Source organism: Dendrobates tinctorius, unplaced genomic scaffold (assembly GCF_039654945.1).
Source record: "Dendrobates tinctorius isolate UK_male_01 unplaced genomic scaffold, ASM3965494v1 ptg000012l, whole genome shotgun sequence".
Taxonomy (NCBI): domain Eukaryota; kingdom Metazoa; phylum Chordata; class Amphibia; order Anura; family Dendrobatidae; genus Dendrobates; species Dendrobates tinctorius.
In genome coordinates this window covers 7,546,950-7,691,128 of record NW_027361680.1, presented here as the reverse complement: position 1 = coordinate 7,691,128, position 144,179 = coordinate 7,546,950, and the positions used below count along the sequence as shown (strand labels likewise).

At 47.1% G+C, this 144,179-nt stretch overlaps 1 protein-coding gene across 3 annotated transcripts; it reads left to right on the top strand.

Moving 5' to 3' along the window:
• The first annotated feature begins 42,273 nt into the window (after window positions 1-42,273).
• Window positions 42,274-127,618, top strand: CCDC190 (coiled-coil domain containing 190). 3 transcript variants are annotated; one of them, XM_073557931.1, is made up of 4 exons: window positions 42,274-42,547; window positions 103,031-103,233; window positions 104,026-104,107; window positions 126,469-127,618. In XM_073557931.1, the coding sequence occupies exons 2-4, from the start codon at window positions 103,044-103,046 to the stop codon at window positions 127,031-127,033; spliced, it is 837 nt and encodes a 278-aa protein (XP_073414032.1). In that variant the 5' UTR covers window positions 42,274-42,547; window positions 103,031-103,043; the 3' UTR covers window positions 127,034-127,618. The 3 variants fall into 3 exon arrangements, with proteins under 3 accessions (XP_073414032.1, XP_073414031.1, XP_073414030.1); XM_073557930.1 differs by lacking the exon at window positions 42,274-42,547 and adding an exon at window positions 98,768-98,877 and having other exon boundaries at window positions 126,472-127,618; XM_073557929.1 differs by lacking the exon at window positions 42,274-42,547 and adding an exon at window positions 98,768-98,877.
• The last annotated feature ends 16,561 nt before the right edge of the window (window positions 127,619-144,179 follow it).

Sequence of the window (144,179 nt, the reverse complement as noted above, 5' to 3'; positions counted from 1 at the left end):
GTCCCCAATTTTTTTATTTTCCCAAGGGTAACAGGAGAAATTGAACCCCAAAAGTTGTTGTCCAATTTGTCCTGCGTACGCTGACACCCCATATGTGGGAGAAAACTACTGTATGGACACACAAGAGAAATACTCATAAACAAAAACAAACTAAGAGAACATACTCCTGGCATAATATATATCACACCTGGATGTCTCCGTTTGTTAAATAGGACCTAAATACAGATCCATCGCCAAAGCAATATAAGAGGTGGAAAAAACCACTAGTATGCGACTACAGATCCAGTATAAAAATCGAATATCTTTATTAAGACAAGTATACAGTACAGGACAAAGACAGTGTGGAATGGTGCATAAAAAACAACCCACGCAGTGTGGACTGCATGACAGACCCACCTCAGGAACTCATCATATTGTATTCCAAATCAGAACAAATATATATATAGGAAATACATCTGTAGGTACCTAAATACCTTCATGCGTCATATGAATCCCCATTCGTTATATCTATCCATAGTCAAACCAAACTCAACGGCATGTCACAACATCAGTATGAGCCCATAAATCACTATAACACGAATACCAAATAGGTGCTATACAAGAGAAGGTTTGAGTATATATGGGGTATGGATTCCTGCATAATCCCACCATACCGAGATAAATACAATATACCTCTGGCCATGGTCCCAGTCCAAATAATACTCTAATCAATTCCCACTCATTCAAAAAACCATAGCGATTTGAATCTCACCAAGTAAGTCGTTAGGTGGGAGAGTCCTGGGGGGGTCCAGACGCACTCAAACCTTCTCTTGTATAGCACCTATTTGGTATTCGTGTTATAGTGATTTATGGGCTCATACTGATGTTGTGACATGCCATTGAGTTTGGTTTGACTATGGATAGATATAACGAATGGGGATTCATATGACGCATGAAGGTATTTAGGTACCTACAGATGTATTTCCTATATATATATATTTGTTCTGATTTGGAATACAATATGATGAGTTCCTGAGGTGGGTCTGTCATGCAGTCCACACTGCGTGGGTTGTTTTTTATGCACCATTCCACACTGTCTTTGTCCTGTACTGTATACTTGTCTTAATAAAGATATTCGATTTTTATACTGGATCTGTAGTCGCATACTAGTGGTTTTTTCCACCTCTTCTTGTATGGACACACGTCAGGGCTCGGAAGGGAAGTAGTGACGTTTTGGAATGCAGACATTGATGGAATGGTCTGCGGGTGTCATGTTGCCTTTGGAGAGCCCCTAATGTACCTAAACAGTGGAAACCCCCACAAATGACCCCATTTTGGAAACGAGACCCCCTAAGGAACTTATCTAGATGTGTGGTGAGCACTTTGAACCCCCGAGTACTTCACAGAAGTTTATAACGCTCGGACGTGAAAATAAAAAAATCATTTTTTTCCACAAAAATGATATTTTAACCCCCAAATTTTTATTTTCCTAAGGGTAACAGGAGAAATTGGACCCCAAAAATTGTTTTGCAATTTGACCTGAGTAGGCTGATACCCTACATGTGGGGGTAAAACACTGTTTGGGCACATGGCAGAGCTTGGAAGTGAAGGAGCACCATTTGACTTTTTCAACTCAGAATTGGCTGGAATTGAGATCAGACGCCATGTTGCATTTGGAGAGCCCCTGATGTGCCCAAACAGTGGAAACCCCCAATTCTAACTCCAACCCGAACCCCAACACACCCCAAACCCTAATCTCAGCCTTAACCCTAACCCTAGCCCTTACCCTACCCTAACCCTAACCCTAGCCCTAACCCTAATGGAAAAATGGAAATAAATACATATTTTTTATTTTATTATTTTTCCCTAACTAAGGGGGTGATAACGGGGGGTTTGATTTACTATTTATGGCGGTTTTTATATTTGGCAGCTGTCGCACGCTAAAAGACGCTTTTTATTGTAAAAATAGTTTTTGCATCACCACATATTGAGAGCTATAATGTTTCCGTATTTTGACCCACCGAGTCATGTGAGGTCTTATTTTTTGCAGGACGAGTTGACGTTTTTATTGGTACCATTTTCGGGCACGTGACATTTTTTGATCGCTTTTTATTCCAATTTTTGGGACGCAGAATGAACAAAAACCAGCGTTTCATGAATTTCTTTTTGGGGGGTGCGTTTACACCGTTCCGCGTGCGATAAAATTGATAAAGCGGTTTTATTCTTCGGGTCAGTATGGTTACAGCGATACCTCATTTAGGTCGTTTTTTTATGTTTTGTCGGTTTTATGCAATGAAAACTATTTTATATAAAAAATAATTATTTTTGCATCGCTTTATTCTGCGAGCTATAACTTTTTTATTTTTTCGCTGACGATGCTGTGTCGTGGCTTATTTTTTGCGGGACAAGATGATGTTTTCAGCGGTAGCATGGATATTTATATGCATCTTTTTGATCGCGCGTTATTACACTTTTTGTTTGGCGGTATGATAATAAATCATTATTTTGTGCTTCGTTTTTTATTTTTTAAGGGGTTCGCTAAAGGGGTTTACTAATGGAACAGTTTTATAGGGCGGGTCGTTACGGACGCGGCAATACCTAATATGTGTACTTTTATTTTTTTTTTTTTATTTCTAAAAAATTGATTTATTTGGGGGAATTTTTTTTTTTTTTTTTTTTTTTTTTAACACTTTTTTTAATTTTTTTTTTTTAACTTTATTAAATAGTCCCAGGTGGGACATCACTGTCCTGTGACAGATCGCTGATCTGTCACATCACAGATCACTGTGACAGATCAGCGATCTGTCACAGGCAGTGCAGAAGGCTTCCTCATGCCTGCGCTTTGCAGGCACTGAGGAAGCCAGCTTCCTGCAGGCCCCCAAAGGCCCCCGTCGCCATCTTGGATTCGGGGGCCTGCAGGAAAGGAGCCCCCCGCAGCAGCGCTGCACATTGCGCTGCCGTGGGGGGCTCAGGGAAGCACGGAGGGAGCCCCCTCCCTGCCGATGCTTCCCTTTAACCCCCGGTACACCGCGATCATGTTTGATCGCGGTGTGCAAGGGGTTAACGTGTCATTGTGCCGGGTGTCAGCTGGGATAATCAGCTGACACCCGGCCGCGATCAGCGGCGCTCACCACGTGGGCGCCGCTGATCGCGGTAGACGTACTATCCCGTCCATGGGCATAGGGGCCCGGGTCCCATGGACGGGATAGTACGCCTGATGTCAGGAAGGGGTTAAAAAACCCCTTTGCAAACCTGCAGGAACTTACTAATCGCAATTTTCAGGTTTCTGGACAAACTACTCAGGAGCTATGTGTCAGGATTGAGGCTTTAGAAGAACGAGTCCATGCTCCAGCCATAACCCCGAGTTCTGGGATCCCCAAGTTACCCCCTTTTCGTTTTGGCGGTGAACGTGAAACATTCAGGGGATTTATTAACCAATGCAACCTGTTTTTCTCTGCACATGCTACACAATTTCCCACTGAACGATCAAAAGTACTTACTATAATCATGCTGCATAGGCCTGTTTCACACTTCCGTTTTTTCAAATCCGTCAAAATCCGTTGTTTTCCGTAAAAAAACGGATCCGCCATTTTTTGCAGGATCCGTTTTTTTTGTCCCATAGACTTCCATTACGGTTACCGCGGATCCGTAAAAAAAACGGATCCGTTTTTAAAAAAACGGATCCGTTTGCATCAGTTTCCGTCAAAAAAACGGAAACGGATCCGTTTGGCGGACACAAAAACGGAAGTGTGAAACAGGCCTTACCAACAAGGCTCTGATGTGGCCAACCCTCTGAGTGAAACTGAGGATGAATGTTTGAATCACCTTGATGCTTTCATTTCAGCCATGGGGCAGGCGTTTGATGACCCCAACCGAGGTGCAACAGCTGATGCAGCCATGTTAACCTTGCACCAAGGTAAGCGCTCAATAGCCGAATATGCCTTGGATTTCAGGAGATGGGTTCTCGATACCACTTGGGACACTTCCGCCAAAAAATCTATTTTTCGGAAAGGATTGTCTCCTCTGATAAAGGATGAACTTGCTCGTGCAGACCCTCCCACTGCGTTAGGTGACTTTATTAAGTACTGCATCCGTATCGATGCTCGTCTTACTGAACGCCGACAGGAGAGATGGTTCGAAAGTAATCGCTGTAACTTTTTCCTACCTTCCTCCCCAGCTAAGGAACCTTTGAGTAGGATCACACGGGAACCAGAACCTGAACCCATGCAGGTGGACTCGGTACAGATACGGGTTAGAAATGCATGCAAAGAACATTGCCTAAAAGTATCAGGATCCTGTCAGCGCCGGCTGACTGCCGCGACTGAGCAAGGTAACTCACCCAGACTACGGGAGAGCCCGGGGTCCGATACTGCAGGGAAAGTTCCGAGAACAGGACCTGCGACACTAAAGGTAGAAAAGTGTACAAGGACCTCCGATCATGTTACCAAGGGGGCATGGCTTAGCATCCTGCTGCAGGAGATGACTGTAGGATTCTATACAGGAATCCTGGAGTAAAGACTAGGGAAACTCAGGTCAGACAAATAAGGGGTCATACACAGAGAGGGCGGCATGGTACCAGAGGGGCAAGCAGAGAATAGTCAGAACGTAAGCAATGAGTCATACACAGAGATAGCAACGCAGTACAAAAGGAACAGGCAGAACACGTAACAGGGACAGAACCGGATCAAAACCAAACAAGCATAAAGTATCACAGTCACAAAGCACTCCAGGGTCACAAACACTTGGCCAAGGATCTGAGTATAAGCGACGAGGAATGAGCACACAATTAGGCTATAAAAAGCCTCCCAGAAACTCAGAGTGATGCCATTCAGATTAACCTCTGAACTACCTAATCCCATGAACTAAGCAGATCATGACACTACCCCCCTCTCAATGGGGGGCCTCCGGACCCCCAGGTTTCCCAGGATGCATGGCATGGAATGCACGAATCAGACGGTCAGTGTGTGCCGATCTGGCTGGTACCCATGACCGATCCTCTGGACCATACCCCCTCCAATGCACCAGATATTGCAAAGACCCCAGAACCCGCCTGGAGTCCACAATATGTTGCACTTCGAACTCCATATGCCCATCAACCAAGACTGGAGAAGGACCGGCGTCTGCATCCTCCCTCACAGAGCCCAAAGGTTTAAGTAAGGACCTATGAAGCACATTATGGAGTTTTAAAGAGGGGGGAAGACGAAGGCGATAGGCAACCGAATTTACCACCTCAATGATTTCATAGAGGTCAATAAATTTAGGTCCAAGTTTGGCGGAAGTCAATCGAAGGCTTATGTTCCATGTGGAAAGCCAAACCTTATCCCCACACCGCAACATCTGAGCAGAGTCCCGTTTTTTATCCGCAAAACGTTTATATTTTTCCTGAGCCCTAGAAATATTTAGTCAAACCTTAGCCCAAAGATCCCTGAGATGATTGATCCCATCCTCTGCCCCGGGCAACCAGAATCCACACGTGAGAATTCGCCAAAATGAGGGTTTATCCCATAATTAACAAAAAATGGTGACCTACCGGTAGACTGGTTTACCCGGTTCTTGAAGGCGAACTCTGCTAACGGTAAGGCATCAGACCAGTCGCTTTGCAGGGTAGAAGTCAAACACCGTAGGATCTGTTAAAGCAACTGGTTGGTGCGTTCAGTTTGCCCGTTGCTTTCTGGATGATACGCTGAGGAAAATGACAAAGATATCCCCAGTTTTTTGCAAAATGCCTGCCAGAACTTAGACACAAATTGAGTCCCTCTATCAGATACAATATTCATAGGCACCCCATGCAAACGTACCACCTGAGAAAGGAAAAGTCTGGAGAGAGTCTCTGCTGATGGTAACCTTGCCATGGGTACAAAATGTGCTAATTTAGAAAATCTATCCACAATTTCCCAAATAACAGTATTTCCACGGGACGATGGCAGAATGGTAATGAAGTCCATGGACAAATGAGTCCATGGTCTTCCCGGAATTGGTAAAGGCACCAATTCCCCGTCCGGCCGGCAATGAGAGCTCTTAGAACGGGCACATATTCCACATGCAGCGACATGTTTCTTAACATCTGAAGCCATTAGGGGCCATCAAAAAAACTCTTGACACTGCTTATCGTTTGGCCGCAATACCCGGATGAGCACTCAACTTCGAATCATGAAACTCCCACAGGAGTTTGGTGCACAAATGCTGCGGAACAAATAATTTGTCTTCAGGTTTGGACCTTGGTGCTGAAGATTGAGCCCCCATAATCTCCCGCTCCAATTCCGATAACACTTCAGCAACCACAATACTGGGTTGAAGAATGGGGGACAGCGGATCGAGGGCGGACAAGGGTGCAAAACTATGCGATAAAGCATCAGCCTTCACATTTTCTGACCCTGGACGAAAAGTGATGGAAAACTGAAATCTGGAAAAAAAAAAAGTGACCAGTGGGGTTACCTTGGAGTCAATCTCTTAGCAGATTTGATAGATTCTAAATTTTTATGGTCTGTGATAACTGTAATAGGGTGACCCGCCCCCTCCAAAAATTGCCTCCATTCTTCGAACGCCAATTTAATAGCCAAGAGCTCCCTATGCCTACGTCATAATTTTTCTCCGCGGGAGAATTTTTTTTAGAGAAATAGGCACAAGGCCTGAGATTGGTTATGGAAGCCGATCCCTGTGACAACACTGCACCCACCCCAACCTCAGAAGCATCAAACCCAACCACAAATGTCATCGAAGGGTCGGGTTGAACCAGGATAGGAGCAGATGTGAAACAGTTTTTTAACGTTAGAAGTGACTGTTTAGCTAACGGGGACCAGTTCCTGACATCTGCCCCTTTACAAGTGAGATCCGTGAGGGGTTTAGTCATCTGTGAGAACCCTTTAATAAACTTGCGATAATAATTCGCGAATCCCAAGAAGCGCTGGAGTCCCTTAAGGTCCCGAGGCTGGACCCACTCCACAATAGCTTGCACCTTCTTGGGATCCATGCGAAACCCCTGAGGTGAGATTATAAGACCTAAAAATGACAATTCTTGAGTTTGGCGAACAATTGATTTTCTCGGAGCCTCTGGAGTACAGTTTTAACATGTAACAAATGTGACTGTTTATCGGTGGAATATATCAGGATATCATCCAGGTATACAATTATAAAGCGGCCGATGAGGTCCGAGAACACGACATTGATAAAATTTTGGAAAATCGCTGGTGCATTGGTGAGACCAAACGACATCACCCAAGTTCTCAAATAACCCCTCATAAGTAAGGAAAGCAGTTTTCCACTCATTCCCTTCCTGTATCCTTATCAGATTATAGGCCCCTCTGAGATCCAGTTTAGAGAACCATCTGGATCTCGAGAGCTGATTACAGAGGTCGGGAATCAAAGGCAGGGGATATGTGTTCCTGACTGTGATTTTATTTAATTCTCGAAAGTCGAGGCAGGGACGTAGGCCGCCATCTTTTTTCTTGACAAAGGAAAATCCAGCTGCTACTGGGGAAACTTAAGGTCTTATTTGCCCCTTACGGAGACTCTCAGCAATATAGTCTTTCATAGCTAGACGCTCTGGACCCGATAAATTAAGCAAGCGAGCTTTAGGCAGTTTGGCTCCTGGAATAAGGTCGATGGCACAATCAAATGGCCTATGGGATGGTAACGCCTCTGCCTCACTTTCTGAAAAAAGTCCTCAAAGTCCTTTAGGTACTCCGAAATACCCTCCGGACTGACAGAAGACACAGTGACAGGTTTTAAAATTTTCACACAAAAAACAGATTTATGGTCACAGTCAACACACTTGGGCCCCCACTTGACAATTTCCCCTGATTCCCAGTCAATCACTGGATTGTGGCGTTGAAGCCATGGCATGCCCAAAACCAACCCTGCTGGCAATTTGTCCATCACAAAACATTCAATTTCTTCCACGTGGGAAGAACCAATTTTCAACACAAATTTCTCAGAAATAGAAAGAATCCCCGTTAGGGTGAGAGGAGACGAATGGATGGCCACGACTTTAAGTGGGGTATGAAGCCTGACTGTCCCTATCTGGTGTTGGGAAACGATATCAGAGCTGACCAGGTTGGGCGATGAACCACTATCCACCAGAAAGAAAAAGCCATAATTGTCTACCAACAGTTCAACCTTTACAAAAATCTTAGCATGTGAGGAAAAAAGTACCTCAAGGTCTGGGCAGCCTCCTCGATTGCTACCCAGACCTAGTCGTTTTCCGTCACCTTGGAGGATGACAGACTCCTTTTTCCAGTGGCCGGACTCCCTACAGTAAAAGCAGAGCTATTTCTCCCGGTGACGTTTTCTCTCTTTTTCTCTGACAGAGGTGACACCAACTTCCATAGGCCCAGGAGTAGCAGGTGCGACACCAGTCTCTTTGCTGCCGGAGAATAAAGATGTCTCAGACTGCATGACGACCCTAGCCCGAAGCCTGCGGTCCATATGCACTGCTTGCGTAATGGCCTCCTCCAAAGTGTCTGGTGGAGGGTGAAGGGCCAGTGCATCCTGGAGGCGTTCGGACAGGCCTCTGCGGAATAGACCCCGAAGGGCCACATCATCCCACGAGATCTCCGCTGCCCAGCGTCAGAACTCTGCACAAAATCATGACCATATCTTCAGCCACATGCATTCTGTCTGGTTCATCATATATGCGGCCCATGGCATCAAAGAAGGCATCCACTGTCATTCTCTCGGGGGCGATGGAAGACAGAGAGCAAGCCCAAGCTTGGGGGGGCACCCCGCAGAAGAGAAATAACAACCCCCACCCTCTGGGATTCGTCCCCAGAGGAACGGGACCTTAAAGAAAAAAAGCTTACATCCCTCTCTGAAGGACCTAAAACTCCTTTTTATCCCCTGAAAAGGAGTCGGGCAATTTGACCGGAGATTCAGGGGATACCACAGATACGTCCCTATTCCCGGGACCAGGAGACCCTGCTGCCACAGCCCCCTGCACGGTGTACAACAACTGCTGCTGTGTATGGGCCATTGTGCTCTGTTCCATATTGAGTTTTTGGAACATCTGGGTTAGATTTTTGACCTGATCGGCCAAAGCCTGCAGGGGATCCATAGTGCTAATTTACCCAGAAAATAAACACAACCTTCCCCAATCCTAAAAATGTAAGGTCGCTTATAATATCAGGATTAGAGATGAGCGACTTTGCCTGTTATCTGGTTGAGTCGGGTTTCATGAAACCCGACTTTCGCATAAGTCGGGTCGAACGAAATCGGCCGATTATCGTGAAAAGTCGAAGGCCGACTGAAACACGAAACCCAATGCAAGTCAATGGGGAAGCAAACTCGGCAGGGAGTGGAGGACAGGAAACACACCTACAGTGCCCTTTTGAATGCCAAAAACATCAATTCTGATTACTGAAGCTTTTCAACCTTAATTTACTTCATAATACTAGTTACGCACTGAAAAATGGGGGTTATTTGGCTAAATTTGTGGGGGGTAGGGCTGGCTCCAGGTTTTCATGTGCCCTGGGCCAAAGAGCGCCCCTTTAACACACACCACAACTCATGATGCTCCGATACCGCAGAAAAATAGCGGCATAGTACAATTAAAAATACTTCACTTTTTACATCTCATGACTGATATCCATTTTTAATAGCTCCAAAAACGGACAGTATATTACTCCATACAGTATTATGGCCACCACATAGTGCGCTATACAGAGTAATGAGGCCCATATATTTCTCCATACAGAATCATTGGTCCCATATAATGTTTGAAACAGTATATGATGAGCTCCACATAATGCTACAGTATATGTTGGTCCCCATGGATGAAGCTCCACTGTTTTATGGGCCCAAATAATGCTCCATACATAGTGGACCCCATTTCTAATGCTCTAGTGTATAATGTGCCCTGTAAATGCTGCTTCAGTGTCTGATGTCCACCTTTGGAATGCTCCAGTGTATGGTGGGCCCCATATATCATTCTCCAGAGTATAGTGGTCCCCAAAAATTGCTGTCCCAACATTGAAAACAATTAAATAAGTCTCCTCGCTATGGAATCCCTGTACTAGTCTGGACTCCTCATTGTCCCCATCGTCCATCTCACTGCACTTGGCTGTTTAGGCAGAGGACGTACAGACGTGATGTCATTGCGCTCATGGCGGTGGAGCAGGGAGAGGTAAGTATTTCAACTTTGCAAATGCTGTGATCCTGAGCAAGCAGGGGGGGCCCACTCATTGGCGACGGCAGTGGCACAGGGCCTCTCTAATAGTGTGGCAGTGTGTCTGACGGCGGGTGGGGGCAGAGACACTTGTGCGTACTATGAGGGGCCCTGTGCCAGTGCCGTTGCCCATGAGTATGCCCCCCACCTGCTCAAGGAACCTGCACTTTCATCTGCACCTTCCTCTTTGTCACCGTGTAAGGTGGTATAGTATGTGGGAAGGGGAGCCTGAGTTTCCTCTGGGTCAGATTCTGGCTGTGTAGAGTGTGAGGGGAATGTAGTGGTCTGGGTCAATGTACCAGCAGAATTATCTAGCAGTGGCTGGGCATCAGTGCACTTGTGGCGTCCCCAGGAGTACGGTCGCCACAGTGGCATTACCTTCCTCCTAGGGAGTGTGATGTCATGCTTGGGAGCAACGAAGGATCTCTCTAGCCGTTAAACCAACACACAACACATTTCCCACTCCACGCCAGCAGGGAGACCTCTGAACATGACTGCTGAGGAGCTGCTCTCTGTGGTCGGGAGGAGGTAAGTTAGGCCATTCTGTGCAGGGAAGGGGAAGTGTGTGGATGTGAGAAGGGGAGCTGGAGGATGAGCAGAGTTAAGGCTCACTACTAGCTGGAGCGCATGGTCCGGATTCCGATCTCCGAGTTTGTAGGGACACTGATGTTCCTGCAGCAGAATCTGGAGGAAGTAGCAGCTGTAAATGCTCTGTACCCAACTGAGGCTCGGAGGCCCCAGCATCGACGTGTGTGAGCCAGAAGGAAAAGGCTATGGCTGCCAGCCATACGAGAAAGTTCCAAAAGAGAGTCAACAGTGGGAACTTCATTGAACTCAGCACTGCGAGTACCTCAGATAAGCGCTAGAATGGAGGCCACACTACCTATCTGCAGAGAGAGAAATCCAAATTGGCTTCCCAGGCTGACCAACTCCTTCTCCATCTGTACTCTGAGTACTGGACAGCACCTACCAAGTACAGGTAAAGGAACTGCATGACTGTGTCTGTCATCTTTCTCCTGCGCCTGGTGCACGGCTCAGCTACATCCTGCACTGCACACCATCTCCCAACTCTTTCATCTGCCCTGCGACTACGGCCCTACCTGTGCAGGTCTTCTACATCTTAGCTGCACCACAACATCTGTCCCACAGAAGCGACACTGCAGCGCTGGTCAATCGAATCCGAAACCAGAGGTGGCGTCACGTATCATTCACCTATAAACTTAATTCACCCCTTTGCATGGACGCCCAGGGCCACGGAATGGGTCACCACCACCGTGACACATACCTGTGAGACACCGGCCCAGTACCGATTAACCATCCTGCCCTGGCTGGCCACCCATACTCCATGTCAGATTCATCTTGGACTGGGGAATTCACGATTTGACTTGATAACCCAGGCATGGTATGATAGAAAGAGCTACATGGACTAATGTGAAGTGTGGCCTGCTGCCTCATTCAGTTTGGGTGGAGGTGCAGGACACAAGGAAAGGGGTTCTTCCTGACGAGGAGCCAGCACTTGACCACTCAGTGCTTGCATTTTTTGAAACTTCAGAAGAGGCAGGCATATTTGATGGAGTCTGTTTCGGCAATGTAAGCCAAAACCAGTTCCTCATGCTCCGCCTTTAAAAGCGGTTAACCTACTCCCAGAAAAGGTATCATTCCAGGCGTTCCGGAGCCAGACCATGACGCAGGCTCAACACCTCCTGCCTTAGCTGCTATTGTGCTTTTGCCACTACCAGCATATGCACCATCACCATCATCACCAGCTGGCCCCCCCCGCGCCCACGTTCGCGTCCTCTTCCACCAAACTTCAAAATTTTGCACAAAATAGACACAAGATAACATCAGATATATGGCACTGTATCATAAATGTACAGCTCTATTCAGTCAAAGGATAGTTGTCAATCTCCATTGTGGTGTAGTGACCACTATGTCAGCTAGGGGGCACTGTGTGGGTGTCCCAGGACGGGTGTACAGACACATTCAGTGTGGTAACAGGAGCAGGGTCCTAAATGACCATTATGGGTCTCAAGGTGGGTGGCCTTGGGATGCAGGCTCCAGGGTGTATTGATCAGCAGAGGTACTGCTGATATTTCTGTTACACTGTGTCAGGGAAGCCTGTGTGTGTCTATGTGCAATAGAACCTTTAGTGATGTCATAGCCATGTGATCACCTGTGGGTGTGGTTACAGAGCTATGTAATTGAGGTGTTTGGCACATGTGAGAGTGTGGGGGGGGAGTCTGTCAGAGTGTGGACAGACTTCCATGTGTCCAGGTGGGACACTACAGAAAGTTGTATATGGGGAGGACTACACCTCCCAGCATGTGCTGAGACTCTCGGTCCGAGTCTCAAACCACGGACATTTGTGTTCTTTTGCCTAAGCTAGAGGCTATTTTGGTAATGTGCTGCCTTGTGGGTTTATGATGCAAATAAACCTCATGAACTTTGGGAAGAACCTGTCACATATTTGTCTCCCGCTACACCTAAGCGAGTCGAATCCCTACAATTGGTGACAGACTGCGGGCAGCGATTCCCAGAAGCACGTGTGGCACTGCTGGCGATTCTGAGCCAGGAGAGCAGATGGTCTGACAACCGTGAGTAATACTGACCGAGGTCAGAGAAAGTGACTGTGATAATATTTGTGGAATACCTCTGAGGAGAAGAGGCATCCGAGAACCTGTGTGGCCGACACAGGTAACAGACAGGAGTCTGTGTTGCAGTGACCAGGGTCAGTGAGAGACTGTGTTCCTGGAGGGGTCAGTGAGCAAGGTCCTGGAGGGTCAGTGTTGGGAGGTTCTGGGAGAGGAATCGGATCCCTGGAACACGTGATATGACCTTGGACCTGGTGAGGCGTGTGTTGGGCAGTCTCAGGCGGAGACGGATGTCCTGAAGAGCACCCGCTGAGCCCCTGGACCTGGTGAGGCCGGTGTGTTGGGAGACCCTGGGAGGAGGGTCGGCTCCCTGAATAGCACCCGATGTGCCCTGTGTGTTGGACGTTCTCAGGTGGAGACGGTACATCCTGAGTGGCACACGGACAGGACACGTGAGAGACTGTGCATGTGTTTTTTTTTCTCTTTTTTTTTTTTTTTCTCTTTTCCTCTACAAAACCTGAAAGTGCTTGCTGTGGCTCAGTGGGGTCACGAAGGTTTCGCAGCACAGGGACCTGGTGTTTTCATGTTGGGATCTCCTCCTTGAGCATTGGTAGCAAACGCTGTCTGTCTACACCATCCTGCTGCAGCTTTATTGCATGTGACTAAGCGGATACAGCAGTTGTGGCTTTACACAACTATTAAGGGTGAGTACCCTGTATTATTGCTTCACAACCCATTATACCTGCACTGGTAAGGCCCTATGGGCGCACTTTTGTGGTTTTTTTATCTTTGAGGGTGACAAGCGTCTTCCGGTAACCCGGCGGGGTTACGAAGGGGACAAGCGGCTTCCGGTGGATCGGCGGGTCCACAAAGACGGCGCAGCAGGAACTGCCATGACACCAGCCGCTGTGTGTGTGTGTGTGTGAACGGCAGCCGGAGGTGCTGGTGGTTTGTGACAGCAGAAGCTGTGGTGGTGCCAGCAAGAACTTGTCTGGTATCATGAGAGACAAACTGTGTGGTGTGAACTGTGGCATAAGAAGTTCTGCAGAACGGACATGGGGAAATCCCAAAAGGGAGTGGTAACCCAAAAAGGGGTGGAGTCCCAAAAGGGGGCGGTGACCCAAAAGGGAGTGGTAACCAAAAAGGGGTGGAGTCCCAAAAGGGGGCGGTGACCCAAATTGGAGTGGTAACCCAAAAAGGGGTGGAGTCCCAAAAGGGGGCGGTGACCCAAATTGGAGTGGTGGTCCAGAAAGGGGCCAAGTTTGAAGAAATGACAGCACTGGTTGACTCAGTGGGTATGTCTGGAGTACTGCAGTGTATGTGTAGGTCTTTTTCAGAATGTGGGATATCTTTTCCACGTAGTAATGACGGGCCACAGGTGTGTACCGTGATGCTGCACCGGGAAGGAGCCTTTGGTCGGCTCGACTCGGAGAGTCAGGTGACTCTGACAGGAATTCCTCTCATTTTCTCTCTGACCGAGAAAAACGTCAGGGTTCGCTGTAAACACGGGATCACGGTGAACTATGCAGTAGACCGAGTAATGTTCGAGGGGACCAAAGGTGGTGAGTGCCAAGGGGGCGGGATACCACGGGACTTAGTCTGTGCCTGGGAGAGGGGCCGGGACTTTCTTTTGTTTGATGACGTTTCGTCGGACGACGGAGACGTTTCGACTGTGGGGCAAGCGGACACTGAGACAGTGACGGCTCCTGACGTGGACAGGTCAGAGGTAGAACTGACCTGAAGAAGGACATCTGCCCAACTTACGGACCTGACGTCTCGTGATAAGACAGATGGTGGGCTGGGAGATGAGACGACTGGATTAGGCACATTGGTGCTGGACGGTAAATGGAGGGATCACTTAACTGGTATGACTGACCCAGTGGTACTGTCATGACTAGCGACCGCGTTCGTGGCCGAGCCGGCGCCTCCACGTCGACCGACCACGCCGACGTGGGGCAAGCATCCCAGGTGGGAACGGAATGTGGACCCACTGGACCACAGGGGGGACCCTGGCATACCCAGACTAGGGAAGAGTAGTGACCGGGGTCTGTGGCAGCTGAGCATGTGGACGAGGAGGCAGAACGACACCGCACAACTTCAGGTATAGACAAAGTTTACTTGAACAAGACATGGTACAGAAACGAAACAGTTATGCAAGGCTCCCGGTTCCGCACATCAGGGAAGGGTACACGTCTCAGGATAACAGACTAAGGCAGGATGACATCACGGGTTGATGCAGTCCAGGGTTGTCTGGCACGGGCATACTAGGGTGGCCTCTTCCTCAGGCCTCAGGCGTAGCACAGGCTCAGCAGGAGAGCATCAGACACCGACCTCAGACTGACTTCAGACGATGGCAAGGGTCATCACGGGTTGATGCAGTCCAGGGTCGTCTGGCACGGGCATATCAGGACGGCTTATCTCTCAGGCCTCAGGCATAGCACTGGCTCAGCAGGAGAACATCAGACACATACCCAGGACAAACGTCAGACGATGGCAGGAGTCATCACGGGTTGATGCAGTCCAGGATCCTCTGGCACGGGCATACTAGGACGGCCTCTCTCTCAGGCCTCAGGCGTAGCACAGGCTCAGCAGGAGAACATAAAACACCGATCCCAGAAGGATGTCATCACTGGGTGGACCTCAGGGAATTGGCGGAACATCGGGACACGGGCAGAACATCAGGAACACAGACTGGACATCAGGAACACGGACATCAGGACACCAGGAACACGGACTGGACATCAGGACACAGGCAGGGCATCAGGACTCGGATCTTAGATAGAGCATCAGCACACTGGCATCGGACTCCGGACATCTGGCAGCGACCGACAGGTTCCGGACATCAGGCCGCAGTCATCAGGCTCCGGACCACTGGCAGCGATCGGCAGGCTCTGGACATCGGGCAGAGAAGCATAGGATCCGGATATCTGGCAGAGGACATCAGGCGCAGCACATCTGGAAGGGGTTGTCAGACACCGGAACTCAGGCCATGGTCATCAGGCTACGGACGAGAGGCCACGGTCATCAGGCTCCGGTCATCTGGCAGCAACCTAGAAAGGAACCCCAGCGGTCTGGTGCAAACCCTGCCGGGTTGGACTGGAACCGGCAGGGAATTGCACCAAATAACCAGCTGAGCACAGAGTGGCAGAAACTCAGCGGACACACCGGACTCCTACTTCCAAGATGAACCCAGGTTAAATCACCGCAAGTCAGGTAGCAAAGAGTCACAGTCACTGGGCACAGGGTTCAAGACACGAAGGGACCTCAGGAGCATCCCACAGAGGACACAGTTCAGACTGGGTCAGGTAAAGGAGCAGGTCCAGAATTCAGGGAACAGGACACAACATAGACGGGGCTGGATATGCATCCTCCAGGAAGGGCGATCTGGGTATTACTGCCCCCAGAGCAGGCAGAGAAACAAGACACAATTCAGACAGGGTCAGGTGCAGGAACAAATCCAGGATTCAGGAAACAAGACACAGGTGCAAGGTAAGACTCCACACAATCACAGGGACCAGGATATTCTGCCTCCTGGGAGGGCGGACATGGGCCAGGATATTCTGCCTCCTGGGAAGGCGGACAGGGACAAGGACCAGGATATTCTGCCTCCTGGGAAGGCGAACAGGAACGAGGGCCAGGATATTCTGCCTCCTGGCAGGTGGCAAAACACAGTTCACACAGGGACAAAGAGCAACAGCTCCCCCAGAACTGATCACAATCAGAGCAGGAGCTGAACACACATACTCACATCGCTAGGTTCAGGAACTCAATGCGAAGCTCTGGCGATGCCCCAAAGGGGGAGGGAACTTTATATAGCAGCTGCCTCACAGTGATAGGCTGGAGCAGCAATTGTAGCACACAGCCATTCCTCATAAAAGCAGGGGAGGTGTGGCCGCGCGCACCCTAAGCAAGGCCAAACAAATCAGCATTGCAGAGGACACCTGGCGAGAGCTGCAAGCCTGAACAAACGTGGTAAGCCACACACAATGTAGAGGACCTATTAACCCACAGATAGCTTTCCACAGCAGCAGCCAGGGACCGCACCAGCGGGTGGTCTTGCAAAGCAGTGGAGCCACGCACGCATGTACGGCTACGCAGCGGGGCAGGGACCTGAGCAGCATCCATAACGGTAACCGGCAACAGTATCCCTGCTAGTTAGGAGGAGAGGAGCAAAGGGTTAATGCAAACATGCAGAGTAATGCCGGGGAAGCAAAGTACAAACACACCAGCGTTACAGGTACCCGTTGAAGATATAATTAGAGAAGTGGTGGTGCGACACGTGATGGACAAAAGAGAGCAGGATCGTGAGATACAGCTGATAAAGGAGACTGTAACAGAACATGTCGAACGGGAAAGAGTCCTAAGGCAAGCAGCTGAGCACAGAGTGGATGAGATGGAGAAGGAAGTCTCTGAGCTCAGAGGTCACCTGTCAGCATGTAAAAACCTGTTGGAAGATATGGAGGGGCTCAGAGAGGCCCAAGAGAAGCATCAACAGGAGATTCTCAGGAGAGAGGATGAGCGTCGCTACCTGGCAGAGGAGCGAGATAAAGTTCTGCAAGAACTCAGTGGAGTAGTAAAAGGTCTTCTACGGGAGAAGAAGTGGATGGGCGAAGACGTACAGCAGCCATGCCCAACTGATAGCAAGGCAGAACTGCCAAAGCCCATCTTGGAAAAGGGTCCTGAAGACTGTAAATCTCAGGAAGATAGTGAGCCAAGAGCTGCACAAGACATTCACCCGGTCTTGGCAGATACCTTGAGGGAAGTGTCTGTGGGGAACCCAGAGCCATCTGTCCGGGGTGAGAGCAAGTCCATGACCTTCAAGTGCGTGATGGAAGTACCCAAAGACGTGTGAGAAGCGTGTGTCAGCAAAGGTGTGCATGAGACTTTTAAAAAGGCAGTAAAAGTCTATAGTGTGAGCTGGGCACCAGAAACAGACCAGTTGGTGATACTGGCAGAAATGGAAGACACAGAGAGAAGGGTGGCTGTCCTGAAGGAGATGCACCTACAATGTCTCCGCACGAAACAGATGCTCGTGGAGCGTAATAGGAAAGCCGCTCGACGTCTGGAGCTTGCAAGGGAAGCTCAAAGTCGGCTGGGCTTTGTGGAAGACATAATTCCGGTACCCAGAATTCTGGTGGGGAAAGTCGTTGGCAGACTTGGAAAGGTGATGCAGGAGATGGTGAATCGATCCAGTGTGAAGAGAGTGAGGATCCCACCTGCTGCTGAAATCCAAGTCGCTGTTGAAGATGACATGGTTCCTGTCATTATGGTTGGTTCGGTGGAAAGCATTGGGAAGCTTCGCATGCTCCTGGAATATCGGGTAGCGTACCTGAAGGAGATGGAGCAGCTAAGACAGGATCGACTGCAGATGAATGAGCAGATAGAAAACGTCAGGTGGCGTCCACCTCCAACCCAAGGTGTAAGGACCCAAAGGGATCCTCCAAGGAATGAAAGGACAGGTAGTCGAAGGCAAGAACGTCGAGAGTCCGCAAGTGGCCGTTCTAATCTTGGTAACATAGGCACGAGACCCGGTAGTGGACATAGCGACAGAGGGTCAGACTCAGACCAGCCAGTTAGCCCAACTGGACGTGGAACTCATGACCGTACGAACTGGGAGAGCCGGCCAGTGAGAGAAAGGTCGGGTGACGGAGCGCACTGCAGACAGGCGAAGACTAAAGAGTGTCTGGTCACACTGACGGACGTTGACGGGAAGGCCAAAGCCCAAGGCCGAGATACTGACCGCTGGGGGCGGGGGAGGCCTAACGTAAATATGATGCAGTATGACTACCGAAACAGACGGAGATGGTCCTCTCGACTTGTAGGGCAAGGTGACATGGGTGCCAGGTCTCAGGATCCCTGGGTGATGTCATGTGTTCAACCCCACAAGTTTGAACAGAGGGGGGAGGTATGTGGTGTAGTGACCACTGTCAGCTAGGTGGCGCTGTGTGGGTGTCCCAGGATGGGTGTACATGCACATTCAGTGTGGTAACAGGAGCAGGGTCCTAAATGACCATTATGGGTCTCAAGGTGGGTGGCCTCGGGATGCAGGCTCCAGGGTGTATTGATCAGCAGAGATACTGCTGATATTTCTGTTACACTGTGTCAGGGAAGCCTGTGTGTGTCTATGTGCAATAGAACCTTTAGTGATGTCATAGCCATGTGATCACCTGTGGGTGTGGTTACAGGGCTATGTAATGGAGGTGTTTGGCACATGTGAGAGTATGTGGGGGGAGTCTTTCAGAGTGTGGACAGACTTCCATGTGTCCAGGTGGGACACTACAGAAAGTTGTATAAGGGGAGGACTACACCTCCCAGCATGTGCTGAGACTCTCGGTCCGAGTCTCCAACCACGGACATTTGTGTTCTTTTGCCTAAGCTAGAGGCTATTTTGGTAATGTGCTGCCTTGTGGATTTATGATGCAAATAAACCTCATGAACTTTGGGAAGAACCTGTCGCATATTTGTCTCCCGCTGCACCTAAGCGAGTCGAATCCCTACATCATATATATTCCATCAGTCACACAGAGATGCTCACAGGCTCAGTATGGATTAGACAAGAATTTGAAGGAATGTCCAAAAGGGCACCACCAGGAGTGAAGCCTGCGGCTTAATTGGACTCCACCTGTGAAACCACAACCATACCACCACAAGAAAAGATGCACATATTGAAAGCTTTGTCGATTGTGTGTGTGGTGTGGTATGTCCATTTGTAGTTGTGCTAGCAATTTGTCAGCTTTATTCCGTTAACGAACGAGACTCCGGCATGCCCCCGCGGTACGCGTCAAGCTTACTAGAGGGATACGCGAGGCTCTGGCACTATCATGGTCTATCATGGCATTACATGTCCGGGGCTGCATGCGCGCTACACTGAAAGGACTAGCTTTTGTCGCTTACAGGTGCAGATAACCAGCAGAACACCGTTAGTGATGGGGATCTGTGATTCCAATTATACCCGCGAACGATGATTTCCCAGTAAGTGCAGGTCAACCGCAATTCCTGAATTAGGCCTAACCGGCATTCCTGAAAAAATGCAAAAAATTACGTGTCCAAACCATAGTTGCTGTAGATTGCTTAACAGAAAAAACTCATTTGAAGGGTATCTCACCAAACCCTGACTGATGCACTGGCAGGACGCAGCAGAACCCCATTGATAAAGGTTTAGGCAGCACAGGTGCACTCCACTGATGAGGACAGCCAGTAACCATTTGTGGTCCGGCTGCCCAGTGGAAATGCACACAGATGAGGCTTGCATAAGGCATAAGTCACACTGATAAATGTGATGCAAAAGTGTCTGAGCAGCCTATTGATCACGCCCCTAGTAATTAGCAAGCGGGCTGCTTTGCACTATAGATACATGCATCACACAAGGAACCAAGCCAAATATAAAGGGTTCTGGCTGCGTCCTGCTGAAAAGTGCAAAAAAAAAAAGGATAATAGATATGGGGTATTGGTTACTATTTTGGCCAAAGCAGATAAGCTCACAACCCAACGTCAAGGGTCCCCAGATATTGTGAGTCCCTAACACTAAATCTGAACAGCGCACATAAGGAAAAAATTCAAAAAAACTCATTTGAAGGGTATCTCACCAAACCCTGACTGATGCACTGGCAGGACGCAGCAGAACCCCATTGATAAAGGTTTAGGCAGCACAGGTGCACTCCACTGATGAGGACAGCCAGTAACCATTTGTGGTCCGGCTGCCCAGTGGAAATGCACACAGATGAGGCTTGCATAAGGCATAAGTCACACTGATAAATGTGATGCAAAAGTGTCTGAGCAGCCTATTGATCACGCCCCTAGTAATTAGCAAGCGGGCTGCTTTGCACTATAGATACATGCATCACACAAGGAACCAAGCCAAATATAAAGGGTTCTGGCTGCGTCCTGCTGAAAAGTGCAAAAAAAAAAAAGGATAATAGATATGGGGTATTGGTTACTATTTTGGCCAAAGCAGATAAGCTCACAACCCAACGTCAAGGGTCCCCAGATATTGTGAGTCCCTAACACTAAATCTGAACAGCGCACATAAGGAAAAAATTCAAAAAAACTCATTTGAAGGGTATCTCACCAAACCCTGACTGATGCACTGGCAGGACGCAGCAGAACCCCATTGATAAAGGTTTAGGCAGCACAGGTGCACTCCACTGATGAGGACAGCCAGTAACCATTTGTGGTCCGGCTGCCCAGTGGAAATGCACACAGATGAGGCTTGCATAAGGCATAAGTCACACTGATAAATGTGATGCAAAAGTGTCTGAGCAGCCTATTGATCACGCCCCTAGTAATTAGCAAGCGGGCTGCTTTGCACTATAGATACATGCATCACACAAGGAACCAAGCCAAATATAAAGGGTTCTGGCTGCGTCCTGCTGAAAAGTGCAAAAAAAAAAAAAGGATAATAGATATGGGGTATTGGTTACTATTTTGGCCAAAGCAGATAAGCTCACAACCCAACGTCAAGGGTCCCCAGATATTGTGAGTCCCTAACACTAAATCTGAACAGCGCACATAAGGAAAAAATTCAAAAAAACTCATTTGAAGGGTATCTCACCAAACCCTGACTGATGCACTGGCAGGACGCAGCAGAACCCCATTGATAAAGGTTTAGGCAGCACAGGTGCACTCCACTGATGAGGACAGCCAGTAACCATTTGTGGTCCGGCTGCCCAGTGGAAATGCACACAGATGAGGCTTGCATAAGGCATAAGTCACACTGATAAATGTGATGCAAAAGTGTCTGAGCAGCCTATTGATCACGCCCCTAGTAATTAGCAAGCGGGCTGCTTTGCACTATAGATACATGCATCACACAAGGAACCAAGCCAAATATAAAGGGTTCTGGCTGCGTCCTGCTGAAAAGTGCAAAAAAAAAAAAAGGATAATAGATATGGGGTATTGGTTACTATTTTGGCCAAAGCAGATAAGCTCACAACCCAACGTCAAGGGTCCCCAGATATTGTGAGTCCCTAACACTAAATCTGAACAGCGCACATAAGGAAAAAATTCAAAAAAACTCATTTGAAGGGTATCTCACCAAACCCTGACTGATGCACTGGCAGGACGCAGCAGAACCCCATTGATAAAGGTTTAGGCAGCACAGGTGCACTCCACTGATGAGGACAGCCAGTAACCATTTGTGGTCCGGCTGCCCAGTGGAAATGCACACAGATGAGGCTTGCATAAGGCATAAGTCACACTGATAAATGTGATGCAAAAGTGTCTGAGCAGCCTATTGATCACGCCCCTAGTAATTAGCAAGCGGGCTGCTTTGCACTATAGATACATGCATCACACAAGGAACCAAGCCAAATATAAAGGGTTCTGGCTGCGTCCTGCTGAAAAGTGCAAAAAAAAAAAAGGATAATAGATATGGGGTATTGGTTACTATTTTGGCCAAAGCAGATAAGCTCACAACCCAACGTCAAGGGTCCCCAGATATTGTGAGTCCCTAACACTAAATTGATTTAGTGTTAGGGACTCACAATATCTGGGGACCCTTGACGTTGGGTTGTGAGCTTATCTGCTTTGGCCAAAATAGTAACCAATACCCCATATCTATTATCCTTTTTTTTTTTGCACTTTTCAGCAGGACGCAGCCAGAACCCTTTATATTTGGCTTGGTTCCTTGTGTGATGCATGTATCTATAGTGCAAAGCAGCCCGCTTGCTAATTACTAGGGGCGTGATCAATAGGCTGCTCAGACACTTTTGCATCACATTTATCAGTGTGACTTATGCCTTATGCAAGCCTCATCTGTGTGCATTTCCACTGGGCAGCCGGACCACAAATGGTTACTGGCTGTCCTCATCAGTGGAGTGCACCTGTGCTGCCTAAACCTTTATCAATGGGGTTCTGCTGCGTCCTGCCAGTGCATCAGTCAGGGTTTGGTGAGATACCCTTCAAATGAGTTTTTTTGAATTTTTTCCTTATGTGCGCTGTTCAGATTTAGTGTTAGGGACTCACAATATCTGGGGACCCTTGACGTTGGGTTGTGAGCTTATCTGCTTTGGCCAAAATAGTAACCAATACCCCATATCTATTATCCTTTTTTTTTTTGCACTTTTCAGCAGGACGCAGCCAGAACCCTTTATATTTGGCTTGGTTCCTTGTGTGATGCATGTATCTATAGTGCAAAGCAGCCCGCTTGCTAATTACTAGGGGCGTGATCAATAGGCTGCTCAGACACTTTTGCATCACATTTATCAGTGTGACTTATGCCTTATGCAAGCCTCATCTGTGTGCATTTCCACTGGGCAGCCGGACCACAAATGGTTACTGGCTGTCCTCATCAGTGGAGTGCACCTGTGCTGCCTAAACCTTTATCAATGGGGTTCTGCTGCGTCCTGCCAGTGCATCAGTCAGGGTTTGGTGAGATACCCTTCAAATGAGTTTTTTTGAATTTTTTCCTTATGTGCGCTGTTCAGATTGCTTAACAGCTCGGCAGCCGTTCTCAGGCCCAGTATGGATTCGACAAGATTCTAGAAAGTTGATAAAGGGTACAGTTTCACCGGGTAACACGTATATGTGTAGCATAGTTTACACGTTAAAAACCTATGTCTATATATCAGGAGGCAGGCTCAGATGGTGTCAGGCCCAGTATGGATTAGACGTGATTGGACAAAGGTGAGAAAGGGTACCGTATCACTGGATAACAGGTATGTATAGCATGGTTTACACATTAAAAACCTATGTCTATATAACAGGAGGCAGGCTCAGACGGTCTCAGGCCCTGTATGGATTAGACGTGATTGGACAAAGGTGAGAAAGGGTAACGTATCACCGGATTACAGGTATGTATAGCATAGTTTGCACATTAAAAACCTATGTCTATAGATCAGGAGGCAGGCTCAGATGGGCTCAGGCCCAGTATGGATTTGACCAGCTTGTACAAAGTTGAGAAAGGGTACATTATCACTGGATAGCAGGTATATATAGCATAGTTTAAATATTTAAAATCTCCATGTTCTCAGTATGGATTAGACAGCAATCTAAAAAGTAGAAAAAAGGAAATGTATTTGAAGCGTACACCAGTATACTCTTTTGGTGGTATTTTTAAATCTTCATATATATTTTTGTCTCAGTAAGACAGTCCAGACTCTCCAAAATAGGAAATGAGATGCATACAATTACTGATATAAATTCTAGTGATTGCAGAAATCTAGGAATTCCTATTCATGGGATAAACTTCCGTCACAATTCTCAGAGGCGATGCAGACCCTCAATTAATTAGTGTGTGGAGACAGCGAAAACCTTTCTTTGTGAAGAATGTGTTGCTGCATTGCAGTACCGTTGGTCCCATCGCCATTACTCATATCCATATAATTTTGATCACAGGGAGAGATGTAAACATGGTGCTCACTGCCAATCATGCTCTGTCACGTAACTTTGGAGTGCAAAAGACAGAAGCCACAGGCCGTGGGCGATTCATTTGGATTGGCATGAGAGGGCACATTTAAAAATGTGCGCTGGAATGTCACACATCTGTGGGTAAGAAAAGTATGAAAGCTGATGAGAAACCACCACTGCATCTCAATGTGAGACGACGTCCATAAGAAATGGAAGCCATTGATCATCTGAAGCTAAATCCCGGCCAGCGGGACAGGGCATAGCTGCGTCTTAACCATCATCTTCTATCAGTTCACCAAATTTGTAGTGGCAGTCCCAGTGAAGGATTTGACAGCCCAGACTACACAGCGGAGGAGCAGGGAGAGGTAAACATTGCAAATGCTGGGACCCTGCCCAAGCAAGGGCGGCCCACTCATGGGCGTCGGTACTGGCATTGGGCCCCTCATAGTACGGCGGTGTGTCTGACGGCGGGTGTGCACCCCCACCATCAGAGACACTTGATTGCACTATGAGGGACCCTGTGCCAGTTCCCGCGCCCAAGAGTCGGCCCACCCACCTGTCCAGGGCAACTGCACTCCCATGGTTGCGTGCGCTAGGTGGTGACCCCGGCCATTGGGGGAGGAGGCAGCCCAGTTAGGGAGGTTTACAAAATGGCATATGTTGATGTGGGACATTCACCTGCTGCTAAAGGCGAAATTGGTCAAGTCCCAGGAAGAGGCGGACCAAAGAAAGCCATTTTTCTGTCAACCTATGTGTCATCAGGGAAAGGTGTGACAAAATCCTTGGAAACCCAAGCATGGTTCATTTTAATGAAGGTTAGATCATCCACATTTTGGGTCGACAGACGGGTCCTTTTTTCTGTCAGAATTGATCCAGCAGCACGGAAGACTTTTTCCGATAGCACACTTGCAGCTGGGCAAGCGAGCTCCTGTAAGGCACATTGTGCCAATTCAGGCCAGGTGTTAGCTGCCCAATAGTCAAATGGGAATGACCTGTGAGGGAGAATATCGATATGGGAGGAAAAGTAGTTTGTAACCATAGTTGACAAGTGCTGTCTCCTGTCACTTTCAATTGATGCAGTATTACCAGTCATGTGAGCGGGACTTGAAAAATCAGTCCACAACATGGTCATGAAACCCCTGTCTCCAACGCCACTTCTGATGTGTGCACCACCAACACCTCTTCCAAGTTGCCCCCGGCCCCTACAGCTTGTGTGACAACCATCACCGCTGCTGTGTGCTGGGAATGCCTCAACCAACCGGTTTACCAGAGTTGCTTGTTTGTTATCCAATATTAGGTCAAGGTTCTCCTGTGGCATGATGTTTTGGAATTTGCCTTTATAGCGTGGATACAGGATGCTGGGCCAACCAGTAGTCATCATCGTTTATCATTTTGGCAATGCGGGGGTCCCTTTTTAGGATCTGCAAGGCATAATCTGACATGTGGGCCAATGTTCCCGGTGTTAATGATGCACTGCGAGTGCTGGTTGGAGGAGCACTATCAGGCAAATCCACATCCCTCCAGTCACGCACAAACCCAGTACCAGACTTGCCACGCCAACATTTTCTCTTGCCCCATGAGAAGCATCCTCCTCCCCTAAATAATCATCCCCATCATCATCCTCCTCCTCCTCTTCTTCCTCCACCTCGTCCACGACTGTTCCCTGAACAGACAATGGCTGACTGTCATCAAGGCTTCCCTCCTCTTCCTCATCATCCTCGGCTGCAGACGCCTGCTCCTTGATGTGCGTCAAAGTTTGCATGAGCAGATGCATAAGTGGGATGCTCATGCATATGATGGCATCGTCTGTGCTTACCAGCCATGTGCATTCCTCAAAACATTGACGGACTTTACAGAGGTCTTTCAGCTTCGACCACTGCACACTTGTCAACTCCATGTCTGCCCTCAAAGTGCCTGCCCGTGTATCCTCCCACAAATGCATTACGGCCTGCCTCTGTTCACACAGCCACTCAACCATGTGCAGGGTGGAGTTCCACCTTGTTGCAACGTCGATAATTAGGCGGTGCTTGGGAAGGTGGAGCAATCGCTGCAGCTTCTGCATACGACTGGAGTGTACCGGCGACCGGCGGATGTGCAAGCACAGTCTTCAAACCTTATGGAGTAGGCCTGTTAACTCTGGATAATTATTGAGGAAGCACCGCACCACCAGGTTCAAGGTGTGAGCCAAGCAAGGTATGTGTCTGAGTTTTGAAAGGGCTATGGCTGCCACAAATTTACGGCCGTTGTCACTAACTACCTTGCCTGCCTCAAGATGTAGACTGCCCAGCCATGACTCAGTTTGTCGCTGAAAGTAGTCGGCCAGTACCTCCGCCGTGTGTCTGTCTCCCAAACACATCATCTGCAACACAGTCTGCTGACGCTCTCCACTAGCTGATCGATAGTGGGACACATCGTGTGCACCACTGTCAGCTGCAGATGCAGTGCTCGTGCAACTGCGCTCTGTGGACGAGCTTTCCCTTCTGAAGGAGGAGGAGGAGAGTCGAACGCCTACAGTCAACTGTTTCCTATACCGTGGGCTAGGCAGCACTGTGCCATCACAGCTGTCCCCTATGGACCCTGCATCCACCACATTAACCCAGTGCGCAGTGATGGACACGTAATGGCCCTGGCCATGCCTACTGGACCATGCATCAGTTGTGAGGTGCACCTTTCCACTCACTGATTGCTTGAGTGCATGGACAATGCGGTCTTTCACATGAAGGTGGAGAGCTGGGATGGCTTTGCGAAAAAAGAAGTGGCGACTGGGTAGGTCATAGCGTGGTACTGCGCAGGCCATGAGTTTGCGGAAAGCTGCGCTTTCAACCAACCGATAGGGCATCATCTCTAACGAGATTAGTTTGGCAATGTGGGCGTTCAAACCCAGTGTACACGGATGAGAGGATGAGTACTTTCTTGTCCTACTCATAGTCTCTGGTAGGGTGAGCTGGACTTGAGAGCTGCATATGGTGGAACTAGCGGTGGACATGGCGGACTGAGAGAGGGTTGATGATGGTGATGGATTTGGTGTTCTTTCTGATGGCCTAGATTCAGTCTTTCGTTGCAATAACAGTGTGATTCCCTGACTGATTTGCCCTTGCGACGACAACTCAACATTTGCTGCTGGTGGTGTGCTAACCGGTGGACTTACAGTGGGGGAAACAATGTAGCGTTGCTGACTACCTTCTTTGGGAGCAGTAGCACATGTGGTACGTGAGTTTTGGTAGTCCGTCCACGCTTGCAAGTGCATGGTGGTTAAATGTTGTAGCATGCAACTGGTATTCAAATTTCTCAGATGTTTCCCTGAGCTAAAGGTCTTTGAGCACTTCTTACAGATAACCTTTGCCTGAATTAGGATTTTGTTCAAAAAAGTGCCACACTGCACTTTTCCTACTATGGAAGACATTTTGAGGCCTTGCACGCTGTGCTATTTTGACCATCTGGCCAAGCTGTCCTGCAAGTCTTTTGGTTTTTGTAACCCGTTTTTGGACTGCTCTGGGCCTGCCAGATAACAGCTGTTGCAATGTCGATGCCCGCTGCGGATGCTCCTCCTTCTCTTCTGAGCTATTGGCAGCGGCACCCTCTACCCCCAATGGATGCCAATCTGGGTCAACAATTGGGTCATCCATCACCTCCTGTTCAATGTCATGTGCACCTTCCTCTGTGTCACCGTGTATGGTGGTATAGTATGCTGGAAGGGGCACCTGAGTTTCATCTGGGTCAGATTCTGGCTCAGTACACTGTGAGGACAATGTAGTGCTCTGAGTGAATGTACCAGCAGAATCATCTATCAGTTGCTGTGCATCAGTGAACTCCATGTCAGATTCATTTTTGCCACTGTAATTCACGATTTGACTGGATAACCCAGGCATGGTATGTGAAAACAGCTCCATGGAGTAATCTGTAATGTGGCCTGCCGCATCCTTCAATTTTGGTTGGGGTAAAGGACACAAGGAAAGGTGTGGTTCATGAACCTGAGCCTCCAATGACGACTCAGTGCTTTTATTTTTTGAAACTTCAGAAGAGGAGGCGATAGAGCTGGAGGCTGAGTCAGCAATGTAAGCCAAAACTTGTTCTTGAAGCTCCGGCTTTAAAAGCGGTTTACCTACTCCCAGAAAAGGGAGCCTTCGAGGCCTTGTGGAGCCAGACGATGACGCAGGCTCAACACCTTCTGCATTAGGTGCTATTTTGCTTTTGCCACTACCAGCAGATACCACACCAACACCAGCATTACCAGCTGCCAACCCCCGCCCACTTCCACGGACTCTTCCACCACACTTCCTCATTTTTGGGGAAAATGTGCCCCAAACACCACCAACTATATGGTACTGTAAAATAAGGTACAAGGTGTATATAGTAGTGGGGAGAATTTGAATCTCTGTAGACTTCAGGACACAGTTGGATTCTGTCAGGCCCTTTTTATTTTACACCGCAATGTGACAGGCAGATTATGGATGGTGTAAGAAAGGTGGATAGAGGACTGATGAGAATTGGAATCTCTGTAGACTTCAGGACACAGTTGGATTCTGTCAGGCCCTGTTTATTTTACACCGCAATGTGACAGGCAGATTCTGCATGGTGTAATAAATGTGGATAGAGGACTGATGAGAACTGGAATCTCTGTAGACTTCAGGACACAGTTGGATTCTGTCAGGCCCTGTTTATTTTAAACCGCAATGTGACAGGCAGATTCTGGATAGTGTAATAAAGGTGGATAGAGGACTGTGGAGAATTGGAATCTCTGTAGACTTCAGGACACAGTTGGATTCTGTCAGGCCCTTTTTATTTTACATCGCAATGTGACAGGCAGATTATGGATGGTGTAAGAAAGGTGTATAGAGGACTGTGGAGAATTGGAACCTCTGTAGACTTCAGGACACAGTTGGATTCTGTCAGGCCCTGTTTATTTTAAACCGCAATGTGACAGGCAGATTCTGGATGGTGTAATAAAGGTGGATAGAGGACTGTGGAGAATTGGAACCTCTGTAGACTTCAGGACAAAGTTGGATTCTGTCAGGCCCTGTTTATTTTACAACGCAATGTGACAGGCAGATTCTGGATGTTGTAAGAAAGGTGGATAGAGAACTGTGGAGAATTGGAATCTCTCTACACTTCAGGACACAGTTGGATTCTGTCAGGCTCTGTGTCTATAACACTGCAATGTAACCGGCAAAAATTGCCTAGTGTATGACAAACTACAAGGTGTATATAGAATTGGGCAGAATTGGAATCTCCCTAGAGTGTAAGAACGGACAAACTCCTCAGCTTTTCCTTACAGAGTCACACACTTAGCTTCAATTTGGCCATGATAACAGCCACTACATGGTACTGAGAGAGGAGCGTGCACGTACACCGCTGTACGGTGTATGTAAAATTGTCAAGCTCCGTGTTTTTGTATACGGACTGACACACGCTGTCTCTCTCTAGTTTTGAATGTAATCAAACAGCAAATATACTAAACTGTTTGAAAAACGGACAAAACTATAAGGTGTCGGTCTGAAAGAACGGACAAACTCCTCAACTTTTCCTTACAGAGTCACACACGTAGATAGCTTTAATTTGGCCGTGATAACAGCCTTTACATGGTACTGAGAGAGGAGCGTGCACGTACACCGCTGTACGGTGTATGTAAAATTGTCAAGCTCCGTGTTTTTGTATACGAAGTGACACACGGTGTCTCTCTAGTTTTGAATGTAATCAAAACAGCAAATATACAAAACTGTTTGAAAAACGGACAAAACTATAAGGTGTAGTGTTATGAGCTCATTTTCTCCTTCACCTTAGATGTCCGATGAACTCCCTCTGCTGGTGAAAGGAGGTAGTGAAATTGATTTGGATGGGAAAAACCTGTCATCTGAACAGGTGGAGTGTGATTGGACATCCGGAATCTCTGAGTGGATATAAGGCTGCCGACGCCCTGCTGGGTTGCTGGTGATCCTTTCTGCTCTGAGCTCTGGCCTCCAGTTTAGTCCTGTCTACTAAAGCTAAGTTTTTGCTCTGCTATTTTTCCATGAGATTTTGTCTGGTTTATTTAGTGTTTGTGTTCAGCCAGCCCTGGTTGGGACTGGCTGAACTCCATTTTTGTCTCTGATCAGTTGATCTCTTTGCTCTGTTTTCAGAATATACCTGAGTGCTGATATAGTGATTTTGAAGTCTAGTGACTTCAGGGCCTTTTCTATCAGACATGCTGGACATTATTTTTGACAGGGTTTTTGCGTGATTGCAGACAGTTGCTTTTCTTTCCTGTCCTACCTAGTTAGTGAGGGCCCCATCGTTTGCTCAGCCTGTCTTTCTGTCTGTGTTTGTTTTTCATCTGTTTTCACCGTCAATACATGTCGGGGGCTGTCTATTGCTTTGGGGTCTGCTCTGGGGCAGTTTAGATTTCCCCTTTCTTTCTTTAGGTTTATTTAGTTCTCCGGCTGTGAGCGAGGTGTCTAGGACCACCGTAGGAACACCCCACGGCTACTGTTAGTTGTTGTGAATAGGATCAGGGGTCTGCAATCCGCTAGTTACCAACCTCTCTGGCTTTCTGGACTTAGCTTGTATTTTTGTTTTTTCCTCCTCCGGTGAATCATTCATAACAGTGTAGGTCTGTAAGAACGGACAAACTCCTCTACTTTTCCTTACAGAGTCACACACGTAGATAGCTTCAATTTGGCCGTTATAACAGCCGTTACACGGTACTGTGTGAGGAGCGTACACCGCTGTACGGTGTGTGAAAAATGAACGCTCACTACCTCACCAGGACAAAGCAATACAATTTGGATTGCTTTTAAAAAAGCAGTTTGAACACCAGTGTGCACACAGCAATGCAGCTAGCCTTAGAAGGCAGGCTAATTACCACCAGCGCTGCTGCACAAAAGCAAAAATCTTCACCTTTCACTGCACTGTAACTACAGTGAAAAGCGCTAGCAGCAGAAGCAGTTTTTTTTTCTTTTTGCCTTACTAACGCTCTCCCTACAGAATCAGCAGCAGCAGCAGCTCTCCCTATTCTGAGATCAGCATGAGTAACATGGCGGTCGGCGTCCCCGCCCTTTTATACCCCCTGTGACGCCACACAAAGCAAGCCAATCACTTGCATGCCCTTCTCCAAGATTGTGGTGAGTGCTGCCTATGTCATCACGTTGCCCACAGTGTCCGTACTTCCTGATTGGCTGAAAAAGGGAGCTAAAGCATCTTTTGAAACGTGACTTTGGTGCTAAAGTCGCCGACCTCGTGGCCGACCTCACGCTAAGGTCGGGTTTCGTTTCATGAAATCCGACTTTGGCGAAAGTCGGAGACTTTTGAATTTTTTCGACCCGTTTCGCTCAACTCTACCAATCATGTGTATTGTCCCACCAAGTTTCAGTGATTCCAATGACATCATATTTCTTTTCCTGTGTTAGTAGTTCCAGTTCTCCTTGTTTGTTGCCCATGCTTTGTGCATTAGTATAGAAACATTTTAGTTTGTGATTGGTTTCTCTTTCTCCAATATTTTTATTATTTAGATTTTTTTGTCTTTGTTCTTTCCTCCCACTTCTAATAGCAGAGTTCTCAATAGCAATTGCCAGGTGTATGGCTTTCTTCTGGCCTTTTGCTTCCCTTCCCACATTGTTCTAGTTTAAAGCTCTCCTCATGAGTGTAGCAAGGCAACTTCCAAACACATGTTTTCCAGTCTTCGTAAGGTGCACCCCATCTCTAGTAAGTAGTCCATCGTATAGGTAATTCACTCCGTGATCCAGAAATCAAAATCCGTGCTGACGGCTCCATCGACGTAGCCAGTTGTTCACCTGCAGAATCTTATTCCACCTCCTTGTTCCATGGCCATCCACTGGGAGGATGGAAGAGAAGACCACCTGTGCTCCCAGTTCTTTCACTTTCTTGCCTGTTTTCAAAGTCACTGCAGATGGTTTCCAGGTCGTTTCTAGCTGTGTCATTTGTCCCCACATGTATTAGCAGGAATGGGTTGTCATCTGTAGGGCTGAAGAGTCCTGATATCCTGTCAGACACATCTTTAATTTTTGCACCTGTAAGACAGCACATTTCTATTGAAGTTATATCCGGTCTGCAGATAGCAGCCTCTGTTCCTCTCAACAGGGAATCACCCATGACCACCACTCTCCGTTTCTTCTTCACAACATTTTTCTTTCTCCATCCAGGAGGATTCTGAAGGCATACAAGGTTGCTGTTTGTGGGCAAAGTCTTATCCTGATGTATTTCTTCATTGTTCTCCTGCGTACTGGTTCCTTAGCAGTATGGGCGCTGACTGCCGCCCTATCCTCCAGCTTCTCTGGGTCACATTTCCATTCCTCTGTTTCTTCAGGTGCACTTCAAATTTCTTCTCTTTCTGTAACATGAAGAGATAATTCTCCTCTGTCTAAGAACTCTTCACCTTCCTTAATGATCTTCAACGTAGCTAACCTCTCTTCGAGATTTTGCAACTTTTCCTCCAACAAGGACACAAGCTTGCATTTGTGGCATGTGAAGTTTGGCTTTTCCACTGTTAAGTCTGTGAACATGTAGCAAGAAATGCAGCTCACCATATGGCTCCTGGACTCTTCCATATTGTTATTGCTAAAGAGATTTCAAAATGAAGAAAAATGAGCCAAAATTTCCACGCAGATAGGCACTGAATATGCAAATGATCTCCTCAAGATTCTTTCCCTGGTTTACCAATTTACTCTTTTAAGCTGCAACAGTCAAAATCCAGTGATTTTTGAGCTCGCGGAGATTTATCCCAGAAGGCACTGGGAATATGCAAATGATCCCCTCAGGACTCTTCCCCTGGTTTACCGATTTCCTCTTTTCAGCTGCAACGGCCAAAATCCAGTGATCGTTGAGCTCGCGGAGACTCTTCACTTATCCCACAAGGCACTGGGAATATGCAAATGATCCCCCAGGACTCTTCCCCTGTCCACGTTCTTGACCCAGCACAGCATTCAGTTGTCCATACCCCAGTCCTTGGAACGCAAGCACAAATACATAGCCAACGCCGCACAGGCCATGCTACTAAATTCACGATTCTTCTCTGCTTGTGCTCGAAATGTTGCCTTTTAGGCTTGTGGAGATGGAAACTTTACGCAACCTGATGGCGGCAGAAGTCTCTCGGTACTCGGTCCCCAGCCGCCACTATTTCTCCCGGTGTGCCATCCCCGCATTACACAAGCATGTGTCCCGCAACATTAGCCATGCCCTCAACATTGCAGTTACTGGGAAAGTCCACCTAACCACAGACATGTGAACAAGTGCTTGTGGGCAGGGATGGTACATCTCACTGACGGCACACTGGATTAACATAGTGGAAGCTGGGACCCAGTCGGACCTTGGGATGGAACACATCTTCCCAACCCCGAGGATTGCGGGCCCTACATCAATCATATTTGCCCTCCGTCTCTGAAATGATCACATCAGTCACAAGCTGGGAGCACTGCAGCACTGCCTCAGCCAAGCATCAACAGGCTGTACTGAAGCTAATATGCTTATGTGGCAAACCGCACAATGCTGAATAGTTTTGGACAGCTTTTAAAGAGCAGGCAGATCTGTGACATACACTGCTGAACCTACAGCCAGACATGGTCATGTGTGACAATGGCCGGAAACTTGTGGCGGTTTTGAAGCAAGGTGAGCTCACACATGTACCATACCTGGCCCATGTGCTTAACTTCGTTGTTCAACGGGTTCTTAAAACCTACCCTGAGCTGCCGGATCTGCTTGTGAAAGTACGCTGCCGGTGTGCCCATTTTAGAAAGTCAGCTACAGCTCAGCCATCCTTGCTGTGTTCCAGCAGCATTTGCAGCTTCTGGCTCACCGACTGGTGTGTGATGTCCCCATGCATTTGAACTCTACACTGCAGATGCTGGAAAGGATTTGTGAGCAGAAGAGGGCAGGTCTTTACTTCCAGCATCAACAAGGCCGTCGGTATTCATTTCCGACTCCACACATAAGACCTCAGGAGTAGACATGGATGTCAGACATATGTACCATCCTCCAAAACTTTGAGGACTCCACCAAAATGAAGAGTGGCGGTGACGCCATACTAAGCGTTACCATCCCACTTCTCTGTGAATTGCTCTCTGCTCACAATCAAAGAGGATGCATTGCAGGCAGAGCATGATGAGATGGAGCAAGGATCCATACAGGGTGATTACACACAGCTCAGCTTCATCTCATCCCAACGTGGATTGGGTGAAAATGAGGAAGTGGAGGAGGAAGAACAGGAGCTAGTTTCATGCACTATAGACATTACTGCAAGTACAACTGTCATACCATTTGTTCAGCATGGATGGCCTAAGGACAGGGAGGAGGAGGAGGAGGAGGAAGAGGAGGAGGAAGACAGCATGGTCAGTCATCCTCTTGGTGAGGTCATGGAAGTCTTGCCTGTTAGCAGTCTGGCATGCATGGCTGAGTTTATATTACGCTGCCTTGACCATGACCCTTGCGTTCTCAAAATTTTGGGTGACGGTCATTACTGGTTGGTGGCACTTCTAGACCAATGCTACAAGGAGAACTTTCAATCTCGTATTCCAGAGACAGACAGGTGTACTAAAATGATGCAGTACCATAGGGCCCTTGTTGCGGAATTATTTAGAGGTTACAGTTAATTGAAAAACCAAGGAGTACAGGTGAGAGAGACACAACTCCAATCAAGCGGAAGCAAGGGAACACTGGCAAAGTTCTGGGAGAGTTTTCGCAGACCCTCCCATCGCACAGTCCCTGAGACACGGGGTACTCTCACAAGGAGTGCAAAGTTTTGTAAGATGCTGAGGAAATACCTTACTGACTGTACCAATGTCCTCTGTGACTCCTCTCTGCCTTATAATTATTTGGTATCCAAGCTGAACACATGGCATGAACTGGCTCTCTATGCCTTGGAGGTCCTGGCCTGCCCTGCCGCTAGCATTTTGTCAGAGCGGATATTCAGTGTCGCTGTTCGAATTATAACTGATAAGCGCATCCGCCTGTCAACTGAAAAGGCTGACAGGCTGAATCTTATAAAAATGAACATGGGCTGGACTTGACCAGACTTCTCTACATCACCGAATGATAGGAGCGTAACATAAACTCAAATCCAGTGTCTTTTTTGGGAGGTCTATTCCCATGCACCTCTTCACACTCACACATGGGTATAGGCTTCCTGAATTGGCCTATTTGCTATTGTCCTCCTCCTTCTCTTCATCCTCATCATCCACCATCACGATACCACCAGGGTGACTGTTATCCGTGATGCAACACCAACATTATTGTTTTAAAGAGTGAAGCCCGTAAAAAAAAATTTTAGACAGTATGTTACTGTATCCCCCAGGGGGAAATATTTGTCAGCCCATACACTTACTGTATGGGCATTACAAGTATAGGAGACCCGTTCCTTTGTAATGGGAACAGATTTTTAGGAGGCCCTCCTCCACGCCTCTTCGTCTACCACCACTAGATCACCAGGGTGACCGTGCTCCCTGATGCAACACCAACATTATTGCTGTAAAGAGTGTTTATGATGCCCGTAAAAAATTTTTTACACAATATGTTGCTGTCTTTCCTCAGAGGGAAATCTTTTTCAGCCCATACACTTACTGTATGGGCATTACAAGTATAGGAGACCCGCTCCTTTGTAATAGGAAAAGATTTTAGGAGGCCCTCCTCCACGTCTCTTCCAAGGGGTATTGGGGTGTGTCCAAATTTGTGGCAGGCCTTGCATTCACTGTATAGGCAAACAGTATGGGAGACCCACTAACTAATAATGTGAACTTTGTTGGTTCGTCAGGTTCAACAATGCAATTCTCCACTGCCAGTTCTTCAGCCTCAACACTGAAAATCTCTTAACACTTTAATGTTACACTATCGGGTCTTCAGGATCAACACTTAAATGTTCCACTGTCGGGTCTTCAGCCTCAACACTGCAATGCTCCACTGCCGGGTCTTCAGCCTTAAAACTGCAATTCTCCACTGGAGTTTCTTCAGCCTCAACACTGCATTTCTCCACTGCTGGTTCTTCAGCCTCAACACTGCAATGCTCCACTGCCAGGTGTTAATCCTCAACACTGCAATTCTTCTTTGCAGGTTCTTCAGGCTCAATACTGAAAAGCTCCACTGCAGTTTCTTCAGCCTCAGCACTGCAATACTCCAATGCAGGTTCTTTAGCCTCAACACTTGCACTCACTTCATGGGCAAATATTATGGGAGTAACAAATGACTAATAATGGGAACTTTGGTTTCATGTGGCCATTCAGTACATCGGTTCAAAGGGTTGTTGGGGGACGTGTAATTTTGGGGCAGGCCTTGCATTCAATACATAGGCAAACAGTATGGAAGTACCAAATGAATAATGGGAACGTTATTTTCATGTGGCCATTCAGTACGTCGGTTCAAAGGGTTATTGGGGTGTGTCCAAATTTGGAACAGGTCTTGCATTCACTTCATGGGCAAACATTATTGGAGTACCAAATGAATAATGGGAACTTTGTTTTCATGTGGCCATTCATGATTACTGTCATGTTTTTACTGCAGAGTATTTTTTCAAATTTGTTATTTTGCGTTTTCATGTTGTGTCTCAGCCATTGGGTGGTGTGAGCATTGTCTTATCGACTTGTTCACACTTGTGCATGTTACATATGTTTTTAATCCGTTTTTTCCATGCTCAGCATGGTTAGGGAGACCCCACCCCTCTCCTGTGTAACATGTACATAAATGAGCTGTCCTGCACCACAAGCCCATACTAGGAAGCGCCTGTCCGAATCCTGTTCATTTTAGACACTGTTCAGATGTTCAGGTTTTAAATACATTAGATAGGGACTGCTTCGTGAAGGGTTACCGTGAAGCAGCTTGGTATATATTTTTTGCAAAAAACGTATCGACTAAATACCCTGTATTTGTTATACAGCACTTGCTGATTACTGTCATGTTTTTACTGCAGAGTATTTTTTTCAAATTTGTTATTTTGTGCTTTTTGTTGTATCTCAATACATAGGCAAACAGTATGGAAGTACGAAATGAATAATGGGAATGTTATTTTCATGTGGCCATTCAGTTCGTCGGTTCAAAGGGTTATTGGGGTGTGTCCAAATTTGGAGAAAGTCTTGCATTCACTTCATGGGCAAACATTATAGGAGTACCAAATGAATAATGGGAACTTTGTTTTCATGTGGCCATTCAGTACGTCTGTTCAAAGGGTTATTGGGGTGCATCCAAATTTGTAGCAAGCCTTGCATTAACTTCATGGGCAAAAATTATGGGAGTACCAAATGAATAATGGGAACTGTCACGCTCACTCCCTGACTGGTGGGTGTGAGCCAGAGGGTTTTGGCCCCTCTGTGCCACAAACCAGACTTCCCTGGAAGGGGCATGACTAGGACAGCTGCCTTGGTTTTCGCTGGAGCCTCTGATGGTGAGGTCAGGCTTGTGCGGTAGGCAGCTGCTAGGTGCCACTTCAGGGCGGTGTCTGGCTGTGGCTGCTGATCACACTTGGGGAGACAGTGGCACAGCTGAGACACTGGCAGGCGGGCATGGCAAAGATGAGCAGGCAGGCACAGCTGAGTCACTGGCAAGCCGACATGGCTGAGACACAGGGACGGATGAGACACTGGCAGGCGGGCACGGCAGAGACACAGGGCTGGCAGGCACGGCAGAGACACAGGGCTGGCAGGCACGGCAGAGACACAGGGCTGGCAGGCACGGCTGAGACACAGGGCTGGCAGGCACGGCTGAGACACAGGGCTGGCAGGCACGGCTGAGACACAGGGCTGGCAGGCACGGCTGAGACACAGGGCTGGCAGGCACGGCTGAGACACAGGGCTGGCAGGCACGGCTGAGACACAGGGCTGGCAGGCACGGCTGAGACACAGGGCTGGCAGACACGGCTGAGACACAAGGCAGGCAGGCACGGCTGAGACACAAGGCAGGCAGGTACGGCTGAGACACAAGGCAAGCAGGTACAGCTGAGGCACTGAGCAGGTGTGGCGTGTGAAGGAACAGGTAGAGAACAGTTCACACAGCAGGTGCAGGTCCTGGAGTAGGCAGGAAGGAGTGGAATATGACAGAACAGGTTTGGACCTATTCACACAGAAGGTGCAGGTACGGGTACTGATAGGAGCGGGTGGAGTATGACGGGACAGGTTTGGACCTGTTCACACAGGAGGAGGGCTGCAAGGGTGCGGAGAACAGGCAAAGCTGCAAGGGTACAGAGCAGGCAGAGCCTGCAAGGGTACAGAGCAGGCAGAGCCTGCAAGGGTACAGAGCAGGCAGAGCCTGCAAGGGTACAGAGCAGGCAGAGCCTGCAAGGGTACAGAGCAGGCAGAGCCTGCAAGGGTACAGAGCAGGCAGAGCCTGCAAGGGTACAGAGCAGGCAGAGCCTGCAAGGGTACAGAGCAGGCAGAGCCTGCAAGGGTACAGAGCAGGCAGAGCCTGCAAGGGTACAGAGCAGGCAGAGCTTGCAAGGGTACAGAGCAGGCAGAGCTTGCAAGGGTACAGAGCAGGCAGAGCTTGCAAGGGTACAGTGCAGACAGAACTTGCAAGGGTACAGAGCAGGCAGAGCTAGGCAGAACTTGCAAGGGTACAGAGCAGGCGGAGCTTGCAAGGGTGCAGAGCAGGCGGAGCTTGCAAGGGTGCAGAGCAGGCGGAGCTTGCAAGGGTGCAGAGCAGGCGGAGCTTGCAAGGGTGCAGAGCAGGCGGAGCTTGCAAGGATGCAGAGCAGGCAGAGATTGCAAGGATGCAGAGCAGGCAGAGCTTGCAAGGGTACAGAGCACAGACAAGGAGGACACAAGGAAAGACACAGCAAGGAAAGAAGCCACAGACAAGGAGACAGAGAGACAAAGGCAGGATAGAGTTCAGACAGGGTAACAGTATGAGACAAGGTACAGGGACCAAAGTATACTCAGACACAAAGCAAGGCTTAGAACAAGACACAGAGACCAGGATAAGACAAGGCAAGGAGTAAAAGCACAGGGACCAGGATTTTAAGCCTCCTGGAGGGCGGACAGAGAAGTACTAGGCAAGGCTAGGAATAAAGCCTCCAGAAAAGGCAAGACATAGGACAGGGCCTGGGTTACTCAGAAGCAAGAAACTGAGTTAACACATTGCACAGGCAAGGTTCCAGTGGGTGGAGCTGCCCTAAATACTAGAGGGCTCTTGGTAACTGGTCAGGGACAGATTGGACAGGTGCACCCTTACGCCATAAGAACCAGAGAGTTCTGGCACTGCTCCCCTATACACACAGCCAGGAAGGAGACAGGAGACAGAGCATGGAGCTGGCAGCAGACAGAAATCCCAGCAAGGCCTGGAGCAGTGAGAAAGTTGATGAGTGGGGAATGGGAGGCCATGCAGCGATGCCAGCAGGGTTGTTACAGTAACTTTGTTTTCATGTGGCCATTCATTCATTTCATGTGAGCATTCATGTGGCCACAATGGTTCAAAGGGTTATTGGGGTGCATCCAAATTTGGAGCAGGCCTTGCATTCACTTCTTGGGCAAGCATTATGGGAGTACCAAAGGAATAATGGGACCTTATCCAGGACTTTATCCAGGATGTCTGTTCAAAGGGTTATTGGGGTGCGTTCAAATTTGGAGCAGGCATTGCATTCATTTCATGGACAAACATTATGGGAGTACCAAATGGATAATGGGAACTTTGTTTTCATGTGGACATCTAGGACATCGGTTCAAAAAGTTATTGGGGTGCATCAAGCCCTGCCACTCACTGTATACGCAATAACAGTATAAGAGACCAACTGTTTAATAATGGGAACTGCAAAGCATAGCCGGCTGATGGCTCTCAAAGAATAGTGAGGTCCAACTGCTGGTCATTTAAGAATAGTAAAGGCCGCTTGATGGACCTATAAAAATAGGCTTTGTGACTTTCAGAGTCTCTCCTTCATAAATGAAATAGGATGTGTGTGATGATGTGTCACACACCACATGGCCAGATAAGGTTGTAAAATGTTAAAATGACATTTCCCAGTGAATGCATTTGTCTTGGTTGAAAGCAATGCTAAAGTTGAAAATGCATCAAAAATGCTAAGTGTGAACATAGCCCAATTTGTGGAGGAACATTTTTGTTTTGGGTTATTTCTTTTGCCTTACGTACAAATCATTACCCAGAAAGGATGTTACTTAACATATTTCCCAGGAAAATCCAATTTGCTTTTGTTTCTTTATGTTTTATTGTGCGCCTGTAAAAATGGTGTAAGTCTCTGACAGCATTGTTCACAGCAATGACCTGGGAGTCAGAAATGCTTCCTGGGGTCTTCCCCATGATGTTCCCATGCCATTTGAGTCCTGTTCCCATCGATTTCTGATGTTTTTAGACCCTAAAAAGACCTGGGGGGGGTGTGGCAAAAATGCTTGAGTTTCCCATAGACTTACATTAGGCTTGTTGCTCAGGTCAAGCACCCGAGCATTTCAATATGCTCGAAACGAGCACCCAACATTTTAGTGCTCGCCCATCACTATTGGTTAGTAAATTAAAATATGTTGGTGCCATGATGCCAGATCTGTTAGCTCCAACAACCCCTCCCCTACTCTTTTTTATGGTATTGATAATAGAGTTTTAATGTTGTGTTGTTAAATAAATGGCTGCTGTGGCCAAATTATCCAAAAAGATTAAAGCCCCCATCACACACAGCGATCTCGCTGGCAAGATCGCTGCTGAGTCACCATGAGATCTCTGTGTGTGACATCTATCAGCGACCAGCCCCCCTGCCAGGTATCGCTGATCGTTCTTGAAAGCTCTGGACATTTTTTTGATCGTTGGTCTCCCGCTGGCCAGCCCGTATCGCTGTGTGTGGCAGGCGGGAGAGCAACGATCAGCGAGAGGTTTTCAATGGGGTTCAGGTCTGGAGATTGGGCTGTCCATGACAGAGATTTGATATGGTGCTCCATCATCCACACATTGAATGACCTAGCTGTGTGGAATGGCGCATTGTCCTGCTGTAAAAAACAGTCCTCAGAGTTGGGGAACATTGCCTGAGCAGAAGGAATCAACTGTTTTTCCAGGATAATTTGTATGTGGCTTGTTTCATACGTCCTTTGCAAAGATTAACCTGCCCAATTCTAGCCTTGCCGAAGCATTCCCAGATCATCACCGATCCTCCACCAAACTTCACAGTGGGTGCAAGACCCTGTGGCTTGTATGCCTCTCCGGGTCTCCGTCTAACCATTAGACGACCAAGTGTTGGGCAAAGCTGAAAATTAAACTCATCAGAGAAGATTACCTTACTCCAGTCCTCTGTGGTCCAATTCTTATGGTCTTTGGCAAACTTCAGCCTGGCTGTCCTTTGCTTCTCATTGGTGAAAGTCTTTTTTGTAGCTTTACATGACTTGAGCCCTGCCTCTACGAGCCTGTTACAAACTGTTCTTGCCGTGCACTTCACCCCAGCTGCCATTTGCCATTCCTTTTGTAGGTCACTTGATGTGATCCTGCGGTTACTGAGTGACATTCGAATAAGATGATGGTCATCCCGGTCAGTGGAGAGTCATTTTCGCCCTCTTCTGGTCTATAGCTTCGTTGTCCCCAATGTCTGCTGCTTGACCTTGTTGTAATGGACTGCCGTCTTAGAAATTTTAAGGCTGGAGGCAACATGACGCTCACTGTATCCCTCTGCTAGTACATCCAGAATTGATCCCTTCTTTTCCTCACTCAAGAGTTTTCTTTTCAACTCCTTTGGCATGGTTAATAGTTATTTTTTCATTCCTATTACTTTTGGGATATTACTAGCACTTGTTTTGCCTTCCAGCTTGTCCTGTTGCTGGAGGATTGTGAACACGACAGCAGGATTTTTATACTTTCCTTCATTAAAAAAGATTTGGTTCAGGTGATCACCTAGTCAGAAGCACATTAAGTAGAACGAGGTGTACTCTGGTTGGAATTCAACTGACACAGGAATGGAATGGCTGTCAGACATGTAGAGAAGCTGATTTTTATAAAACTATGCAGTGGTCTCTTTATTTTTGCCAGAGCTGTTTGCCGCTATCTGAAATTGTATGTACTATGTTTAAATGTATTCATACCCATGACCTCAGTAAATTGGTACAGTCATGTGTAGAGCATGTCTAATATTGTGAGTCCTGATTGTGCTCTGATAGGACTGTACTGTAATAATCCATTGTGAAACCTGCACTGCTTACATGGCTATTTGCATATCTTTGTTGCCAATACAGTAACCATAGTATCACCAATGCGCTATCACCTTCCTTTTATAATGCTGCCTCTCCTATAAGCTCAGAAAGGAGGATTTATTGATCTGACTCTTACCAACTCTGTAAGTAAGCCTTTGAGGAATGCTTACCATTTTGAGAGGCAATTACCAGTGTCCATCTCTGTGCAGTGTTACAGCACATATCTCTGTCATTCAGATAGCTAACATTTATTAGCAGCCTCCTCAAGCAGGAAGAATGGTGATTATATCGGAGTAAAATCTGCGTCTGTGCTGTGCTTACGGTAATAAAAGAAACGTTTTTTGTCAGTCGCACAGGAAGAAGACCATCTTGTAGTGCTGGAAATTCATCTTGTGGTAAGAGCTACTTTTTATGCATTTTATAGGTTTTCTCTGCATTAGAGGAGCATAGTGATCACCACTACTGTAATTTCTAGTTAATTAGTACACATTAGTAAACTACATATTGCTTACACCTCAGCCGTCACAAAACTATATAAAATAATAGCAAATATGTGTTCAGTGTGCTAGGTTAATTTGAGAACCCCCATTGAAGTCTACGTAGATCGCTATACATACTGTACATGGCCACTTAGAGTGGCTATTAATTAGCACCAAGTAAGACGGGGTTCAGGATACAAAGGTTCTCAAGAGTAGCGTGGATCCAGTGGTGCAAGTATTGTCAGCTCACCACAATGTTTATGATGACAATATCACTTTTAGAGATAAACTTATACATTAAGCATTTTTCACTTGCTTTAGTATTGATTAACAAAAATGTTCTAATCATAACTCCATTTGTATAAAGCCTGGTTAGACTAATAGCTAATGTATGACACAGTACAGTGACAAAGTATCGTCTCGATCCCTGAGCATTTGCAATAACTCGGCATAGATTAAGTATTCCAAGCATAGCTCTATTCACTAGAACGCATCTTCAGAAAATAGAAGCCTGCATCCGTTCACTTCGGTGTGCTGCGATATCAAGTGCAACGTCTGTGGAAAATCGATACTTTGTGCAACACTCAGTCTACAGATAAAAAATAGTCAAATGTTATTAATCCATTAACAAAATATGCACAAATACACACAGGTTTAAAAACAGGACATCCTAAAAAAAACCCTACATGCTTCAAACTTAAATATATGAAAATGGTTCTTAATCACTGCATAAACGTAAGTTGCTCTATATACTGTATGTGTCTGAATTCAGTACATTAGCTGAAAGTCCAGCCCATACTGGGCACATAAATGTTTACTGAATAAGCTAGTAGTGAGCAAATCCCCTCCAAAAAGTGCAATGTAAAGCAGTGTAAAGAATAAAGTGGAAACAGGAATTTCAGGTGATCTACCCATTTAATCATCTGTGTCTGGGTCATACTGAACTAGGACACCCATCATTCTAATGTTAATAGCATATACTAAAGGCAGGCCATCAGTTTTATAGAACTGGATAATTTGTTGAGTTATTTATAACAAGGTCAGGTTGTTTTTTATTTTCAAATTTATTTGAAAACCTGAAATGTTGAAGCTTGTTTTTACAAATGTCTGGCTGTCAGCATAAACAATGTAATAATCTAACAGTCATTAAATACTTGCAACTATATTTTTGCATTGATAATTTTCATTATGATTGTATATACCTTGTGACGTGTCTCCACTGTCTGTGGACAGGGAGTACTCACTTGGCTGGTCGTTGAGGAATACGCTGGGACACTCAGGGTTAAAAAGTCAATTTGGTTTATTAAGGCTAGGTTCACATTAGCGTATCAGTCTGCGGCGTGGTGCTGCGTACTTCTTTCCTTAAGCTCCGCCTACTTCCACATGCGTCCTGCGTACCTATCTTTAACATTGTGTAGGCAGGAACATGCATTCTATACGGATGCGCCTACGTGCATCGTTTTGACGTGCCCACCGAACGCAAGCAAATGCAACATGTTACATTCGGAGAGAACTTCAAAACGATGCACGCGGACGAATCCGCATACAACGCATGCCCCTCCATACACGATGTTAAAGATAGGTACGCAGGACACATGCGGAAGTAGGCGGAGCTTAAGGAAAGAAGTCCACAGCACCACGCTGTCCACTGATACTCTAATGTGAACCCGGCCTAAGACACATCATAAACCGAATCTCAGGTACTTGGCAACAAGCATGTTATGATTCCACCACACGGCGGGGAAAGAAGGTGCCACTGAGCTCCACCCCCCCGCTGACCCTACCTACTTGCCGGTCCCACCCTAGCCGGTGGGCGACAACTGGGCGGCGGTCCCTTCCTCGGCGTAAGTGCAGGGAGCTACAGTGAGGGTAAACCGAGGGTGGAATTAATGCTGGACAACCTAAGGGAGACAAGCAGCAGCAAGGAGGACTACACGAGTGATACTAAAGAGAGAACGAACCTGAAGGGTTAATCCACGAAACCCAAAACTAACACACCAAACAGTACTAAACTTTCAGCAAAGACAAAGCGGAAAGCTAGGGTCCAGAGGTACTCAGATGAAAGAGAGACCGGGAGGCTGTCAGAGGTTGTACCGGGCAGCGCAGTGGAGAAGGCAGGAATCCGTACCACAAAAGAATCACCGGCAAGGAGTGAAAGCCCTGAGGAGTGCTAAATAGGAAGAAGGCGGGACATACGAACAGGAAACAGTGAAGCAGCCAATCACCAGAACGGGGAAGAATGAACGAAAAAGAACTAGTTGATCAGAAACTAAATATTCCGACTGGCTATGTGGCACAGCCAGTAAGGCAGCGAAACTTGCTGTGGAACCCAGACTAGACCCCGGTACGAATCCTGACATTACCCCCTCCTTTATGAGGGGCCTCCGGACCCTCACCCGGGGAAGGCTTCTCAGGAAAATCGACATGGAACCTCCTACACAACCTGGGGGCATGAACCTCGGAATGAGACACCCACGACCTCTCCTCAGGGCCATACCCCTTCCAGTCCACCAGGTACTGCAGGACCCCACGAACTTTCCTGGAGTCCAAGATCTTTCTTACCTCAAACTCGGGGTGACCAAGTACAACAACAGGAGCAGGAGGTGTGTCAGCAGGACAAACTGGAGGTACATAAGGTTTTAGGAGAGAAACATGGAATACCCTATGCACTCTCATCGCCTGGGGGAGGTCCAATTTGACAGAAACAGAGTTGATTATCTGAGATATTTTAAAGGGCCCAATGTACCGGGGAGCCAGTTTACCAGAGGGGACTCTCAGTTTCAGATTTTTAGTAGAAAGCCACACTTTCTGCCCAACTTCAAAGGAAGGACTTCTCCTCCGCTTCCTATTAGCAAAGCGGCACTGTGACTCATGAGCCTTTTTGATGTTGCTTTGGACCTGCTCCTAAACCGACCGCAGATCAGAGGAAACAATCTCTACCTCAGGACTGTCCGAGGGGTCCTCAGAGAAAGAGCTGGATTTAAGGTGAAATCCCAAGTTGCAGAAGAAGGGAGACATCCCTGTGGAAGAGTTCACCCTATTATTTATGGCAAACTCTGCCAAGGCAATAAAAGATGCCCAGGTCTCTTGCTTATCAGCCACATAGCAACGTAAGAATTGTTCAAGGGCTTGATTGGCCCGTTCTGTCTGCCCATTGGTCTCCGGGTGAAAGGCCGATGAGAAAGCAAGGGAAACGCCAATTTTACTACAGAAAGCTCTCCAGAATTTGGAGACAAATTGGGTACCCCTATCTGAGACAATATTAGAAGGAATTCCATGCAGCCGCACCACATGATTTAGAAACAAGGGGACCAATTGCTTGGCGGATGGTAATTTGGGTAAAGGAATAAAGTGCGCCATCTTACTAAAGCGATCTACCACAACCCACAAGGTAGTCATTCCCAGGGAGGGAGGTAAATCAGTAACAAAGTCCATGGACAGATGGGTCCATGGCTTGGAGGGAACAGGTAGAGGACATAGTTCTCCCAAAGGCCGTGAGCGGTTAACCTTAGACTGGGCACAAATGTCAGACGCCTTGACATAGGCAGTGGCATCCCGGCGTAAAGTCGGCCACCAAAAATTTCTGGAGATTGACTCCATAGTACCCGAAATACCAGGGTGACCTGAAAGAGGAGAGTTGTGGTATTCATTCAGCAGTCTCAAACGCAAATGACAGGGAACGAACCATTTATTATCAGGAGAGCCGGACGGAGACAAATGTTGAAATTGTTTAACTTCAGCAAACAAATCAGAGGTATTAGCAGCCAAAAACACTTTCTCAGGTAAAATGGGAACAGGTGGGATGTTTGACGGTTGTTCAGGCAAGAAGCTTCTAGATAGCGCGTCTGCTCTGGCGTTTTTGCAGCCGGGTCTGAAAGAAATCACAAAATTAAAACGTGAAAAGAACAACGCCCACCTTGCCTGTCTTGGATTTAGCCGTTTGGCCGTTTTGAGATATTCAAGATTCTTATGGTCGGTGAGGACAGTAACAGGATGTTTGGCCCCCTCCAGGAAATGCCGCCATTCCTCAAAGGCCAACTTTATAGCGAGCAGTTCCCAATATCATAGTTTTTTTCCGCTGGGGAAAACTTCTTTGAGAAGAATGCACAGGGTTTCAAATGAGTCAAAGACTAAGTCCCCTGTGAAAGTACTGCCCCCACCCCCGCTTCCGAGGCGTCAACCTCAACAAAGGGTCTCTCCTGATCGGGCTGGGTAAGAACAGGAGCAGTGGCAAAGCTCTCCTTAAGAAACGTGAAGGCGTCCACTGCATCCTTACTCCAGTTTACCAAGTTGGAACCTTTCACAGTAAGATCTGTGAGAGGTTTCACCACAATAGAGAAGTTTTTTATAAACTTGCGGTAAAAGTTGGCAAACCCCAGAAATCTTTGAAGAGCTTTCAAAGATGCAGGACGAGCCCAATTAAGAACCGCTTTTACCTTCTCCGGCTCCATTGTGATGGCCTGGGGTGTCAAAATATGACCCAAAAAAGATAGACTTTGGACCCCGAAAATACACTTTTCTTGCTTGGCGAAAAGTTGGTTATTGCGGAGTACATGGAGTACATCCCTTACATGATTCAAATGTAAGTCCCAGTCAGGAGAGAACACCAAAATATCATCCAGATAGACAATTACATAGCGGCCAATAGCATGTTGGAAAATATCATTGGTGAAATTTTGAAAAATCGCCGGAGCATTGCACAGCCCAAAGGGCATAACCAGACACTCGAAGTGGCCCTCGGGGGTATTGAAGGCGGTCTTCCACTCGTCGCCAGCCTTTACACGAATGAGATTATACGCCCCTCTCAGGTCCAACTTCGAGAACCATCGAGCCCCCTGAACCTGGTTAAACAGGTCCGGAATCAACGGTAGTGGATATTGGTTACGGACAGTTATCTCATTAAGACCTCGGTAATCTACACACGGCCTGAGTCCTCCATCCTTTTTACTGACAAAAAAGAAACCTGCGGCCAGGGGTGAGGTGGACGGACGAATATGCCCCTTTCTTAGAGCCTCTTGTACATACTCACGTAAAGCTTCTCTTTCAGGAGGAGATAAATTGTATAAGCGTCCCTTAGAGAATTTACAATTGGGAACCAAATTGATAGTACAGTCATAAGAGCGATGAGGTGGCAACCGCTCAGACTCCTTCATAGAAAAGACATCTGCGAATTGGCCCAAAAGACTCTGAAGAGAAGCTTGTACGGAGACGATACCACAAACGTGTGTTAACAGGCATTTCTGTGAACAATCTGCACCCCACTTCTCTAATTCACCAGAAACCCAGTTAATGTTGGGATTATGGAGCTGGAGCCATGGGAGCCCCAGTATGACACTAGTTGGGAGGTCATGCATAACCAAAAAAGACAGTTGTTCCACATGCAGTACACCAACCTGAAATGATAGCAATGGAGTACAGAGACTAATCTCCCCATTAGCTAGTGGGGTGTTATCAATACCAACTAATTTAGTGGGGTGAGCGAGTGGAATTAAAGAAATACCCAAAGAGACAGCAAACTCATAACACATAAAATTAGCAGTAGCCCCTGAATCAATCATGGCCACTCCTTCTCCCTTAGAGGAGGAGAAAGCGATAGAAATTGGCACTAAGAGTCTCTTAGAACTTAAAGGAATTACCTGTCCACCCACAGGCCTAGGTGGTGTATTCCGAGAAGATTCTTGTGGAGTGCAAGGGCGCCACGGGCAATCCTTTATCCAGTGCCGAGGATCCCCGCAGTAAAAACAGGTTCGAAGTGCGTGGCGTGGACGGCAAGGACTAGGTTCTGTGGTAGTTTGCATGGCTCCCACTTCCATGGGTTCGGCAGCTGGCAGACTCGGAACAGCCGGAGTGACCCTAGAGAAAACGGAAACCTGCTCTGCTGCCTGCTCCGATCTCCTCGCCCTTAACCTGCGATCAATTCTGACCATTAAGGCCATCAGCTCCTCTAGAGACTGGGGCAGGGTGTAATGTACCAGTTCATCCTTTAGGGCTGGAGAAAGGCCCCGCTGAAATTGATTCCGTAGGGCGGGATCATTCCAACGGGTAGCTAAGCTCCATCTACGAAACTGGGTGCAATAAATCTCTACCTCCTGATCACCCTGGAACAGGGAGGTGAGATTTGCCTCGGCCAGAGCTACTTGGTCAGGCTCATCATAAATATTCCCTAAGGCTTGAAAGAAGTCGTCTACTGAAACACGGAGATTTGAATCTGGCGGCAGAGAGAAGGCCCACTCTTGGGGCCCCTCCCGTAAGCGAGAGATTATGATACGGACTCTTTGAGCTGGAGGACCAGAAGAAAGAGGTCGTAATTGAAAATATAATTTACAATTTTCTCTAAAAGAAACAAATTGGCTTCTATCTCCGAAAAATGGCTCGGGTAAGTTAACTCTAGGCTCAGAATTAGTTGTCCCTGCCACGGCAGCTGCTTGAATTTGCTCCTGACGCTGGACCAGCGCAGCAAGATCTTGCACCAGCTGAGTAAGACCCTGCATCTGATTGACTAAGGAGGTCATAGCGTCCATTTGGGTGGCCGGTGATTATGTTATGATTCCACCACATGGCGGGGAAAGAAGGTGCCACTGAGCTCCACCCCCCCGCTGACCCTACCTACTTGCCGGTCCCACCCTAGCCGGTGGGCGACAACTGGGCGGCGGTCCCTTCCTCGGCGTAAGTGCAGGGAGCTACAGTGAGGGTAAACCGAGGGTGGAATTAATGCTGGACAACCTAAGGGAGACGAGCAGCAGCAAGGAGGACTACAAGAGTGATACTAAAGAGAGAACGAACCTGAAGGGTTAATCCACGAAACCCAAAACTAACACACCAAACAGTACTAAACTTTCAGCAAAGACAAAGCGGAAAGCTAGGGTCCAGAGGTACTCAGACGAAAGAGAGACCGGGAGGCTGTCAGAGGTTGTACCGGGCAGCGCAGTGGAGAAGGCAGGAATCCGTACCACAAAAGAATCACCGGCAAGGAGTGAAAGCCCCGAGGAGTGCTAAATAGGAAGAAGGCGGGACATACGAACAGGAAACAGTGAAGCAGCCAATCACCAGAACGGGGAAGAATGAACGAAAAAGAACTAGTTGATCAGAAACTGAATATTCCGACTGGCTGTGTGGCACAGCCAGTAAGGCAGCGAAACTTGCTGTGGAACCCAGACTAGACCCCGGTACGAATCCTGACAAAGCAGCACCCCGTGCACCGTCCGACAACCCTTTGACTTTACAGTACCCATGGTCCTTGTGTGCATAATATAGATTACTGTCCGTGACGACCGCACAGGTTCCCGGATACCTCTTATCCTCAGGGGCATCCGCTCTGGAGGTAAATCACAAGGCTTCTCACTCTGGCTCAAAATTCATTGGGTGCAATTATTTTTAAGCTCGTTTGAAAATAATTGTTCTCGACATCACATGTCCTGTGTAAACGAAAAATGTGCCACTGAGAACAATATCAGTCTATGAGCACATAAGGATTGTTCTACCTATCACTCATGGTAGTGTCTAAACAGGCTATTAATTGAGTGGTGATCGGTTTACATATAACCAATGCCCTCTTACTGGTAATTCAGCGTTCACATGCTAATGCTGACTTTAATGAACATCATTGTGCCTATACTAAGCTGTTGTACTCAAGTTCTGTGCTTGTTAAAGACTGAAACCATAAGCTGATTGTGAAAATAAAATGTTGTGCTTTGCTAACAGTAGACAGTATTGTTCTGGTTGTCATGCTAATGTTCCAATACATAGTTAAATACACTACACGTTCAGCGTTCTCACATTTCTGGTTTATTCACTATTAGGAAAGCTTCTAGTTATGAAAATAATTACTCTTAGGCTGGGATCACAGTACTGTGTGTGATGTGAGAAACTCACACGTGTCTCTCGCATCAACACCTGGCACTGCAGCCGGCACTCGGGACCTGAGTGTGTGGCTGCATATATTTCTATGCAGCCGCAGCATCGATCCTGTGCCGGCGGAAGCGCTGGGTATTGGTGCGAGAGACTCGTGCAAGCTTCTCGCATCACGCACAGTAGTATGATCCTGGCCTTAGGCCCAAGTGTCCAAACTTGACTGCGAAATAAAGAATATATTGGATAAAAGTGTTAGTTTATGACTAATTTGCTTTATCATATACAGGGTGGTCCAAAAGTAGGTGGACAGAAAATAATAACATTTATTTTGATTTATATATAAAATTATATTTACTAACACAAACATACCATTGACAATTACATTTTATTCTGAACAATAATACAAAAGCCCTTACATTTTATCAAAGCAGGTGCTCAAACTGTTTTCCATCACAATTTGCACAGCTTTGAAGTCTGCCTCTTACGTTTCGACAAACATTTTTGCACAAGTCTCTTTGGGTATTAATTTCTTGAAATGCATCTCTTATGTAATTTTTCAAATCACTGACACTTTTTGTTTTTCGACTATAAACTTTGTCCTTGAGTACTCCCCAAAAGAAAAAATCCATTGGGGTCAAGTCTGGTGAACGTGCCAGCCAATCAAGTGGGCCTCTTCAGCCAATCCATTTAACGTGCCAGCCAATCAAGTGGGCCTCTTCAGCCAATCCATTTATTAGGAAATGTTTCATCAAGATACTCGCGGACTACTCTTGAATAATGTGGAGGGGCCCCATATTGTTGGAAATAAAGGTCATTTGAATTAGGGTACCATTACAACTAGCGATGCACCAGCGATCCCGACTAGCGATATGACGAGGTCAGGATCGCTGGTGCATCGCTAGGTGGTCGCTAGTGAGCTGCCACACAGGCAGATCTCACCAGCGACATCGCAGGGGTCGGGGATCGCTACTTACCTGTGAGACGTGGCGATCCTACGTCCTCCCGCCCGGCTCCACGCGTCGCTCGTCGGTGCCACAGGAAGCCCAGCAGGAAGCTGACGACGAGAAATGATTCAGGAGCTTCTCGCGCGATCAGCTATAACCAGCGGGGGAGCCGGTCGGAGGTAAGTATCACACATAGCGATATCGCTAGCAATATCGCTGCTACGTCACAAAACCAGTGACTTTACAGCGATATTGCTAGCGATATCGCAGTGCGTAGCGGGGGCTTTAGGCTGTTGCTGTAACTGGGGAACAACTTGATTCATTATAATTTCGAGACACTTATCTCCTGTGACTGTTCCATCAAAAAAAATGGTCCAAAAACACCAAAACTTGAAATACCACCCCAAACATTGACACTAGGCTTATTTAGTTGTTGCACTAATGTTAAATGCATGTTCTCATTATACTAGTAAATACAATTATGTCTGTCAATATGGCCAGATAATTTGAAAGAAGCTTCATCACTCCACATAATGTTACCTAAAATTACTGGATTTTCTTCAATTTTGTTAAGCATAATCTCACTAAATTGCAGCCGCCTGTCTGGATCATCCTCCAATAAACTGGAGTGCCCCGCGGAGCCTGGGTGTACTCGTTACCGGGCCCCTTGACTTCCATGGGGGACGGTGTTATGGCGGCGGCGATCCGGTCTGTGGCCCAGAGGCGTCCATTAATAAAAATAGGGGAAAGTTGTGTGGTATTTATGTGGTAAAAAATGAAAACAAAGTTATTAGATGGTGAAATACGTGACGCCACCTGTGGTATTCTAGTCAGAGGTGACCAGCGCTGCGGCGTTGCTTCTCTGGGATGGATGTTGGGCGCAGCTATGATGTTGTAGCCCTCCACAGGTAGGGCTGTAGTCCCAGGGCAAAGATGTTAAATAAATAGTAAAAGTGGCTGTAAACTTTGGGGTGCAGATAAATGAGAGAAAGACACAGAGAGGTGCAGTTTCTTTACCTTTTACTGGTAATAGGTTGCAGTCCGGAGTACCACATACAGGTGATGGAATGAGTCCAGCTCGCCTGGAGGCATTCAGGGGATCAACCTTGCCAGGTGGGGATTTAGGACCTTCCTTTCTGCGCTATGTGTGTGGGTCTCCGCTGTATATAACTATGCTGCGACCCTCTATTCGTGATGGTTTCACTAACCTGTATGGCTGTCAGCGTGAGCCTATTCCACGGGTACCATTCTCTTCACCGTCGGCCCCGGGCTCCTTATCCGCTGCCGTGCCCTCAGGTGATTACTGTGCACAGGAATTTACAATCCCCTGTACTTTCAGATTCGGCTATCAGGACTTACAGCTCCTGTCAGCCTAGGACTCTGATGTCCCTTTTCTCTTTATTAGCGCTTCACTCAGGGGTCTGCTGTATGCAGTATTTTAGCTTCCCTAGAATCTCTCAGTCTCTGCTCTTGTCCTTTCCCTCTTCACAGATCAGCTCCCTGTTGTGACGTCCGTCCGAGAATCTGGGCTGCAAAAAGGACAGCACCCCGAAAAACCCCGAGACCCTTAACCCCTATACAGGGATCTGGAATTGTAGAAAGGCCCAGGGGGTGGCTGTCTAGAGGAGCAGTGGACCAGAGCAGGACGGTTGCCAAGGGAAAAAGGCAGGGAACCAAAAACGTAGACAGAAATCGGGAGAGCAGCGGAGGTACCGAATCGGCAGGCAGTGGCAGAGTAGACAGTCCAGGCCAAGGTCGCAAAACGGGACAGTGGCAAAGGTACAAAAACGGCAGGCAGTAGCAGAGTTGAATATCCAGGCCATGGTCACAAACCAGGAGAGTAGCAGAGGTACAAAAACGGCAGGCAGTAGCAGAGTTGAATATCCAGGCCAAGGTCACAAACCAGGAGTGCAGCAGAGGTACAAAATCGTCAGGCAGTAGAGGGGTCAGAAATCCAGGCTGAGGTCAGAGTCAAACAATAGCAAATCACACCGTAGCACACAGGGAAACCAAGAATATATCCGGCGGCTTGCAAGACCAGTCCCAAGGTATGTGAGGGATCAGGTCATCCCTCACAGGTTCCCGGACTGATGATGTCATCAGGACCACCCCCCAGGACCAGGCCAGATGGTGATGCACCAACCCCTTCATGACGTACAGAGGAGCGGAGCCTGCGTCCACCAGATACCTGCGCAGGAGCCCCTTCTCTGTTGCTGCCATCACTCGGGGGTGAACCACGGCGCCTCCCAGTGGCCGAGGCAGGAACAGCAGGCCCCAAGTCAGATGGCGATGTGACAGTCCGACGCCTCCTAGAGGCCGATGCCAGGACAGCAGGCCCCGAGTCTGACAGCGACGTGACAGTACCCCCCCTCTAATAGGGGCCTCCGGACCCTCAAAACCCAGTTTGTCAGGGTGAAGGAAATGAAATCTCCTAATAAATGCTTTGGCATGGATGTCCCCCGGACCCAGGACCTCTCCTCCGGGCCATAGACCTTCCAGTGTACAAGATACTGTACAGACCCTCTTACATAGTGGGAGTCATGGACACCCTGGACTTCATACTCCAAGGTACCCCTGACCTAAACAGGAGGAGGAAGGGACTGGACAGGATGAATTGGAGAGCGATAAAGCTTGAGGAGAGATTTATGGAAGACGTTGGGCAATTTGAATGACTGAGGGAATTTTAAACGGAAGGCTACCGGGTTAATTACCTCTATAATTTCGTATGGACCAATAAATCTGGGACTCAGTTTGGCAGATGGCACTTTAAGCTTGATGTTTTTGGTGGAGAGCCAGACCTTGTCTCCAACTCCCAGGTGCGGCCCCTTAGATCGCCGTCTGTTCGCAGCCGAAGCCTGTCTAGCCTGGGCCCCTTTCAAGTTCGAGTTTACCTCAGACCAAATCGTTTTTAAGCGATGTATATTTTTCTCTACCTCAGGGAGCTCCGACATCTTGGCCGAGAATGAACCCAAGCGCGGATGCAGTCCATGGTTGCAGAAAAAGGGGGTAGTCTTAATGGAGTCCTGGTACCGATTATTTAGGGCAAACTCAGCTAATGGCAGATGTTCCACCCAATCGGACTGATGTTCTGACACATAACAGCGAAGGTATTGCTCCAGAGCCTGGTTGGTACACTCAGTTTGACCATTGGTTTCGGGGTGGTAGGCCGAGGAGAAGGACAACTCAATACCAATGCATTTGCAGAACGCCCTCCAGAACTTTGAAACAAACTGGGTACCCCTGTCGGACACAATATTGACCGCAGCACTGTGCAGATGTACAACATGCACAATGAACAGTTTACTCAAAGTTTCGGAGTAAGGTAACCCCGACAGGGGGACAAAATGACACTGTTTGCTGAACCTGTCCACCACCACCCAGATACACGGTTTCCCATCTGAGGACGGCAGGTCCGTAATGATATCCATGGAGATGTGGGTCCATGGAATCTCAGGGGTGGGCAAGGACTGGAGCCAGCCGGCAGGGCGATTATGGGGGGACTTGGCGTGGGCACAGACTTCACACGCTAAAACATAGTCTTTACAGTCTTTAACCACTGTCGGCCACCAAAAATTCCTAGTTACCAGTCTGGTGGTATTATTGAGACCTGGATGGCCTGCCAGAACAGAGTCATGCGATTCTTTAAGAATTTGTAGGCGAAGCGTAGCCAGAACGAACAATTTTCTGGGGGGGCGTAGTGTCAGGAGCTTGTTCTGGGGACCTACGGATCTCCTCCAGAAGGTCCAAAAACACTGCCGACACAACAATCCCATTGGCCAGTATCGGAACTGGTTCACAGTCCTCGGCTTGTGAGGGGCAAAAACTGCGAGAGAGGGCATATGCCTCACATTTTTAGTACCAGGGCGGAAGGTGATTATAAAATCAAACCTAGAGAAGAACAAGGCCCATCTTGCTTGTCTAGGATTTAGTCTTTTAGCTGACTCCAGGTAGGTCAGGTTCTTGTGATCAGTAATTACAGTGATCTTATGATTGGCGCCCTCGAGGAAATGGTGCCATTCCTCGAAGGCTCATTTAATTGCCAATAGTTCCCGATTACCTATATCATAGTTTTTCTCAGTGGAAGAGAATTTGCGGGAAAAAAAAGCAAATGGACGAAGCTGAGTGAGGGATGCAGTGCCTTGCGATAGCACTGCTCCCACTCAGACTTCAGAGGCATCTACTTCTACAATAAATCGGCGGTCCAGATCAGGCTGAACCAAAACCGGGTTGGCCACAAAGCACTCCTTTAGCGTAGAAAATGCCTGAATTGCCTCTGGGTTCCAATTGGCCACGTCTGCCCCTTTCCGGGTCAAATCTGTGAGTGGTTTGGCAATTTCTGAGAAACCCCTGATGAACTTGCGGTAGTAATTAGCAAACCCTAAAAATCGCTGCAGTGCTTTTAGCGATTTGGGTTGTACCCAAGCTTTAATAAGTTGGATCTTGGCAGGATCCATGCGGAACCCTTTGCCTGAGACCATGTACCCTAAAAACTGTACCTCCTCAGCAAAAAAACCCACATTTCTCCAGTTTAGCAAACAAGGAGTGTTCTCGCAGTCTCTGCGGCACAGAACAGACGTGTTGAGCGTGTGTCACAGGGTCAGCAGAGTAAATCAGAATGTCATCCAAATACACTACGACATACACCCCACAAATGTCTCTGAAAATATCATTAGCAAAGTTCTGAAACACGGCAGGTGCGTTACTGAGTCCAAACGGCATTACAAGGTACTCAAAGTGGCCAAGGGGTGTATTAAAGGCGGTTTTCCACTCATCCCCCTCTCTTATGCGGACCAGATTATATGCCCCCCGGAGGTCAAGTTTAGTAAACCAACGGGCTCCCATTAGCTGATTAAAAAGATCAGGGATGAGTGGAAGCAGATACTGGTTCTTTATAGTGATTGCGTTTAATTCCCGGTAATCAATGCAATGTCTGAGACCCCCATCTTTCTTCTCTACAAAGAAGAACCCGGCCCCAGCTGGTGAAATGGATGGTCTAATAAACCCTTTTTTTAAACTGCCCACTATATAGTCATTCATGGCCTGACGCTCTGGACCAGAGAGATTAAATATTCTCCCTTTTGGGAGACAGGCATCCGGAATCAGGTCTAAAGGGCAGTCATACTCTCTATGTGGGGGTAACTCCTCAGATTCTACAATAGAAAAAACATCCTCATAGTCTCTGAAAGCAAACGGTATGAGGGGGTTTTTAACCTTAACTTGGTTTACTGATAGGATATGCAGTTATCCTGACACGGCGAAATCCAGCGCACAATATCACCCAGGTGCCAGTCAATAACAGGATTGTGCTGGCGTAACCATGGCATCCCCAAAATAACTGCAGCAGATAAATTATCCATCACAAAAAATGACATAAGTTCGGTATGTAATGTTCCCACAGACATAGCAATTTTGGCCGTAACAAATTTAACCCCCTCCTGAATAATAGATGTGCCATTGATAGCCGTGGTTTTAATAGGGGCATTAAGCCTTAGCAGCGGTACACCAAGATTCCTAGCAGCCAAAGAATCCATAAAATTTCTTTCAGATCCACAATCCACATAAGCTTTTAACCACTTCACTACCAAGGGTGGTTTGCATGTTAACTCCCGGGCCAATTTTTACAATTCTGACCACTGTCCCTTAATGAGGTAATAACTCTGAAAAGCTTCCATGGATCCCGGTGATTCTGACAATGTTTTCTCATGACATATTGTACTTCATGTTAGTGGTAAAATTTCATTCAAATAACTTGCGTTTATTTGTGAAAAAAGCAGAAATTTGGCAAAAAATTTTAAAATTTCGCAATTTTCCAACTTTGAATTTTTATGCCCTTAAATCACAGAGATACGGCACACAAAAAACTTAATAAATAACATTTCCCACATGTTTACTTTACATCAGCACAATTTTGGAACCAAAATTTTTTTTGTTAGGAAGTTATAAGGGTTAAAAGTTGACCAGCGATTTCTCATTTTTGCAACACCATTTTATTTTTACGGACCACATCACATTTGAAGCCACTTTGAGGGGTCTATATGATAGAAAATACCCAAAAGTGACACCATTCTAAAAACTGCACCCCTCAAGTTGCTCAAAACCATATTCAAGAAGTTTATTAACCCTTCAGGTGCATCACAGGAATTTTTTTGAATATTTAAAAAAAAAAAATGAACATTTAACTTTTTTTCACACAAAAAATACTTCAGGTTCAATTTTTTTTATTTTACCAAGGGTAACAGGAGAAATTGGACTTCAAAAGTTATTGTGCAGTTTGTCCTGAGTACGCTGCTACCCGATATGTGGGGGGGAACCACTGTTTCGGCGCATGGCAGAGCTCAGAAGGGAAGGAGCGCCGTTTGACTTTTTCAATACAAAATTGGCTGGAATTCAGATCGGACGCCATGTCACGTTTGGAGATCCCCTGATGCACCTAAACAGTGGAAACCCCCCACAAGTGACCCCATTTTGGAAACTAGACCCCCCAAGGAACTTATCTAGATGTGTGGTGAGAACTTTGAACCCACAAGGGTTTCACAGAAGTTTATAACGTACAGCGGTACAATTAAAAAATCATATTTTTTCCACAAAAATTATCTTTTCACCCCCAATTTTTATTTTCCCAAGGGTAAAAGGACCTAAAAGTTATTCTACAATTTATCCTGAGTATGCTGATACCCCATATGTGGGTGTAAATGACTATTTGGGCGCATGGCAGAGCTCAGAAGGGAAGCAGCGCCATTTGACAATTTTTTTGCTGGAATTGAGATCGGACACCATGTCGCGACTAGTGTTGAGCGATACCACCCGATGCTGAAAAATATCGTATCGGAATGGATCGGCCGATCTAAAAAAATATCGGGTATCGCCGATTCCGATCCCGGAAGTCCCATTCAAGTCAATGGAACAGAAATATCGGAATTAAAAAAAACCCTTTCTTTCCCTGTCGGTTAATTCTACATGAAGAAAAACAACTAATAATAATGTAGAATGTATTGTGGGAGGTGTGGGAGACATTAAAGCCATAGAGGTTTAGCCCAATCAAATGGAATAGCAGGAATTTTTTTTTTTTTTTTTTAAAGACATTCGTAGTTACAAAGATATTGACTATGTTAAAGTCTTTCATTTTTTTGTCAGATATGTATGTTTCACTACTTCCATGCTCTTCACCTTTTTTACTTCTCCCACACTTTCTCCTTCATCATCTTCAGCAGCAGCAGCAGTTTCTTCATCTTCTTCTTCTTCATCTTCTTCTTCATCATCTTCTTCTTCATCTTCTTCTTCTTCATCTTCTTCTTCTTCATTACACCTTCCGTTCAGCCTGTCACAAAAGATTTACAACAGGATTTGTCCGCGTTCAGTTTGGCCTGCAGCAGCAGGCCTTTTCCATGGGCACCACGAGGTGGAACGGACTCACCCCCATACACTGCTTAGTCTTCTTCTGCTTATAAATTTGATAATCTCATTTGCTCAGATTTTTAGTATTATGCTTAATGTTCTTCTGCTTTTGGTTTTTATGCTTCTTGGTCTTCTGTCTCTTGTTGTTCTGCATCTTGGTGGTTGTCTTCCTGTTCTTTGTACTCTTGGTCATCTTCTTCAGGGTCATCTTTTAGGTATTCTTCTGTGTGGTCTTCAGGGTCGTCGTCTTCAGGATCATTGTCAGGGAGATCCAGAGTGAGAATCAAAAACCATTTCCACAAGCTTGAACTTTGAAAAGTAGCAGAAGTTACAAGAAGGATGAGGAACTGGCGAGAACCAGGTGATGGTACTGGAACCCGGAGTGGCAGCAGAATGAACAAGAGCCAATGGCACAACCGTGGACCAGTTGACGGTGCTGGAACACGGTTACTAAGCAGGAGGTACCTGTGCTCCAAAGCACTACCAAGGACCAGCAGACGTTGGTGGAACTCAGATACCGACAAGGAGGCACCTAGGCCAAAGGCTCTGCCTGGAACCAGCTGACGGTGCAGGAACCCGGAAGGGCAGCAGAAGCTGCAAGAGCAAATGGTACTACCGAGAACCAGCTGACGGTGCTGGAACCCGGTAGGGCAGCAGAAGGAACAAGAGCCAATGGCACAACTGTGGACCAGCTGACGGTGCTGGAACACGGTTACTAAGCAGGAGGTACCTGTGCTCCAGAGCACTACCAAGGACCAGCAGACGTTGGTGGAACTCGGATACCGACAAGGAGGCACCTAGGCCAAAGACTCTGCCGGGAACCAGCTGACGTTGCTGGAACCTGGATGGGTAGCAGAAGGGACCCATGATTAACAAAGTGTCGCGTCCGCGAGCAGGCTGCAGTTAACAAAACCCACAGTCCTACAGGGGGTGCTTTTCCTATTGGCATTATGGAACCAGCCTTTGCTACCAGAACCCGCAGTCCACATAGGAAGCACTGAAACTGCAGGCACCATAGACTCAGATACCCCCACCGCAACATGACAGGACAATGTATCAGTGGCAAAGTGACGTTGACAGTACCCGGAAACAGCAGGCGTGCTGTAACCAGGCTGGGCAGGAGGGAGTACCCGTGCCAAAGACACTGCCGAGAACCAGCTGACGGCGCTGGAACCCGGAGGGGCAGCAAAAGGAACAAGAGCCAATGGCACAACCCTGGACCAGCTGACGGTGCTGGAACACGGTTTCTAAGCAGGAGTTACCTGTGCTAAAAAGCACTACCAAGGACCAGCAGACGTTGCTGGAACTCGGATACCAAGAAGGAGGTACCTAGGCCAAAGGCTCTGCCGAGAAACATCTGACGGTGCTGAGCAACAACATGCGATGTTGGAGCCCAGGGGTCAATCATGCAGCAGGCTGAGGCCAACTTGGAGCGAGTTTTATATTGGTTGTACACAACTACTGATTGTAACCGTGCTCCACTTAGGCCTCTGGCTCTACTGTCTCTAGTATTTCCCCTGGCCTCCAACCACGCCAGTTGCTGCTCTGCAGTGTTGTCTGCACAATCCACACTTGTTCCTGAGTTACTGGGGCTTAGTCACGTCACTTGATTCCCTGATGTGTGTCCGGCAAGGTGTCCTGCTCTGTCCACATTCCCACAACTATTAATGGGAATGGGGACAGAGCAGTAGACATTGCCGGACACAGATCAGGGGATCAAATGACGTGACTGAGCCCCAGTAACACAGGAACAAGTGTGGATTGTGCAGATGGCATATCAGAGCAGCGACTGGCGGGGTTGGAGGCCAGGGGAAATACTAGAGACAGTAAAGCCAGAGGCCTAAGTGGACCACGGTTAAAAGTCAGTAGTAGTGTGATGTTGGAGGCAGCAGTAGACTTTGCCATCCGCACAGCAGGGGAACAGCTGGCGTTACTGAACCCCACAGACACAGGAGCGAGTGTTTCTATCTGTGCGGACGGCACTTCCAAGCTACAACTGGCTGTGTTGAAGCCCAGGATCAATTCTCCGAGCAGGCTGAGGCCTACTTGGAGCAAGTGGAAAATAACATGTAGTGTGATGTTGGAGGCAGCAGGAGACTTTGCCATCCGCACAGCAGGGGAACAGCTGGCATTACTGAACCCCACTAACACAGGAGCTAGTGTGTGTTTCTCGGTGAAGACAGCACTTCTGAACACCAACTGTCATTGTTGGAGCCCAGGATGAGGCATGGAGTTGGCTGAGGCCAACTTGCAGCACGTTTTATAGAGGTTGTAGACTACTACTGATTGTAACCGTGCTCCACTTAGGCCTCTGGCTCCACTGTCTCTAGTATTTCCCCTGGCCTCCAACCCCGCCAGTGACAGCTCTGAAGTGGCGTCAGCACAATCCACACTTGTTCCTGTGTTACTTGGCCTCAGTCCCGTCAGTTGATCCCCTAATGTGTGTCCGGCAAGGTCTCCTGCTCTGTCCTCATTCACACTACTAGTAATGGGAATGCGGACAGAGCAGGAGACCTTGAAGGACACACATCAGGGGATCAACTGACGTGACTGAGGCCAAGTAACACAGGAACAAGTGTGGATTGTGCAGACGCCACTTCAGAGCTGTCACTGGCGGGGTTGGAGGCCAGGGGAAATACTGGAGACAGTGGAGCCAGAGGCCTAAGTGGAGCAGGATTAAAAATCAGTAGTAGTTTGAATGTGGATGGAGCAGAAGACTTTGCAGTCCACACAGCAGGGGAGCAGCTGGCATTACTGAACCCCACTAACACAGGAGCGAGTGTTTTAATCTGTGCGGACGGCACTTCCAGGCTACAACTGGCTGTGTTGTAGCCCAGGATCAAAGCTCCGAGCAGGCTGAGGCCTACTTGGAGGGAGGAGAAAAAGCGTTGTAGTGTGAGTTTGGAGGCAGCAGGAGACTTTGCCATCTACACAGCAGGGGAACAGCTGCCATTACTGAACCCCACTAACACAGGAGCTAGTGTGTGTTTCTCGGTGAAGACAGCACTTCTGAACACCAACTGTCATTGTTGGAGCCCAGGATGAGGCATGGAGTTGGCTGAGGCCAACTTGCAGCACGTTTTATAGAGGTTGTAGACTACTACTGATTGTAACCGTGCTCCACTTAGGCCTCTGGCTCCACTGTCTCTAGTATTTCCCCTGGCCTCCAACCCCGCCAGTGACAGCTCTGAAGTGGCGTCAGCACAATCCACACTTGTTCCTGTGTTACTTGGCCTCAGTCCCGTCAGTTGATCCCCTAATGTGTGTCCGGCAAGGTCTCCTGCTCTGTCCTCATTCACACTACTAGTAATGGGAATGCGGACAGAGCAGGAGACCTTGAAGGACACACATCAGGGGATCAACTGACGTGACTGAGGCCAAGTAACACAGGAACAAGTGTGGATTGTGCAGACGCCACTTCAGAGCTGTCACTGGCGGGGTTGGAGGCCAGGGGAAATACTGGAGACAGTGGAGCCAGAGGCCTAAGTGGAGCAGGATTAAAAATCAGTAGTAGTTTGAATGTGGATGGAGCAGAAGACTTTGCAGTCCACACAGCAGGGGAGCAGCTGGCATTACTGAACCCCACTAACACAGGAGCGAGTGTTTTAATCTGTGCGGACGGCACTTCCAGGCTACAACTGGCTGTGTTGTAGCCCAGGATCAAAGCTCCGAGCAGGCTGAGGCCTACTTGGAGGGAGGAGAAAAAGCGTTGTAGTGTGAGTTTGGAGGCAGCAGGAGACTTTGCCATCTACACAGCAGGGGAACAGCTGCCATTACTGAACCCCACTAACACAGGAGCTAGTGTGTGTTTCTCTGTGAAGACGGCACTTCTTAACACCAACTGGCATTGTTGGAGACCAGGATGAGGCATGGAGCAGGCTGAGGACTGATAGGGTTGGCATGTAGAGGCAGCAGGAGGCTTTGACGTCTACACAGCAGGGGAACAGCTGGCATTACTGAACTCCACAGACACAGTAGCGAGTGTGTTTTTCTCTGCGAAGACAGCACTTCTGAACACCAACTGACATTGTTGGAGCCCAGGATGAGGCATGGAGCAGGCTGAGGCCAACTTGCAGCACGTTTTATAGAGGTAGTAGACTACTACTGATTGTAACCGTGCTCCACTATGGCCTCCGGCTCCACTGTCTCTAGTATTTCCCCTGGCCTCCAACCCCGCCAGTGACAGCTCTGAAGTGGCGTCAGCACAATCCACACTTGTTCCTGTGTTACTTGGGCTCAGTCCCGTCAGTTGATCCCCCGATGTGTGTCCGGCAAGGTCTCCTGCTCTGTCCTAATTCACACTACTAGTAATGGGAATATGGACAGAGCAGGAGACCTTGCCGGACACACATCAGGGAATCAACTGACGTGACTGAGGCCAAGTAACACTGGAACAAGTGTGGATTATGCAGACGCCACTTAAGAGCTGTCACTGGCGGGGTTGGAGACCAGGGGAAATACTAGAGACCGTGGAGCCAGAGGCCTAAGTGGAGCAGGGTTAAAAATCAGTAGTAGTTTGAATGTGGATGGAGCAGGAGACTTTGCCGTCCACACAGCAGGGGAGCAGCTGGCGTTACTGAACCCCAGTAACACAGGAGCTAGTGTTTTTCTCTGTGCAGATGACACATCTGAGCGACAACTGGCTGTGTTGAAGCCCAGGGATTATAGTTCAGGTGGTAGAAACATGAACACAACAGGAGACCTGGATACAGTTGCCAACCAATTATTTAGTCGGGAAGAGGACTGGCAAATTCTGGGGAGATTCAGGACTTGTTCATTTTCAGAAAAGTAAGCCGGTCGACGTTATCAGAAGAAAGTCGCGTGCGACGGTCTGTTAGTACACCACCTGTGGCACTAAAGACGTTTTCCGATAATACACTGGCAGCAGGGCAAGCCAGCACCTCCAATGCATACTGGCTAAGCTCTGGCCATGTATCCAGCTTAGAGACCCAAAACTTGAAGGGGGAAGAGCCATCTGGGAGTACAGTCACAGGGCAAGACATGTAGTCTGTCACCATCTGACGGAAACGTTGCCTCCTGCTGACTGGAGCCGTCAGTGATGGTGTAGACAATTGTGGCGGACACACAAAACTTTGCCACATTTGGGCCATAGTGGTCTTGCCTTGTGCTGAGGCGCTGCCTCTGCTCCCTCTTTGTGCCGAGTTTCCTCCACTGGCTCGACGCACAGAGGTGCTTTGTAAAGCACTAGCACCACTGCTGTCGGGTGGAATGGAAAACATGATGGACTGCACCAGTGTGTCTTGGTACTCCCACAGTTTACTCTCCCGGTTCAACGTTGGTATGAGGGTTTGCAAGTTGTCCCGGTAGCGAGGATCTAGGAGGGTGTACACCCAATAATCAGCCGTGTAGAGAATGTGGGCGATGCGGCGGTCGTTTCTCAGGCACTGCAGCATGAAGTCAACCATGTGCTGCTGACTCCCAACTGCCAAAGAACCGCTGTCCCCTGCTTGAGGCGTGATCTCTGCCTGCTCTGCATCATCCCACCCTCGCTGTACATACTGACTAGAGCTTTGTGTACCTCCCTCCTGTGGAGACATGTCTTCCTCCTCCATTGACTCCTGCTCATCCTCCTCACAAAGTGTCTCCTGCCTAGGCCTTTGTGAGGAAGCACGTAGCACAGACTGTCCAGAAGCAGATGGCATTTGGGACTCCTCATCCTCCACCTCTTCCAAAACCTCATCCCTTAGTGCTTGCAGTGTTTTTTGAAGCAGGCAGAAAAAAGGGACAGTCATGCTGACTAGTGCATCATCTGCGCTCGCCATCCGCGTGGAATCATCGAAGGCACGCAAAATGAGGCAGATGTCCATCATAGAGGCCCACTCAGTGGTGCTGAAGTGTGACCGGCGCACATTGCGACTTGTTTGCGCCTGATGCAGCTGGTACTCCATGACTGCTGCCTGCTGCTCACACAACCGCTCCAACATATGTAACGTTGAATTCCACCTGGTGGGTAGGTCACATATGATGCGATGTTCCGGAAGGCGTAATCGGCGCTGCAGAGCAGCAAGGCGCGATCTTGCCGTGCTGGAACGACACAAGTGAGCGCACTCTATGCGGACCTTGTGCAGCAGTGCATCAAGATCCGGATAGTCCCTCAGAAAGCTCTGCACAACCAAGTTGAGCACATGTGCCAGACATGGGATGTGAGTGAGGTTGCCAAGGCCAAGAGCTGCCACCAGATTTCGGCCATTGTCACACACTACCAAGCCCGGTTGGAGATTCACTGGCAGAAACCACACGTCGCTCTCCTGCTTGATGGCATTCCAGAGCTCCTGCGCTGTGTGGCTTCGATTCCCCAAAGAAATTAATTTGAGTACAGCCTTTTGACGTTTGGCCACGGCTGTGCTCATATCGGTCATAACAGGCTCCTGCTGCGCTGTTTCAGAGGAACTGGAGTAGGAGGAGGAGTCAATGTGTACAGACTGGATTCCTGCAATTCGTTGAGTTGGCAGAACACGTAGAGCGCCACTCTCCAGATCTGTACCCGGCTCCACAACATTGACTCAATGGGCAGTGAGGGAAAGGTATCGTCCCTGTCCATGGTTACTGGTCCACGCATCGGTGGTCAGGTGGACCTTGCTACTGACGGCGTTTAGTAGCGCATGTTTTATGTTTGCCTCCACATGTTTCTGCAGGGCAGGGACGGCTCGCCTGCTGAAATAAAAGCGGCTGGGCACGGTGTATTGTGGGACTGCCAATGCCATGAAGTCCCGGAATGTGTCAGTCTCCACCAGCCTGAATGACATCATTTCAAGTGCCAGTAGTTTGGCAATGCCAGCATTCAGAGCATGTGCTCGGGGATGGTTTGCCGAGTATGGCCGCCTTTTCTCCCATGCCTGTGCTACAGATGGCTGTCGAGTGGCCTGGGAGTGTGAGGATGACTTGGAACGTGGTGCTGTGGGTGGAATGTCACAGGGTCTCCGGACAACAGTGCCAGAGGTTCTTCCTTGGTGATCTTGTGAGGAAGCTGAACCAGCTGTGTGTGAGCTGGAGGAAGAGGCCTCAACACGAGCTGAAGTGGTGGTAGGTGGTGCTGTACGTTGGCCTACATCTTCAGTGTGTCTGTGTAACTCCACCTCGTGCTTGGTCCGCACATGTTTCCACATATTAGTGGTATTGAGGTTGCTGACATTTTTCCCTCTTTCAACTCTCTGATGACACAGCTTGCATTTGACAAAGCAAATGTCATCTGCAACTGTGTCAAAAAAGGACCACGCACTGCAAGTCTTGAGAGCGCCCTTTTTGCCTTTTGAAAGTGGAATGCTCCTAACGGGTGCTGAAGTGGAGGCTACAGGCAACCAAGTCTGCCCCCTCTCTCTCCCTCCGGTTTTGGCCGTTCAAGGAATCTCTTCCTCAGAGCTGCTCCCACCACCTTCCTGTTCCTCACGCCATGATGGGTCAAGGACCTCATCATCTACACTCCCCTCTTCAAACACCTGCTTCTCCTGGGTTGTCTTGCCAGCACCGTACGCACCAGAAAGTGGTAACTGAGTCTCGTCATCATCTGATGCGTACTGAGGTGTGCTGACCATAGGCATTGGCCCACCCGCCTCTTCCGATTCAGAGGGACAAAGAAGTTGTGCATCACTGCATACTCCCTCTTCTTCACATTCTGGAATGCTGCTTGGCTGGCCCCCTCTTTCCAAACCAACAGATTCCGAGAACAGAAGTAGAGACTGTGATGGCTCCTGTCCAGGTCTCTGACTGCCTGGGCACTTTGGCAGGTGGTGAAGAGACAGATGGTTGCTCTTCAGTGCTCTGGCCCTGAGAGGATGTGGAAGTAATTGAAGTCGATGCGTTAGCTGCCATCCATCCGACAGTGGCTTCAATTTGTTCCTCCCGCAGCAGTGGGGTACGGTGAGGTCCTACAAAGCTGTGCATAAAGGACTGTTGCCTGCTAAAACTGGGGGATGCTGACTCACTGGTGCCAACAGCAGGCACAGAATCCCCACGTCCTCTCCCTGCAGAATCCCCACGTCCTCCCTGCAGAATCCCCACTAGAGTTGAGCATTCCGATACCGCAAGTATCGGGTATCGGCCGATACTTGCTCTATCGGAATTCCGATACCGACATCCGATATTTTTTCAATATCGGGCATCGGAATCGGAAGTTCAAAGTTGATTGACAGCCGAAATGACGTCATCATGATGCGCGGTGTGTGCGCATCATGATGCGCCGTCATTTCGGGCCTGCCGGGGGGCTGTGCCGGCCTGCCGGGGGGCTGTGTGGACTGCCCGGGGTCTGTACCGGCCTGCCGGGGGGCTGTGCCGGCCTGCCGGTGGTCTGTGCACCCTTTGGGGGTCTGTACCGGCCTGCCGGGGGGCTGTGCCGGCCTGCCGGGGGGCTGTGCTGATGTCCGGGGGTCTGTGCAGGCATCGTCCGATGGGACTACAAGTCCCATCTGGCGATGCCTGCTACCATGACAGTGATTGACACATTAGCCAATGATGGGACAGTAGTAGTCCCATCATCCGGCTAATGTGTTAAATGTTAAAAAAAAAAAAAAAAAAAATACTACATACATACTACATACATACTACATGCATGCTACATACATACTACATGCTACATACATACCACATATATACTACATGCATGCTACATACATACTACATGCATGCTATATACATACTACATGCTACATTTATACTACATGCATGCTACATACATATTACATGCTACATACATACTACATATATACTACATGCATGCTACATACATACTACATACATACTACATGCTACATACATACTACATATATACTACATGCATGCTACATACATACTACATGCTACATACATACTACATATATACTACATGCATGCTACATACATACTACATACATACTACATGCATGCTACATACATACTACATGCTACATACATACTACATATATACTACATGCATGCTACATACATACTACATGCTACATACATACTACATACATACTGCATGCATGCTACATACATACTGCATGCATGCTACATACATACTACATGCATGCTACATACATACTACATGCTACATACATACTACATACATACTGCATGCTACATACATACTACATACATGCTACATACATACTACATCCTCCATACATACTACATATATACTACATGCATGCTACATACATACTACATGCTACATATATACTACATACATACTACATTCATACTACATACATACTACATGCTACATACATACTACATACATACTACATATATACTACATACATGCTACATACATACTACATGCATGCTACATACATACTACATACATACTACATGCATGCTACATACATACTACATGCTACATATATACTACATACATACTACATATATACTACATGCATGCTACATACATACTACATGCTACATACATACTACATGCATGCTACATACATACTACATACATGCTACATACATACTACATACATGCTACATACATACTACATGCATGCTACATACAATACATTCATACAATACATACATAGACATACAGTACATGTAACATAGATTAACATACTTACCAATACTTGTCACATTGTTCCCCGAAGCCATTGTCTTCTACGGAATAAATATTAACATAACAAACCACAAAAATACTCACCCATGATCCGAAGCAGTCCACGAGTGTGTCCCACGACGATCTTGGGTAGAGAACTGCAGCATCAGCTGATGCTGCCGCTCTCTACGGGCTGCAGGAATCCAATGACGGAAGGTAGGTATCCTTCCGCACTGTATTCCTCCGCCACTTAAAAAAAAAAGTCCCTAGTCTCACTATATTCCCACACAGCTTTTACCATAAAGTGAGACTAGGGACTTTTTTTTTAAGTGGCGGAGGAATACAGTGCGGAAGGATACCTACCTTCCATCATTGGATTCCTGCAGCCCGTAGAGAGCGGCAGCATCAGCTGATGCTGCAGTTCTCTACCCAAGATCGTCGTGGGACACACTCGTGGACTGCTTCGGATCATGGGTGAGTATTTTTGTGGTTTGTTATGTTAATATTTATTCCGTAGAAGACCATGGCTTCGGGGAACAATGTGACAAGTATTGGTAAGTATGTTACTCTATGTTATATGTAATGTATGTCTATGAATGTATTGTATGAATGTATTGTATGTAGTATGTATGTAGCATGTAGCATGTATGTAGCATGTAGCATGTATGTAGCATGTATGTAGCATGTATGTAGCATGCATGTAGCATGTAGCATGCATGTAATATATATGTAGTATGTATGTAGTATGTATGTAGCATGTAGTATGTATGTAGCATGCATGTAGTATATATGTAGTATGTATGTAGCATATATGTAGCATGTAGTATGTATGTAGCATGTAGTATGTAGCATGCATGTAGTATATATGTAGTATGTATGTAGTATGTATGTAGCATGCATGTAGTATATATGTAGCATGCATGTAGTATGTATGTAGCATGCATGTAGTATGTATGTAGCATGTATGTAGCATGCAGTATGTATGTAGCATGCATGTAGTATATATGTAGTATGTATGTAGCATGTATGTAGTATGTATGTAGCATGCATGTAGTATATATGTAGTATGTATGTAGTATGTAGCATGCATGTAGTATGTATGTAGCATGTAGTATGTATGATGCATATATGTAGTATGTATGTAGCATGTAGTATGTATGATGCATATATGTAGTATGTATGTAGTATGTATGTAGCATGTAGTATGTATGTAGTATGTATGTAGCATGCATGTAGTATATATGTAGTATGTATGTAGCATGTGGTATGTATGATGCATATATGTAGTATGTATGTAGTATGTATGTAGCATGTAGTATGTATGTAGCATGCATGTAGTATGTATGTAGCATGCATGTAGCATGTATGTAGCATGCATGTAGTATGTATGTAGCATGTATGTAGCATGCATGTAGTATGTATGTAGCATGCATGTAGTATATATGTAGTATGTATGTAGTATGTATGTAGCATGCATGTAGTATATATGTACTATGTATGTAGCATGTAGTATGTGTGTAGCATGCATGTAGTATGTATGTAGTATTTTTTTTTTTTTTACATTTAACACATTAGCCGGATGATGGGACTACTACTGTCCCATCATTGGCTAATGTGTCAATCACTGTCATGGTAGCAGGCATCGCCCGATGGGACTTGTAGTCCCATCGGACGATGCCTGCACAGACCCCCAAACATCAGCACAGCCCCCCGGCAGGCCGGCACAGCCCCCCGGCAGGCCGGTACAGACCCCCACAGGGTGCACAGACCACCGGCAGGCCGGCACAGCCCCCCGGCAGGCCGGTACAGACCCCGGGCAGTCCGCACAGCCCACCGGCAGGCCGGCAAAGCCCCCCGGCAGGCCGACAGAGACCCCCGGAAGGCCCGTACAGACCCCCGAGAGGCTGTACAAGGGCAGGAAAGGGTTTTTCCAATTTCGATACCGGAAGTCTCATAGACTTGAATGGGACTTCCGGTATCGGCATCGGCGATACCGATACTTTTTTTAAAGAACGGCCGATCCATTCCGATCCGATATTTTGAAGTATCGGACGGTATCGCTCAACTCTAATCCCCACGTCCTCTCCCTGCTGAAACTCCAAGGCCACGTGCCTTACTCCCTGCCTTCTTCATCTTGCTAGACTGAGAAAGATAGGCAGAAAAGTACTAAGGCTGGCCTTAGTGTGCTTATTCCTGAACAGCTGGTTACAGGTATAAGAAACACTAATTTTATGAAGTGTGTGTGTTGACTACACTTTAATGGGAGCTAATGTGGCCTACACAACTTTCAAATGTATTGTTTGGTGAACTTTGTTGCTTTTTTTTGGGGGGGGGGGGGAAACTAAAAGGATGTGACCAAAGATTTGAAAGTCAGAGTATCACCAACTTTCTGGAGCTATTACAATGCAGGCAGGTAACCTACAATGCAAAAGATGAGGCTCCAAAAAAATTGGGTAATACTAATGTGGCTGCAGCTGAAGGGCACAAGCCAGAAAAACGGCTCCTCTATCTACTCCTATATAGTGTTTGCAACCAACCAATGTAGATGGATATGGATGGATGCACACTAATAGGAGAAGAAAAAATGAGCTGCAATTAAAGAAAAATATGTGTGAGGCAGTGACGCATGCTGAGCGGCCTTCAACCAGACATAGCTGCAGGACACACTACTCAGCGTGAGCTGCACTCACACACAGTCAGAGACCTCTCCGACAGCCGTGAATAGTGCAGCTAAGTGGGCACTAGCACTGACAGGCTGCAGAAAGGCTCCGCTGTGTACTCCTAGAGTGTTTGCAACCACCGTATATGGATACGGATGGATGCACACTAAGGCTAAGTTCACACGTACCGGAACTCTCACGGAAATTACCGTGAGAATTCCGGAATTCCATTCCGCGGGAAAATCGCATTTTAAATTCCCGCGATTTTCCCGCGGAAAAACTAGCATTTTGCAAGCGTATTTCTGACATTCAGCTTTCTTCCTGAAGTCTCCAGACTGCAGCATGCTTGTGCAGGAAGATGGGAGTGATCCTCCAGGCTGTGCACTGAAGCGAGTAGCGGGTGTTTAGGCCAAAAATCAGCTCAGGCAGGAGAAGGGGAAAAAAAAAAGTTCAGGGAGACTGCTTTTGTATATGTTGGATATATACACAAGAAGCAGATTTTTTTTTTAAATGTTATTATGGCCGGATATAATGTGACGTCCGTCCGAGAATCTGGGCTGCAATAGGGACAGCACCCCGAGAAACCCCGAGACCCTTAACCCCTATACAGGGATCTGGAATTGTAGCAAGGCCCAGGGGGTGGCTGTCTAGAGGAGCAGTGGACCAGAGCAGGACGGTCGCTAAGGGAAAAAGGCAGGGAACCAAAAATGTAGACAGAAATCGGGAGAGCAGCGGAGGTACTGAATCAGCAGGCAGTGGCAGAGTAGACAGTCCAGGCCAAGGTCACAAAATGGGAGAGTGGCAAAGGAACAAAAATGGCAGGCAGTAGCAGAGTCGAATATCCAGGCCAAGGTCACAAACCAGGAGAGTAGCAGAGGTACAAAAACGGCAGGCAGTAGCAGAGTCGAATATCCAGGCCAAGGTCACAAACCAGGAGAGTAGCAGAGGTACAAAATCGTCAGGCAGTAGAGGGGTCAGAAATCCAGGCTGAGGTCAGAGTCAAACAATTTCAAATCACACCGTAGCAAACAGGGGAACCAAGAATATATATGGCGGCTTGCAAGACCAGTCCCAAGGTATTTGAGGGATCAGGTCATCCCTCACAGGTTCCCGGACTGATGATGTCATCAGGACCACCCCCAGGACCAGGCCAGAAGGTGATGCACCAACCCCTTCATGACTGACAGAGGAGCGGAGCCTGCGTCCACCAGATGCCTGCGCAGGAGCCCCTTCTCTGTCGCCGCCATCACTCAGAGGTGAACCACAGCGCCTCCCAGTGGCCGAGGCAGGAACAGCAGGCCCCGAGTCAGACGGCGATGTGACAGTCTGGCACCTCCTAGTGGCTGAGGCCGAGACAGCAGGCCCCGAGTCTGACGGCGATGTGACAGTCCGGCACCTCCTAGTGGCCGAGGCCGGGACAGCAGGCCTCGAGTCTAACGGCGATGTGACACCTGTCTTCATCTCACAGGATCTTCCAGAAAGATCCTTTTACCTCACGTCCTCATGTTTAAACTGTCATCATTTCCCCTCACAGCTCACAGCTGCTTCGTTTCCATGACAACCCCCTCAGCTGACTTCCAGCTGACTCACCAACCCCCTCTGCTGGCCAGAATTTATAAGGCATGTCCCTTTTCTGACCTGAAGCAGGAAAATGTGATTAAATCTATGCTGCCTGGCATGGGGGTCCCTTTCTGCCTCCAAGCATGACCTTACCCATTAGAGGGAGGTAATGTCACTGTGACAACCGGATTCTGGGGTGTCACATCCCCCCAAGTTAAGTTCAGTACTCCTGGACTGAGGAAACTATAACAAGAATTGTTAACAACAACAATTAATGCAAATCTACAAAGTCTTAAAATTGTAAAAATTATCAAAAACCAGACAAGAAAAAGAAAACAATAGCACAGTTACTGCAGTGACCAGTCCTTAATCTGCTATCCAGGAATTGTCTTTGTGCTTGTACCTGGAGTTTGGTTGGAGGGAACCGCCTTAGCCCACTTTGTGTGTTGTCCCTGGGCGTGGCTACAGGGTGCTCTGTAGATGGGCATGTTTTTTTTTTTCCGCCATGCCGGCGGCTTATTTTCAAGGCCTTTTTGTAGTAACTATTTACAAATACAGTTCTGACCACACATAGTCCTGTGGCCCAATTGTCCTTTAACTGGTTATTGCGAATACTTGAAAAGGTTCTTACAGTAAGTCTCAGTACGCTCTCATGCTTAACGGTTACTACTATACATTCTTATTACTTTATTTACATTACGTAATCTCTGTAACGGGCAGGGATCTGACCTCTAGTACTACGAGTGGATCTACGCGGTATAGGTATCTCTGATGACCTGACCTGTTCTCTGATGTCTACTGTTGGTGCATTAGTCACTATGCTATAAGTAGACTTGTGTAAGATAGGTATTCTAGACTGCCTTCTCTCTACTCCTAGACTCACCATGAGATTGTCAGATTCGCTGTTAGCAGGGGACAGATTTCCGCATTCCTCTGCAGATGTGGTATCTGTTACTGGAGCCATTTCGTTATGAGTCTCTTCTTCATCTGGTGCAGTAAACTGATGAAAGGTTAGTACTGGTACTACTATTGCCTGATTTTCTTGTGTCCACGACCGAGGAAATTGTCCAAGTATAGTTTGAATCTTTTCTTCCACCTCTACTATGGGTTGTGGAGCATCTTGGACTTCTTTCTTGTCCTTCAATTGATCAAGGCACATCTTTAGATGATCTCTTGAGACTGCTTTGAAGGTTTCTCCTCCATCTTTGCTGATGATACATACTTTGGTGTTATTAAAGTCTGAAGGTATTACGGTGTATGACTCTGCTTCCCACTGGTCATCTAGTTTGTGAACATGTCTCTTTCTTTTAAGTACTTGTTCTCCTGGTGTCAAGGGAACTGCAGGGGCGTGTTGGTTGTAATTTCTTTCCTGTCTCTGTCTTGCTTGAGACAAACTTTTCTCCACACATTCTTGCACTTTGCGGTATTGTTGCTGCCGCTCTGTATCCCAGTCTGCATCTGGTGATGTTGTCTCAGGTGTTAAGACTCCCATGTCTAAATCAATGGGTATCCTGCCAGGTCTTGCTCTCATCAGGTAGGCCGGAGTGCAATTTGTGGAGTTTACCGGTATATGATTATATAGATCTACCAAGTCTGGCAACTTCTCTGGCTACTGGTTTCGTGATTCCAGAGGTAAGGTCTTCAATAAGTCAATGACCACTTGGGTCATCTTCTCACACATGCCATTTGTCTGTGGATGGTACGGCGTCGTTCTGATTTTCTTGCAACCGTACATGTTACAGAACTCCTGAAACACTTCTGCCTCAAAGGCTGGACTTTGGTCGGTGAGCACTTGTTCAGGGTATCCGTGCGGTCGACAACAGTGTTGCTGAAATGCCTTGGCTGCTGTCTTCGCTGTTTGGTCTTTAACAGGTACAATTACCAAGAACCTTGAGTAATGGTACACAATGGTCAAAGCATAGGTGTAGCCATTCCTACTCGGAGTTAACTTCACGTAATCCAAGGCTACCAGTTCAAGCGGCTGTTTGGTGATGATCGGCTGTAATGGGGGTCTCTGGCTGTTCCGGTCTTTTCTGCGCAGGTTGCATGGGCCACATTCTCGGCACCACTTCTCAATGGAACTCCTCATGCCAACCCAGTAGAATCTTTCACGAAGTAGAATTTCCAACTTCTTCCAACCGAAGTGTCCTGTTCCATTGTGGTACGCCTCTAAGACCATTGACTCATCCCTCTTTGGGACTACCACCTGCCAGACCAGTTCGTGTGTGTGCGAGTTGATGTTCCTCCGACACAGTTTACCCTCGTAGACGAACAGCTTGCCTCTCTCCTTCCATAGCTGCTGTGCTTCCTGTGGGTCATCTGGACCAGGGTGTGCATCAGCTTCTGCCAGCCACTCCTTTACGAGGCGAACAGCTGGGTCACTCTCTTGTGTCTCTGCCCACTCATGATGGGGTAATGGATTCAGCATTACCTCTCGTACGACAAAGCGCTTATTTCTCACTCCTTGAGAGCGCTGGGCTGCAGTTGGACGGTGGAAGGCTGGTAACTCGATTTCTTTGAGTTCTTTTGGATCTTCTCCCCCGTCTGGTGAATTGGGCATCCTGCACAACGCATCCGCATTAGCTTTCTTATGTCCTGCTCGGTACTTGATGGTGAACTCGTAGTTGGACAGCCGGGCCATCCATCGCTGCTCAAGTGCCCCAAGCTTTGCCGTTTCAAGGTGGGTTAGTGGGTTATTGTCCATGTAGATGGTGAACTTTGCGGAAGTCAAGTAGTGCTTGAAGCACTCTGTTACTGCCCAGACTATGGCGAAGAACTCCAGCTTAAAGGAACTGTAGTTGTCGGGGTTCCTCTCAGTGGGACGAAGCTTCCTGCTGGCGTTGGCAATCACTCTCTCTCTGCCTTTCTGCACTTCTGACAGCACTGCTCCCAATCCCACGTTGCTGGCGTCAGCGTAAAGTACAAATGGTTGGTCATAGTCAGAGTAGGCCAGGACCTCATCTCCTGTGAGGGCCAATTTCAACTTGGTAAAGGACTCTTCTATCCTTTTATTCCACTCGAACAAAAGATTTTTCTTCTTGGCCTTCTTGGATTGGCCCACTAGAAGATCTTGCAGCTGTGCTGCTATCTTGGTGAAGTTCTTGATAAATCTTCGGTAGTAGCCTACTAACCCAAGAAATTGCCTCACTTCATGAATAGTGCTGGGTCTTGGCCAGTCCCGGATAACGGTGACTTTGTCAGTATCGGGTGCCACACCTTCCGAGCTCACCACATGGCCTAGGTACTGCACCTTGGTTTTCAAAAGGTGACATTTGGACGGTTTTATTTTCAGGCCAAAGTTTGACAGGGCTTCGAATACCTCGGCTTGGTGCTTCAAATGGTCTTAGTAGGTTTGGGAGAAGACGATGATGTCATCCAGGTACAGCAGAATGGTTTCAAAGTTTTTATGTCCAAGGCAGCATTCGATTAACCGCTGAAATGTTCCTGGTGCATTGCTGAGCCCGAACGGCATGTAGTTAAACTCGCAGAGGCCCATTGGTGTTGTAAACGCTGTCTTCTCTTTGTCTGCCTCTGCCACAGGAACCTGCCAATACCCACTGGTGAGATCTAAGGTAAAGAAATAATTAGCAGTTTTCAGCGCAGCTAGTGATTCCTCAATTCTAGGCAATGGGTACGTGTCTTTATGTGTAATGCTGTTAATCCGCCTCTAGTCTACACACATTCTCATAGTACCATCTTTCTTTTTAACGAGGACTAATGGAGCTGCCCAGGGGCTGCAACTATCTCTGATTACCCCAGCCTCCTTCATCTCTCGTAACATACTCTTGGCACATTGGTAGTGTGCTGGGAGTACAGGCCAGTGTCTCTCTTTAATCGGTGGATGATCTCCGGTGGGGATATGATGTTGAAACCCTTTTGCCTGCCCAAAATCTAGAGGATGCTTGCTGAAGACCCGGTCAAATTCTCGAGCCACCCGGTAAGCCCCATGCTTTTGGTGTGAAGGGGTGGAGTCAGTGCCTACGTGTAGCTGCTGACACCAATCCTCCTGCTGCCCTTCAGAGCCATTCTCTTCCACCTTGTCAGACGGAAGCAAGGGTTCTAGTGCCTCGATTGCATTGTTACTGACAGTGAACAATTTAGCAAGGGTGGCATACCGGGGTAACTGGACCTCTCTCTCCCCACAATTTAAGATGCGTATTGGTACTCTCCCCTTGCGGACATCAACTACCCCTTTTGGCTGTCAGGATAGTGGGCCTACTATCAGAATACATGGGTTCTACCAAGGCTTGGTAATCTTGACCCCTTAAGCCTATTGGTGCCCGACACCAAATTAACATTTCACTTCTGGGAGGTACTGCAATGGGGAAAGGATCATTTACTCTGACACTGCCGACTTCTCCACCAGACAGCTCTCCCTGTTGTCTCTGCATCAGGGCTATGATCTCCTTTTGCAGGACCCATTGCAGACTGGAGTTGGCGGTCTCGGCTACCTGTTGTAACAAAACAATAATTTCTCCAAGACATTTTTCAATTACATTAGTGCCTAAAGTGATCATAGGATGGCATTCTCATTTGTCAACATCAACTATTATCAAACCTTGCGATTGCAATTCTACTCGGCCAATCTTGATGGTCACGTCTTTATATCCCATCTGAGGCAAGGGCTGACCATTGCTGGCAAAAATGGTAAGGTCTTTATCTGGGCTATGAGTAATGTCTAAATCTGCCCAGTACTGCTTAAAAAGAACATATGGTATCGTTGGCACCTAGAAACCGTTGTCCAATAAAGCGTTCATCTTAAAACCGTCAATCACAACAGGCAAGACTGGCGATCCTCCTACGTACTTGTCTGGCCAATTTGGTGGGCCTGGTCGTCTTACTCCTGGGGGTTGGCCCTTTGCCCCAGGGGTTGCTTGTTTGAATGACAGTATCTTGCTAGGTGTCCTGCCTTTTTGCAGTGGCGACAGATGGGCTGTCCGTCCTCGTCGTAACGATCGCTGTCTCTTCCTCTGGTCGGTGGGATCCTCCTTTGCTGTCACCATGGGACGTCTTCTGGACTGGAGGCCAGCTGGATCTTCTACTTTGGAATCACTTGCAGGGACTGCACAGTTTTTGTGAGTGTAGCCACACTTTTAGTTAGCTCCTTGACTTGGAGATGTAAGTCTGCAGGAGAATCATCATCTTGGGACGGCTTGTCAGTCTCAATAGAGGTCTTTGGAAAGGATGCTGTCTCCTGCTGGTATGTAATTGCAGGATGCTTAGAGGGCTCTGTGCTGCTAGGATTCGGTTCACGCAGCACTCTGATGGCTCTATCCTTAAAGTGTGCAATGTCCAATTCAGGATTTTGTAGGGCCATTATGCGCAGCTTTGTCCTTTGGTTGTTAGACTGGAGTCCCTCTATGAACTGCTCTGTTAATAATCTATCTTCATCTTGCACGCTCTCATGATCAACCTGCTTTACAGCCCGTAGTGCCTCCTGAAGATTAAGGGCATAGTCCTGTATACTGTCCTGCACTCTCTGTTTGCACCCAAAAAAATCTCATTTTTATCTCTGTTGCAGTGCGGGTATCAAAAGTGTCTTTCAGTCTGGCTAAGATTTGTTTGACAGTTCTTTTATCAGTGTCTGGCCAGGACTTTACTTCCCTCTGAGCCGCACCAGTTAACTGGCCAATGAGGATATTGACTTTTTGACTTTCTGATAAGTGGTACACTTGGAACAAACTACATAGTCTTTCTTTAAAATCGCTCAGGGTGTGCGACTGCCCTGAGTACTGTGGCAACCAGGCTGCTCCTGATGTATATGGCATTGATAGCGGCATTATGGGGGATGCTGAATCTTCACCCGCGTTGAGCATTTTCTTCCTGCTTTTTCACTTGCTCACTAATGTCAGAGCACAGGCAGGGGCTTCGCATCTGTATTGTAAGGGTTCCAATGGATTGTGATGAATAAGAAAATGCTCACACAAGAATTGAATTTGCTAAATTGATTTACTTAATAAATGATAAGATTAAATAATAAACAATATAAAACTATAAATACATATGCATTAATCAGAAACAAGCATTATTCATACGTTACATTATTCAGATAGATGTCGACTAGTCATCCTCCAGGAGACAAAAGAGAGTGAGCACATTCATCCTAGTTCTCTTAAATGTCTAGCTAAAAGGTGTGTCCAGCCCCACCATGTGGGAAATGATGTCACAAGTCTATTGTCCATTGGCTATAAACACATCCCCTCAATTCCTGTTTTAACCAGTACATAATACAGGAAGCTGGAGGAGGGGGCCTCATGTGTACCACATGGCAGAAATACAGCAAGCTGGAGGAGGGGCTTCGGAGCACAAGATAACATCCTTGGGAATGTTTAAACACCCAATCTAATTAGGGTAGTTGCCTTGAAATATCAATGTTCCTTTGTTGATGGATAAACAAATGACCAGTAATTTACATTCCTTTATCTTAAGTAGGTTTCAGTGACCTTTTGCTTACCTCATCTCGGTGTATATTATATTAAATTGTTTGAAACCATATAAAAATATCTCATAGTATACATTCCACCCCTTGGTTTCAATCGCTTTAATTAATTAACCTGCCACTAAACTATACCATTTATCATTATTTGCATTGCTCCTATATATATTTATTTATTTGCTACCAATAGAAAACTGTTTTGGTAAAAAACAACATCCTGGGCTTAAAACGGAAAAAATCAAAACAAAAACAACATTGGACCAGCAGGTGCTGAAATATCAAATGTCTGTAGAAATCTTCTTTCTTCGGATCTTCTTGACCGCAATTTTTAAATGGGTCTCTGTTGCAGGAAAGCACAGGGAGTATTATGTCCTCATCACTTTGGGGTGACTTCACTACTTTCCCTGGTTAGCAAAAGAACAGACTCTAAAGAGCAATCTGTCCGTGCCCTTCATGACATTAACTCCTCGGTGCAGGTGTCCAATGGCTGAGCATAAGAGCACCTTTATTTTCTTTTGCTGCCGCTGTTCAGGGCCTTATTCACCCTGGTGACGCTTTAGCAGCATCTGGGCTCAGTCTCATCGCTCAATTGGATATCTTCAGTCTACACACAAGACACAGCCTGCACTGAGGGAAAGTGAAGTTCACAATCATACTTGAAAGTTCCAAAGTCTTGGCAGAGCTAACTCAGTCCAAAGCAACAGTCCAAAATAACTCAGTCCATGATATATTCACAGTCCAAGATAGAATAACTTGTTCAATATAACTCAGTCCTGGTGGCTTGTTTTCCACCCCTTGATCAAATGAATCAAACAAAATTACCATAGGTTTGTTGGTCCAAATTAATTGTGCCCAGAATGACCTTTGAAATTTTCTACTGTAACAAATATTTCTACTCTAGATTATAACTATTGCATAAAATATATCATATGTGTATGGACTTATACACTGAAATAAATCATAATATCAAAATATCAGATACCAGTTATCAAACACATCAAATTCATGTCAATCACATTTGCATAATAACGATGATCATAATTACCAGTACAATCATGTTTATGGAGATCACAAAATAATGTTACTAGTAGTCAGAATCAGTACAATTACATGTTAAGGAAAACAGAACCAAAACCAATTTGCTATTAACCCAATTCTAGCAAATTATTATTTTTACATAATAATATACACATTACATCAACACACTCTCTGGCTTCACCTAATGCAATCATTCAGTAAGCAGGAGAGATTCTCATTTACATATAGACAAACACACACTTTGGGTACCCACACATTTGCATTGTATGACACAGGTGTAGGTGAGCAAAGCTATATCAAGAACAAAAAAAACGACATTAACAAACTAGCATTCATTGAAATCATTTAACATATATGTTCTTCAAAACCCAATTTGCACGGGAGCTCCCACAAAATAAAAATGTTAAAACTCAAAAATAAGTCATAAAATATCATCTTATATTAGGTAGATGGACTCCTTTTTCACTACTGCTGAAATGAACTATTTTACTGTGCACTGTATTTACATGTTAATTAAATGGCCAAGGTTTCTTCTTTTACTCCTGCAAACAAAAGGTTAATTACACACCCCACCCCCCAATCTAACATGTAGTGGACTGAAAAGAGAAAAAAAAACAATTCCTTTAAAAACCAAGAATGCTAAACACGGTACCATTAAAATTCAAAAAATGAGCTCATAAAAAATAAAAATGTACCAAATAAAAAGTAAAAATACCACGTGGATTTTTTTCTTTGGCTGTGAACCAATTTTATCAAGGGATATCCATGACAAATACACAAAGCACATACAATGACAATACAACACTTAGTACAAATAAGTCATCTATTTGTCTTGTCAACCCCCCAGTATATTACACTGGTCAACAGCATTTTTGGTGCCAAAGATATTTCATCGAATTTAGGGTATTTTTGGGGTGCTGATTCTGAATATGTCATCAGTTTTGCCAGATTGGCTCAAGTTTTTGAGATTTTTGGTATCTTATTTATAGCACTTGTTGGTAAATGCGACGCATCATCTCATTAATTTCTTTGGATTAGTACTTGAACTGAGCAGTTCTCAATATAGTTTTGTGTTAATTAGTGTTCTAAAAGTTTGTTCATAGCTTGATTTTTGCACTAACTTTATGTTGTTGTCTGTTTTCCAGTGAAAAGCATGAACTCATCAAGAAGAAGTTGTCTTAACGATCCAGACTCATTCTGTTACATTTGTGGTGAATACACACTGCCAAAACATAGAAGAAACATAACAGACTTCGTAAAAAAAGTGTATTTTGCCTATTTTGGGGTTATGCTTGGGGACCAAGACAAGTTTTGGGCACCACACATAGTGTGCAAAGCATGTATCGAATTATTACGAAAATGGAGCAAAGGACAAAGAAAAAGCTTCAAATTTGGTGTTCCAATGGTGTGGAGAGAGCCAAAAAATCATCATGATGACTGTTATTTATGGTAAACACAGGTACAGGCACATCTTCACAATGAGGGACAGGCCTTCTTGCAGATTCCATGTTACTCCCATTTTCGTTTCTTATGCTTATTGAATCCTTGCACTTGCACTGCACAGAAATAACAGTCATCATGATGATTTTTTGGCTCTCTCCACACCATTGGAACACCAAATTTGAAGCTTTTTCTTTGTCCTTTGCTCCATTTTCGTAATAATTCGATACATGCTTTGCACACTATGTGTGGTGCCCAAAACTTGTCTTGGTCCCCAAGCATAACCCCAAAATAGGCAAAATACACTTTTTTTACGAAGTCTGTTATGTTTCTTCTATGTTTTGGCAGTGTATATTCACCACAAATGTAACAGAATGAGTCTGGATCGTTAAGACAACTTCTTCATGATGAGTTCATGCTTTTCACTGGAAAACAGACAACAACATAAAGTTAGTGCAAAAATCAAGCTATGAACAAACTTTTAGAACACTAATTAACACAAAACTATATTGAGAACTGCTCAGTTCAAGTACTAATCCAAAGAAATTAATGAGATGATGCGTCGCATTTACCAACAAGTGCTATAAATAAGATACCAAAAATCTCAAAAACTTGAGCCAATCTGGCAAAACTGATGACATATTCAGAATCAGCACCCCAAAAATACCCCAAATTCATTAAAATATTTTGGACACCAGAAAAAAAATTTTTTTTCGTTGACCTGTGTTATCAGTCATCTAACTTTAGGTCAGTCTTAAATTCATTGTCTGTACCCTCAGGTGAGGAATGCACATTTATCCATCACCAAGACTAAACCCAATTCATCATATATCAGCCAGCGCATACTTCATACTTCATACTATGCTCACAGGAGTATTTCTCATCATATATCAGCCAGTGCATACATCACAGTATGCTCACAGGAATATTTCTCTAAGAAACTCTAGAACGAAAACAGACATCATTAGACATCAAAAAATGGCAAAACTGTTCAAACAACAATTTTCAGGGATGTTCCACAACTTTTATAATTAGTCCATGAGGGAATCTTGGCAGGGGGTGTAGTATGCCATGGTATTGGAAGAGTGCAAGGGGCGATTACAGTGGGGGCTTTGCATGCCTCCATCAGGTGTCCCACCTCTATCTTTCCAACCCCGTATCTCATTTGTCGCCACCCTCTTGGGTCTGGCGAGTTGCAGTTTACTTTTTCTCCTCAGATCTTGCCATCTTCTCAACAGGTCACTTGTAGAGATCCCATCTATCTCCTGGAATGGAACCCCACTAGCTATCAGGTCACAAAACAACTCCTTCCTGCTCTTTCTAATTTAGGTATCATCCTCTTTTCTCCTTTCTTGATCTACTCTCCCTACTGTACTATTTTTTGATACTTTTGCTCTCTCTAGAGCAGATAGCTGGGAGATTAAATTGCATGCTGTGTAGACATTAGTGGAATTTCCCATAAGTGCACTGAACATAGTGAACAATTGGGCTTTGTAAGCAGCTGGGGCACCTTCTATGAACTTATTCTTCATCAATACTGTCAATATTGCAGCATCTGGTCCCTTCCAGTCCTCAGCAACAGCAAAGTGATCATTCTGATCTGGCAAAGGATTTCGAGTAGTGTTGAGCGATACCACCCGATACTGAAAAATATCGTATCGGAATGGATCGGCTGATCTAAAAAAAGTATCGGGTATCGCCGATTCCGATCCCGGAAGTCCCATTCAAGTCAATGGAACAGAAATATCGGAATTAAAAAAACCCTTTCTTTCCCTGTTGGTTAATTGGTTAATTCTACATGGAGAAAAACAACTAATAATAATGTAGAATGTATTGTGGAAGGTGTAGGAGACATTAAAGCCATAGAGCTTTAGCCCAATCAAATGGAATCGCAGTATATTTTTTTTTAAAAACGTTCGTAGTTACAAAGATATTGACTATGTTAAAGTGTTTAATTTTTTGTCAGATATGTATGTTTCACTACTTCCATGCTCTTCACCTTCTTTTTTACTTCTCCCACACTTTCTCCTTCATCATCTTCAGCAGCAGCAGCAGCAGCAGTATCTTCTTCTTCTTCTTTTATTCTTCTTCTTTTATTCTTCTTCTTTTATTCTTCTTCTTTTATTCTTCTTCATATTCTACTTCTTCATCTTCTTCCTATTCTTCTTCATCATATTCTTATTTGTGTCAGGCATTCCTGTAGTTGTTATCTATAAAAGTTTGAAGATTACACCTTCCGTTCAGCCTGTCACAAAAGATTTACAACAGGATTTGTCCGCGTTCAGTTTGGCCTGCAGCAGCAGGCCTTTTCCAGGGGCACCACGAGGAGGAACAGACTCACCCCCATACACTGCTTAGTCTTCTTCTGCTTATAAATTAGATAATATCATTTGCTCTGATTGTTAGTCTTATGCTTCATGTTCTTCTGCTTTTGGTTTTTATGCTTCTTGGTCTTCTGTCTCTTGTTGTTCTGCATCTTGGTGGTTGTCTTCCTGTTCGTTGTCCTCTTGGTCATCTTCAGGGTAATCTTTTAGGTATTCTTCTGTGTGGTCTTCAGGGTCGTCATCTTCAGGGTCATTGTCAGGGAGATCCAGAGTGAGAATCAAAAACCATTTCCACAAGCTTGAACTTGGAAAAGTAGCAGAAGGTACAAGAAGGCTGAGGAACTGCCGAGAACCAGCTGACGGTACTGGAACCCGGAGGGGCAGCAGAAGTAACAAGAGCCAATGGCACAACCGTGGACCCGCTGACGTTGCTAGAACACGGTTACTAAGCAGGAGGTACCTGTGCTCCAAAGCACTACCAAGGACCAGCAGACGTTGCCGGAACTCGGATACCAAGAAGGAGGCACCTAGGCCAAAGGCACTGCCGAGAACCAGCTGACGGTGCTGGAACCCGTATGGGTAGCATTAGCTACAAGAGTCAATGGAACTACCGAGAACCAGCTGATGGTGCTGGAACCCGGAGGGGCAGCAGAAGGAACAACAGCCAATGGCACAACCGTGGACCAGCTGACGGTGCTGGAACACGGTTACTAAGCAGGAGGTACCTGTGCTCCAAAGCACTACCAAGTAGAAGATGCAAGAGCAAATGACACTAGCGAGGACCAGCTGACGGTGCTGGAACCCAGAGGGGCAGCAGAAGGAACAAGAGCCGATGGGACAACCGTGCTCCAAAGCACTACCAAGGACCAGCAGACGTTGCTGGAACTCGGATACCAAGAAGGAGGCACCTAGGCCAAAGGCACTGCCGAGAACCAGCTGACGGTGCTGGAACCCGGATGGGTAGCATTAGCTACAAGAGTCAATGGAACTACCGAGAACCAGCTGACGGTGCTGGAACCCGGAGGGGCAGCAGAAGGAACAACAGCCAATGGCACAACCGTGGACCAGCTGATGGTGCTAGAACACGGTTTCTAAGCAGGAGGTACCTGTGCTAAAAAGCACTACCAAGGACCAGCAGACGTTGCTGGAACTCGGATACCATGAAGGAGGCACCTAGGCCAAAGGCTCTGCAGAGAACCAGCTGATGGTGCTGGAACCCGGATGGGTAGCAGAAGGTACCCAGGAAAAAAACAAAGTTGCAAGGCCGTGAGCCGGCCGCAGTTACCAAAACCCACAGTCCTACAGGGAGTGCTTGTCTTATTGGCACTATGGAACCAGCCTTTATTACCAGAACCCACAGCCCACATAGGAAGCACTGAAACTGCAGGCACCATAGACTCGGCTAACCCGACCGCAACACGACAGGACAACGTATCAGTGGCAAAGTGACGTTGACACTACCCGGAAACAGCAGGCATGTTGTAACCAGGCTGGGCAGTAGGGAGTACCCGTGCCAAAGACACTGCCGAGAACCAGCTGACGGTGCTGGAACCCGGAGGGGCAGCAAATGGAACAAGAGCCAATGGGACAACCATGGACCAGATGACGGTGCTGGAACACGGTTATTAAGCAGGAGGTACCTGTGCTAAAATGCACTACCAAGGACCAGCAGACGTTGCTGGAACTCGGATACGATGAAGGAGGCACCTAGGCCAAAGGCTCTGCCAAGAAACAGCTTACGTTGCTGGAACCCGGCTGGGCAGGAGGGAGTACCCGTGGCAAACACACTTCTGAGCAGCAACATGCGATGTTGAAGCCCAGGGGTCAATCAGGCAGCAGGCTGAGGCCAACTTGGAGCGAGTTTTATATTGGTTGTACACAACTACTGATTGTAACCGTGATCCACTTTGACCTCTGGCTCTACTGTCTCTAGTATTTCCCCTGGCCTCCAACCACGGCAGTTGCTGCTCTGCAGAGTTATCTGCACAATCCACACTTGTTCCTGAGTTACTGAGGCTCAGTCACGTCAGTTGATCTCCTGATGTGTGTCCGGCAAGGTGTCCTGCTCTTTCCACATTCCCACAACTATTAATGGGAATGGGGACAGAGCAGGAGACATTGCCGGACACACCACAGGGGATCAACTGACATGACTGAGCCCCAGTAACACAGGAACAAGTGTGGATTGTGCAGACGGCACATCAGAGCAGCGACTGGCGGGGTTGGAGGCCAGGGGAAATACTAGAGACAGTAGAGCCAGAGGCCTAAGTGGACCACGGTTAAAAGTCAGTAGTAGTGTGATGTTGGAGGCAGCAGGAGAGCGAGTGTTTCTATCAGTGCGGACGGCACTTCCAAGCTACAACTGGCTGTGTTGAAGCCCAGGATCAATGCTCCGAGCAGGCTGAGGCCTACTTGGAGCAAGTGGGAAAATAACATGTAGTGTGATGTTGGAGGCAGCAGGAGACTTTGCCATCCGCACAGCAGGGGAACAGCTGGCATTACTGAACCCCACTAACACAGGAGCTAGTGTACGCACAGATAGAAACACTGGCTCCTGTGTTAGTGGGGTTCAGTAATGCCAGCTGCTCCCCTGCTGTGTGGACAGCAAAGTCTCCTTCTCCATCCACATTCAAACTACAACTGATTTTTAACCCTGCTACACTTAGGCCTCTGGCTCCACTGTCTCTAGTATTTCCCCTGGCCTCCAACCGCGCGAGTGACAGCTCTGAAGTGGCGTCAGCACAATCCACACTTGTTCCTGTGTTACTTTGCCTCAGACACGTCAGTTGATCCCCTGATGTGTGTCCGTAAAGGTCTCCTGCTCTGTCCACATTCCCACATGGGGAGCAGCTGGCATTACTGAACCCCACTAACACAGGAGCGAGTGTTTCTGTCTGTGCTTACGGCACTTCCAGGCTACAACTGGCTGTTGGCTGTGTTGTAGCCTGGATCAATGCTCCGAGCAGGCTGAGGCCTACTTGGAGCGAGGAGAAAAAGCGTTGTAGTGTGAGTTTGGAGGCAGCTGGAGACTTTGCCGTCCACACAGCAGGGGAGCAGCTGGCGTTACTGAACCCCACTAACACAGGAGCGAGTGTTTCTATCTGTTCGGATGGCACTTCCAGGCTACAACTGGCTGTGTTGTAGCCCAGGATCAATGCTCCGAGCAGGCTGAGGTCTACTTGGAGCGAGGAGAAAAAGCGTTGTAGTGTGAGTTTGGAGGCAGCTGGAGACTTTGCCGTCCACACAGCAGGGGAACAGCTGGCGTTACTGAACCCCACTGACACAGGAGCTAGAGTGTTTTTCTCTGCGTAGACGGCACTTCTGAACACCAACTGGCATTGTTGGAGCCCAGGATAAGGCATGGAGCAGGCTGAGGCCTGATGGTGTTGGCATGTGGAGGCAGCAGGAGACTTTGCCGTCTACACAGCAGGGGAACAGCTGGCATTACTGAACCCCACTAACACAGGAGCGATTGTTTCTATCTGTGCGGACGGCACTTCCAGGCTACAACTGGCTGTGTTGTAGCCCAGGATGAAGCATGCAGCAGGTGGAGGACAACTTGCAGCTGCTTTTATAGAGGTTGTAGACTACTACTGATTGTCACCGTGCTCCACTATGGCCTCCGGCTCCACTGTCTCTAGTATTTCCCCAGGCCAACAACCCTGCCAGTTACAGCTGTGAAGTGGCGTCTGCACAATCCACACTTGTTCCTGTGTAACTGTGGCTCAGTCCCATCTGTTGATCCCCTGATGTGTGTCTGCCAAGATCTCCTGCTCAGTCCTCATTCACACTACTAGTAATGTGAATGTGGACAGAGCAGGAGACCTAGCCGGACACACATCAGGGGATCAACTGACGGGACTGAGCCACAGTAACTCAGGAACAAGTGTGGATTGTGCAGACGCCACTTCACAGCTGTAACTGGCGTGGTTGTTGGCCAGGGGAAATACTAGAGACAGTGGAGCCAGAGGCCTAAGTTGACCAAAGTTACAAATCTGTAGTAGTTTGCATGTGGAGGCCGCAGGAGACTTTGCCGTCTACACAGCAGGGGAACAGCTGGCATTACTGAACCCCCCTGACACAGGAGCTAGTGTGTTTTTCTCTGCGGAGACGGCACTTCTGAACACCAACTGGCGTTGTTGGAGCCCAGGATGAGGATGGAGCAGGCTGAGGCCTGCTGTTTTTTGAATGTGGAGGCAGCAGGAGACATTGCCGTCCACACAGCAGGGGAACAGCTGACGTTACTGAACCCCACTAACACAGGATCTAGTGTGTTTTTCTCTGTGAAGACGGCACTTCTGAACACCAACTGACATTGTTGGAGCCCAGGATGAGGCATGGAGCAGGCTGAGGCCTGCTGTTTTTTGAATGTGGAGGCAGCAGGAGACATTGCCGTCCACACAGCAGGGGAACAGCTGACGTTACTGAACCCCACTAACACAGGAGCTAGTGTGTTTTTCTCTGTGAAGACGGCACTTCTGAACACCAACTGACGTTGTTGGTGCCCAGGATGAGGCATGGAGCAGGCTGAGGCCTGATGGTGTTGGCATGTGGAGGCAGCAGGAGACTTTGCCGTCTACACAGCAGGGGAACAGCTGGCATTACTGAACCCCACTAACACAGGAGCTAGTGTGTTTTTCTCTGTGAAGACGGCACTTCTGAACACCAACTGAAGTTGTTGGAGCCCAGGATGAGGCATGGAGCTGGCTGAGGCCAACTTGCAGCACGTTTTATAGAGGTAGTAGACTACAACTGATTGTAATCGTGCTCCACTATGGCCTCCGGCTCCACTGTCTCTAGTATTTCCCCTGGCCTCCAACCCCGCCAGGGACAGCTCTGAAGTGGCGTCAGCACAATCCACACTTGTTCCTGTGTTACTTGGGCTCAGTCCCGTCAGTTGATCCCCTGATGTGTGTCAGGCAAGGTCTCCTGCTCTGTCCTCATTCACACTACTAGTAATGGGAATGTGGACAGAGCAGGAGACCTTGCCGGACACACATCAGGGGATCAACTGACGTGACAGAGGCCAAGTAACACTGGAACAAGTGTGGATTATGCAGACGCCACTTAAGACCTGTCACTGGCGGGGTTGGAGGCCAGGGGAAATACTAGAGACAGTGGAGCCAGAGGCCTAAGTGGAGCAGGGTTAAAAATCAGTAGTAGTTTGAATGTGGATGGAGCAGGAGACTTTGCCGTCCACACAGCAGGGGAGCAGCTGGCGTTACTGAACCCCAGTAACACAGGAGCTAGTGTTTTTCTCTGTGCAGACGACACATCTGAGCAATAACTGGCTGTGTTGAAGCCCAGGGATTATAGTTCAGGTGGTAGAAACATGAACACAACAGGAGACCTGGATACAGTTGCCAACCAATTATTTAGTCGGGAAGAGGACTGGCAAATTCTGGGGAGATCCAGGCCTTGTTTATTTTCATAGTAAGAACAAACCACTATGTGTGGACAATCCAATTATATAAAGACAATAGGACTAGAATATGTATAAAAAATTTTTTTAAATCTTTAATGAGTCCGATTTAGGCAATCATAAAATTGTGTAGAAACAAGTGCCAATAGCATACCAAACATAAATGTAAAAATAAAAATCATACAATCATAACATACATATATATGATCATTCATGAGGACTGTCAAATAAATAATGTATAGCAATATAATATAATATGTCCCAGTATCACACACAGATATCTATAAAAGATTAAGTGCATAAAAATATAAACAATAATATATATAAACTAAAAAATATATATATCCAATTACCATGTACCACAACAAAGTGATTCTACCCACAATTGGGTTGTAAACTAGTATATAAATCCATATAAATAATATGCCATAGTGGTAAACAAACATATAACACAGTGTATAAACGTATAATAATACTCAAGAGTGTGTGAGCCGATATAAATATTGCATACCCGTAGTGTGGAGACAGCCTCTAGGTAATGCCCGACCCTCCCATTTATGTTTGGTATGCTATTGGCACTTGTTTCTACACAATTTTATGATTGCCTAAATCGGACTCATTAAAGATTTAAAAAAAATTTTTATACATATTCTAGCCCTATTGTCTTTATATAATTGGATTGTCCACACATAGTGGTTTGTTCTTACTATAGTATCGAATGGTTTCCATTCAAATCTATGACATACAAGGAGTAATTTAATATGTGTATTATTTGATCTTATTTTTTTCTAATTCATTTATTATATGAAGATTGGTACAATATTTTGTTATTTTCCTGCTGTGGTGTCTACTTTGTTACTAATCAACAACGTTCTTGTTTATTTTCAGAAAAGTAAGCCGGTCGACGTTATCAGAAGAAAGTCGCGTGCGACGGTCCGTTAGTACACCACCTGCGGCACTAAAGATGCGTTCCGATAATACACTGGCAGCAGGGCAAGCCAGCACCTCCAATGCATACTGGCTAAGCTCTGGCCATGTATCCAGCTTAGAGACCCAAAACTTGAAGGGGGAAGAGCCATCTGGGAGTACACTGACAGGGCAAGACATGTAGTCTGTCACCATCTGACGGACACGTTGCCTCCTGCTGACTGGAGACGTCAGTGTTGGTGTAGACAATTGTGGCGGACACACAAAATTTTGCCACATTTGGGCCATAGTGGTCTTGCCTTGTGCTGAGGCGCTGCCTCTGCTCCCTCTTTGTGCCGAGTTTCCTCCACTGGGTCGACGCACAGAGGTGCTTTGTAAAGCACTAGCACCACTACTGTCGGGTGGACTGGAAAACATGATGGCCTGCACCAGTGTGTCTTGGTACTCCCGCAGTTTACGCTCCCGGTTCAACGTTGGTATGAGGGTTTGCAAGTTGTCCCGGTAGCGAGGATCTAGGAGGGTGTACACCCAATAATCAGCCGTGTAGAGAATGTGGGCGATGCGGCGGTCGTTTCTCAGGCACTGCAGCATGAAGTCAACCATGTGCTGCTGACTCCCAACTGCCAAAGAACCGCTGTCCCCTGCTTGAGGCGTGATCTCTGCCTGCTCTGCATCACCCCACCCTCGCTGTACATACTGACTAGAGCTTTGTGTACCTCTCTCCTGTGGAGAGTTGTTTTCCTCCTCCATCGACTCCTCCTCATCCTCCTCACAAAGTGTCCCCTGCCTAGGCCTTTGTGAGGAAGCACGTAGCGCAGACTGTCCAGAAGCAGATGGCATTTGGGACTCCTCATCCTCCACCTCTTCCAAAACCTCATCCCTTAGTGCTTGCAGTGTTTTTTGAAGCATGCAGATAAGGGGGACAGTCATGCTGACTAGTGCATCATCTGCACTCGCCATTCGCGTGGAATCATCGAAGGCACGCAAAACAAAGCAGATGTCCTTCATAGAGGCCCACTCAATGGTGCTGAAGTGTGTCCGGCACACATTGCGACTTGTTTGCGCCTGATGCAGATGGTACTCCATGACTGCTGCCTGCTGCTCACACAACCGCGCCAACATATGTAACGTTGAATTCCACCTGGTGGGTAGGTCTCATATGATGCGATGTTCCGGAAGGCGTAATTGGCGCTGCAGAGCAGCAAGGCGCGATCTTGCCGTGCTGGAACGCCGCAAGTGAGTGCACTCTATGCGGACCTTGTGCAGCAGTGCATCAAGATCCGGATATTCCCTCAGAAAGCTCTGCATGACCAAGTTGAGCAAATGTGCCAGACATGGGATGTGAGTGAGGTTGCCAAGATTTTGACCATTGTCACACACTACCAAGCCCGGCTGGAGATTCGCTGGCAGAAACCACACGTCGCTCTCCTGCTTGATGGCATTCCAGAGCTCCTGCGCTGTGTGGCTTCGATTCCCCAATGAAATTAATTTCAGTACGGCCTGTTGACGTTTGGCCACGGCTGTGCTCATATCGGTCGTAACAGGCTCCTGCTGTGCTTTTTCAGAGGAACTGGAGTAGGAGGAGGAGTCAATGTGTACAGACTGGATTCCTGCAATCCGTGGAGTTGGCAGAACACGTAGAGCACCACTTTCCAGATCTGTACCCGGCTCCACAACATTGACCCAATGGGCAGTGAGGGAAAGGTATCGTCCCTGTCCATGGTTACTGGTCCACGCATCGGTGGTCAGGAGGACCTTGCTACTGACGGCGTTTAGTAGCGCATGTTTTATGTTTGCCTCCACATGTTTCTGCAGGGCAGGGACGGCTCGCCTGCTGAAATAAAAGTGGCTGGGCACAGTGTATTGTTGACTGCCAATGCCATGAAGTCCCGGAAGGTGTCAGTCTCCACCAGCCTGAATGACAGCATTTCAAGGGCCAGTGGTTTGGCAATGCCAGCATTCAGAGCCTGTACTCGGGGATGGTTTGCCGAGTATGGCCGCCTTTTCTCCCATGCCTGTGCTACCGATGGCTGCCGAGTGGCCTGGGAGTGTGAGGATGACTTGGAACGTGGTGCTGTGGGTGGAATGTCACAGGGTCTCCAGACAACAGTGCCAGAGGTTCTTCCTTGGCGATCCTGTGAGGAAGCCGAACCAGCTGTGTGTGAGCTGGAGGAAGAGGCCCCAACACGAGCTGAAGAGGTGGTAGGTGGTGCTGTACGTTGGCCTACGTCTTCAGTGTGTCTGTGTAACTCCAGCTCATGCTTGGTCCGCACATGTTTCCACATATTAGTGGTATTGAGGTTGCTGACATTTTTCCCTCTTTTGACTCTCTGATGACACAGCTTGCATTTGACAAAGCAAATGTCATCTGCAACTGTGTCAAAAAAGGACCACGCACTGCAAGTCTTGGGAGCGCCCTTTTTGCCTTTTGAAAGAGGAATGCTCCTAACGGGTGCCGAAGTGGAGGCTACACACAACATAATCTGCCCCCTCCCTCTCCCTCCGGTTTTGGCCATTCGGGGTATCTCTTCCTCAGAGCTGCTCCCACCACCTTCCTGTTCCTCACGCCATGATGGGTCAAGGACCTCATCATCTACACTCCCCTCTTCAAACACCTGCTTCTCCTGGGTTGTCTCACCAGCACCGTACGCACCAGAAAGTGGTAACTGAGTCTCGTCATCATCTGATGCGTACTGAGGTGGGCTGACCATAGGCACTGGCCCACCCGCCTCTTCAGATTCAGAGGGACAAAGAAGTTGCGCATCACTGCATACTCCCTCTTCTTCACATTCTGGAATGCTGCTTGGCTGGCCCCCTCTTTCCAAACCAACAGATTCCGAGAACAGAAGTAGAGACTGTGATGGCTCCTGTCCAGGGGTCTCTGACTGCCTGGGCACTTTGGCAGGTGGTGAAGAGACAGATGGTTGCTCTTTGGTGCTCTGGCCCTGAGAGGATGTGGAAGTAATTGAAGTCGATACGTTAGCTGCCATCCATCCGACAACGGCTTCAATTTGTTCCTCCCGCAGCAGTGGGGTACGGTGAGGTCCTACAAAGCTGCGCATAAAGGACTGTTGCCTGCTAAAACTGGGGGATGCTGACTCACTGGTGCCAACAGCAGGCACAGAATCCCCACGTCCTCTCCCTGCAGAATACCCACATCCTCTCCCTGCAGAATCCCCACATCCTCTCCCTGCTGAAACTCCACGCCCACGGCCACGTACCTTACTCCCTGCCTTCTTCATCTTGCTAGACTGAGAAAGATAGGCAGAAAAGTACAAAGGGGGGCCTTAGTGTGCTTATTCCTGAACAGCTGGTTACAGGTATAAGAAACACTAATTTTATGAAGTGTGTGTATCGACTACACTTTAATAGGAGATAATGTGGCCTACACAACTTTCAAATGTAGGGTTTGGTGAACTTTGTTGGTTTTTTGGGGGGGAAATAAAACTAAAAGGATGTAACCAAAGATTTGAAAGTCAGAGTATCACCAACTTTCTGGAGCTATTACAATGCAGGCAGGTAACCTACAATGCAAAAGATGAGGCTCCAAAAAAATTGGGTAATACTAATCTGGCTGCAGCTGAAGGGCACAAGCCAGAAAAAAGGCTCCTCTATCTACTCCTATATAGTGTTTGCAACCAACCAATGTAGATGGATATGGATGGATGCACACTAATAGGAGAAGAAAAAATGAGCTGCAATTAAAGAAATATATGTGTGAGGCAGTGATGCACGCTGAGCAGCCTACAACCAGACGTAGCTGCAGGACGCAGTACTCAGCGTGACCTGCACTCACACACAGTCAGAGACCTCTCAGACAGCCGTGAACAGTGCAACTAAGTGGGCACTAGCACTGACAGGCTGCAGAAAGGCTCCGCTGTGTACTCCTAGAGTGTTTGCAACCACCGTATATGGATACGGATGGATGCACACTAATAGGAGAAAAAATGAGCTGCAATAAAAGAAAAATGTGTGAGGCAGTGACACGCTGAGCGGCCTACAACCAGACATAGCTGCAGGACACACTACTCAGCGTGAGCTGCACACACACACAGTCAGAGACCTCTCAGACAGCCGTGAACAGTGCAGCTATGTGGGCACTAGCACTGACAGGCTGCAGAAAGGCTCCGCTGTCTACTACTAGTGTTTGCAACCAACGTATATGGATACGGATGGAAGCCCACTAGATAGAATTTTTTTAAAATAAGCAGCTCAAAAAGAAAAATATGTATGAGGCAGCAGTGAGGCACGCTGGGTGGCCTACAACCAGACGTAGCTGCAGGACCCACTCCACAGCGTGAGCTGCACTCACACAGCCCTTGCAGACAGCTGTGAACACTGCTGCTAGGGAAAAGCAAGCTACAATGGTGGTTTATGTAGCCTGGGTAAAGCACAATATTGTTTTGAGAATCGCTATTTCTAAATGTCCCTCACAGTCTTCAACAGCAGCCTGTCCCTAACTGAATTCACAGCAGAGGTGACCAGAAATGGCGGCGGCAGTGGCTTTTATAGTGCATCATGACATCATTTCAGCAGCCAATCACAGCCATGCCAATAGTTAACATGCCTACATGCCTAACAGGATGTGCCCACACTTCTGAGGATTCCCACTGGCTGAATCAAAGCGAGTGGGCTGATAGCATTATCGGAACTTCTGATTCCGGTATCCGATATGAAAAAAGTATCGGAAGTCAGTATCGGAATTCCGATACAGCTAATATCGGCCGATACCCGATACTTGCGGTATCGGAAAGCTCAACGCTAATTGCGAGTTATGCCACCTATGCATGCGATTTCTCTCAATCTCTGAACTCCATCTGCAAGAGACTCCCATCGTGTCTGTGGTATTATTTCCATGGGAGAGTCATACACTTGTGCCACAGAATCCCTCACCAAATGCAACAAAGAGAAATTCTCTGCAGTGTCCCTTGCATGTCTCATTTTTAGACGCACCATAGGATAAAATGCAAATACTACAAAGTCCTACTGCCTCAAGACGGTTCAAGATTATAGTATCGGCTCCCTGATCTCATAATCTGAGAGTCCATGCTAACAAAGGTTCTCCTGCTTGCTGCCTGTACCTGGTAGCTAATTCTGTTAATTCTCCGACTGTATAATTCCTAGTTTCCTTGGTCATTGAAGCTTCTGCTCCTGTAGCTGCGTTTCCTGCATCCATCCTATCTCCACTACGCTGTGTGACTTTTCTCCTAGTTTTAGTATTCACAATTGGTCTGGCTTGCTTTTCTTCCTCATCTGTCTCACTGTTACAGCCATCACATTCGAGCAAATCTGACCATTTCTCACGTGCAATCATGGTTCTAATCTGTGCAGTATGAATATCTGACACTGGCTGCTGTCTCCTCCTGTGCCTATTCTTATTTACATTTTTCATTACATAAGCTTCAAAATTCCTTTGCATATTGTCATGTTGTTTCATTTGGTCTCTCAAGGCTGATTGCAAGCTAATCCTTTGCTCTATAGCTGTATGCAGCTCTAAACGCAAGTTATTTATCTCCTCCTGTAATCTTTGGGACACTTGCACACAGATTCATCCAACCGCTGCTGCAGCTTTCTGCTCTTTTGCATCATACCTTGAGAAATCAAATTTGCCAGCCACATCCTGAGGATTTGATAAGCGCTGTCCCTCCATATATTTGTTACATTCCTGTGCCATTGGGGTCCACTTTCCTGGTAACACCCATTCTGGCAAAGATCTGACACTACTCTCAACTGCTTTCCTACTCTAAACAAACTTATTCAATTTTGCAAACATTTTTATTCAAAACAATCCCACTTCTGACACCAATTTGTATTGTAAGGGTTCCAATGGATTGTGATGAATAAGAAAATGCTCACACAAGAATTGAATTTACTAAATTGATTTACTTAATAAATGATAAGATTAAAAAGTAAACAATATAAAACTATAAATACATATGCATTAATCAGAAACAAACATTATTCATGCATTACATTATTCAGATAGACGTCGACCAGTCATCCTCCAGGAGACAAAAGAGAGTGAGCACATGTGTCCTAGTTCTTTTAAATGTCCAGCTAAAAGATGTGTCCAGCCCCACCAAGTGGGGAATGATGTCACAAGTCTATTGTCCATTGGGTATAAACACTTCCCCTCCAATACCTGTTTTAACCAGTACATAATACAGGAAGCTGGAGGAGGGGGCCTCATGTGTGCCACATGGCAGAAATACAGCAAGCTGGAGGAGGGGCTTCAGAGCACAAGATAACATCCTTGGGAATGTATGACGAAGTGTCAGCTTACGCTGAGTCGTTCTTCTTAGAAAGAGTGGACCCTCTGGGCCGTGGCACCCACCCTCCTAGGGCGAGCTGACCTAGTAAGAACCACCCCCTATACAGGGAGTATCAGGGGCAAGACCAAGGGGGTGAGCCAACACGGCAGCTGGACCAGACAGCCGGCTCAGGGAAACAAGACAAGGCAAGACGAGTCATTAATTCAAAGAAACTTCATTAAGGAAGACTTCAGGTACAACAGGTGCAAAACGTGAACACACAGAACATAAGACAAGGTGCGTGCAAGGGCACGCCGAGGTCCAAGACTTGAGGAACTCTTCAGGGTGCAACAGGAGCAAACGTGAACACACAGAGTTCATGAAACAGGGTGCGTGCAATGGCACACCGAGGTCCAGGCATGGAACATGCCGATGGTACACGGACATCGGACTCCGGACAACAGTCCACGATCAACCAAGGCATCAGGGTCTGTAGCTCAGAGGGTGATCGTCAGGATCCGGACATCCAGAAGTTAGCCAGGGTTCCATGCAAGTAAACAAGAGAGATTAGTGACATGGTGCATGTCAACGGACACTCCAGGATCAGGTTCACAGGACAGAGACCTGCGCATGCCGAGGGGCATGCCAGGGACGGGTCAGGTTCACAGGATGGTGGCCTGCGCATGCCAAGGGGCATGCCAGGGAGAGGCACAGAGTACGGTGGCATCAGAATCCAAATGCTGGCATCGACTGACAGGGTCCAGGTATTTGGCTACGGACATCAGCTCCGGACATCAGGCCGCAGTGATCTAGGTCCGGACCTCTGGCAGCGGTCGGCAGGTTATGGAATCCGGCAGGCAAACTAGGAAATAGAGAAGAGCAAAAGGAGAAAAGGAGACAAAGGCTTTGTGCAAGAGTAGCACGAAAAGGCACAGTGCGAGAACCAGCGTGAGTGCAAGGGAGCACAGAGACCACGGCTGGGAGCACCGGCAGGTGGTATCGACAATGGCAGTTGCAAGCGGGCACGACTAGAGGCGGCACCGCTGCAGGGCCACGCAGCCAGACCACTATAGCACTGGATGGGGCACAGCGGCGAGCACGGCTAGAGGTGGCACGGCTGAGGCACACCAGGTAGGCACAGGCGACCAGGCACGTGCACGGAGGCACGGAGCCACAAGGCAGGGCTAGGCAAAGGGTACAGGACAGAGACGCGTGCGATACCGCACGGCAAAGCCTAGTACGAAATGTGCAAGAGCGCACGAAACATCAGGGACAATACAAAGATCTAGGCAGAGACCTGCGCATGCAAAGAGCATGCCAGGGACAGGGTCAGTCTAGCAGCGGAGCGTAGGCCGAAGCCCAGAGCCAGGCCAAGGAAGGACCTTGGGACTAGACAGGGTACAGAGCGAGGCCTGCACGTGTAGAGACACGCCAGGGGGAGGTTCAGAGCGGAGGCCTGCACGTGTAGAGACACGCCAGGGAGAGGTTCAGAGCGGAGGCCTGCACGTGTAGAGACACGCCAGGGAAAGGTTCAGAACGAAGGCCTGCACGTGTAGAGACACGCCAGGGAGAGGTTCAGAGCAGAGGCCTGCACATGCAGAGACACGCCAGGGAGAGGTTCAGAGTGGAGGCCTGCATGTGTGAGGAGACACGTCAGGGACAGAGGCAGAGGCAGGGTACCTGAAGCCACAAAGCAGAGCAAGACATGACACGAGGACAGAAACACGGAACAGAAGCAGAGCAATCAAGGACTACAAGACAAAGCAGAGCAGGGACAGAACATGGCACGAAGGACAAACACTAGACAAGACACGAGACCAGAGACGGAATACGAGCACGGAGCGTGTGCAGACACACTACAGAGCAAGGTGCAAGGGCACAGAATAGAGGGAGCACCCCACAGGCCAAGCAGCCATGCAGGGACACCACACAATACTCAGGCCCTGAGCATAGGAAGGGGCGGCCTGATATAGGGCATAGCACCTCCTCTTCCAGGTCAGGACCAGGGGAGCACCACCGGGTTCAGATCCACAGGATAACAGAGTGTAGTCACATGATTGGAGTTCCAGACATGACGAGACGACTGCAGAATCAGTGCTGAAACCTAGACAGGTCACATGATCAGAGTTCTAGACATGACGAGATGATTACCAAACCAGACAGTGCAGGATCCTAGGAAAGGTCACATGATCAGCGTTTCAGACATGACGAGATGACCGCAGAACCAGACAGTGCAGGATCCTAGGAAACGCCACATGATCAAGGTTCCAGACATGACGAGACGACTGCAGAACCAGACAGTGCAGGATCCCAGGAAAGGTCACATGATCAGCGTTTCAGACATGACGAGATGGTTGCAGAACCAGACAGTGCAGGATCCAGGCAGGGACACATGAGCAGGGATTCTAGACATGACGAGAAGATCACAGAAGGCAGAGCAGAAACGCAGGCATCCTGCAGCTCAGACATGAGGTGAGTGTGCACACTGCTCTAGGAAACATGCAGGATAGCAGACAAGATATGCGCATGCACATCGCTCCAGGAGTTCTTGAGACAAAACAGACAGGGCAGACATGACAGACATGGCGGACATGACAGAATGTTTAAACACCCAATCTAATTAGTGTAGTTGCCTTGAAATATCAATGGTCCTTTGTTGATGGATAAACAAATGACCAGTAATTTACATTCCTTTATCTTAAGTAAGTTTCAGTGACCTTTTGCTTACCTCATCTCAGTGTATATTATATTAAACTGATTGAAACCATATAAAAATAACTCATAGTATACAGCGTTGTGCTTTATTTCTGGCTCTGTCCACAATTGCACGTCCCTCTCTGCTCGCACGCACTGTGTGACGCAGTTTTGGCGGTTATTTGTAAAGTCTTTAGCACACAATTTAATAAAGTCTATGGCGCACAGTACCCAGCTTTGCCAGGCTACTTGTACCCAACTTTGCTAGGCTCGCTAAATCCTGTTCGTGACACCAGTTGGAGTGCCGCACGGGGCCTGGGGGTATTCGGTACTGGGCCCCTCGACTTCCATGGGGGATGGTGTCATGGCGGCGGCGACCCGGTCCGTGGCCCAGAGGCGTTCATTAATAAAAATAGGGGAAGTTGTGTGGTATTTATGTGGTAAAAAATGAAAATAAAGTTATTAGATGGTGAAATACGTGAAATGGTGGATGAGGAAAAAGCCAATATGCTAAATGACTTTTTTTCAACAGTATTTACACAAGAAAATCCCATGACGGATAACATGATCAGGGATAAAAATTCTCCATTAAATGTCACCTGCTTAACCCAACAGGAAGTACGGCCGTGTCAAAAATCACTAAAATTGACAAATCCCCAGGCCCGGATGGGATACACCCTCGAGTACTGCAGGAATTAAGCACAGTCATAGACCATTTTTTTTAATCTTTAAAGATTCCATAATAACAGGGTCTGTACCACAGAACTGGCATATAACAAATGTGGTACCAATATTCAAAAAGGGGACAAAAACTGAACTTGGAAATTATAGGCCAGTAAGTTTAACCTGGAGGGTTTTCTATGAGATACTATACTGGAGTATCTGGAGAAGAATAACCTCATGACCCAATATCAATATGGGTTTACAAGGGACCGTTCCTGTCAGACTAATCTGATAGGCTTTTATGAAGAGGTAAGTTCAGGACTGGACCAAGGGAATGCAGTGGACATGGTGTACATGGACTTTTCAAAAGCTTTTGATATGGTGCCACACAAAAGGTTGACACATAAAATGAGAACAATGGGGATAGGGGAAAATATGTGTAGATGGGTTTAGAGCAGGCTCAGGGATAGGAAACAAAGGGTGGTTATTAATGGAGCACACTTGGACTGGGTCACAGTTAGTAGTGGGGTACCACAGGGGTCAGTTTTGGGCCCGCTTCTTTTTAACATATTTATTAATGACCTTGTAAGTGGCATAGAGAGTAGAATTTCAATATTTGCAGATGACGCTAAACCCTGCAGGGTAATCAATACAGAGGAGGACAATTTTATATTACAGGAGGATTTATGTAAACTAAAAGCTTGGGCTGATAAATGGCAAATGAGCTTTAATGGGGATAAATGTAAGGTCATGCACTTGCGTAGAACGAACAAGATGTATAAATATGTGCTTAATTGTAAAACACTGGGCAAAACTGTCACTGAAAAAGACCTGGGTGTATGGGTGGACGACAAAGTCACATTTAGTGGCCAGTGTCAGGCAGCTGCTGCAAAGGCAAATAAAATAATGGGATGCATTAAAAGAGGCATAGATGCTCATGAGGAGATCATAATTTGACCTCTATATAAGTCGCTAGTGCGACCACACTTAGAATACTGTGTACAGTTCTGGTCTCCGGTGTATAAGAAAGACATAGCTGAACTGGAGCGGGTGCAGAGAAGAGCGACCAAGGTTATTAGGGAACTAGGGGGTCTGCAATACCAAGACAAGTTATTACACTTGGGGTTATTTAGTTTAGAAAATCGAAGGCTTAGGGGTGAACTTATTACAATGTATAAATATATGCGGGGACAATGCAAAGACCTTTCTAATGATCTTTTTACTCTTAGACCTGTGACGGGGACAAGGGGGCATCCTCTACGTCTGGAGGAAAGAAGGTTTAAGCATACTCACAGATGCGGATTCTTTACTGTAAGAGCAGTGAGACTATGGAACTCTCTGCCATATGATGTTGCAATGAGTGATTCCCTAATAAAATTTAAGAAGGGACTGGATGCCTTTCTTGAAAAGTATAATATTACAGGGTATATACACTAGTTTCCTTAATATTGCATTGATCCAGGGAGCAAGTCTGATTGCCATATGTGGAGTCGGGAAGGAATTTTTTTTCCCCAATGTGAAGCTTACTGTTTGCCACATGGGTTTTTTTTGCCTTCCTCTGGATCAACATGTTAGGGCAGGTTAGGACAGGATATGGGTTGAACTAGATGGACTTAAAGTCTTCCTTCAACCTTAATAACTATGTTAATAACTATGTTACCTGTGATATTCTAGTCAGAGGCGACCAGGGCTGCAGTGTTGCTTCTCTGGGATGGATGTTGGGCGCAGCTATGATGTTGTAGCCCTCCACAGGTAGGGCTGTAGTCCCAGGGCAAAGATGTTAAATAAATAGTAGAAGTGGTTGTAAACGTTGGGGTGCAGATAAATGAGAGAAAGACACAGAGAGGTGCAGTTTCTTTACCTTTTACTGGTAATAGGTTGCAGTTTGGAGTACCACATACAGGTGATGGAATGAGTCCGGCTCGCCTGGAGGCATTCAGGGGATCCACCTTGCCAGGTGGAGATTTAGGACCTTCCTTTCTGCGCTTTGATTGTGGGTCTTTGCTGTATATAACTATGCTGCGACCCTCTATTCGTGATGGGTTCACTAACCTGTATGATATCAGCGTGAGCCTATTCCACGGGTACCGTTCTCTTCACCGTTGGCCCTGGGCTCCTTATCCGCTGCCGTGCCCTCAGGTGATTACTGTGCACAGGAATTTACAATCCCCTGTACTTTCAGATTCGGCTATCAGGACTTACAGCTCCTGTCAGCCTAGGACTCTGATGTCCCTTTTCTCTTTATTAGCACTTCACTCAGGGGTCTGCTATATGCAGTATTTTAGCTTCCCTAGAGTCTCTCAGTCTCTGCTCTTGTCCTTTCCCTCTTCACAGATTAGCTCCCTGTCTTCATCTCACAGGATCTTCCAGAAAGATCCTTTTACCTCATGTCCTCACGTTTAAACTGTCATCATTTCTCCTCACAGCTCACAGCTGCTTCGTTTCCATGACAACCCCCTCAACTGACTTCCAGCTGACTCACCAACCCCCTCTGCTGGCCAGAATTTATAAGGCATGTCCCTTTTCTGACCTGCAGCAGGAAATTGTGATTAAATCTATGCTGCCTGGAATGGGGGTCCCTTTCTGCCTCCAAGCATGACCTTACCCATTAGAGGGAAGTAATGTCACTATGACAACTGGACTCTGGGGTGTCACAAAACCATGAATTAGATGTGAACAATAAGCTTTCCACCCAATAGATTTCAGGATTCGCATGATGGAAGCTCGTGAAATGCCCAATTCTAAAGAGACTCTTCTGGTGGATCTGGTGGATAGATCACTGTAAGATTGGTGTTGTCTGACCCCCCAGCACTCCACCTGTTAACTGTAATTATCTCTGGCAGTTTTAGGATATGAACAGTTTATGGAGCAGAGCCATTCAGCTAGCGACTACTGCCAGTTACTCCTTTTCCATTGAAGCTGATCTACAGTACACAGCATTGGCCACCAGACACTGTATAGAGCTGCACTATACTGATCTGTACACTGTTTTTATCCAGCTGCTGATAGAGGTGATAACAGCTGGTCAGTAATCAGTGGGGGGTAGATTTCAAACTCCAATGATTTTACTTTTTATCAATCAAAAAATAATAAACCACACCTTTTATACATGAGGCAAAACTTTAGGGGCTTCATAAATGACCATAGATATGTAGATTTTGCTTTGCTGTACTAACTTTGCGATATAATTGTATCATAAAAAATGACATAAAAGATAATATTACCAGACAGACCACTTATATATTGCTCATATGGTGTCTTTAACAAGCTCCTCTGAAGGTATGCAGCGTTCAAGACATCTTGGTAACAGTATGGATAAGCAATGGGAAGCTGAAAGGCGAGGAGCCAAGAGAGCAGAAGCTAGGCTCAACAATGGCATTCAAGAAATTGTGGAAGCTCAGCATTACCATATGAATAGCATGACAAAAGAGCAAAAACGATTACAGAAAGATCTTGTCAGGATCAAGCAAGGTATGAAATTCAAATGCTCTGATTTTTATTCAGTTTGTTTTACTTTAGATGTGCTCATGAAAGGAAGCCCAAAAATTATTGCCCCAATTCATCAAAGCTTTTAAGACAAAAACATGATGAATGAACCTCTAAAGACTGCAAAAATTTGTAGCAACTGGCAGTTGTGCCAACATTTTTGAACTTTTAGCGTTTTCACACCAATTTGTCCCAGCTATGCCGAAATAAGCAGAGCTAGGGATTGATAGAGATATGACACCACAGCTCATCTACTGTAATTCTTGACAAGCTCCTGACTGAAGTGAAATTTCTGGTGTAGCACAAGGAGGCATACCCAACTCGTAAGAAGCTCCAAAATCAGACTCCAGCACGTCTCCTCATCAAGACCAGTGAGAATATTGCTGCTATGGTGTATGGTGAAATGGGGCCTGTATGGTTTAGGTCATATTTTTTCTACACGTTAAAATAAGAATTTTGGAAAAGTGCTTGACGTTGGGATAGATGTTTGCCAATGTATTTAAGATATTAAAAGGGTTGTCCACTTTCAGAAAACGCTTTTCTATAAGCTATGGTAGTTAGAAAAAATAAAACGAATATTACTTGGCTCCAAAACTCCAACGCTGTGTCTTTGCTGCTGTCCTGGTCTTTTGATGTTTGTTTGCTTTGGTAACATCACCTCACCAGCTGAGTTCAGCAGCTCTGCCCATGTACATGACCCAAGCTACTGAGCTCGCTAATTAGAGACAACAACTTTAAGATTTACATTTAATAGTCAATTTGTTTATTATGTTCCAGCTACTGCAAAGAAAGCCGCAAATGTTAAAACCAATCACAAAACAGAAACTCCACAAACACAAGCAACAATTACAGGAAAGAGGTGAGATTACAATTCATAACGTACATGTTATTTATATGCTGTAAATGCACTAGAAGTGCCAAGCCAGTTCTACTACATAATGATTTGTCATAATTAGTGATGGGCTAATCCGTGGATTTTCAGTTCAGGCGGGTGTGTCCGAACATCTAAAAAAAATTTGGTTTGGGTACCAGAACAATACCCAATCCCAATTATGAACCCACACCCTATTCAGATGAATGGGGTTCCCGAACATCTGTTGCTTGACATGCTGTCATCTGCATGACAGCGTGGCAAACACAGGCTCTGATCGACAGTAAGATCATTACCGCCGGACAGAGAGCTGCAGTTCCCACACTGTCAGATGAGCCAGCAGCAGTGACTGGTAGTAAAAAGGTTAACTCTAGTCACAGGCATCAACTGATGAGAGAGTGCTACTCCCATCAGCCTACGTCTGCTGTCGCTGATAACATAATCAACAAAAAAACTGAGTGTAAATCCAAAAAGTAAAAATAAATTTTATATTTTATTGCAATATCAATATACAAGTACAAATACTTACAAAGAGAGAGTCCATATATAGGGGAAGGGACAGACAAATGGGTGTATATACCGGACCCTGAATCAGCATTAAGAGGTAGGAAGGTGGTTTGAAGTAACACTAATGAATAACATGTATTGATATATAATAGCATACGGTTTAAAGTGTATGTGTATATATGTAACCATACCAAGGTAAACAACTAGTCGGTCATACCATATAAAGGAACTCCCAAAAGGGTACCCTATAATAGCCCATATACCAATATTAAACCCGGTAAACAGTACCACTCTTACTCATAGCCCCTCGCTCAGGGTTCCGGAACACGCAGCCCCAATGCGCGTTTCGCGCTGGCTTCCTTGGGGGGCCGTGTCCAGAATGTGTCTAAACCGCTATTTATACAGTCCATAATTGCGCCCTCATGAGGCCAAATTAGCGGCGCATGTAACGCTGTGCAGGGCCGGACATTACGTCACATCCGGCGGTCCATGACGGTGCGGGTCACGGGGAATACCCCGTTGACGTCAGTGAACCACAATTGTCATAAAAGGACTCCAGGTGCGACACTCCAGTCATTGAAACAAAGCGCGACATGCGCACTGGCCGTAACCCGAACCGGAAATAGGCGATCCACCATCTTAGTTAAGGAAAAGGTAATCTGAAGCGTAAAATGTGACACTCCAGTCGAAAAAACAAAAGTGCGACAGGCGCACAAAATTATTTGCCCTCACATGATTGCTGCACGCCAGGCAGTCACCACATGGAAAAAATCCAAATCTCTGACTCCCTGTTGTAATGGAGTTAGTAGAATTCCCCACATAATGGCTACTACAGTGAATATCTCTCAGGTTTCTGCTCCGGCGTGCAGTCATAAGTGGTCCCTTTGACAATTGTCTAGATAGTATGAGATCAGTCAGAAGCATAGAGCAATGTCTCCTCATTATGGTTCTCATTAAATCCCACTGCTGATTATACGTGGAGATAAAACGAATCCCCACATCCTACTGAGGTCTCTTCTGGTAGACCAAAAGGTCCTTTCTCACGGCTCTTTTTGCATGTACAGTAGGTATCCTTGTTTTATATTTATCCTACTGTATCCCCAATCCCTAAATCTCTGCCCAAGGTCCACAGCTTGTTTTTCAAATAAGTCATCTGAGGTACAGATACGTCTGACCCGGAGAAATTGTCCTCTAGGGATGGCCTTGATGGTAGAGTTTTGATGGGCTGAAGACGCATGTATTAGCACATTTACTGCAGTTTGTTTGCGGAACACGTTAGGGTACCGTTACACATAACAATGTCCCAGTGATCCCACCAATGATTTGACGTGGATGGGATCACTGGGACATTGTTAGCTGATCGCTGGTGAGCTGTCACATAGACAGCCCCTCCAGCGATCAGGATCAGCGAGCACGCTGGTTACCAACGTAAACATCGGATTTCTAAGGGCCGAGGGGCCCTTAGAAACCCAATGTTTACCCTAGATACCAGTGTGCACTGCAGGCAGGGCGGGAGGTGGAGGCAGAGTGGCACAGACAGACCGGCGCAGCTCTGCTATCTGCTACTCCGGTCTGTGCGCCGCTCTGCCTCCACCTCCTGCCCTGCCTGCAGTGCACGCTGGTATCTAGGGTAAACATTGGGTTTCTAAGGACCCCGCGGCCCTTAGAAACCCGATGTTTATGTGGGTAACCAGCGTGCAGCGTCGCTCATCGCTGGCTCCCGCTGCCACACGCAGCAATGCGCGCTGGCCAGCGGGAGACCAGGGATGAAAAAATGGGCCAGGACGATCCAGGACGATCAGCGATACCCCGTGGGGGGGGCGATCGCTGCTGGATGTCACACACAGCGATCTCGCTGGAGAGATCGCTGATGTGTCACAAAAAAAGGAAATAACTTCCCTGCTGGCTATATAGGTGAGTCTGATGTTGTACCTGTTTTGATTCAATACGGACATGAATTTATCAAGTTCACAGACAGTGCCCTGCCAAATAAATAAAATGTCATCGTTGTATACTAGTATCCACCATGAAGATGGTTTGGAGGCTGCCAGATTCGTTTTGGAGGCCAGCAATTTGGATGCGGACATGAGGGAGCTGGTGTTGGACCTGTTGAGATTCGTATTGACACATAATTTTTTTACCTTCAGGGACCGGTACTACCTCCAGAGGCATGGTACAGCTATGGGGGCAACATGTGCGCCCTCTTAAGCTAATTTATTTCTTGGATAATGGGAGAGAGAGATCTTTCCAGAGGGCGCACACGTCTCTTCTCACATCCTAGGGTGGTACCTGTTCATTGATGACATTTTAGGTATAAACAGATCCTCAGAGAGATATTTGTATTGTCCCATTATATACTTACATTATACATGGTTATTAGATCGCCCCTCAGTCGTCTTTTTTCTGAGCTGGGAAAGCCATCCAGTCTGGCCTACACTGTTACTAGTGGTTCAGCCGCTCGACCCTTGTTCACATTCACGCCACTTGGCAAGTGAAAAGGTTTTAAATACTAGAGTAGGGACTGTCCCACAAGGGTTGCCGTGACGTGGCGGGATGGCTTGTACATTATTTTGATCAAAATTATGTTTACTAAATACCCTTATTATTATTACCTTTATGCATTATTTGCAGTACACATTTTTTACTTTTTAGTTCAGGATATTTGTGTTTTTTGCTTTTTGTTTTCTTTGATTCAATACAGACATGAATTTATCAAGTTCACAGACAGTGCCCTGCCAAATAGATAAAATGTCATCAATGAACCGGTACCACCCCAGGATGTGAGAAGAGGCGTGTGCGCCCACAGGAAAGATCTCTCTCTCCCAATATCCAAGAAATAAATTAGCATAAGAGGGAGCACACGGCGCCCCCATAGCTGTACCACGCCTCTGGATGTAGTACCGGTCCCTGAAGGTAAAAAAAATTATGTGTCAATATAAATCTCAGCAGGTCCAACACCAGCTCCCTCATGTCCGCATCCATATTGCTGGCCTCCAAAAAGAAGCTGGCAGCCTCCAAACCATCTTCATGGTGGATACTCGTGTACAACGATTCTACCTCAGCCAACACAAGTAACATATCAGAATCTAATGAAATGCCATCCAAGCTCCTTAGGATGTCCGTAGTATCCCTGACAAAGCAGGGCAGCATTTCAACTTGTGTTTTAAGATAATAATCAATAAATTTGCATACGGGTTCGCATAGCCCTCCTATGCCAGAGACAATCGGACGCCCCAGAGGACAAACTGGATCCTTGTGGACCTTGGGCAGAAGATAAAAGGTCGGCATAATAGGCCACTTAACCATAAGTCCATCCAGTAATTTTTTGGAGATAATACCCCTTTCAAAAGCTATCTCCAGCGCAGAAAAAAGTTTTTTCTGAAAACCAAGTAATGGATTTTCATTCAATTGGGTATAGGTCTCCCTATCCCTCAATTGTTTAAAAGCCTCCCGTTCGTATTTCTCCCCTGACCAAACAACCACATTCCCTCCCTTATCAGCCGGTTTTATGACTACATCATTCCAGGTCTTAATTTCTTTTAACGCCAACCACTGGGGCGGGGTAAGATTGTCCCTCCCCCTATGGTTGGTAATAGTTCTAAAGTCATTTACCACCAAACGGGTGAAAATTTCCACCTGTGGGCACAAGGACAAGGGGGGAAAAGTGGTTGAAGGTGATGAAATGGAGGGTGGAGAAATACCTGTAGTTTCTGGATTGGATTCCATCTCAAGTTCCTCCAGGGTCCGAAATGACTCCTGTTCCATATAGCTTAAATCAGAGGTAGATTTTGAATGTACAGTATTTTTCGCTTTATAAGACGCTCCGGATTATAAGATGCACCCCAAATTTTGAGGAGAAAAATAGGAAAAAAAAGTTTTTTTAATAAAATGGTGGTGCTTCTTATAATCCAGGCGTCTTATTGCTTATCACTCTGTCCCCAGGGTGCTGTCGCCTGCTCTGTCCCCGGGGTGCTGTCACCCGCTCTGTCCCTGGGGTGCTGTCGCCCACTCGGTCCCCGGGATTCTGTCGCTCACTCTGTCCTCAGGGTGCTGTCGCCCACTCTTTACCTGGTGTTGCCGGGTGATTCCGCCGCCACGCTGAAATCTCATCTCCCGAGATTTCAAGGCCGAGATCTCCATCTGCGCTTGCGCGGCGGCCATTTTCCAGGAAGCAATCCACCGCACAGGCATGGAAGGAACGTCACAGCCCCCGACGCAGCAAGGGACAGAGCCCGGCAGCGGCGGCAGCACCCGGGGGACCCAGCGCGGTGGAGGCAGCACCCGGGGCACCCAGCGCGGTGGCGGCAGTTAACGGACACCCGCAGCGGCAGCACCAAAAAAGGTATGTTTGCATTGTAAGACGCACCCCTATTTTCCCCCCAAATTTGGGGGGGAAAAAGTGCGTCTTACAAAGCAAAAAATACGGTTATTTGTTAAGCACAAGTTTTCTTGAGAACAGGTGAAGGTCCTTTACAGCTGTAAATAAATCAAAATTGTTACGAGGTGAGAAAGAAAGACCTAATCACAATACTTCCCTCTGTGCCTCAGAAATTACATGTGACGATAAATTTATTACCTCCAAAGGATTTGTCTTTGCTTTTTTATCTTTTTGAGGAGACATGGTCATTTTTCGCTTCTGCTTATTCCTTCCTCTGTTGGAACGGAAAAAATCCCTTCTATCCCATAGAGATCTATAGTTTTCAGATGTGGTAGATTTATCCTCAGCGGAGGAGACAGATGAAAAGGACACTGAGTGAGCCCTGGGTAAAGGTTTCCCAGTACTGGCATTATGTTTCCATTTATATATACGATTATTTTGGAAATCTGGTAGATTACGTTGATACTTTTATTCTGTATGATATCCTTTTCCCATTTTTGGATATCATTCTCAAGTTCTTGTTTGAATTTGCTAGCCATATCAGGAGTTGACTGTTTATTTAGTTCCTTCTGAATGGAACTCAATTCAGTGTCCAATTCATTGATTTTGGTACTGTTGGATTTGAACAGCAGCTCCATAAATGTCCGAGAGCATAGAGAAGCCGAACTCTCCCATTGCTTAATAAACTCTTCCTCTGTAATAGGAAATGAGGGGAACACTTGAACTCTAAGTCCTCTTGGTATAAGACCACATGTAATATATTTTTCAAGGAATGCTCTGTTCCACCACAGGCGGCTCCATTTACTGAGCAATTCCTTATAATTGTGTCCTCATGAGGCCAAATTAGCGGCGCATGTAACGCTGTGCAGAGCCGGACATTACGTCACATCCGGCGGTCCATGACGGTGCGAGTCACGGGGAATACCCCGTTGACGTCAGTGACCTGCAATCGTCATAAAAGGATGCCAGGCGCAACGCTCCAGTCGTTGAAACAAAGCACGACATGCTCACTGGCCGTAACCGGAATTAGACGATCCGCCATCTTAGTTAAGGATATGGTAATCTGAAGCGTAAAATGCGTCACTCCAGTCGCAAAAACAAAAGCGTGACATGCGCACTGGCCATACCTGGAACCGGAAATATGCGATCCGCCATCTTAATTAAGGGAAATGTGACCTAAAGCATAACATGCAGCAAAAAAGCTGCAGATCAAGTAACAGTAGGTATAATACTGCCTAACATAATGTTGCCTAACATAATCGGATAGCATACTCACTGTAATGGGACACAGTATGGAAGGTACACCCTGACAAAAACTGTATGTATGAGGGCTATTACAGGCACCAATAAAATAATAGAACCAGAACAATGAATATGTTATTAAAAAACCCATGTATATAAATGTACGAAAAAAGTGATAAAAATGTGACAAACATGTAAAAATATACATAGGATATCAAATCATTATTGGAATAGACATACATACAGTGCAATAAAAATTACAATCAAAATACAGTGTAATTAATAAGTGTATTAAGAGACATCACTGTGATATCAAAAAGTCATATAATTGTGCTACATTATCAGTGACCAACTGTAAAATGGTTCTGGAACTTCATCAGATGAATCTTGACATCCATGCAGAATAAATCAGTTAGAAGACTTCGATAGGATAAAGAGAAGAAAAAATACTAAAAAACACAAAAAACACACAGTAAGACACAAGAATTACAAACACACAATAAAACCACAATGAATCAAGGGACCTGTCAAGTGTTTTATTAGTTAAAAACCAAAAATGGTTATACACCAAAAATCGTGACAAAGCAAAAACAAAAACGTGTTCAACCCCAAACCATAAAGGGAATAACTAGGAATCCCTAATATGTAAACTGAGCTTCCACCTGCCTAGCCGCGGAGGTTGGCACCCTAGGGGGGAACGTTGTAGCGCCCCCGCTCAACGATGGCTATCCCTAGGGTCCCTGATACGCCCTACAGCCTCTAGGGGGACCCTCTACCGAATAGCACAAAGGACCCCTCGTGCTAGACAGAGATACTCCTGTATAGCGACGGGGTCTGTTCCACAGGACTGGCGCATAGCAAATGTGGTACCAATATTCAAAAAGGACTCTAAAAGTGAACCTGGCAATTATATGCCAGTAAGTCTAACCTCTATTGTTGGTAAAATATTTGAAGGGTTTCTGAGGGATGTTATTCTGGATTATCTCAATGAGAATAACTGTTTAACGCCATATCAGCATGGGTTTATGAGGAATCGCTCCTGTCAAACCAATCTAATCAGTTTTTATGAAGAGGTAAGCTATAGACTGGACCAAGGTGAGTCATTGGATGTGGTATATCTTTTTTTTTCCAAAGCATTTGATACCGTGCCACACAAGAGGTTGGTACACAAAATGAGAATGCTGGGTCTGGGGGAAAATGTGTGTAAATGGGTAAGTAACTGACTTAGTGATAGAAAGCAGAGGGTGGTTATAAATGGCATATTCTCTAACTGGGTCGCTGTGACCAGTGGGGTACCACAGGGGTTGGTGTTGGGACCTATTCTCTTCAACATATTTATTAACGATCTGGTAGAAGGTTTGCACAGTAAAATATTGATATTTGCAGATGATACAAAACTATGTAAAGCAGTCAATACAAGAGAAGATAGTATTCTGTTACAGATGGATCTGGATAAGTTGGGAACTTGGGGCGAAAGGTGGCAGATGCAGTTTAACAATGATAAATGTAAGGTTATACACATGGGAAGAAGGAATCAATATCCCCATTACACACTGAATGGTAAACCACTGGGTAAATCTGACATGGAGAAGGACTTGGGGATCCCAGTTAATGGTAAACTTACCTGGAGCAGCCAGTGCCAGGCAGCGGCTGCCAAGGCAAACGGGATCATGGGGTGCATTAAAAGAGGTCTGGATACACATGATGAGAGCATTATAATGCCTCTGTACAAATCTGTGGTTAGACCGCACATGTAGTACTGTGTACAGTTTTGGACACCGGTGCTCAGGAAGGATATAATGGAACTAGAGCGGGTACAAAGGAGGGCAAAAAAATTAATAAAGGGGATGGGGGAACTACAATACCCAAAGAGATTAGCAAAATTAGGATTATTTATTCTAGAAAAAAGACGACTGAGGGGCGATCTAATAACCATGTATAATGTAAGTATATAATGGGACAATACAAATATCTCTCTGAGGATCTGTTTATACCTAAAATGTCATCAATGAACAGGTACCACCCTAGGATGTGAGAAGAGACGTGTGCGCCCTCTGGAAAGATCTCTCTCTCCCATTATCCAAGAAATAAATTAGCTTAAGAGGGCGCACATGTTGCCCCCATAGCTGTACCATGCCTCTGGAGGTAGTACCGGTCCCTGAAGGTAAAAAAATTATGTGTCAATATGAATCTCAACAGGTCCAACACCAGCTCCCTCATGTCCGCATCCAAATTGCTGGCCTCCAAAACGAATCTGGCAGCCTCCAAACCATCTTCATGGTGGATACTAGTATACAACGATGACATTTTATTTATTTGGCAGGGCACTGTCTGTGAACTTGATAAATTCATGTCCGTATTGAATCAAAACAGGTACAACATCAGACTCACCTATATATCCAGCAGGGAAATTATTTCCTTTCTCGATATAGAAATTAAGATACTTACTAATGGTTACCTACAGACTAACGTGTTCCGCAAACAAACTGCAGTAAATGCGCTATCACATGCGTCTTCAGCCCATCAAAACTCTACCATCAAGGCCATCCCTAGAGGACAATTTCTCTGGGTCAGACGTATCTGTACCTCGGATGACTTATTTGAAAAACAAGCTGTCAACATTGTGCAGAGATTTAGGGATCGGGGATACAGTAGGAGAAATATAAAACAAGGATACCTACATGCAAAAAGAGCCATGAGAAAGGACCTTTTGGTCTACCAGAAGAGACCTCAAAAGGATGTGGGTATTCGTTTTATCTCCGCGTATAATCAGCAGTGGGAGTTAATGAGAACCATAATGAGGAGACATTGGTCTGTGCTTCTGACTGATCCCATACTATCTAGACAATTGTCAAAGGGACCACTTATGACTGCACACCGGAGCATGTGAAGGCAAATAATTTTGTATCATCTGATGGCCAGCGTGAATACGGGATTAGACATCACATCACGTGTAGAACTTCAGGCATAATTTATTACGCCCGTTGTTCTTGTAACCTTATATATATTGGTCTGACATCTAGGGAGTTGAGGATGAGAACACGTGAACATGTTAGGGACATCTTGGCAGCACGTGAAATAGATGACATGTGCATTTTGAAGACACTCCCACGACACTTAAAGATCAGACATAATTGTAATCCTAAGGAATTAAAAATCTGGGGGATTGATTGCATTCATTTGGGGATTCGAGGTAGTGATGTTAAGCGTGCTCTTGCACGGAGAGAATGCAAATGGATTATAACCTTGAATACAATGATGCCAGCAGGGCTCAATGAACAATTGAGCTTTGCTTCTTTTCTTTGAACATGTGACAGGTCCCTTGATTCATTATGGTTTTATTGTGTGTTTTTAATTCTTGTGTCTTACTGTGTGTTTTTTTGTATCTTTTAGTATTTTTTTCTTCTCTTTATCCTATTGAAGTCTTCTAACTAACTTATTCTGCATGGATGTAAAGATTCATCTGATGAAGTTCCAGAACCATTTTACACTTGGTCACTGATAGTGTAGCACAATTATATGACTTTTTGATATCACAGTGATGTCTCTTAATATACTTATTAATTACACTGTATTTTGATTTTAGTTTTTATTGCACTGTATGTATGTCTATTCCAATAGTGATTTGATATCTTATGTATATTTTTACATGTTTGTCACATTTTTATCACTTTTTTTGTACACTTATATATATGGGTTTTTTAATCACATATTCATTGTTCTGGTTTTATTATTTTATTGGTGCCTCTAATAGCCCTCATACATGCAGTTTTTGTCAGGGTGTGCCTTCCATACTGTGTCCCATTACTGTGAGTATGCTATCCGATTATGATAGGCAACATTATGTTAGGCAGTATTATACCTACTGTTACTTGATCTGCAGCTTTTTTTGCTGCATGTTATGCTTTAGGTCACATTTCCCTTAATTAAGATGGCGGATCGCATATTTCCGGTTCTGGTTATGGCCAGTGCGCATGTCGCGTTTTTGTTTTTGCGACTGGAGTGTCGCATTTTACGCTTTAGATTACCTTTTCCTTAACTAAGATGACGGATCACCTATTTCCGGTTCCGGTTATGGTCAGTGCGCATGTCGCGCTATGTTTCAACGACTGGAGCATCACACCTGGCGTCTTTTTATGATGATTGTGGGTCACTGATATCAACGGGGTATTCCCCGTGACCTGCACCGTCATGGACCGTCGGATGTGACGTAATGTCCGGCGCTGCACAGCGTTACATGCACCGTTAATTTGGCCTCATGAGAACACAATTATGGACTGTATAAATAGCGGTTTAGACACATTCTGGACACGGCCCCCCGAGGAAGCCAACGTGAAATGCGCGTTGGGGCTGCGTGTTCCGGAACACTGAGCGAGGGACTATGGGTAAGAGTTGTACTGTTTACAGGATTTAATAATGGCATATGGGCTATTATAGGATACCCTTTTGGGAGTTTCTTTATGTGGTATGACTGACTAGTTGTTTACCTTGGTATGGTTACATATATACACATGCACTTTAAACCGTATACTACTATATATCAATACATGTTATTCATTAGTGTTACTTCAAACCACCTTCCCACCTCTTAATGCTGATTCAGGGCCCGGTATATACACCCATTTGTCTGTCCCTTCCCCTATATATGGACCCTTTCTTTGTATGTATTTGTACTTGTATATTGATATTGCAATGAAATTTAAAATTTATTTTTACTTTTTGGATTTACACTCAGTTTTTTTGTTGATAATGTCTGAGCGAGTGTACCATTTGGGAATTTTCCCTGGTTCTCAGGTTATTGGATCCTATTGAGGATCACCTGTAGATTAATTACCATGTATTCTGCTCTAATTTGCATATATATTGTCGCTGATAAGAGCGAGAGGAGGCACCGCTGATGGGAGTATTCATCATCTGGTGCCTGTGCTAGAAATAAGTACCATACATACTCGTGTATAAGATGAGATTTTCAGCCCATTTTTGGGGGTTGAAAGTCCCCCTCTCAGCTTATACATGAGTCATATACCTGGGGGTCAGTGGGGGAGGGGGAGCAGGGGTGTCAGAGATCATACTTACCCCCCGGCGCGATCTCTGCAGCCTCCCCGCTTCTCCACGGTCTCCCTTCCTGCCTTCAGCAGTCACGTGGTACTGCTCATTAAACGCATGAATATGTGCATATTCATGAGTGTAATGAGTGGCATCACGTGACCGCTGAAGGCAGGAAGGGAGACCGTTGGGAAGCCGGGCTGCAGAGACCGCGCCAGGAGGGGGTAAGTATAGCGATATTCACCTGTCCGGGGTCCATCGCTGCTCTCCGCTGTCTGCTGCTACCTGTGTCCGTGATGTTTAGCCAGCAGGGGGCGCAGTGGTGTGGTTAGTGCGCGCTGTGCCCTCTGCTGGCTGAACAGTCACTGACAGAGAACGCGCAGACAGCGGTGAGCAGCCCTGGACCACGGACAGGTGAATATCGCAGGTGCCGGGTCCTGAGCAGGAGAGGTGAGTATGGCATTTCATTTTTTTTTTTTTTAGCAGCAGCATATGGGGGCATAATGTATGGAGCATCATATGGGGCAGCATATGGGGGCATATTCTATGGAGCAACATATGGGGGCATAGTCTATGGAGCAGCATATGGGGGCATATTCTATGGAGCAGCATATGAGGGCATATTCTATGGGGCAGCATATGGGGGCATAGTCTATGAGGCAGCATATGGAGGCATAGTCTATGGGGCAGCATATGGGGGCATAATCTATGGAGCAGCAGATGGGGACATATTCTATGGAGCAGCATATGGGGGCATATTCTATTGAGCAGCATATGGGGGCATAGTCTATGGGACAGCTTATGGGGGCATAGTCTATGGAGCAGCATATGGGGGCATAGTCTATGGAGCAGCATATGGGGGCATAGTCTATGGAGCAGCATATGGGGGCATACTCTATGAAGCAGCATATGGGGGCATAATCTATGGAGCAGCATATGAGGGCATAATCTATGGAGCATCTTATTGGGGCATAATCTATGGAGCATCTTATTGGGGCATAATCTATGGAGCATCTTATGGGGGAATAATCTATGGAGCATCTTATGGGGCCATAACCTTTATGGAGCATTATATGGGGCATATTATTCTATGGAGCATCTTATGGGGGCATTATTAACCTTTGTGCAGCATTATATGGGGTGTATTTTGTATGGAGCATCTTATGGAGCCCATCATGAACTGTATTGAGCATTATATGGGGCTCCTGATTCAATATGGATATTCAAAAACATTTTAACCTACTGATGTCTCAATTAATTTTACTTTTATTGGTATCTATTTTTATTTTTGAAATTTACCAGTAGCTGCTGCATTTTCCACCCTTGGCTTATACGCGATTCAATAAGTTTTCCCAGTTTTTGTGGCAAAATTAGGGGGGTCGGCTTATATACGGGTCGGCTTATACACGAGTATATACGGTAAATAAATAAAAAATGACGTGGGGTCTCTTCTAATACAGCTAATCATAGCTTGTATTAGCAGGTTTAAATTTTAAGGTACACGTGATTCACTTGCTTCGTTACCCGGACAAATTGCTGAAATTTCTAAAAGAGACAATCCATCATACTGAAATCTGGACTGTAAATACTTTGATTCATGAGAAATTGATGTTTTAAAGCAGGTGTTGAAAATGTCCACTGTTTGCATCCAAGCACGCCTGCGCGTGCCGTTACATATTGTTGAATGTATTCCACAGGACATCTGGAGTCATATCCACAATTTCTGACTGTGTTCTGTAGGAGTGCCTGAAATGTTTGTGGGCCCTTTCTATTCCTGAACGACAGTGACTCTGTACGGCTGAACACGATCTTTCTTGGCACACATTGACATGTGGATTACACATGCCTATCTCCTGGAGAAGCCTGTTCAACGATCTGTGCTGCAGAATTATGACAATAAGTAATTTACTTTCTGTCAATAGTTTGCACGGTTTTCTAGATATTCTGAACAGAACGTCCAAGGGGAGGTGTTATGGCATTGAAATGAGAACTAGTCATAACCTCCTACTCTACTCCAAACATGCCCTCTATAGCAACAATCCCACCCTCCATAGCTACAGGCCCTCCCCGTCCACATGAAGAAGCCCTCATCACACAGTAATGAATTCTTCCCCTCCAGCAGCCTCAGTGCAGAGAGCAGAGAGTTGCTCCTCCCCCAGACACATGCTGAACAGTTATCTATGGAAAGTGAAACTAGTGAGGAGGAGGGAAAATCGTCCTGTATTCTGGGCCACTCCATGATTACAATACATAACTCATTATCAGTAATTACTTCCCTCACTGTCCCAGGCTGCTGGCAGCAGTGAGAACAGACTGTGTGATGGCCAGTGATAGGGGTCTGCAGCTTCTAATCTGCACAGGGGATGGCAGTCTCTGATGTAATCTGTTGTGTGACAAAGCCTCTGCTGTGTGAATGAGACAGCTCTGTCACTGATGTCTTCACACAGCAGCAGATTTGGTGCAGTGTATGTATGTGTGAGCACTGTGTCTCTAATGACACAAATACTGATGGGAGCAGCCTGTCCAATCAGCAGCTGTAACAGATTGAAGTGTTGGGGGGTGTATGTATGTATGTATTGTGCTGCTTTCACAAATACAGGATCACTGCTGTGCTCTTTCCAATGCTGGAATGATGATAAAGATCAAGAGTGTTGGTGCAGTTTACTGCCAGCCAATGAGTGGGCAGTGGGTGGTGCTGGTCACTGGAGCTTGCTGGGAGTTTGGTGGAGCTTCAGCATGTGTCTGGGGGAGGAGCAGCTGGGTAGTCTGCTCTCTGCAGTGAGGCTGCTGGAGGGGGAGGATTTGTTGCTGTGTGATGAGGGCTTCTTCATGTGGACAGGGAGGGCCTGTAGCTATGGAGGGTGGGGTTGTTGCTATAGAGGGCATGTTTGGAGTAGAGTAGGAGGTTGCGACTAGTTCTCATTTCAATGCCATAACACAACCTCCCTTGGACGTTCTGTTCAGAATATCTAGAAAACCGTGCAAACTAGTGACAGAAAGTAAATTACTTATTGTCATAATTCTGCAGCCCAGATATGTACTGAGATTATGTGAAAAGCCCGGACAACCCCTTTAATGTGTAGTGCTGAATGGCATCATAACATAGATATCATATTAGCTCCTCCCTACAAAGAGGTCAAATATGGGTAAACAGAGAGTGTAAGTTGTTAACCTAGCAATATATACAGGGATCCAAAGGCAAAAAAGAAACAGATCAAAAAAATCATCCCTAATAGGATTCATAGAACAATAAAGTGCATAGTGCAAAAAATATAACTTTAAAGTGCACAATACATTATTCAAAAAACAATATACTCATCTATTTGCCGTAACACATCATAAAGGGAATCCTGGACACCAGGGTATGATTGAGGCCCCAATCAGGCTCCATTTTAGAAAAGCACCATTTTAAAGCAATGCCCAACGCTTTTCCCCCCCATATAGGGATAGCGAGGGTTCATCAGGGGATGCAAATATGTAATATCATACAGATGCTGCATGGAAGGTCACTCACCGTTCTGCTCTTATACAAACACACAAATGAGACACGTGCGAGTCATGATCCGACGGCATCCGAGACGTGCACATAATCCTTCCGGGACTGACGTCACTATACATAGTGGAACACAAATCCGTTCCAACAAAAGTTTCCCCCGGAAGTGACATCCAGCCGCACAAACAATATCCTCTGATCTAATCTCACATTGCACAGTGGAGCACAAATGCGTTCCAAATAGGATACTCCCCTAGAAGTGACGTCCACTTATTATTCCCGGGTTTAAGGGTACCGTTACACCTAGCGACTCACCAGCGATCCCGACCAGCCATATGACGCGGTCAGGATCGCTGGTGAATCGCTGGGTGGTCGCTAGTGACCTGCCACTCAGGCAGATCTCACCAGCGACATCGCAGGGGACGGGGATCGCTACTTACCTGTCAGACGCGGCGATCCTGCGTCCTCCCGCCCGGCTCCACAAGTCGCTCGTCGTCACAGCAGGAAGCGCCGCAGGAAGCTGACGACGAGGAATGGTCCAGCAGCTTCTCGCGCGATCAGCGATAACCAGCGGGGGAGCCGGTCGGAGGTAAGTATCACATGCAGCGATATCGCTAGCAATATCGCTGCAACGTCACAAAATCGGTGACTTTACAGCGATATTGCTAGCGATATCGCAGTGTGTAACGGGGGCTTAACCCCTTAACGACCTGGGGCATTTTTGGTTTTGCATTTTCATTTTTCCCTCCCCTTCTTTTCAGAGCCATAACTTTTTTATTTTTCCGTGTATATGGCCATGTGAGGGCTTATTTTTTGCAGGTACGAGTTGTACTTTTAAATGACACCTTTGATTTTACTATGTCGTGTACTCGAAAACAGGAAAAAAAATTCCAAGTGCGGAGAAATTGCCAAAAAAGTGCAATCCCACACTTGTTTTTTCCTTGGCTTTTTTGCTAGGTTCACTAGATGCTAAATCTGACCTGCCATTATGATTCTCCAGGTCATTACGAGTTCATAGACACCAAACATGTCTATGTCCTCTTTTATCTAAGTGGTGAAAAAAAATTCCAAAGTTTGCTAAAAAAAAAAAAATTGGCGCAATTTACCGAGACCCGTAGCGTCTCCATTTTTCATGATCTGGGGTCGGGTGAGGGCTTATTTTTTCCATGCCAGGCTGACGTTTTTAATGATAACACTCTTGTGCTGATATGTTCTTTTGATCGCCCGTTATTACATTTTAATGCAATGTCTTGGTGACCAAAAAAACGTAATTCTGGCGTTTTGAATTTTTTTCTCGCTGTGCCGTTTAGCGATTGGGTTAATGCTTTTTTCTATTGATAGATCGGGCGATTCTCAACGTGGCGATACCTAATATGTGTATGTGGGCTTTTTTTTTACTGTTTTATTTTGATTGGGGCGAAAGGGGGGTGATTTGAACGTTTAGGTTTTTTAATTTTTTTTTATTTTTAAACATTTTTTTTTTACTTGTGGCATGCTTCAATAGCCTCCATAGGAGGCTAAAAGCATGCGCAACCCGATCGGCTCTGCTACATATGGGCGATGAGCAGATCGCACATATGTAGCAGATTTACTGCTGTGCTTTCAGCGCCGACCACCGGGTGGCGCTGAAAGCCATATGCCTGGAACAACCATAGAGGTCTCATAGAGACCTCTGGTTGTCCAGGCAACATGACGCTGACCCCCGATCACGTGATGGGGGTCGGTGATGACGTCATTTCCAGCCTGGCGGCCGGAAATGCTATTTAAATGCCCGCTGTCAGCTTTGACAGCGGGATTTAACTAGTCAATAGGCACGGGCGGACGGTGATTCCACTCGCGCCTATTGCGGGCACATGTCAGCTGTTCATAACAGCTGACATGTCCCGGCTTTGATGCGGGCTCAGCGCCGGAGCCCTCATCAAAGCAGGGGATATGTCTAATGACGGACTGTGTACGTCATTGGACATTAAGGGGTAAACGTTAAATCCCTCCCCAGAAATAAAAACAACAGCGGTGTATGGAGCATATATTTAATAATATCATCCCGGCCATAAACTTCCATTGTAATCAGAAATAGAAAATTAGAAGTAAAACCCAAATTATTAGATAACACCATAGATAACACACGATAATGAATCATATCTCATCTGAACTACCAGGAATGGGATATAAATCAAAACAACCACAGTATAGTATATTACCATATAAAAAAACTGGTAAGTGAAAACCATCACAGCATAAATCACATGGCAAACAACATCAATAACAAAAATTATAGAAAATAATAATCGAACCATCAAATAATATGACAGAAAATAAACAAAGTAATAATATACATGGCAGTAAATGTAGGCTGGTTTCACACTTGCGTTTTTTGCGCTGTTTTTTCGTGCAAAAAAAGCATGCGTTTTTTTCTCCTATTCTTAACATGGGTGCGCATACACATGCGTTTGTACGCGTTTGTATGCGCATACGTATTTTGTAGTGTGCGCCCGGGCGCACAAAATGCACTCTGTTGCATTTTTTGAGCGTCCGACTTGTCCCCAAAAAACGCATGCGCACGCAATGAGGTTTTTTTTCACACAACCACCCATTATAGTCTATGGGTGTGCTGACGTGCGCATGTTAATGCGCATGTCAGCTCAAAAAAAGCATGCTTTTTTTTTTAAAAACGCACGCAAAACCGCAAAAAAAGCACAAACGCATGATGCGGTTTTTATGTGCGTTTGCATTGCGCACGGTGTGCAGCGCAAAAAAACGCAAGTGTGAAAGTAGCCTAACAGAAGCACCAAGGAGGCTTAAATGAAATTCGTAAAGGACAACTGTTAATTTAGGCCTAAAGGACTCATGGATTTCAACAAATAAATCCACCTAGTTTCTCGTTGTACAATTTTCTTATCCCAGTCACCTTGTCTCACTAAAGGTGGAACAACCTCTATTACTGTAAAGGATAAAGAATCAAGATCACCCCCATGCTCCATATTCATATGATGCGCAAGTGGGGTATCTCTGCCATTTCTAATATCTCCCAAGTGTTCTTGAATACAAGCACATAGTTCCCACTTACTTTTTCCAACATAGTCCTTTTGGCAGGAACATGTGCAGAGATACAACACTCCCCCTGTCCTACAGTTTGCAAATTGTCTCATAAAAAAATCCTATTGGTTACAGAACTCTTAAACGTCTTAGAAACTCATATATGTTTGCAAAAGGAACAATGTCCTCACTTAAAGGTCCAAACAGATCTATTTCTCAGCCATGTATCTTGTTTTTTAGGGGGTATAAAATGGCTATGTAGAATACTATCCTTAATTGATTTTCTCCTTCTATATGTAACTGAGGGATATGGTGAAATAAAATCACAAACATCGAGCTTCTTAAGATTTGCCAATACTTTTTGAAAATGTCAAGTATCCTCTTAGATTGACCGTCAAATGTACCGATCAATCATGTGATTGGTTTGGAATCTGTCTTCATTTTTGGTATAAGTAAAGATACAACCTGATACAACCCCATATGCAGAATTAATCACATCATCAGGGTATCCCCTAACCTTATCTCGATGTTTCAGATCCAAGCCGTTGTTTTTCAAGTCAGTAAGTGAGGAGCAATTCCGTCGTAATCGAAGGAACTTTCCCTTCGAGATACCCCTTTTCAGCGGAAATGGGTGATGGCTCTCCCACCTTAAAAGGCTATTCGTAGCTGTGGGTTTTCAATGAATGATGGTATTCAAAGAGCCATCCAATTGTCTTGAAATCAAAACATCAAGAAAAGTGATATTATCACCCCCAATCTCATAAGTAAACACCATACCCTCAAGGTTGGTGTTAAGATAGCGTAAAAAATCAGAGAAGGAGTCTACATCACCCCCCAGAGGATGCGGATGTCATCAATATAGCAGCCCCAGAAAATAATCCTGGGGCCCCATACATCATCCCCATCCCTGAAGGCAAAAATGTCCTCCCACCAGCCCAGGAGCAAATTAGCATAAGTGGGGGCACAAGGGCTCCCCATAGCTGTGCACCTGAGCTGGTGGCAAAACTTACCACTGAAAAGAAAATAATTCCATTGCAATACAAAACTCTAAAGCTCAAGTAAGAAAGCATTGTGTGGTCCATAATGAATCCCTCTACTACTCAAGTAGTGTTTTACAACCCCAAGGCCATCCTTGTGTTGAATACGACTATATAGTGCCTCCACATCAATGGAGGCAATTATAGTGTCGTAATCAACCACAATCCCTTCAAGTTTATTCAGAAGGTCACTGGTGTCCCTAATGTATGAGGGAAGGGCCATCACAAATGGTCACAGTAGTCTAGCTAAATAAATGCTTGAATGTTGAGAAAGGTTGTCAATCCCTGCTACAATGAGGCTGATGCCCTTATTAACTTTTGGTAAGGCATAAAAGGTTGACAGGACTGGAAACTTAGGTAGAAGAAAATCAAACTCCCTTTTAGAAATCAAGTTAGAATCAAGGGCCTGTGTGAGAATGTCCATTCGTTCAAGGACATATTCCTTAGTCGGATCATTCCTAAGGATCTCATAGGAAGACCTATCTGACAGAATTGCTTGGCACATATCGACATATTTGATGACATCCATTAAAACAACATTACCGCCTTTGTCTGAAGGCTTAATTACAATAGAACTATTGTTTTTTAAATGAGTCAGGGCTTCTCTTTAAAATTCTGCCAGATTCCGGTGAGTAGAGTCAAAGCCTGGATCAATATTATTAATTTCATCAGTGACAAGCTTTTGGAAAATCTTCCATAATCACCAGAAGGTGGCATTCTCCTACTAATAGGCTTCAACTCTGAAAACGGACCTTCTCCAATTTTTCTACTTCCTTCCTCACCCGATTCCAGTAGCAGAGAACTACTGCGCATGCCCAAGATTCCCATCCCCGCAGTGTGAATAAATCATAAGCGACTGCGGGGCGGGATCTCTGGCAGCACGTCCACGCAGGCGCGATGGCCAGGCCATGAAGTGATGTGAGAGAACGGGCAGCGCTAACTGCGCATGCCCAAAGTAATATATTACAGTGCAGGCGCCAGCATTTGAATTGACCACAGAGGAGGCGGAGCAAAGACATAAGGAGGAAATGAATGATGAATGCGAGGCGTCGGTGTCAGGGGGGAAAGACCTGCCCCCCCAGTCAAAATTCTGGTATGTCTGACTAATTTTAAAAATGCTTATTTCGGCGGTGGAAGGGACGCTAAATAAAAGAGCCACCTTGACAGAATGCAGCATTAGTGCTGCACAAGGTGGCTCTTTTATTTAAAAACGCCTGGGGGGAGTGACAGGTTCCCTTTAAAACAAAAAGATACAATGTACAAAATAATTAATAGGTAATATTTACCATATAAAGCAAAAAAAATCTTAGCACTCAGTGTGCGGGAAAAAATTCATTCCTTTTTATTATGCATCCAGACAACATGAAATTAAACGTTTTCGGTCCGTCATAGGACCGTCATCAGAATATCCTTATTAGTGGAAACCAGAAAAGAGATCCTTCGTTATATCCCAGTAGCAGTAAGTGCATCCACAGTTAAACTTAGCTTTTGTGCTGGATGTCCTGTGAGATAATCATAATGGAGGCGACTGTGTGAGCCGGTATCGTTTTTAATAGCTGGACCCTGTGGGGCTGTATGGGTAGTAGGAAGTAGGTCAGCGCTGCAGTATTATGCAAGGACTTGCAACAGGAATGTCGCTTAATGCCCTGGGCCGTCAAGTGGCGATACTGCCGTTTAGGGAGGACGCCCTGGAGGGAAGCCGCAGCATCAGTTTTTAAATGTCTTTTTGTTAGGATATTGAAAAGGTAAACATTTTAGAAGCATTTTCTGAGTAAAAGTTATAAAACCTATTTTTTAAGAACACTTCACTTTTGAAGTTACATTGAGGGGCTTATATATCAAAGAAGCCCCAGACAAAAGCCAGTGTTAAAAATTGCACCCATCAAATTATTCAAATCCACATTTAGGAATTATCTTAACTCTACCGGTGCCTCAATTGAATTAACTAAAAATGGACCGAAAAAATTTTGAAATTACTGTACATTTTTCCTACTAAAATGTTGTTTTAGCCCTGAATTTTCATTTTCACAAAGGTAACATGAGAAAATGGGCCTCAAAATTTGTTGTGTAGTTCCTACTGAGTACACTGATAACCCATAGGTTGTTAGAAACTGTTTGGGCACAAGGCAGGGCTTGGAAAAGAAGGATTGCTCTTTGACCTTTGGAGCCCAATTTCGGTTAAAATAGATTCAAAGCACCATGTTGCTTTTTTAGAGACTTTGAGATGCCAAAACAACAGAAACTCTCCACAAGTGATCCCATTTTGAAGTCTACACCTATCAAAAAATATATATCGAGAGGTATAGAGAGCATCTTGAACACAAAGATACTTCACAGAATTTTAGAACATTTTAGGATGAAAATGAATAATTCATTTTTTTTAGTAGAATATTGTTATAATCAAATTTTTCCATTTCACAAGAGTAGAAGGAGAAAAATACAAACAATTTGTTACAAAAATGTGCAATACACTCTATGTAGTCATAAATTACTGCTTAGACATACGGCAGGGTTGCAATGGTTTGTGGGTATCATGTCACATTAGCAGAGGGGGGAAAAAAAAAGATATTTCCAGCTCCTTGGTATAGTTTCATAAATCTTTATGCCATCATAGATTAAAAAGTATCATTCTGATACAAAGCAGAAATGCTTTCTATTTTTTCCCATCGTCACACAAATATGATTTCCCTGCACACTGGACTATGACAATTGGTGAGCTGGCATGATTTTTTCTACTAACCATATAAGTAGAGACCCGGAGTAGCTCAAATAGAAGAGACCTCAAAAAATGAACCTATTTTAAAAACAGTACACTTCAGTGAATTCATCAGGGGGTGTGGTGAGCATTTTAACACCACAGGCGTTTCACAAATTGTTAGACCATTGGGCCATAAGGATAAAAAATGATATTTCTTTTTGCTAAATGTTGTTTTTGCCACAGATGTTTCATTTTCCCACATGATAATAACAGAAAATGGACAACACAATGTCTAACAAAACTGATCCCGAACATGGCAATACCACATATTCTGGGTGCCATTTGCAGAACCCCTCAGGTACCAGAACAGCAGAACAACCCTACAAGTGATCCTATTTTGGAAATTACACCACTCAGTGAATTTATCTTCTCATGTAGGAACTATTTTGGCCCAATAAGCCTAGCATTTTAGTGCCAATACATTGTACCCAACTTGTGTTTCCAGAGATAAGCAACTTATAAATTATGTAGTTGCTTCTCATGACAGCCATGCCACATGTGTGGATGCCAACTGCTTTCTGGGCAGGGCCATTTAGCTTTGGGAGAGTGTTTTTTGCTGGATTTGTTGTGCCATGTTGCTTTTCCAAAGTGTTTTTGCAACCAGTAATGTGGAAACCCCCAATTTAAAATTTATGGGTGACAGACCTGAGTGACAGTTCGTTCCTTATGAGATGAGTTGACATTTATTATTGGTACCACTTCAGTGCAAATAACATTTTATTGCTTTTTTACTGTTAGAATACTGTACTTTATTTTAAATCTATTTTATTGTGTTATGTGTACCACTATCATTCTAGCAAGATAAAAGTTATGAATAATATATACTTTGGTTATTTTTGTCTTTTGTATAAGAAGTCAGGTGGCATTTTCTCCTGAAGGACCAGTCATGGCCTCTGGCTCATCTATGACTCTACAAATGCGTATAAATGACTTCATGGATGGTGTAAAGAAGGGAAAGGAAGAAAATCTTCAGAGAATTGAATTGCCACTTCCTGGAACAATTATGGCAGGTACAAAAACCGCTCCGGCTAGGAGACCCAGTATTGTTTCAGTAACTGGAGATGTTGTGCCTAAGGAAGATCTGCCATCAAAATCATCTGGTCTTCTGTCTAATACAAAAGATAAAGCATTTAGCTCAGCAAATTCAGTGTTTCTTAGGCAGAGACGAGGTTCTCTTTTTAAGGAGAAGGCAGCAATTGATGAAGAAACCTATGCCCCGGATGGGGGTCTCCGTACTCTACACACAATGCCTGACTTTATGGCTTCTCTGGAGGAAGCCAAAAATGCCAGATATATTAGACACAGAATCAAACCAGAGTTTGAAAAAGAACTGAGTGTTGGTGAAATATTCATAAAGGAGGATAACAGTGGTTTCCCCAATGAATGTGAAATGGACAATGCTAATAAATCTATTTAAATTAGGTTTTATTTGTTGTTTGATTACCAGACGTTATAAATCAGGACCTTCATACAATTAAAGATATCTTGACAATAAAGATCCTTGAGTAAATGCATCATTGTTTGTTTATGTTGTAAGTTCTAAGAAGCAAAAGGCAAATTCATTTATCATCGTGTCTCATTTTCAGTACGCGATTTTATTTTTTTGTGCCCTACATTGGTTAAATGCTTCAATTTGAGTTGTAATGCATCACACAATTATTTATCATACAAGTATGTGTGTGTATCATCTGGTTGGTGAACCTAGGATATACATTAAATGGTTGCTCTCGTTAGTGTGATGTCACCCCCAGAAGAAGACAGAAGCTGAAACATACATCAGGGTTTTTTCTTGGGTTCTGGCACCACAGTCCTGCACAGGAATCGTGTTACATTCTGCTTCTATCTTATATTGATTTTTATATATGTCAACATGTGATCTTATTCATGAATTGCAAATTTATGCCACTAAAATTAACAATCAGATATTTCTATTGATAGCATGTTTATATCTACCTGTTAGTTAATTCTATTGTGGGATAGTGGGGCCACCTAGTGGTTTCCCACTTCTTTTTTATATGTTTTTAATCAGTTTTGTGATTTTTTCAATAAATAAATTTGATACAATTGTTCATAAATGTGGTTCTCTAATGCACTTTTGTCTAATATGACTTATGTTGTTTTTTTGTATTAAACCTTCTACATTGTCTGTGTGAAATGGTCACTTTGACATACGTATTTGAGTGTCTTTTTGTATTTGTGATGTGATTGCGGACAAATTTGCTAATTATATCTGCTGGGTAGAGATGAGCGACTTTGCCTTTTTTCGGGTCAACTTTCTCAAAAGTTGGGTCGAACGAAATCGGCCGATTATCGTGAAAAGTCGAAGGCCGACTGAAACACGAAACCCAATGCAAGTCAATGGGGAAGAAAAGTCGGCAGTGAGTGGAGGACAGGAAACACACCTACAGTGCCCATTTTAATGCCAAAAACATCAATTCTTATTACTTAAGCTTGTCAACCTTAATTTACTTTATAATAATAGTTACGCATTGAAAACTGGGGGTTATTTGGCTAAAGTTGTGAGGCGGGGTAGGGCTGGCTCCAGATTTTCGTGGGCCCAGGGCCAAAAAGTGTCAATGGGCTCCTTTAACACATGCCACAATTCATGATGCTCCGATATGGTAGAGAAATAGCGGTATAGTACAATGAAAAATACTTCACTTCTTACATCTCATGACTGATATCCATTTTAAATTCTCCAATAGCTCCAAAAACGGACAGTATATTACTCCATACGGTATTATGGCCACCGCATAGTGCGCTATACAGAGTAATGAGGCCCATATATTTCTCCATACAGAATCATTGGTCCCATATAATGTTTGAAACAGTATATGATGAGCTCCACATAATGCTACAGTATATGTTGGTCCCCATGGATGAAGCTCCACTGTGTTATGGGCCCATATAATGCTCCATATATAATGAGCCCCATTTCTAATGCTCCAGTGCATAATGGGCCCTGTAAATGCTGCTCCAGTGTCTGATGTCCACCTTTAGAATGCTCCAGTGTATGGTGGGCCTCATATATAATTCTCCAGAGTATAGTGCTCCCCAAAAATAGCTGTCCCAACATTGAAAACAATTAAATAAGTCTCCTCGCTAGGGAATCCCTGTACTAGTCTGGACTCCTCATCGTCCCCATCTTCCATCTCACTGCACTTGGACTGTTTAGGTAGAGGGCGTACAGAGGTGATGTCATCGCGCTCTCTGACCAGAATGTCACTGTCAGGAAACGCGGAAGACGTCATCGCAGTGGAGCAGGGAGAGGTAAGTATTTCAACTTTGCAAGTGCTGTGACCCTGAGCAAGCAGGGGGGCCCACTCGTTGGCGACGGCACTGGCACAGGGCCCCTCATAGTACGCCGGTGTGTCTGATGGCGGGTGTGCACCACCACCGTCAGAGACACTTGATTCTACTATGAGGGACCTTGTGCCAATGCCGTTGCCAAACAGTGTGCCCACCCACCTGTCCAGGGCAACGGCACTCGCACGGGTGCGTGCGCCAGGTGGTGACCCTGGCCCTGTGGGGGGAGGCAGCCCAGTTAGGGAGGAGGAAAAATTGGCATATGTTGATGTTGGACATTCAGCAGCTGCAAATGGAGTAATTGGAGAAGTCTGCGGAAGAGGAGGGCAAAAGCAAGCCATTTTTCTGGCAACTTACGTGTCAGCAGGGGAGGGTGGGACAAAATCCTTTGAAACCCATGCATGGTTCATTTTAATGAAGGTTAGATCATCAACATTTTGGGTCGACAGACGGGTCCTTTTTTCTGTCAGGATTGATCCAGCAGCACTGAAGACTCGTTCAGATAACACACTAGCAGCAGGGCAAGCGAGCTCCTGTAAGGCATATTGTGCAATTCAGGCCAGGTGTCAAGTTTACTGGCCCAATAGTCAAAGAGGAATGACCGATGAGGGAGAATATCGATATGGGAGGAGAAGTACTTTGTTACCATCGTTGACAACTGCTCTCTCCTGTCACTTTCGATCGATGCAGTATTACCAGTTGTGTGAGCAGTACTTGAAATATCAGTCCACAACATGGTCATGAAACCCCTGTGTCCAACGCCACTTCGGCTTTGTGCACCACGAACACATCTTTCATGTTGCCACCTACGGCTTGTTGGAAAAACATCACCACCGCTGTGTGCTGGGAATGCCTCAAACAAACGGTTTACCAGAGTTGCTTGTTTGTTAACCAATATTAGCTTTAGGTTCTCCTGTGGCATGATGTTTTGGAATTTGACTTTATAGCGTGGATCCAGGATGCTGGCCAACCAGTAGTCGTCATTATTCATCATCTTGGCAATGAGGGGGTCCCTTTTTAGGATCTGGAAGGCATAATCAGACATGTGGGCCAATGTTCCAGGTGTCAATGATGCACTGCGAGTGCTGGGTGGAGGAGCACTTTCTGGCAAATCCACATCCCTCCAGTCACACACAAACCCTGTACCTGACCTTTCCACGCCAACATTTTTTCTTGCCCCCTTGAGAACCATCCTCCTCCCCCAAAATAATCATCCCCATCATCCTCCTCCTCTTCCTCTTCTTCCTCCACCTCGTCCACGAGACTTCCCTGACCAGAAAATGGCTGACTGTCATCAAGGCTTCCCTCCTCCTCTTCCTCCTTGGCTGCAGACGCCTGCTCCTTAATGTGCGTCAAAGTTTGCATGAGCAGACGCATAAGTGGGATGCTCATGCTTATGATGGCATCATCTGCGCTTACCAGCCGTGTGCATTCCTCAAATCACTGAAGGACTTTACAGAGGTCTTTCAGCTTCGACCACTGCACACCAGACAACTCCATGTCTGCCTGCAAACTGCCTGCCTGTGTATCCTCCCACAAAATGAATTACAGCCTGCCTCTGTTCGCACAGCCTCTGAACCATGTGCAGGGTGGAGTTCCACCTTGTTGCAACGTCGATAATTAGGCGGTGCTTGTGAAGTTGGAGCAATCGCTGCAGCTTCTGCATACGACTGGAGTGTACGGGCGACCGGCGGATGTGCGAGCACAGTCTTCGCACCTTATGGAGCAGGGGTGTTAACTCTGGATAATTATTGAGGAAGCACTGCACCACCAGGTTTAAGGTGTGAGCCAGGCAAGGTATGTGTCTGAGTTTTGAAAGGGCTATGGCTGCCAAAAAATTCCGGCCGTTATCACTAACTACCTTGCCTGCCTCAAGATGTAGACTGCCCAGCCATGACTCAGTTTGTCGCTGCAAGTAGTCGGTGTGTTTGTTGTCGCCCAAACACATCATCTTCAACACAGAGTGCTGACGCTTACCACTGTCATGGTCACTGTGTGTCTGGGCGCAGGTGTTACCGCAAGGTGAACCCATAACACACGTGACCCTAGATACAGCGCCTCCAGTGGGGCGAATTTAAATAATAATACGTGCAGGTGGATACGCCGCCTCCACCTGGCGAATTTAGGTATTACACGTTAATAAACATTCTGGAAACCCCGCCTCCAGTATGGCGAATTTAAATAATAAGGGGGACCTGGGAAACATTAACAGTGGTGGGCCCTGCAATAGGGAAAAGGGAATTGGAGACCTCCTGAGCTCCCCTGAGCCAGTGTCCCTGCACTCCTAACGTTCCCTATGCCGGTTTCGCACCGGGCGCCGCACGCGTACCTCAACGCCCTAGCTCGCCCTGACCCTAAACCCTCACTAGGGAATAGGTCGGTGCGGAAACTAATCCCACCACTGCAATAATAACACACATGAGGGAAAGAGACAATACAGGGGGACACCACTTATCTTTGCTCTGTTGCGTACGCTCCCAGCAACAGAGCCCACCACCTGTGTGCGTCTTCTCCTCCACCCGGATCCATCACCATAACAGGATCCTGCACCATAGTGCTGCCTAGGAGCAGAGTCCACCACCAGTTGCTGCAGCTTAATAACAGAGTCCCAAGGATAAGTTCAGCTTCTGCCACGAAGTCAAGCATGCTTGAGTCCATCTCAGCAGCCAAGTCCCACATGGTGAGTGCCACTCTCCATAGTAGCCACTCCACCAGACCATGCAGACACTTCCCGCTGACACCATCACTGCGACTCCACCACGCCATGCCAGCCCTTCGTCCAGACACCATAGCTGAAACACGTCCCCCCTGGCTAAGCTGCGCAGGACTCCTCACCGGCTCCATCCTTCCTCCAGGCTCTCCCCCAGAGTGAAAACAATCTCACAATATCACAGGCAGTGATTACACACCCCTAGCACACCTTTATAGGGTGTCACACCTGAACCATAATTAAGTGAACATTAACCTAAACCTAAGGTGCGATACCATTCCCCACCACCGGGCAACTTAGAATGAACGCCACCACGTGTGATAATTCTAATGGCCACCGGGGGCTATCACGACCCACTTTGGAACCAAAGGAAAAAAGTTCACTTAATGCATTTAATACCGCCAGATCCAACACTGGATCATGACAACCACTAGCTGTTCGATAGTGGGACACCTCGTGTGCAACACTGCCAGCTGCGGATGGAGTGCTCGTGTGACTGCACTCTGTGGACGAGCTTTCGCTTCTGGAGGAGGAGGAGGGTCGAACGCCTACAGTCAAATGTTTCCTATACCATGGGCTAGGCAGCACTGTCCCACCGCCGCTGTCCCTTGTGGACCCTGCATCCACCACATTAACCCAGTGCGCAGTGATGGACACGTAACGGCCCTGGCCATGCCTACTGGACCATGCATCTGTTGTGAGGTGCACCTTTCCACTCACTGATTGCTTGAGTGCATGGACAATGCGGTCTTTCACATGCACGTGGAGGGCTGGGATGGCTTTTCGTGAAAAGAAGTGCCGACTGGGTAGGTCATAGTGTGGTACTGCGTAGGCCATGAGCTCGTGGAAAGCTTTGCTTTCAACCAACCGGTAGGGCATCATCTCTAACGAGATTAGTTTGGCAATGTGGGCGCTCAAAGCCAGTGTACGCGGATGAGAGGATGAGTACTTTCTTGTCCTACTCAGAGTCTCTGGTAGGGTGAGCTGGACTTGAGAGCTGCATATGGTGGAACTAGCGGTAGACATGGCGGACTGAGAGAGGGTTGGTGATGGTGTTGGTGGTGTTGCTGATGGCCTAGATTCAGTCTTTCGTAACAATAACATTGTCATTCCATGACTGCTTTGCCCTTGCGATGATACCTCGACTTTTGCTGCTGGTGGTGTGCTAACCGGTGGGCTTACAGTGGGGGAAGCGATGTAGCGTTGCTGACTACCTACATTCGGAGCAGGTGCACATGTGGTACGTGAAGTTTGGTAGTCCATCCATGCTTGCAAGTGCATGGTGGTTAAATGTCTAAGCATGCAACTGGTATTCAAATTTCTCAGATTTTTCCCTCGGCTAAAGGTCTTTGCGCACTTCTTGCAAATAACTTTTGTCTGATTATTAGGATTTTGTCTAAAAAAGTGCCACACTGGGGGGCGTGGCCTGCGCTCGGACAGTGATGGACATCTTATCGGTGAGCTCCTGCGGGAACAATCACTAAAGCGACTACAGGCTACTTAAAAACAAGAAATTTATAACTAATTGCTACTAAATACATTAGTGACTGCCTCAGGACCTTCTCCATAGCCACTCAGGAAGAACTGAAGTCTCTGCTTCCTCACCTGCCTGGCCTGTGACAAGCGGTGGCTGCAGCAGTGAAAATGGCAGGAGCGGCTGGTTTAAACATGGCAAGAGTCCAGGAGTCCCTTCACTGAGCGGTGACATCGCTGTGAAGGAACGGAAAACCAGACTGAACTGAAGCCGCCGCTACAGAAATCCTGCTGCTTACCGGGGCTGCGGTGAGTTGAAAGACTGCGACAACTGTAATATCCACACGTTATGAAGAATTCAAGGTATTAAACTTTAGATATGTTTTATTCTTCGTCCTCCAGCACACAGCATAACAGTTGCATTCCCATGCTACACAGAAGTGAAACTGAAACTTCCCTTCTCATCCCTCTTGTCTCCACCCCCCAAGTCCCATAAGTCTGGCTTGCTTAAAGAGACAGATCTAATTATTATACATTACATCATCCCCTTTTTTTTTTTTTTTTTACTATAAATAACCCATATTACTGATAAATGCAACAACATGAAAATGTCCAAAGAAATCATATGTCCGTTTTGTCTTATTTGTTCAATTCCAAAACCAGAGAAACAAACAAAAAAAAAACAAAAAAAAAAAACTGTAGTTACTAGAGTTGAGCGATACCAGCCGATACTTGAAAATATCGGATCGGAATGGATTGGCCGATCTTAAAAAAAAGTATCGGTATCGCCGATTCCGATACCGGGAACCAATGCAAGTCAATGGGGCCAAAATATCGGAATTAAAAAAAAACCTTTCTTTCCTTGTAGGTTAATTCTACATGAAGAAAAACAACTAAGAATAATGTAGAATGTATTGTGGGAGGTGGAGGAGACATTAAAGCCATAGAGGTTTAGCCCAATCAAATGGAATAGCAGGAATTAAACTTTTTTTTTTAAAGACGTTAGGAGTTACAAAGATATTGACTATGTTAGCCTCATTTATATTTTGCCAGACATGTATATCTTCTTCTTCTTTCTTCTTTCTTCTTCTTCTTCCTTTTTTATAGTGGCTTGAAAAAAACCACTATATTGTAATCCGAACGCTGCTAACTTATTCTACTTCTTCTTATTATTATTAAGTTGATTTCCGCAATTAATACAGCCCGAACCGCTACACGCACAGACTCCGTTGAGGTGTCGTTTCGAAGCCAGCGTCCATGAGAGGTGTGCTAAGTATTTTTCGTGTCGATCGGATTTGTAGTTTTTGCGCAATTTGCGTTTGAAAAATTTTTTTCCCGTCATTGGAATGCACTGTCTCCAATGCTTTTCAATAGGAAATGGCAAAACGTGCCCTGAGGCGATTGAAATGACAGTTGAGCTCATTGATATGCGCAGGCAGACCCAGTTACTATGCCAACGCCTACGAACTTCACTTGAACCCCAGCACAGAGCCTCTGCCACATAATATCAGCTCTTAAAGCGAAACCCACAGCACAAATGCAAATCTAGCTTCATCACATGACACATGCCCCTGAGAGAGAATGTGTGCGCCAAAGTGGATTTAAAAGAAGCCCAGTGAGCCAAACTAGCTCTTAAAGGGCCAACGCGCCAAAGTGATTGTTAAAGGGCCAGCGCACCCAAATGAGTCTTAAAGGGCCGACACACCAAATCGGAGACTGAGCCACCCCGGCCTCCAAATCGGAGGCTGATCGACCCGGCCTCCAAATCGGAGGCTTATCGACCCCGGCCTCCAAATAGGAGGCTGAGCCACCCCGGCCTCCAAATCGGAGGCTGAGCCACCCCGGCCTCCAAATAGGAGGCTGAGCCACCCCGGCCTCCAAATCGGAGGCTGAGCCACCCCAGCCTCCAAATCGGAGGCTGATCGACCCCGGCCTCCAAATCAGAGGCTTATCGACCCCTGCCTCCAAATCGGAGGCTGATCGACCCCGGCCTCCAAATTGGAGGCTGAACCGACCCCGGCCTCCAAACCGGAGGCTGATCGACCCTGGCTTCCAAACCGGAGGCTGATCGACCCCGGCCTCCAGTTCGGAGGCTGAGCCACCCCGGTCTCCAAATCGGAGGCTGATCCACCCCGGGCTCCAAATCGGAGCCTGATCCACCCCGGCCTCCAAATCGGAGGCTGATCGACCCAGGCCTCCAAATCAGAGGCTGAGCCACCCCGGCCTCCAAATAGGAGGCTGAGCCACCCCGGCCTCCAAATCGGAGGCTGAGCCACCCCAGCCTCCAAATCGGAGGCTGATCGACCCCGGCCTCCAAATCAGAGGCTTATCGACCCCGGCCTCCAAATCGGAGGCTGATCGACCCCGGCCTCCAAATTGGAGGCTGAACCGACCCCGGCCTCCAAACCGGAGGCTGATCGACCCCGGCTTCCAAACCGGAGGCTGATCGACCCCGGCCTCCAGTTCGGAGGCTGAGCCACCCCGGTCTCCAAATCGGAGGCTGAGCCACCCCGGCCTCCAAATCGGAGGCTGAGCCACCCCGGCTTCCAAATCTGAGGCTGAGCCACCCCGGCCTCCAAATCGGAGGCTGAGCCACACCGGCCTCCAAATCGGAGGCTGAGTCACTCCGGCCTCCAAATCAGAGGCTGAGCCAATCCGTCCTCCAGATTGGAAGCTGATCGACTCTGGGGTCCAAACCGGAGGCTGAGCGACCCCGGCCTCCAAATCGGAGGCTGAGTCACTCCGGCCTCCAAATCGGAGGCTGAGCCAAACCGTCCTCCAGATCGGAAGCTGATCAACCCCGGGGTCCAAATCGGAGGCTCAACGACCCCGGCCTCCAAATCGGAGGCTCAACGACCCCAGCCTCCAAATCGGAGGCTCAACGACCCCGGCCTCCAAATCGGAGGCTCAACGACCTCGGCCTCCAAATCGGGGGCTCGACGACCCCGGCCTCCAAATCGGAAGCTCATCGACCCCGGCCTCCAAATCGGAAGCTCATCGACTCCGGCCTCCAAATCGGAGGCTCTTTGACCTCGGCCTCCAAATCGGAAGCTCATCGACCCCGGCCTCCAAATCGGAGGCTGAGCAACCCCAGCCTCCAAATCTTACCCAGAGTGACCCCACCCACCAAATCAAACCCAGAGAGGCCCTGCCCACCAAACCGGACTCTGAGAGGTCCCGCCCACCAAATTGGACCCAGAGTGGTCCCGCCCACCAAATCATACCCTAAGGGGCCTCGCCCAACAAAACGGACCCAGAGTGGCACCACCCACCAAATCGGACCCAGAGTGGCCCCACCCACAAAATCGGTTCCAGAGAGGCCCCACCCACAAAATTGGACCCTGAGGAGCCCTGGCCACAAAATTGGACCCTGAGGGGCCCCACCCACAAAATCGGAACCTGAGGGGATCCGGCCACAAAATCAGACCCTGAGGGGCCCCACCCACAAAACCGGACCCTAAGGGGCCCCACCCACAAAATCGGACCCTGAGGGGCCACACCCACAAAATCGGACGCTGAGGGGCCCCACCCACAAAATCGGAGCCTGAGGGATCCCCACCAACAATTCAAGCCCTGAGGAGCCCAGGCCAAGGAATCAGATCCTGAGGCTCCCCACCCACCAAATCAGACCCTGAGGCGAAAGTGGCCCCTGAGAGGCACTCACAGTTAAAACGGATCCTGAGTTGAAAGTCTTGCAGAGGCAGCAGGCAAGTCTCTCTTAAAGGGGCAGCCCGGGCACCATTTCAAACCACTATCTGTACTTCCTTCAGGAAATACACATCTAGTTATAGTGGTTTGAAAAAACCACTATATTGTAATCCGAACGCTGCTAACTTATTCTTCTTCTTATTATTATTATTCAGTTGATTTCCGCAATTAATACAGCCCGAACCGCTACACGCACAGACTCCGTTGAGGTGTCGTTTCGAAGCCAACGTCAACGAGAGGTGTGCTAAGTATTTTTCGTGTCGATCGGATTTGTAGTTTTTGCGCAATTTGCATTTGAAAATTTTTTTTCCCGTCATTGGAATGCACTGTCTCCAATGCTTTTCAATGGGAAATGGCAAAAGGTGCCCTGAGGCGATTGAAATGGCAGTTGAGCTCATTGATATGCGCAGGCAGAACCAGTTACTATGCCAACGCCTACGAATGTCACATGACGCCCCCAAGACAGAGCTTCTGCCACATAATATCAGCTCTTAAAGCGAAACCCACAGCACAAATGCAAATCTAGCTTCATCACATGACACATGCCCCTGAGAGAGAATGTCTGCCAAAGTGGATTTGGAAGAAGCCCAGTGAGCCAAACTAGCTCTTAAAGGGCTGACGCGCCAAAGTGATTGTTAAAGTGCCGGCGCACCGAAATGAGGCTTAAAGGGCCGACACGCCAAATCGAAAGCTGAGTGATCCCAGGCTCCAAATAGGGGGGTGAGCCACCCCGGGCTCCAAATCGGACGATGAGCCACCCCGGGCTCCAAATCGGAGGCTGAGCCGCCCCGGGCTCCAAATCGGAGGATGAGCCACCCCGGGCTCCAAATCGGAGGCTGAGCCACCCCGGCCTCCAAATCGGAGGCTGAGCCACCCCGGCCTCCAAATCGGAGGCTGAGCCACCCCGGCCTCCAAATCGGAGGCTGAGCCACCCCGGCCTCCAAATCGGACCCAGAGCGACCCCGGCCTCCAAATCGGACCCTGAGGGGCCCCGACCACAAAATCGGACCCTGAGGGGCCCCACCCACAAAATCGGACCCAGAGGGGCCCCAACCAAAAATTCGGACCCTGAGGAGCCCCGCCCACCAAATTGGACCCAGAGTGGCCCCGCCCACCAAATCGGACCGAGGGGCCCCGGCCACAAAATCGGACCCTGAGGGGCCCCACAAACCAAATCGGACCCTGAGGGGCCCCACCCACAAAATCGGACCCTGAGGGGCCCTAGCCACAAAATCGAACCAAAATCGGACCCTGAGGGGCCCCACCCACAAAATCGGACCCTGAGGGGTTCCGGCTGCAAAATCGGACCCTGAGAGGCCCCAACCACCAAATCGGACCCTGAGGGGCCCCAGCCACCAAATCGGACCCTGAGGGGCCCCAGCCACCAAATCGGACCCTGAGGGGCCCCACCCACCAAATCGGACCCTGAGGGGCCCCGGCCACAAAATCGGACCCTGAGGCCAAAGTGGCCCCTGAGAGGCACCCACAGTTAAAACGGATCCTGAGTTGTAAGTCTTGCAGGGGCAGCAGGCAAGTCTCTCTTAAAGGGGCAGCCCGGGCACCATTTCAAACCACTATCTGTACTTCCTTCAGGAAATACACATCTAGTTCTTCTTCTTATTATTATTATTATTAAGTTGATTTCCGCAATTAATGCGGCCCGAACCGCTACACGCACAGACTCCATTGAGGTGTCGTTTCGAAGCCAGCATCCATGAGAGGTGTGCTAAGTATTTTTCGTGTCGATCGGATTTGTAGTTTTTGCGCAATTTGCGTTTGAAAATTTTTTTTCCCGTCATTGGAATGCACTGTCTCCAATGCTTTTCAATAGGAAATGGCAAAACGTGCCCTGAGGCGATTGAAATGACAGTTGAGCTCATTGATATGCGCAGGCAGACCCAGTTACTATGCCAACGCCTACGAACTTCACTTGAACCCCAGCACAGAGCCTCTGCCACATAATATCAGCTCTTAAAGCGAAACTCACAGCACAAATGCAAATCTAGCTTCATCACATGACACATGCCCCTGAGAGAGAATGTGTGCGCCAAAGTGGATTTAAAAGAAGCCCAGTGAGCCAAACTAGCTCTCAAAGGGCCAACGCGCCAATGTGATTGTTAAAGGGCCAGCGCACCCAAATGAGTCTTAAAGGGCCGACACACCAAATCGGAGGCTGAACCACCCCGGCCTCCAAATCGGAGGCTGAGCCACCCCGGCCTCCAAATCGGACGCTGAGCCACCCCGGACTCCAAATCGGAGGCTGAGCCACCCCAGCCTCCAAATCGGAGGCTGATCGACCCCGGCCTCCAAATCGGAGGCTGAGCTACCCCGGCCTCCAAATCGGAGGCTGATCGACCCCGGCCTCCAAATCGGAGGCTGAGCCACCCCGGCCTCCAAATCGGAGGCTGATCGACCCCGGCCTCCAAATCGGAGGCTGAACCACCCCGGCCTCCAAATCGGAGGCTGAGCCACCCCGGCCTCCAAATCGGAGGCTGAGCCACCCCGGCCTCCAAATCGGAGGCTGAGCCACCCCGGCCTCCAAATCGGAGGCTGAGCGACCCCGGCCTCCAAATCGGAGGCTGAGCCACCCCGGCCCCCAAATCGGAGGCTGATCCACCCCGGCCTCCAAATCGGAGGCTGATCCACCCCGGTCTCCAAATCAGAGGCTGATCCACCCTGGCCTCCAAATCGGAGGCTGATCCACCCCGGCCTCCAAATCGGAGGCTGAGCCACCCCGGCCTCCAAATCGGAGGCTGAGCCACCCCGGCCTCCAAATCGGAGGCTCATCGACCCCGGCCTCCAAATCAGAAGTTCATCGACCCCGTCCTCCAAATCAGAGGCTCTTTGACCTCGGCCTCCAAATCGGAACCTCAACGACCCCGCCCACCAAATCGGACCCTGTGGGGCCCCGCCCACCAAATCGGACCCTGAGAGGCCCCGCCCACCAAATCGGACCCAGAGTGGTCCCACCCACCAAATTTGACCCAGAGTGGTCCCGCCCACCAAATTGTACCCAGAGGGGCTCCGCCCACAAAATCAGACCCAGAGGGGCCCCTGCCACAAAATCAGACCCTGAGGGGCCTCGGCCACAAAATCGGACCCTGATGGGCCCCAGTCACAAAATCAGACCCTGAGAGGCCCCGCCCACCAAATTGGACCCAGAGTGGTCCCGCCCACCAAATTGGACCCAGAGGGGCCCCACCCACAAAATCGGACCCTAAGGGGCCCCGGCCACAAAATCGGACCCTGAGGGGCCGCGGCCACAAAATCGGACCCTGAGGGGACCCAACCACAAAATCGGACCCTGAGGGGACCCAACCACAAAATCGGACCCCAAGGGGCCCCACCCACAAAATCAGGCCCTGAGGGGCCCCACCCACAAAATCAGACCATGAGGCCAAAGTGGCCCCTGAGAGGCACCCACAGTTAAATTGTATCCTGAGTTGAAAGTCTTGCAGGGGCAGCAGGCAAGTCTCTCTTAAAGGGGCAGCCCTGGCACCATTTCAAACCACTATCTGTACTTCCTTCAGGAAATACACATCTAGTATTATTATTATTATTCAGTTGATTTTCCGCAATTAATGCTGCCCGAACCACTACACGCACAGACTCCGCTGAGGTGTCGTTTCGAAGCCAGCATCCACGAGTGGTGTGCTAAGTATTTTTCATGTCGATCGCATTTGTAGTTTTTGCGCAATTTGCGTTTGAAAATTTTTTTCCCCATCATTGGAATGCATTGTCTCAATGTATTTCAATAGGAAAATTTTGCCATAGGAAGACATGGTGCAGCTTCATCACATGACACATGCCCCTGAGAGAGAATGTGCACCAAAGTGGATTTAGAAGCCCAGTGCGCCAAATTGGCTCTTAAAGGGCCGACGCGCCAAAGGGATTCTTAAAGGGCCGGCGCACCAAATCGAAAGCTGAGTGACCCCAGGCTCCAAATCGGAGGCTGGTCGAACCCGGCCTCCAAATCAGAGGCTGAGCCACCCTGGCCTCCAAATCGGAGGCTGAGCCACCCCGGCCCCCAAATCGGAGGCTGAGCCACCCCGGCCTCCAAATCGGAGGCTGAGCCACCCCGGCCTCCAAATCGGAGGCTGAGCCACCCCGGCCTCCAAATCGGAGGCTGAGCCACCCCGGCCTCCAAGTCGGAGGCTGGTCGACCTCGGCCTCCAAATCGGAGGCTGATCGACCCCGGCCTCCAAATCGGAGGCTGAGCCACCCCGGCCTCCAAATCGGAGGCTGAGCCACCCCGGCCTCCAAATCGGAGGCTGAGCCACCCCGGCCTCCAAATCGGAGGCTGAGCCACCCCGGCCTCCAAATCGGAGGCTGAGCCACCCCGGCCTCCAAATCGGAGGCTGAGCCACCCCGGCCTCCAAATCGGAGGCTGAGCCACCCCAGCCTCCAAATCGGAGACTGAGCCAATCTGTCCTCCAAATCGGAGGCTGATCGACCCCGGCCTCCAAATCGGAGGCTGAGTCACCCAGGCCTCCAAATCTTACCCAGAGTGCCCCGCCCACCAAATCGGACCCAGAGTGGCCCCGCCCACCAAACCGGACCCTGCGGGACCCCGCCCACCAAATCGGACTCTGTGGGGCCCCGCCCACCAAATCGGACCCTGAGGGGCCCCAACCACAAAATCAGACCATGAGGGGCCCCTGACACAAAATCGGACCCTGAGGGGCTCAACCCACAAAATCGGACCGAGGGGCTCAACCCAGAAAATCGGACCCTTAGTGTCCCAACCACAAAATCGGACCCTGAGGGGCCCCTGACACAAAATCAGACCCTGAGGGGCCCCGGACAGTATATCAGACCCTGAGGGGCCCTGCCCACCAAATCAGACCCAGAGTGGCCCCGCCCAACAAAACGAACCCAGAGTGGCCCCACCCACCAAATTGGACCCAGAGTGACCCCACCCACCAAATCGGACCCAGAGTGGCCCCACCCACAAAATTGGGCCCTGAGGGGCCCCAACCACGAAATCGGACCCTGATGATCCCCGGCTACAAAATCGGGCCCTGAAGGGCCCCACCCACAAAATTGGACCCTGAGGGGCCCCGGCCACAAAATCGGACCCTGAGAGGCCCCACCCACAAAATCAGACCCTGAGGCCAAAGTGGCCCCGAAGAGGCACTCACAGTTAAAACAGATCCTGAGTTGAAAGTCTTGCAGGGGCAGCAGGCAAGTCTCTCTTAAAAGGGCAGCCCGGGGACCATTTCAAACCACTATCTGTACTTCCTTCAGGAAATACACATCTAGTATTAATGTTGTAATCCGAACGCTGCTAACTTTTTCTTTTTATTCAGTTGATTTCCGCAATTAATGCGGCCCGAACCGCTACACGCACAGACTCCGTTGAGGTGTCGTTTCAAAGCCAGCGTCCACGAGAGGTGTGCTAATTATTTTTCGTGTCGATCGGATTTGTAGTTTTTGCGCAATTTGCATTTGAAATTTTTTTTTCCCGTTATTGGAATGCGTGTCTCAATGCTTTTCAATTGGCAACTTAAAACGTGCCCTGAGGCAATTCAAATGGCAGTTAAGCTCATTGATATGCGCAGGCACACCCATTTACTATGCCAACGCCTACGAACGTTACATGACGCCCCCAGGACAGAGCTTTTGGCACATATCAACTCTTAAAGCGAAACCCACAGCACAAATGCAAATCTAGCCTCATCACATGAAGCATGCCCCTGAGAGAGAATGTGCGCCAAAGTGGATTTAGAAGCCCAGTGAGCCACCCTGTCTCTAAAACAGCCGATGCGCCAAAGTGATTCTTAAAGGGCCAGCGCGCCAAATCGAAAACTGAGTGACCCCAGGCTCCAAATCAGAGGCTTAGCCACCCCGGCCTCCAAATTGGAGGCTGATCGACCCTGGCCTCCAAATCGGACCCAGCGTGGCCCCGCTCAAGAAATCGGACCCAGAGGGGCTCCGCTCACCAAATCGGACTCAGAGTGGCCCCGCCCAGCAAATCGGACTCAGTGGCCCCGCCCAGCAAATCGGCCCCCCCAAGTGGCCCCATCCACCAAATCGTCCCCCGAGTGGCCCCGCCCACCATATCGGGCCCCGAGTGGCCCCGCCCACCAAATCGACCCCCGAGTGGCCCCGCCCATCAAATCGACCCCAGAGTGGCCCCGCCCACCGAATCGACCCCAGAGTGGCCCCGCCCACCAAATCGACCCCAGAATGGCCCCACCCACCAAATCGACCCCAGAGTGGCCCCGCCCACCAAATCGACCCCCGAGTGTCCCCGCCCGCTAAATTGGCCCCCGAGTGGCCCCGCCCACCAAATCGGCCCCCGAGTGGCCCCACCCACCAAATCGGCCCCCGAGTGGCCCCACCCACAAAATCAGAACCTGAGGGGCCCCGCCCACCAAATCTGACCCAGAGTGGCCCCACCCACAAAATCAGAACCTGAGGGGCCCCAACTACAAAATAGGAGCCTGAGGGATCCCGGCCAACAATTCAAGCCCTGAGGAGTCCAGGCCAAGGAATCAGATCCTGAGGGGCCCCAACCACAAAATCGGACCCTGGGGGCCCAACCCACAAAATCAGACCCTGAGGGGACCCGCCCGCCAAATCATACCCTGAGGGGCCCCACCCACCAAATCGGACCCTGAGGGGCCCCGCCCAAAAAATCAGACCCTGAGTAGCCCCGCCCAAAAAACGGACCCTGAGTGGCTCCACCCACCAAATCGGACCCTGAGTGGCTCCACCCACCAAGTCGGACCCTGAGTGGCCCCTCCCACAAAATCGGACCCTGAGGGGCCCCGGCCACAAAATCGGACCCTGAGGGGCCCCAACCACAAAATCAGACCCTGAGAGGTCCCAACCACAAAATCGGACCCTGAGGGGCCCCGGACACAAAATCGGACCCTGAGGGGCCCAACCACAAAATCGGACCCTGAGGGGCCCAACCCACAAAATCGGACCCTGAGGGGCCCCAACCACAAAATCGGACCCTGAGGGGCCCCACTTACAATATCGGACCCTGAGGGGCCCCACTCACAAAATCGGACCCTGAGGGGCCACACCCTCAAAATCTGACCTTAGGGGCCACACCCACAAAATCAGACCCTGAGGGCCACACCCACAAAATAGGAGCCTGAGGGATCCCGGCCAACAATTCAAGCCCTGAGGAGCCCAGGCCAAGGAATCAGATCCTGTGGAGCCCCACCCACCAAATAAGACCCTGAGGCCAAAGTGGCCCCTCAGAGGCACTCACAGTTAAAATGGATCCTGAGTTGAAAGTCTTGCAGGGGCAGCAGGCAAGTCTCTCTTAAAGGGGCAGCCGGGTACGATTTCGAACCACTATCTGTACTTCCTTCAGGAAATACACATCTAGTTATAGTGGTTTGAAAAA

What these genes read in the sequence shown, in the direction of transcription:
- CCDC190 (XM_073557929.1), top strand. Translation starts at nt 98,798, where the DNA reads ATGAGCAGGGATTCTAGACATGACGAGAAGATCACAGAAGGCAGAGCA. An exon ending in TCCTGCAGCTCAGACATGAG is followed by an intron (nt 98,878 to 103,030) that starts GTGAGTGTGCAC and finishes GTCTTTAACAAG; the next exon opens with CTCCTCTGAAGGTATGCAGC. An exon ending in TCTTGTCAGGATCAAGCAAG is followed by an intron (nt 103,234 to 104,025) that starts GTATGAAATTCA and finishes ATTATGTTCCAG; the next exon opens with CTACTGCAAAGAAAGCCGCA.